Below are 144,179 nucleotides of genomic sequence, written 5' to 3'. Positions count from 1 at the left end.
CCTACCACAAAAGGCTCGCCAAAACCTTGAAACAAACTGGGAACCTCTGTCAGAAACAATATTCTCAGGAATGCCATGCAACCGAACCACATGCTGAAAGAACAAAGGTACCAAATCAGAGGAGGAAGGCAATTTAGCCAAGGGCACCAGATGGACCATTTTAGAAAAGCGATCACAGACCACCCAAATGACTGACATCTTTTGAGAAACGGGAAGGTCAGAAATGAAATCCATCGAAATATGTGTCCAAGGCCTCTTTGGGACCGGCAAGGGCAAAAGCAACCCACTGGCACGAGAACAGCAGGGCTTAGCCCTAGCACAAATCCCACAGGACTGCACAAAAGTACGTACATCCCGTGACAGAGATGGCCACCAGAAGGATCTAGCCACTAACTCTCTGGTACCAAAGATTCCAGGATGACCAGCCAACACCGAACAATGAAGTTCAGAGATAAGTTTATTAGTCCACCTATCAGGGACAAACAGTTTCTCTGCTGGACAACGATCAGGTTTATTCGCCTGAAATTTTTGCAGCACCTGCCGCAAATCAGGGGAGATGGCAGACACAATGACTCCTTCCTTGAGGATACCCGCTGGCTCAGATAAACCCGGAGAGTCGGGCACAAAACTCCTAGACAGAGCATCCGCCTTCACATTTTTAGAGCCCGGAAGGTACGAAATCACAAAGTCGAAGCGGGCAAAAAATAATGACCAACGGGCCTGTCTAGGATTCAAGCGCTTGGCAGACTCGAGATAAGTCAAGTTCTTATGATCAGTCAATACCACCACGCGATGCTTAGCTCCTTCAAGCCAATGACGCCACTCCTCGAATGCCCACTTCATGGCCAGCAACTCTCGATTGCCCACATCATAATTACGCTCAGCGGGCGAAAACTTCCTGGAAAAGAAAGCACATGGTTTCATCACTGAGCAATCAGAACCTCTCTGTGACAAAACCGCCCCTGCTCCAATCTCAGAAGCATCAACCTCGACCTGGAACGGAAGAGAAACATCTGGCTGACACAACACAGGGGCAGAACAAAAACGACGCTTCAACTCCTGAAAAGCTTCCACAGCAGCAGAAGACCAATTAACCAAATCAGCACCCTTCTTGGTCAAATCGGTCAATGGTTTGGCAATGCTAGAAAAATTACAGATGAAGCGACGATAAAAATTAGCAAAGCCCAGGAACTTTTGCAGACTTTTCAGAGATGTCGGCTGAATCCAATCCTGGATGGCTTGGACCTTAACTGGATCCATCTCGATAGTAGAAGGGGTAAAGATGAACCCCAAAAATGAAACTTTCTGCACACCGAAGAGACACTTTGATCCCTTCACAAACAAAGAGTTAGCACGCAGGACCTGAAAAACCATTCTGACCTGCTTCACATGAGACTCCCAATCATCTGAGAAGATCAAAATGTCATCCAAGTAAACAATCAGGAATTTATCCAGATACTCACGGAAGATGTCATGCATAAAAGACTGAAACACAGATGGAGCATTGGCAAGTCCGAACGGCATCACTAGATACTCAAAATGACCCTCGGGCGTATTGAATGCAGTTTTCCATTCATCTCCTTGCCTGATTCTCACCAGATTATACGCACCACGAAGATCTATCTTAGTGAACCAACTAGCCCCCTTAATCCGAGCAAACAAGTCAGATAACAATGGCAAGGGATACTGAAATTTAACATTGATCTTATTAAGAAGGCGGTAATCAATACACGGTCTCAGCGAACCATCCTTCTTGGCTACAAAGAAGAACCCTGCTCCCAGTGGTGATGACGATGGGCGAATATGTCCCTTCTCCAGGGATTCCTTCACATAACTGCGCATAGCGGCATGTTCGGGCACGGATAAATTAAATAATCGACCTTTAGGGAATTTACTACCAGGAATCAAATTGATAGCACAATCACAATCCCTATGCGGAGGTAGAGCATCGGACTTGGGCTCTTCAAATACATCCTGATAATCAGACAAGAACTCTGGGACATCAGAAGGGGTGGATGACGAAATCGACAAAAATGGAACATCACCATGTACCCCCTGACAACCCCATCTGGATACCGACATGGAATTCCAATCCAATACTGGATTATGGGTTTGTAGCCATGGCAACCCCAACACGACCACATCATGCAGATTATGCAACACCAGAAAGCGAATAACTTCCTGATGTGCAGGAGCCATGCACATGGTCAGCTGGGCCCAGTATTGAGGTTTATTCTTGGCCAAAGGTGTAGCATTAATTCCTCTCAATGGAATAGGACACCGCAAAGGCTCCAAGAAAAACCCACAACGTTTAGCATAATCCAAATCCATCAGATTCAGGGCAGCGCCCGAATCCACAAACGCCATGACAGAAAACGACGACAAAGAGCATATCAAGGTAATGGACAGAAGGAATTTGGACTGTACAGTACCAATGACGGCAGACCTAGCGGACCGCTTAGTGCGCTTAGGACAATCAGAAATAGCATGAGTGGAATCACCACAGTAGAAACACAGACCATTCAGACGTCTGTATTCCTGCCGTTCAACTCTAGTCATAGTCCTATCGCACTGCATAGGCTCAGGTTTAACCTCAGGCAGTACCGCCAAATGGTGCACAGATTTACGCTCGCGCAAGCGTCGACCGATCTGAATGGCCAAAGACAAAGACTCATTCAAACCAGCAGGCATAGGAAATCCCACCATGACATCCTTAAGAGCCTCAGAGAGACCCTTTCTGAACAAAGCTGCCAGCGCAGATTCATTCCACTGAGTGAGTACTGACCATTTCCTAAATTTCTGACAATATACTTCTATATCATCCTGACCCTGGCACAAAGCCAGCAAATTTTTCTCAGCCTGATCCACTGAATTAGGCTCATCGTACAGCAATCCGAGCGCCAGGAAAAACGCATCGACACTACTCAATGCAGGGTCTCCTGGCGCAAGAGAAAATGCCCAGTCTTGAGGGTCGCCGCGCAAAAAAGAAATAATAATCAAAACCTGTTGAATAGGATTACCAGAAGAATGAGGTTTCAAGGCCAGAAATAGCTTACAATTATTTTTGAAACTTAGAAACTTAGTTCTATCTCCAAAAAACAAATCAGGAATAGGAATTCTTGGTTCTAACATAGATTTCTGATCAACAGTATCTTGAATTTTTTGTACATTTATAACGAGATTATCCATTGAAGAGCACAGACCCTGAATATCCATGTCCACACCTGTGTCCAGAATCACCCAAATGTCTAGGGGAAAAAAAAAAAGTGAACACAGAGCAGAAGAAAAAAAAAAAAAAAAAAATGATGTCAGAACTTTTTCTTTCCCTCTATTGAGAATCATTAGTTGGCTCCTTGTACTGTTATGTTTGCTAATGACAGGTGTTATGAAGGCAATCCAGAAACACAGTGTGCTTAGCGATCAGAGCGCACACAGTGATCTGACAAATACCCCAAAATACAAGAACGAGCTCTGAGACGTGGAAACTCTGTAGACTGCACACCTGATCCTATCCTAAACACAACTAAAAGCGGCTGTGGATTGCGCCTAACAACTACCTAGGCAACTCGGCACAGCCTAAGAAACTAGCTAGCCTGAAGATAGAAAAATAGGCCTGACTTGCCCCAGAGAAATTCCCCAAAGGAAAAGGCAGCCCCCCACATATAATGACTGTGAGTAAGATGAAAAGACAAAACGTAGGGATGAAATAGATTCAGCAAAGTGGGGCCCGATATTCTAGGACAGAGCGAGGACAGTAAAGCGAACTTTGCAGTCTACAAAAAACCCTAAAGCAAAACCACGCAAAGGGGGCAAAAAAAACCCACCGTGCCGAACTAACGGCACGGCGGTACACCCTTGCGTCTCAGAGCTTCCAGCAAAACAAAAGACAAGCTGGACAGAAAAAAAGCAACAAAAAAGCAAAAAGCACTTAGCTATACAGAGCAGCAGGTCACAGGAACAATCAGGAGAAGCTCAGATCCAACACTGAAACATTGACAAGGAGCAAGGATAGCAGCATCAGGCGGAGTTAAGTAATGAAGCAGTTAACGAGCTCACCAGAACACCTGAGGGAGGAAGCTCAGAAGCTGCAGTACCACTTGTGACCACAGGAGTGAATTCAGCCACAGAATTCACAACAATTGGGTATCTGTTTGACCTTCTCCTCTGCTTACCATCCTGAGACAAACGGGCAGATGGAGAGGACCAATCAGTCACTTGAACAGATTTTGAGGTGTCTTGCTACGTCTCAGCAGGATGATTGGTGTTCTTTGTTGCCCGTGGCTGAATTTGCATTTAATAATTGGATTAACCAGTCCACGGGCACCTCTCCATTCTTCTGTAACTATGGTTTTCACCCCCATTTTGGTGAATTTTCTAGACTGGATTCAGGATGTCCAGGGGCTGATACGGCAGTTCAATGGTTGGGGGAGATGTGGAGGGAGGTCCAGAAGAACATTGGGAAGGCTCAGGGCAAACATAAACTTTTTGCTGATAAGCGACGGTCTGTAGGACCTATATTCCTGGTAGGAGATTTAGTGTGCTTGTCTACCAAGAACATTCATCTAAAGATTCCTTCTGCTAAGCTTGGTCCCAGGTTTATTGGCCCTTACGAGATCATTGAGGTGGTCAATCCAGTTGCCTTTCATTTACGCCTTCCTCAGTCGCTTCGGATCCCCAATGTGTTCCATAAATCCCTTCTTAAGTCCTTTGTACCATCTCCCGCTGGGCCTCCATCCACTCCGCCTCCTGTCTCTGTGGATGCTCAGGCCGAGTTTGAAGTAGAACGGATTGTGGATTCTCGCATGGTCAGGAGTTCTCTTCAGTATTTGTTCCATTGGAGGGGTTATGGTCCTGAGGATCGATCTTGGGTCTCGGCTCAATCTGTCCATGCTGATCGATTGGTCCAGGCATTTCATGCACGTTATCCTGGGACACCTGAGGGTTCGGTGGCCCCCCCTTGAGAGGAGAGTAGTGTCATGATCCGTTTCAGGGTTTATTAGTGTCTGCCCTTTGTTTCTGGACGGATAATGTCAAGGGTTAATTTTGCTCTGCCTCATTCTGGGTTAAGGTTTGCTATTTAGCTCCCATAAATCTTGCTGGCAGTGTCAGCTATAGTTCTGCCTTCGGGGTGTTAACCTGATCCTGCAGGTAGCTCTTGATTTGCCCTGCTGTGAACCCTGACTTGTCCTGTGTCTGTTAACTTCCTCTTTCTGCCCTTTTCCTAGTATTTCTCTGTCTGTTTGTCTGCTTGATTCTCCGGTTCTGATCTCCTGGCTTGGTTATTTACTTCGTTGCTGTTTGTCCCTATTGTAACGTATATTGCCCGTTCAGGTTTACTGATCTCTGGCTACGTTCTGACTATCCGTCTGTCTAATCCTATTATACTGTCATGCTATCTCGTGCTTTTGACTCGGCTTGTCTGACCACTCTCTCTCCACTTGGTGGCATCTGTTCTGCTGTCCTGTGTGTGTAGTCTCACTTTCCTCTCAACCTCCCCCTGGTGGAGGTTGCGCTGTACTGCACTGCAGCAGCCTGACAGGTAAGAGAAGAAATTGGACCCCAAAAGTTGTTGTGCAATTTGTCCTGATTATGCTGATACCCCATATTTGGGGGTAAACCACTGTTTGGGCGCATGGGAGAGCTCAGAAGGGAAAGAGCGCCATTTGACTTTTAAATGCAAAATTGACAGGAATTGAGATGGGACGCCATGTTGCTTTTGGAGAGCCACTGCTGTGCCTAAACATAGAAACCCCCAACAAGTGACACCATTTTGGAAAAAAGACCCCCTAGGGAACTTATCTAGATGTGTTGTGAGCACTTTGACCCACCAAGTGCTTCACAGAGGTTTATAATGCAGAGCTGTAAAAATAAAAAATCATATTTTTTCACAAAAATGATATTTTGCCCCCATTTTTTAATTTTTCCAAGGGCAGGAGAAGAAATTGGACCCCAAACTTTGTTGTGCAATTTGTCCTGAGTACGTTGATACCCCATATGTGGGGTAAAACACTGTTTGGGTGCATGGCAGAGCTCGGAAGGGAAGGAGTGCCATTTGACTTTTCAATGCAAAATTGACTGGAATTGAGATGAAACGCCATGTTGTGTTTGGAGAGCCACTGATGTGCCTAAACATTGAAACCCCAAAAGTGACACAATTTTGGAAATAGAACCTTATCTAGAACTTATCTAGATGTTTTGTGAGAGCTTCGAATCCCCAAGTGTTTCACTACAGTTTATAACGCAGAGCCGTGAAAATATAAATTATTTTTTCCCACAGAAATTAATATTTAGCCCCCAGTTTTGTATTTTCCCAAGGATAACAGGAGAAATTGGATGCCAAAATTTGTTGTCCAAGTTGTCCTGAGTATGCTGATACCCCATATGTGGGGGGACCACCGTTTGGGCGCATGTCAGACCTCGGAAGGGAAGGAGCGCCATTTGGAATGCAGACATAGAAGAAATGGACTGCAGGCATCACATTGCATTTGCAGAGCCCCTAGTGTACCCACACAGTAGAAACCCCACACAAGTGACCCCATATTGGAAATTAGACCCCCCAAGGAACTTATCTAGATGTGTTGTGAGAACTTTGAACCCCTAAGTGTTTCACTACAGTTTATATCGCAGAGCCGTGAAAATAAAAAAATATTTTTTTTTTTCATAAAAATTATATTTTAGCCCCCAGTTTTGTATTTTCCAAAAGGTAACAAGAGAAATTGGACCCAAAAAGTTGTTGTCCAATTTGTCCGGAGTTTGCTGATACCCCATATGTTGGGTTAAACCCCTGTTTGGGCGCACGGGAGAGCTCGGAAGGGAAGGAGCACTGTTTTACTTTTTCAACGCAGAATTGGCTGGAATTGAGATTGGACGACATGTCGCGTTTGGAGAGCCCCTGATGTGCCTAAACAGTGGAAACCCCCAATTATAACTGAAACCCTAACCATAGCCCCAACCCTAACCCTAGCTCCAACCCTAACCCTAGCTCCAACCCTAGCCCTAACCCTAGCCCTAACCCTAGTCCTTACCCCAACCCTAGCCCTAACCCTAACCAAAGCCCTAAACATTGCCCTAACCCTAGCCTTAACCCTACCCCTAACCCTACCCCTAACCCTAGCCCTAACCCTAGCGCTAACCCTTGCCCTAACCCTAGCCCTAATCCTAACCCTAGCCCTAACCTTAGCCCTAACCCTAACCCTAGCCCTAGCCCTAACCCTAGCCCTTATGGGAAAAAGGAAATAAATACATTTTTTAAATTTTATTATTTTCCCTAACTAAGCGGGTGATGAAGGGGGGTTTGATTTACTATTTATAGCGTGTTTTTTAGCGGATTTTTATGATTGACAGCCGTCATACTCTAAAAGACGCTTTTTATTGCAAAAAATAGTTTTTGCGTCTCCACATTTTGAGAGCTATAATTTTTCCATATTTTGGTCCACAGAGTCATGTGAGCTCTTGTTTTTGTGGGACGAGTTGATGTTTTATTGGTAACATTTTCGGGCACGTGACATTTTTTGATCGCTTTTTATTCCGATTTTTGGGAGGCAGAATGACCAAAAATCAGCTATTCATGAATTTCTTTTTGGGGGGGGTGTTTGTACTGTTCCACGTTTGGTAAAATTGATAAAGCAGTTTTATTCTTCAGGTCAGTACGATTACAGCAATATCTCATTTATACCTTTTTTATGTTTTGGCGCTTTTATACGATAAAAACTATTTTATAGAAAAATTAATTATTTTTGCATCACTTTATTCTGAGGACTATAACTTTTTACATTTTTTGCTGATGATGCTGTATTGTGGCTCATTTTTTGCAGGACAAGATGACGTTTTCAGCGCTACCATTTTTATTAATATCCGTCTTTTTGATCGCGTGTTATTCCACTTTATGTTTGGCGGTATGATAATTAAGCGTTTTTTTTTTAAATATTTTTTTACCGCGTTCACTGAAGGGGTTAATCAGCGGGAAAATTTTATAGGTAGGGTCGTTAAGGACGCAGTGATACTAAATATGTGTACTTTTATTTTTTTTATTATTTAGATAAAGAAATTTATTTAAGGGAACAATATTTTTTTTCGTTATTTAGGAATTATTATTTTTTTTTTACACATGTGAATATTTTTTTTTACTTTTAACATTGCCCCAGGGGGGGCATCATGTTATAGGGTCAGATCGCTGATCTGACACTTTGCAGAGCACTGTGTCATATCAGCGATCTAACATGCAGGGCTGCAGGCTTACCAGTGCTTGCTCTGAGCAGGCGCTGGTAAACCACCTCCCTGCAGGACACGGATGTAGCCCCGTGGCCATTTTGGATCCAGGGCCTGCAAGGAGGAGACGCTCGGTACAAGGTGAGCACATCGCCGTGTACCGAGGGTTTCAGGGAAGCACGCAGGGAGCCCTTCCCTGCGCGATGCTTCCCTGTATCGCCGGAATGCTGCGATCATGTTTGATCACAGTGTTCCAGGGTTAATGTGCTAGGGGCGGTCCGTGACTGCTCCTGGCACATAGTGCCGGATGTCAGCTGCGATAGTCAGCTGACAACTGGCCGCGATCACCCCATGAGCGTGGCCGATCGAATATGACATACTATCCCGTCGGTGGTCATACGGGCCCACCCCACCTCGACGGGATAGTACGTCATATGGAATTAAGGGGCTAATTGTGAGCAGCGTCTGTTTAAGTAGACACAAAAGTGGTATCGTTGCACAGATTATGGCTTCATCACAGCTCACCATCTTTGTAGAGTCCTCAAAGTCTTTGAGAAATGCGCAAATGTCAGACATCCATTTCCAAACCAATGACCTTTCACTTGGTAATCAGCCTAATAATACACTGAGCTATTAGGGAATGTGAGAACAGGTTATATTTTGTAGTATTCAGAAAGAAAAATGTTTTTCAACCACCAGGAACAAAACAGTAACAATGCAGTGACATGACCAAAATCTGCATAACTAATCATATGCTAAATAGTTGCAAGTCAAATTTAAGTATGAGATATCCAAGATGATTGTGTATAAAAGAATGCAGTCTCAAGTTCAAAGCAGAAGTGGATCATGAGATATAGAGCCTGAAAGTCAAAAGTTAAAAAAAAATTGTTACCCTTTTGCTTTTCAGTGTGAATGAGATAGATGAATGATTGGATCAGAAAGTAGTGATAGTAAAATATATAAACATAGACAATGAGATTACATTTTCAACATATTTCAATTGTGGACTTAATAAGCTGCACTTGAGGTAGTTGCATATAAAGACTGTTATGATCTGGTGGCCTTGGAGCAGCATGAGACGTACTCTGGAGAAGGTGGTCCCTGTACTGACCGCAAACCCTGAACCTAGCAGCGCAACTAGAAGTAGCCGTGGGGGGTACCTAACACTCCCTAGACCCCTCGGCACAGCCTAAGATCTAACTACCCCTAAAGACAGAAACAGGAAACCTATCTTGCCTCAGAGAAAATCCCCAAATGGTAGATAGCCCCCCACAAATATTGACTGTGAGAGGAGAGGGAAATAACATACGTAGATATGAAATCAGATTTTAGCATAGGAGGCCATACTAGCTAAAAAGAAAGAATAGAACAGAGTACTATGCGGTCAGTATAAAAACACTAGAAAATATCCACCGCAGAAAATACGGATCACCACATCTGACTAAAGACATGGGGGGTATATCTGCATCTCCAGAGAAATAGCTAGGCTGCAAAAAATCCTTCACAGACCAAGCTGGACAAAACAAAAACATGAAAATGCACAGAACTATAAGGTCCACTGCAGGTGGACAGCAAAAACAAAGCCGGGACTTATCTTTGTAGAAAAACACAGCAAACTGGAGAGACCAGCAGGGAAGTGAATCCTTCAAGAACAATGGACAACTGGCACTGACTAAAGGATCCAGCAAAGCTATATACCCCAGTCAGTTTTGCAATTAGTAGATACACCTGTCCACTCCTGCAGTCCAGGCACAACTGCATTACCCTCTACAACCACCGGAGGGAGCCCAAAAGCTGAATTCACAACAAAAGACCACACAATAGTAATTTCTTCTCTGTACAACATTGAGAGGGCAAATCATCATAGATGTTTCCCGAGATTTCTGGCGAAAAAAGCTTTAAAAAGTTGAAATGTTTTGCACAAAAGCGAGCTGACTCAAAACAATGCGACTTTTGGCATGTTCAAGACATTCTTGCCAAAAGAGTGGGCAAATCTGTTGTGTGGTGGAGTAAACCCCACTCATCAAATTGATGGCTATCAGCAATGTTCGCTTCACCACAATTCTTACTCCAGCAGGGGAAAGAGTAAAACTTGTGGTGAGGCAGACGTAGCACTGCATGCACCCTGCCTGATTCATTAAGAGGCTACAGAGGTAAAGAAGGCTAAGTGTGATGACTTTTCATGCTACTACGGCCGAAAAGTTATTGCTAGAACTGCTGGTGGCATTGCTGGTGCAGCAAGTGGCTTCCAACTTTTATTTTTCATCACATGATTTTTTTTTTTTTGCTACCACATCTGGTACTGTGTCACATTGTCATGATATCTGATGAAACAATGGAGGGGGTCGGTCGGCAGATGACACAACAATCACACAACGGGATGGTAAAGGAGTGAGGAAGGCCCTACCGATAGGGAAATGAATGGTCACCTCCTGCTCAAACCTAAGTCTGATTCTGCACTCCCCTAACACCCTAAGTGGGTCATTCCCCCTACCACCATAAGAAACGTCATCCCTCCCTGTCACCTCACACTGCCCTGGCTAGTGCACTGGCTTGCAAGGGCGCTAGCCTCTCCACTGCAGATAATACAGCACAGGGGACAAACACATAGTGACAAACACGAGACAGATGGGGTAATAACACAACTTAGCTTTCCAACTACATCTGCTCTAAAGCACTGCACAGCAGATTAACGGCACCAGGATCACAAACTCACGAAACCAGATGATACACCACAGCAGCCAGCGAGCTCCTCATTCCAGGATTGGTGACTGTAAATTGCTCTATCCCCAAGAGTCAACTGATGAATCGGGTGACTATTTAAAGAATGGTGGCAGCTCTGCAGTTGTAGCAAGGGAAACTGATATTGGACCCCTATTGGACACAAAATAACATTTAATATGCTCTCTTAGCACACTTAGCCAACCCAAGAAAAATATTTCATCAACCAGAAATGCTTGGAAGGGTTCATGTGATGGATGAAAATGATAATTCAATAATAGCCTGATAGTAGTATCGTGAAGAGTGTCTGTGTCTGCAATTTGATCATTTAAATAAGCGTGGCAAAGCAAATCCACAGAAGAAAATGTCTTGATTTATTGTAAAAATGTGTCTGTATATTTTTGGCTAAAGCACATTTATTTGCCCTTGTCAAAGAGGTCCATGTAAAATCACATTCCATGATATGGGAACAATGCCTACAAATGCTGCAACAGACCACATTATAGTTGTGTGATGCACCATTGTGAAACTGGAATATTAAATTGGTATTCAAAAAGTAAAAATGTGTATATATTTGTATTTTTTTTATTTTTGAGAGACAGATATTTTTTGCTTTGAATTTTTCCTCCTAACAAAACTTGCTTAACCTTAATAAATAGGTAGGAAGATGCACAGAAAAGTACCATAATTTTTGGACTATAAGACATACTTTATCCCAAAAAATTTTTGGAGGAAAATAGGGGATGCGTCTTATAGTGCGGAGTGCACCTGAGCAGGGTCCCTTCTTCAGGATGACAGCGGCAGAAATGTGGCAACACCATGGCCCGGTGTCCACGGTGAGCAGAGCCGAGTGCATCACCGGTTTCCCTGTGGCCATCTTCCTGAAGCCATGTGCTTGGCGGAGGCTACAGGAAAATGGCGTGCGCAGTTTGAAATAATAATAATAATAATCTTTATTTATATAGCGCCAACATATTCTGCAACGCTTTACAGTTTAACTGCTTCAATCACAACAGTCATAAGTAACAATGTTAACAATGCAATAATATTTATCATTGAAATCTCAGCGTCACTCGGCTTCAGGAAAATGGCCACCAAGATTTCAATCTGTGCAAAAAATTTCTGCTGCCAGTATACTGAAGAAGGGACCCTCCTCTTTGATCCGCAGCATCGCACCCCGGGACTGTAGCATTGTCCCACTTTTTCATGCCGCCGGAATCCTGAAGAAGGGACCCTGCTCCAGCTCTGCCTCACTGCCAACACCGGACCAGCAGCATCGCACCCCGGGACTGCAGCATTGCTCCACTTCTGCCACCGCCAGCTTCCTGATGAAGGGACTCTGCCTTCTGTGACCCCGTTGTACCACCATCGGCCCTCAGGTAAGATACCTTAAATTTGGACTATAAGACGGACCCCCATCTTATATAAATCTTTTTTCTGCTAATTTCTACCCCCAAATTTGGGGTGCATCTTATAGTCCAAAAAATACGGTAAGTTGTGACAATAGCCAGCAGTATTGCTATGCATATGCTTGTTAAATGTGACTCGAAACACAGTTACAAAATGTTAACCTTTCCTTTATATCTAATTTTTTATTGTTTTATATACTATCTCCACTTCAAGAAAAATGCAACATGTTACATAACCCCTTGGATACAATGTTGTGAATTAGCAATATGTAGGTTCACAACCATAAATAAACATGTAAAAACAGTATGTTCAAAATTTCTAGAGTGGTAGCTAAATTGGACAATTAAAGCAGGTATTCAAAAGCTAAAATATGGCTTTTCTTTTAACCCCTTAGTGACAGAGCCAATTTTGTACTTAACGGTCAAGCCAATATTTACAATTCTGACCACTGTCACTTTATGAGGTTATAGCTCTGGAACGCTTCAACGGATCCCATTGATTCTGAGATTTTTGTTTCATGACCCTTGACCCATTCACAGTGATCAAACTAAAAAAGTAAATCAAACCTGCCTTTATCACCTCTTTAGTTAGGTAAAAATAATTTAAAAAAAAATTTCCATTTTTCCATTAGGGTTAGGATTGAGCTAGGATTGGTGTTGGTGTTAAAGCTAGGGTTATGGTTGGGGCTAGGGATAAGGTTCGGGTTAGAGCTAGGGTTAGGGTTAGGGTTGGCTAGGGTTGGGGCTAGGGTTAGAGCTAGAGTTAGGGTTGGGCTTAGGTTGGCTAAGCTTAAGGTTGATGCTAGGGTTAGGGTTGGGGTTAGAGTTATGTTGGGGATAGTGCTGTTTTGAAGTTAGGGTTGTGGTGTATGGGATAGGGTGGTGTTGGAGTTAGGGTTGTGGTTAAGGTTATGGTTAAGGTTGACGTTAGGTTTAGGGGTGTGTTGGGCTTATGGTTGGGGTTAGGGCTGTGTTAGGGATGGACTTAGAGTTGGAGTTTCCACTGTTTAGGTACATCAGGGTGTCTTCAAACACGACATGGCACCAGCAATTAATTCCAGATAATTTTGCATTCAAAAAGTCAAACTGAGCTCCATCCCTTCTGAGCCCTGCCATGCACCCAATCAGTGCAAAAAAATTATGTATCCAAAATTGTGCTGATGTAAAGTAGACATGTGTTATTTATTAACTATTTTGTGAGATATGACTCTGATTTAAGGGCACAAAAATTGAAAGTTTGAAAATTGCAAAATTTTCAACATTTTTGCCAAATTTCAGTTTTTTGATAAATAAATGCAACTCATATCAAATAAATTTTACGACTAACATGAATTACAATATGTCACAAAAAAACTCTCTAAGGATTAGTGGGGTCCGTTGAAGCTTTCTGGAATGGCCATCCCAGTCCCCAAACCTGAATATCATTGAACATCTGTGGGATCATTTGAAGAGGGCTGTCCATGCTCGGCGACCATCAAACTTAACTGAACTGGAATTGTTTTGTAAAGAGGTATGGTCAAAAATACCTTCATCCAGGATCCAGGAACCCATTAAAAGCTTCAGGAAGCGACTAGAGGCTGTTATTTTTGCAAAAGGAGGATCTACTAAATATTAATGTCACTTTTCTGGTGGGGTGCCCATACATATGCACCTGTCAAATTTTGTTTGAATGTAGATTGCGCATTTTCTGTTAGTACAATAAACCTCGTTTCAAGGTAGAAACATTACTGTGTCCAACAGTTATTAGATATATGAAACTGAAATAGCTGTTGCAAAAAAAAACTATTTTTATAAAACATTAAGCTTAAGATTAATAGGGGTGCCCAAAATTTTTCATATAACTGTATTTAGAGCTTTAACAAAAAAATCACCAGGTTCAGTTGTACGCTACCTGTACAATTCTAGTGATCAGAATTAAAATTGTTTTCTAAATAAACATATTAAGGAAGCAAAAATCTCTTTAGTATCAGTATTATATATTTTGACTGACTAGAAACATGTTCAGATACCACAAATCTTTATCAAGCTCGGATTATCCAGTGTAAGAATTCTTGTAAATCAACACAGTTAAAATTTGTTTTGACAAACTTCTACTGCTTACTGCTATTTGATGCGTAAGAAGTCTGTTCTTCTCATTTCTTGCATCCGATAAAAAATGTTAAACTGGAAATCAAGCATATAAGATTACAAAGGGTTTGATGTCATAGTTTTAATAATATAATAGTGTAGTGTGTACAGCAAGTAAAGTGAGGCACGCTGTTAGCTTAAAAATCTGTGATGTTATTTTTTTTTCAGAATTCAAACCAAAAAAATAGTGTATTATATTAATTATATACTACTTCATCATCTAATTTCTTATTAACTCACAAATATATATATTTCTGGTATCCGCTCTTTACACTCTACTGAAACTGCCCTCACTAAAGTCTCTAATGACCTACTAACAGCTAAATCTAATGGTCACTACTCCATGCTAATTCTCTTGGATCTCTCTGCAGCATTTGATACTGTGGATCATCAGCTCCTCCTCACTATGCTCCGCTCCATCGGCCTCAAGGACACCGTTCTCTCCTGGTTCTCCTCCTATCTCTCTGACCGATCCTTCACTGTATGTTTCGCTGGTTCCTCCTCCTCTCACCTTCCCCTTACTGTTGGGGTTCCTCAAGGATCAGTCCTAGGCCCCCTCCTCTTCTCTTTGTATACTGCCCCTATTGGACAAACAATCAGTAGATTTGGCTTCCAGTACCATCTCTATGCTGACGACACCCAACTATACACTTCTTCTCCTGATCTCACGCCTGCCTTATTAGAAAACACCAGTGATTGTCTTACCGCTGTCTCTAGCATCATGTCCTCCCTCTATCTGAAACTAAACCTGTCAAAAACTGAACTCCTCGTGTTTTCTCCCTCTACTAACCTACCTTTGCCTGACATTGCCATCTCCGTTTGCGGTTCCACCATTACTCCAAAGCAACATGCCCGCTGCCTTGGGGTCATCCTTGATTCTGACCTTTCATTCACCCCCCACATCCGATCACTGGCTCGCTCTTCTTACCTGCATCTCAAAAACATTTCTAGAATTCGCCCTTTTCTTACTTTCGACTCTGCAAAAACTCTTACTGTTTCACTTATTCATTCTCGTCTGGACTATTGTAACTCTCTACTAATCGGCCTCCCTCTTACCAAACTCTCCCCGCTCCAATCTGTCCTGAATGCTGCTGCCAGGATCATATTCCTCACCAACCGTTACACCGATGCCTCTACCTTGTGCCAGTCATTACACTGGTTACCCATCCACTCAAGAATCCAGTACAAAACTACTACCCTCATCCACAAAGCACTCCATGGCTCAGCACCACCCTACATCTCCTCTCTGGTCTCAGTCTACCACCCTACCCGTGCCCTCCGCTCCGCTGATGACCTCAGGTTAGCATCCTCAATAATCAGAACCTCCCACTCCCGTCTCCAAGACTTTACACGTGCTGCGCCGATTCTTTGGAATGCACTACCTAGGATAATACGATTAATCCCCAATCCCCACAGTTTTAAGCATGCCCTAAAAACTCATTTGTTCAGACTGGCCTACCGCCTCAATGCATTAACCTAACGATCCCTGTGTGGCCTATATTAAAAAAAAAAAAAAAAAAATTAATTGGTTCATGCAGCTTTACATGAACACCCAAGCCTTACACTATGGCTGGTCCGAATAACTATAGCAATTGTTACCATCCACCTCTCGTGTCTCCCCTTTTCCTCATAGTTTGTAAGCTTACGAGCAGGGCCCTCACTCCTCTTGATATCTGTTTTGAACTGTATTTCTGTTATGCTGTAATGTCTATTGTATGTACAAGTCCCCTCTATAATTTGTAAAGCGCTGCGGAATATGTTGGCGCTATATAAATAAAAATTATTATTATTATTATATATATATATAAATATATATACTAGATGTTGGCCCGATTCAAACAAACGCATCGGGTATTCTTGAATATGTATGTATGTATGTATGTTGCGCTGTCAGTGGTGTTTAAATCCCGCACTAATATCGCTGATTGGCTGATATCTGAGACAGACAGACAGACAATTAGACCCTTAGACAACACAATGGCGGCACTTGACAGCAGTGGAGGACAATGATGATTCCAGAATACGTGGCAGACTGTGCCTGTCGCTGATTGGTCGAGGCCGGCTGGCCTCGATCAATCAGAGACTGTGCCCGTTGCTGATTGGTCGAGCCTCGACCAATCAGAGACTTTGCCTGTCGCTGATTGGTCGAGCCTCGATCAATCAGAGACTGTGCCCGTCTGGGATTTCCAGGACAGACAGTCAAACCCTTAGACAATTATATATATAGATATATATACTGTATATACAGTACAGACCAAAAGTTTGGACACACCTTCTCATTTAAAGATTTGTCTGTATTTTCATGACTATGAAAATTGTAAATTCACACTGAAGGCATCAAAACTATGAATTAACACATGTGGAATTATATATTTAACAAAAAAGTGTGAAACAACTGAAAATATGTCTTATATTCTAGGTTCTTCAAAGTAGCCACCTTTTGCTTTGATGACTGCTTTGCACACTCTTGGCATTCTCTTGATGAGCTTCAAGAGGTAGTCACCGGGAATGGTCTTCCAACAATCTTGAAGGAGTTCCCAGAGATGCTTAGCACTTGTTGGCCCTTTTGCCTTCACTCTGCGGTCCAGCTCACCTCAAACCATCTCGAATGGGTGTAGGTCTGGTGACTTTGGAGGCCAGGTCATCTGGTGTAGCACCCCATCACTCTCCTTCTTGGTGAAATAGCCCTTACACAGCCTGGAGGTGTGTTTGGGGTCATTGTCCTGTTGAAAAATAAATGATGGTCCAACTAAACGCAAACCAGATGGAATAGCATGCCGCTGCAAGATGCTTTGGTAGCAATGCTGGTTCAGTATGCCTTCAATTTTGAATAAATCCCCAACAGTGTCAGCAGCAAAGCACCCCCACCATCACACCTCCTCCTTCATGCTTCACGGTGGGAACCAGGCATGTAGAGTCCATCCGTTCACCTTTTCTGCGTCGCACAAAGACACGGTGGTTGGAATCAAAGATCTCAAATTTGGACTCATCAGACCAAAGCACAGATTTCCACTGGTCTAATGTCCATTCCTTGTGTTCTTTAGCCCATACAAGTCACTTCTGCTTGTTGCTTGTCCTTAGCAGTGGTTTCCTAGCAGCTATTATACCATGAAGGCGTGCTGCACAAAGGCTCCGCTTAACAGTTGTTGTAGAGATGTGTCTGCTGCTAGAACTCTGTGTGGCATTGACCTGGTCTCTAATCTGAGCTGGTGTTAACCTGCGATTTCTGAGGCTGGTGACTCGGATAAACTTATCCTCAGAAGCAGAGGTGACTCTTGGTCTTCCTTTCCTGGGGCGGTTCTCATGTGAGCCAGTTTCTTTGTAGCGCTCAATGGTTTATGCAACTGCACATGGGGACACTTTCAAAGTTTTTCCAATTTTTCGGACTGACTGACCTTCATTTCTTAAAGTAATGATGGCCACTCGTTTTTCTTTACTTAGCTGCTGTTTTCTTCCCATAATACAAATTCTAACAGTCTATTGAGTAGGACTATCAGCTGTGTACCTACCAGACTTCTGCTCAACACAACTGATGGTCCCAACCCCATTTATAAGGCAAGAAATCCCACCTATTAAACCTGGCAGGGCACACCTGTGAAGTGAAAACCATTCCAGGTAACTACCTCTTGAAGCTCATCAAGAGAATGCCAAGAGTGTGCAAAGCAGTCATCAAAGCAAAAGGTGGCTACTTTGAAGAACCTAGAATATAAGACATATTTTCAGCTGTTTCACGCTTTTTTGTTAAGTATATAATTCCACATGTGTTAATTCATAGTTTTAATGCCTACAGTGTGAATCCACAATCTTCATAGTCATGAAAATACAGAACAATATTTAAATGAGGAGGTGTGTCCAAACTTTTGGTCTGTACTGTATATTGTATGTATCATATATAAAATTCATTGCAGTTAATAAAAGCAGTACTGTACTGATATCGACTGTAATTTCCTTAATGTGTGATCACCATTAGAGGATTATTAAACTTAATGACAGGGTGGAATAATAGGACACCCATAAAAGTCCTGTATGTGTCTATAAACCTTTATGCAGCATGTTTTGGGCACTTTTTTTTATTGTGCCATATTATGTTTCAAATTTGCTCCATATAAAACTAAAACCTAGCACTAAGTTCTTATTTTTTTGTTTTTAGTTTGTTCTTTTTTTTATTTGTAAAGTTGTTCAAAAAGAGTTTTAGAACATTGGTCCAGCAGTCAAGTCAGTAGACCATGTCTGCTGGACAAGAGAACTGAAATCCTCCTACCTGTGGCATCCCCGGCACTTCTTCATATCTTCAAGCCCCGCAATATAATTTAGTTATGGTGTGATGCCCATAAAATGTCACTGTGTGCTGCTAATCAGGAAAGGTACAGGGGATGCCTTGGATAGTAGGAGATTTATGGTGCTCTGGTCTGGCAGCCATAGACTACCAATGTGGCAATTGTACAAGCATTTTGCTTGCTACAATTTTTTTATAAACGCTAACATTTTGTAGAAGATTTATTGCCTTTTCCAATGCAGAAGATAGCCTTCAGTTTGTTTCTTATGGCAGCTATCTTTACATGTTTACATCTATTTCTCCTTACACTATTGATGTACTAATATAATTCAAATACAATGTTACCTACTATTGAATTTATTTTTTAACTGACTCACTAATTTTCTACTCTTCAAAAGGGTTGTCTCTAGAAAATCTTTTTTACTTAATATTTACTTTATAACAGATCGCAGCTCAAAAGTAAATTCCACAGGCTCTCTACCTGGACGGCATAAGAAAATTTGCATAGTGACAACTTAAAGAGTAAATTAAAAAAAACATTCCAGATAATTATCCAAAGAACTTCAGTTCGTTTGGCCTAGGCAAATGTCAGTACTCATTATTCCTTAGTAAGAGGAAAATTCTGCACAATGTAAGTCATTAAGGAATGATTCATTATAAATGATTTTTAACTCTATTCTTGGTGAAATATATGGATTCCAAAAATGTAAGGAGACTATGTCCATGCCATCCTTTGAGGTAGAAGAAAAAGCTAAATCCTTGAGGGGAGGAGGATGACTCATCGAACATTACAAAGGTATTATAGCCAAAATATAATATACTCATTGACGCAGCATGCACAAGCACAACTGGATATCTTTGGGGTGCATTTTTTCTCTAAGTCAAGACATTTTTACATGTTTTATTAACAATGTAACAAATAGATTCTAATAATATGTATATACTTCTTACATTTGGAAAGCTTTCTTTTTCATAATTTATGGCCACAATTTTCTGCATAGAAATATTGTGTTGGAGTAAAATTATTCAAAATAGTAAAAGAAAGGAAAAAACTTTAAGTATGCAAAATCTGCCCTAGATTTTAATTTTTACTTTGAGCCTTTTTATCACGGAAGTCAGACCCAGTGACACTTGCTATGCTGTGCCTCACAGATGACAATACGTTGCCATCAAAATCATAATTGAAAAAAAAAATGATTAAACATCTTAGTCTACAAGTGATACATTATGTCAAATACCTATTACTAAGAAGGAGAGATTCATTATGACCAAAGAGAATAACCTGATGTGAACTGAGTGAATGGACCAGAATTTTTAAATGTTTCTTTGCATTTTAAAGAACATTTAATTAAAAACACAATTTAACCATCACAATAATAGAAAACTGAGCGATTAGAACTTCAGTGTCAATTATCATAAAATTCATCATTGTAATTCTTATTAAAACTCCATGTTTAGATAGGTAATGATTTTATAATTCGGCAATTTGCATAAGGAGCCCTGAGATGGCTTATTATTTCAATCCTACACAATTACAATTCCAGCTCCATACATCAGAGCTCTTAGCAATGTAAAATCACTGCACTAATTAATAAGCCATTTACTGTCTGCAGCTAGTTATGGTGGTCCTGCAGCTGACCTTACGGAAGATGAGCCATCTCTGATGTGCCTGTGTGTAACTACAAACATAATGATGGGCCAGAAGGGAATCATTAAAAATAATTTACACCAGCCTTCATTTACGAGATCTTTTGATAGCATGCTTCTATTCTGTTTAAATCCACAGTGTAGTCCCTACCATTTGGAAAGGGCCAAGCAGGAGTGTAAATGAAGACACCTAAGTGGTTAATTAGAAGGCATTCAGACTCCATAAGAGCCTCCTGAAAAATCCCTCTGATGTCTGTTATGTCAAATGTCTCTCACAGGGGAAGCCAAAAGAGGTAGCTAATACAGCAGGCTAATTATTTGGGATGAGGAGCAGCTGAGAATGGCCTGTCATTTGAACCTTTACCATAAGCACCCAGCCAATGGGCCAAGTACTGCTATTGTGTCACTGAAAGACAAAAACACAAGACTGATAAGTTACAAAGAAAATTATATGAATCAAGTAGGTAACTTTTACTGGCTGCCATTGAAAACACTCTATGAATGATATTATGTGTATTATTATTTTAGCGTATAAGTATATTTTCTTTCTTTTATTTTTTTCATACAGCATAAATGAAATATAACTTACAATACACAATGGGTATTTATAATGCTCATTTATAATCATGAATTTAAATTGTTTTTGCAATTTATAAACAAGATTCTGTCCAATAACTTTAGGTTATTTAATGCCTTAGGCCTCATGCCGACTTGAGATGAAATAGGACAAATTCAATCCAATAAAAAATCAGATAGAATTTGAATCAATGTTAATCTATGATTGTGTGCTCATCTACGTTTTTTTTTCCAGCTTTTTTTTTTCCAGCTCGTATTGGATCACTATCGGGCTGGAAAAAAATCACAGAATGCTGCGATTGTAATCAGAAAATGGATTGCATCCCACAATAGAAGTGAATGGTTCCAAAAAAAAAATCGCACAGCACTCGCATAGCACTCGCACCATGTGACTACTGTTCGATTTTTATGCACTGGTGTCCTTTGAACAGCCGGCATTTCATATGCAGCTATTGTAAAAACACACTGACAGGTTCCAATAGAAAAGATAGAATAGATATATACACATAGAATAGGCGTATAAATATAAACATGTACAGTACAGACCAAAAGTTTGGACACACCTTCTCATTTAAAGATTTTTCTGTATTTTCATGACTACGGAAATAGTACATTCACACTGAAGGCATCAAAACTATGAATTAACACATGTGGAATTATATACTTAACAAAAAAGTTTGAAACAACTGAAAGTATGTCTTATATTCTAGGTTCTTCAAAGTAGCCACCATTTGCTTTAATGACTGCTTTACAAATTCTTGTCATTCTCTTGATGAGCTTCAAGAGGTAATCATCGGTAATAGTTTTCACTTCACAGATGTGCCCTGTCAGGTTTAATAAGTGGGATTTCTTGCCTTATAAATGGGTTTGGGACCATCAGTTGTGTTGTGCAGAAGTCTGGTGGATACACAGCTGATAGTCCTACTGAATAGACTGTTAAAATTTGTATTATGGCATGAAAAAAGCAGCTAAGTAAAGAAAAATGAGTGGCCATCATTAGTTTAAGAAATTAAGGTCAGTCAGTCTGAAAAATTGGGAAAACTTTGAAAGTGTCCCCAAGTGCAGTGGCAAAAACCATCAAGCGCTACAAAGAAACTGTCTCACATGAGGACCGCCCCTGGAAAGGAAGACCAAGAGTCACCTCTGCTTCTGAGGATAAGTTCATCCGAGTCACCAGCCTCAGAAATCGCAGGTTAACAGCTGCGCTAATTAGAGACCAGGTCAATGCCACACAGAGTTCTAGCAGCAGACACATCTTTACAACAAAAACTTATATAGAAAAGGATGCCAGATATAAAATTTTTATGGTCAATGAAAAGATATACAAATCATAACCTCCTAAAAAATCATCAGACCAAAAAATATTTATAAAATATTTTATTTAAACAATATCATAATAATAAAAACATAATAATATTACTATAACCATAAACATATAAAAAGGAAATCTTTATTGAGACCATACAACAAAAGAAAATATATAACAAATAACAAAGTATAAAATATCAATAAAAAATATATATAATATAAAAGCAATATATTTGAATGCTTATTAATCCATGCGTAGATGTCAATCTTAATGACAGAGGAATTATTTGTTTAGGGATAAAGTGTTTATTATTAGATGTTGCTTAAATTTATTTCATTATCTTAATTAATATTAAATTTAAACACAATCCCTGTATGTGCAGGACAGGGCAAACCCCAAATGATTGGTATAAAGTACATATATGCAAAAAAAATTTTTATAAAATTAAATAATATTGTAAAAATAAATAAATATATTTCCACAAAATATGTATGTTATATAAGGGCACATGTGATCCAGAAAATATATCTACAATGACCGAAAAATAATGTGTAAAAAATAATATGTGAAAAATTATATGTGAGTAAATATATGAAAAATTGTGTGTATATATATATATAGAAATTAAATAATAATTATATATTTAATAAAAAATAAATAATAATAAACGGTAATAGAGTGCCCATAATGTGACAATCAAAATAGATAAAAACTGAAATAATGTGTTACAAAATAAGTCACCGAGATATAATTATATACCAGCTCACATATATAGCAAAAACATATCACACATATATAATACAATGCAAAACATCAAATATAAAATACACCAACCAATATAGGGAAGCCTCTGCCCCGCACACACCACTCCAACGCACGTTTCGCTCGCCGCTTCGTCAGGGAGTGATGTGAGTGGGGCAGGAGGACTGATTATATAGCAAAATAACAGCTGCATCTCATATGTAATTGAGAGATGCCATAGTTACATGGCGCCGCAATGCCGCACACCGCCGCCCACATCACGGCGATCGGAAACCGGAAGTGCGTCACCGAGGGCGTCATATGACGCCGTCGATAACACGCCCCAAGACTCCAACACCGGACGGGAGCGGCGCATGCGCACAACGGCGCACAGCGTCTCAGCAGCCATATTAAAGAGGGGCAGAAAACATAGTGCAATGGGCACCAAAATACAAAGTATTACCCACACAAGACACATATATACGCAGAGTTACTGCAGCCATACAAACCTATACTTAATAAGGGTTATCATGAAAATGAACAGCAAATATTAGGCATGAAAGACACTGCTAAAAAACAGAACTTTACACCGGACGGAAGCGGTGCATGCGCACAACGGCGTACAGCATCTCAGCAGCCATAAAAAAAGGGCAGAAGACATAGTGCAGTGGGTACCAAAACACAAAATGTTACCCACACAAGACACACACATATACACAGCGTTACTGCAGCCACACAAATCTATACCTATAAGGGTTATCATGAAAATGAACGGCAAATATTAGGCATTAAAGACACTGCTAAAAAACAGAACTTTACATATCGCCGCATAGATGTATTGCCAGCTTACAAATATAGGAAATAGAATATTTAATAATTAATATTGCCACCAAATAATAGTGAAACCACATATACATCATATATGTTACCATATAAAATGCGCACATATAACCATACATCCACGCATACATACATATACACTGACACATACACAAATATCCCCAAAAAGACCAAGTACACACACCCACACTTACTAATATAATTAAAATAAATGAAATCAAATCATGAACATAATCATATCCCATTATATCAAATACATTCATAACACATATAAAGATCATGTATACACCCATATATCCATCCATACCATACATATCTACATACTAATAGACTACACCAAAAAGATGTATATCACATGTATAGCATAATGTGCATATATACCAAAATAATTAAATACGCGCTAATTAGAGACCAGGTCAATGCCACACAGAGTTCTAGCAGCAGACACATCTCTACAACAACTGTTAAGAGGAGACTTTGTGCTGCAGGCCTTCAAGGTAAAATAGCTGCTAGGAAACTACTGCTAAGGACAAGCAACAAGCAGAAGAGACTTGTTTGGGCTAAAGAACACAAGGAATGGACATTAGACCAGTGGAAATCTGTACTTTGGTCTGATAAGTCCAAATTTGAGAACTTTGGTTCCAACCACTGTTTCTTTGTGCGATGCAGAAAAAGTGAACGGATGGACTCTACATGCCTGGTTCCCACTGTGAAGCATGGAGGAGGTGTGATGTGGGGGTGCTTTGCTGGTGACACTGTTGGGGATTTATTCAAAATTGAAGGCATACTGAACCAGCATGGCTGCGCACTGCAGTACTTTGCTCTGCCCTCAACAGGGCAGACAAAGTACGCCTGCGCTAGAGCCACAGCGTGAAGACCAGAAGAGGACATCATCTGATGAATATGGGAGGCGCAGACCCGGACCAACAGCGGGAACGCCCCTGGGTGAGTATAATCTAACGTCTTTTTCTCATCTTTTAGGATACATTGGGGGCTTATCTACATCATTCCAGAATGCTGTTGATAAGCCCCTGATGCCGGTGGGCTTACCTTGCCCTTGATTTTGGGGGTGACAGGTTCCCTATAAGTGTGTTTTTTTTTAAATAGGAGCTGCTCACCTGATGGTATAAAGCAAAAGCATGCGAGTATCGGCTGCTACAGATCCACGGACCGCCCACTCGACCTTCTCAGAGATATTGTACAGGATAGTTTGTGGATTAAGTCCACGCTGCCACAATGATACAGATTTGAATACAATAAAAAAAAAAACTCTGGTGGTTTATTTAACGCATTTCAAGGTCTATCTGACCCCTTCATCAGGAAAATACGATATATAGAAATTGAAATGCTAAATGGATATGTGAACAGAGACTTGCACATTAATTTTGACTAACTGAAAAAAAGCATTTCAGAATTTTTATTGAGCAATATAGTTACTTAAACTCTTCAAGATCCCTGGTACATATTGATCATGTTGAGCATGGAGGTTCCCACTTTTAGCTCATTGACCTACTGTGACAAGATTGTAGAGTGTCAATACACCGAGTTCCAAATTATTATGCAAATTGGATTTAGGTGTCATAAAGATTTAATTGCTTTGTTTTTCAAATAAACTCATGGATGGTATTGTGTCTCAGGGCTCAATGGATCACTGAAATCAATCTTAAACACATGTGATAATTAGCTTTCCAGGTGATTCTAAATAAAGGAAAACTACTTAAAAATGATGTTCCACATTATTAAGCAGGCCACAGTTTTCAAGTATCAAGGGAAATAAAAAGGATCTCTCTGCTGCCGAAAAGCATCAAATAGTGCAATGCCTTGTTCAAGGGATGAAAACATTAGATAATTCCTGAAAACTCAAGCGTGATCATCACACTGTTAGGAGATTTGTGGCTGAATCTTAGCACAGACGTGTTTTTGCTGATAAAGGCATAATGAGGAAGGTTTTTGCCAGGCAAGTTCATCGGATTAAGAGAGCAGCTGCTAAAAAGCCATTACAAACCAGCAAACAGATATTTGAAGCTACTGGTGCCTCTGGTGTGCCTTGAACCACAAGGTGTATGATCCATCAAAGGCTTGCTTTGGTTCATAAACCTACTATTCGGCCACCCCTAAAAAGTGTTGAAAAGGAGAAATGGTGGCAGTGGACCCAGACATACATGAAGACTAATTTTCAAACAGTCTTGAACTGATTTACTGATGAGTATCGAGCAACCCCGGATGGTCCATATGGATGGAGTACTGGATGATTGATGGATGGTCACCATGTCCCAACAAGGCTGCGACATCAGCAAGGAGGTGGAGGAGACTTTTTTGGGGCCGGAATCATGGGAAAACCGGTGGTAGGGCCCTTTAAGGTTCCAGAAGGTGTGAAAATGACCTCTGCAAAATATGTAGAGTTTCTGACTGACAACTTTCTTCCATGGTATAAAAAGCAGAATTGTGCCTTCAGGAGCAAGATCATCTTCATGCATGACAATGCACCATCTCATACTGCAAAGAATACCTCTGAGTCATTAGCTGCTATGGGCATAAAAGATGATAAACTCATGGTGTGACCACCATCTTCCCCTGACCTCAACCCTATAGAGAACCTTTGGAGTATCATCAAGCAAAAGATCTATGAGAGTGGGAGGCCGTTCACATCAAAACAGCAGCTCTGGGAGGCTATTCTGACTTCATGCAAAGAAATACAAGCATAAACTCTATAAAAACTCAAAAGATCAATGGATGCAAGAATTGTGAAGGTGATATCAAAGAAGGGTTCCTATGTTAACATGTAACTTGGCCTGTTAGGATGTTTTGGAGTTAAACAGCTTTTTTGTTCAGTGAATGTGACCTCCTAATGCTGCAAATTCCACAAATGAGCATTTTCAGTTCTTTAAAACATATCAAATGTATAGAAATTCTACAGTGCCTAATAATTTGGAACAGTGCATTTTGAGCTTTTATTCATTTTGGAGATTATACTGTTAACATTGGGAGGTGTCTTCAATAAAATTCAATGTATACTTTATTTGACTGACTGTTATTTGCACCGACCATTTCGGAAAATCCCCAAAAAATATAATTTGCATAACAATTTTATAACATGGTGTAGATTACCATGGCAGCTGAGGCAATGACCTGAAGTCTGTCATTGGTATCCACCTATTGGACCATGCCAGGGGCATAATGTAATATGATGTCTGACAAACTTAGAAGCACTATGTATCCGAAAACATTATAGAAGTGTTCACTGGCTCAAATCCTTTAATGGTACAAAAACCTAAAAAAAAATCTAAAATAAATACCACTAAAGTTCCATAAAGGAATAAACACCCCTAATAAATTAGTATTTTTTTTCATTCAAAATGTTTCTATTCTTAATAAAATGTAGAAACAAATTTGGACCGTTATACAGGGTCTTGCAAAAAATAAAAGATGGTATTTTTAATATTTTCCGCCACCCCTACACAATTTTATTGTAAATTAGTAAAAAGATTATATGTTACCTAAAATGATACCAATAACAACTTTAAATCTTAATATCTAAAAAGCCCTTATATACGTAGCTACGTGAGAGAAAAGAATATCAAGATATGGCTCTTCAGATTCAGCAACACAAAAATCCATTTTATTTTCAATAAAACATGCATTCAACACATTTGCATTCATTCTTACCAGACAAATACATTTAAGTGGCTTCTAAAAAATTGAAAGAACAATAAGAGGATTGCTGTGTTTTTTTTATTTCCTCCCTCCAAAAATATGTGAAATTTAATGAATAAAATTTAAACACCCCCAAACTTTGGTATTAAAATGGAGATATTGTGGTCTAAACCAGCAGTAACTGACATGGGTGAGACAGACACATGGACACAGGGAGCACCAATACACAAACAGGAAACTCCTTGGTCCCGATTCAACAAAACCACCGACCTTCACTCCAATGTTGATGAGGGGATGGAATGGAATGTAAGGGTACCGTCACACTGAAATGACGCTGCAGCGAAAATGACAACGATGTCGATCGCTGCAGCGTCGCTGTTTGGTCGCTGGAGAGCTGTCACGCAGACAGCTCTCCAGCGACCAACGATCCCGAAGTCCCCGGGTCACCAGGGTAAACATCGGGTTACTAAGCGCAGGGCCGCGCTTAGTAACCCGATGTTTACCCTGGTTGCCAGCGTGAACGTAAAAAAAACAAACACTACATACATATATTCCGTGTCTGTCCTCCGGTGCTGTGCTTTCCTCTGCACTGTCAGCGCCGGTCAGCCGGAAAGCAGAGCGGTGACGTCACCGCTGTGCTTTCTGGCTGGCCGGCGCTGACACAGGATGCAGGAGGAGTGCAGAGAAGCACAGCGCCGGGGACAGACAGCTGAAGGTAAGTATGTAGTGTTTGTTTTTTTTACGTTTACGCTGGTAACCAGGGTAAACATCGGGTTACTAAGCGCGGCCCTGTGCTTAGTAACCCGATGTTTACCCTGGTTACCAGTGAAGACATCGCTGAATCGGCGTCACACACGCTGATTCAGCGATGTCAGTGGGAGATCCAGCGACGAAATAAAGTTTCAGACGATCTGCTATGACGTACGATTCTCAGCGGGGTCCCTGATCGCAGTAGCGTGTCAGACACAGCGAGATCGTAACGATATCGCTGGAACGTCACGGATCGTGCCGTCCTAGCGACCAAAGTGCCACTGTGTGATGGTACCCTAAGGCTCTTGAGTCAACAAGAGGTGCATACTAGAGATAAGCGAATTTGTTCAAAAAACTTTCACCAATCTCAAATTTGGCAAGAACATTTGGATTTGTGTTCAGATTCCCAAGCTATTATCCTAAAAATCAACAACAATGGGCCATTGTTTGATAAATGACTGAGTTCACCATGGGCTTTTTCAGACGTCAGTGATTCCAGTAGCAGCACGGGTCCCAAAACGTCCCGCACATGTGCACACTAACGACATGCGGATTACATCCCTGTGTCAAAAATGTGATACGTACCGGTGCTTGGGAATCAATGGTACCGTTCATGCTGTGCCCCTGCACTGGGTGCTGAAGTGAAGACAGCTCACATCACTGTCTTCTGCTCATGGTGCTATCAGCGCTAGCATGGAAAAATGTTTAGAGTTATATTCAACTGTTAACAGTGAGAGCAGGTGGTGGCTGATGGGAGCATTCATCAACAGCCTGTGCTATAAATAAATACATTTAAAAGAAAAATGATGTGGGGTTTACCTGTATTTTTGATAGCCAGTCAGGCAAAACTGACAGCTGCGGGCTGCATCCCTCAGCTGTTAGTTTCAGCAAAGCTGTTTATCAAGAATAGAGAGGTCCCCATGATGAAGTTTGTAATTATTTAAACAAATAATTTAAGAAAATGGCCTCCATCTTTGACAACAAACCAAGCTTAAGCAGACAGATAAGGTCTAGTATTCTCAGGCTGGTGAGGGGCCATGGATATTGCCCCAACCTAAAAATAGCAGCACGCAGCTGCCCCAGAAATGGCACATCTATTAGATGGGCCAATTCGGGTGCTTTGCCCAGCTCTTCCCAATTGCCCTGTGGCTATGGCAAGTGGGGATCATATTTGTGGGTTTGATGTCACCTTTGTTTTGTCTGGTGACATCAAGCCCACGGCTGACTAATGGAGAGGTATTTTAAAGATGCCTCTTCATTACTAATTCTATGGTTATATTGTAAATAAACACACACTCAGAATAACATAATTTAATTGAAAGAATGACACAGACTTGTTAAATTAATCTAAATTAAACAATACTCTAACATACAGCCTGCAATCCAGCAGACACACTGAGCAGTGTGTGCTACCACTGCTCAGTATCGTGCTATGAGCTCCTATGATGCGACTGAGATCACTGCAAGCATGAGAAAGTTATCATGCTTGCAGTGCAGTTCGAATGGTCCCGGGAGCTCACAGCCAATGAATTAAGCGAGCGCTGTGGGAAAAGTTGCCACAGAGCTCGTAATAATGTCAGTGAGTTAAGCTGATTTCATGGTGAGAACTTTCTCACACTCACGGTGATGTCTGTCAAGTCATAGGAGTTCACCGCAAGACACTGAACAGTGGCAGCACACGCTGCTCAGTGTCTTTTGGATAGTAGGCTGTATAGTTACGTCATGCAACAATGCAGACTGCCGTATACACATAGAAGAGCAACATGGATTATTATCTTCTCAGCAGACATGTGAGGAATATTGTTGTTTATTATTTTAGTTCCGTTGCTTGAGACATTGGCTTCTGTGGACTGGGCGATGACGTGGGTATGGGTTTATTCTGGGTGTGTGTTTTTTATACAATATGACTAAGAGGTTAGCAATGAGGCTGTCTTATAGACGCTTCTCCATTACTAACCTCTGGGCTTGATGTCACCTGACAATATCAAGGTGACATCAGCCCCACAAATATGAACCCCACTTGCTACTACCATAGGGCAAGTGGGAGGAGTAGGGCAAAGCAACAGAATTAACACTTCTAATAGATCAAATCAGCTGTCATGTACCTGAAATGATGCTCAGCATCAGAGCACGCATCAAAGGGGATACAAGACCTATGGTGTTCCAATACGTCATAGGTTGTGAAGGGGTTAAATTAATTTATTGATCACTCTTCATTACTCTACTTAGTCTTGTATTAAATGTGTAAACATGCCATCTGAGAACAGCGACCAGTTGCACATGCTTGCTTGCGAAAAGTGAAGCTATCTACATTTTGGTTCTATAAGGTTTATTAAAGAAAAGTGTATTTTTATACATATGTATATAAGAGAAAGCAACTGCATAATCCTGAAAGTTAAAAAAGTGTTCACCTACTAAAGTGTGTTCATTGTTTGAAATAATTTCTTGAAGTAATTAGTCTAATAATAAATTTGTACACACGCTACCTGGGAACAGTGGCCAGTGACACATGCATGATTGTGACAAGTGAGTCTACACGCATTTCCTGATCACATCCCATTTTGTAAAGTCATGTGACTTTTTTCATCTTCAACTTTAAAATAAAAGATTTCGTTATTTTTATATTTGTTTTAATTGTTGATAAAGTGATATTGATACTCTTGATTAGAACCCAAATAGTAAAGTTCGGCGTCTGTACATGTACTGTTTGGGCATGGACACCAAACATGGACTTCACAAGGAAGTCTGTGTTACTGTTTGGGTTCTGCTCCCCAAACATAGGTGTTTGTCACACTGTCATGGGCACGACAGCGCAGCAAACAAAGCTTCTGATCAGCGGTAAAATCATTCCCATGCTGTCAAATGACAGAGTGAGCCCGCAGCTGTGATAGGAGTTAAAAAGTTTACCTGAGGCTCACTGGCGGTAATTGATATGGCTACTGCTCCCATCAACATATGTGTAATAATTATAGGGGTTACCTTAGGAGACTCTTTGCATGGAACAAGACAACTACAGGACACAGTTTTATAAGTGGTTAAGTCTATATTATCACACGGTGATTCAAACAGGTGCAGAGAGAAACTCAAGTCCACAACACTTGGTGTAGATATTAAACGCAGCTTAGCAGTCTATAGGGAACTTCAGAGGAAAATGCAATGAAGCAGAAAGTCTATGAAGCACAGTTATTCTTGAGGATACTTGACACGAATAAGTTCTTGTTTACTCCAAACACAGATAGATATGCTTATAAGGCTGTTCAAATAATATCTTAGCTCAACCAGGGAGGCCTGGGTAATAGTCTCAGGTTTTTGCAGAGCAGCAACAGCTTACATGTCCAACAAATGCAGATGCAAGTAAACACAAGTAGCCAGATGAGAAGGAAGATTACTGGAAACCGGTGTATGCAGCAGGAACTCAAAGTAGAGTAGCAGGATAAACACACAGGTTCACAGGAGCAAGTACAAAGCCAGGAAGCCACCAGGGTCAGAAGCTGGATGCAAGGCAGAATACTCTAGCACAGACTAAAGGCTGGGGTGGAGTTATATAGCAGTAAGACAGAGTGCACATGAGACCAAAGATGCCATCTTGGAAAAGGGCACTAATGCACAAAAGGTAATCAAAAAATGTTCAGAGTCCTGACACTATGCTTGCTGTCACTAATAACAGTGAGAGCAGGCAGCGGCTGATGGGAGTATTCATCAGCTAGCTCCTGCACTCTAAATAGATAATTAAAAAAATGACATGTGAGTTCCCCTGTATTTTTGATAATTAGCCAGGCAAAACTTACGCTGGGGTTGCAACCCTTAGCTGTTAGCTTCTGCAAGAGTGGTTATCAACCATACAGCAGAAGGGTCCCTACTCTGATTTTTAAAATTATTTAAACAACCAACCAAGCTAAAGCATACATGGAGATTGCCACACTTCAGCCTGAAAATAGCAGTCCCCAGCCTTCCAGAAAAGGCAAATCTATTTGATGAGCCAATTCTGGCATGTTATCTTGCTCTTCCCACTTGCCATGCAGTGGTGACAAGTGGGGTTCATATTTGTGAGGTTGATGCCACCTTTGTATTGTACGGTGACATCTATAAGATACCTATCCATTACTAATCCTATAGTTGTATTGTAAATAAACACACAGCCAGTATAAAGTCTTTTATTTGAAATAAAACAAGACAAACTTACTTTTTTATTTAAAAATAAAAACACAGTTATACTCACCTAATGTCCATTCCATTGAATCCTCCAGTAATAAAACAAAAATAAAAAAAACAACAGTATCCCTTACCTGTCCATTGCTCTGTCTCATGCCATAATCCATGTCTGTGGATAAACAGTTTTCAACCTGGAGGGTGCCAAGGTGAGACCATCCATGCTGAGAACCACTGGGAATGAGCTGCTGTGAGTGCAGCATCAGTGAACAGCGGTGACATCATCGAGGTTACTGCAGGTCAATGAGGCTGTGTTCCCAGCTGGGCCAAAGAACTGCAGTCACATCGGTGTGATCACCGCTTGCACAGTGAGAAAAAGCCTCACGGTGCAGCAGTAAGTTCATGGGAGAAATTTCTCCGGGTGAACTCACAGTTGCACTGTGAGACTGTATCTCATTGTGCTAGCAGTGATTACTGAAGTCCAGGGTGCCGTTTGGGAATGCAGCCTGAGTGACCTGTGGTAACCTCATTGAATTCACTGACACTGAGCTCACAGCAGCTCATTCATCAGTGGTTCTCAGCCTGTATGGTCGCATCTTGGCATCATTCAGCTAGAAAACTGTTAAACCCTAAACATGGATTATGGTGTGGGACAGAATGACGGATAGGTGAGGGATAATGTTGTTTTTATTTTTGTTTTATTACAGGAGATGAAGGATTCAATGGAATGGATGTTGACATGAGTATGGTTTTATTTATATTAATTAAAGGATTCTGTGTCATTCTTTCAATTAAAAGACTTTATTCTGGCTGTGTGTTTATTTACAATAAAACTATTGGATTAGTAATGGAGAGGCCTCTCTATTACTAATCCGTGGTCTTGATGTCACCAGACATTACAAAGGAGACATCAACCCCACAAATATGAACCCTTCTTGCCACCACCACATGACAAACGGGAAGAGCCAGGCAAAGCACCAGAATTGGTGCATCTAATACATTCACTTTTTCTGGGCAGCTGCGGGCAGCTATTTTTAGGTTGGGGTGGCCAATATCCCTGGCCCCTTACCAGCCTAAGAATACCGGCCCAAGCTGTCTGCTGTAGCTTGGCTGATTTTCAAAAGTGCCTTGCTTTAAAATACCAAGCCACTATTATTTCTGTTATTTCTCACAGAAAGGGGTGCCTACTTTAAATTTATGGTTATTATCAAGTTGCCTAAGGCAAATAATTCCTAACTAAAGACATAACTTATGGTCTTTAGTTAGGGATTATTTGACTTGAGCAATTTGTCAATAGCCATATGTTTACACAACGCTGACTATTGGGAACCGCATTAGTTGAAAAACCCAATTAAAATTTTTCACATGGAGGAGAACAAAATCCACTCTCTGGACTTTTCTTTGAGATCCACAGTGGACAGTTCTAAAGATAGCTAGAGCAGCAAATTTGGCCAAAGAGTTTTACAATAAGTAATAATGCATTTCCCCATCTGTGTCAGATGACTCTCTGGCTGGGAGCTACATCTGTTTCAACTGCAGTTGTTTGTCTTCTCCTACACCTCTTCCTGATCTTGCTCAACTGACATGACTTTTCTCCAACAAACAGAGGGCACATCACTGATTCCACACAGTAATCTTATTCTTTTTGCTCATGCAAGACAGAGTGCTGCCAAGCAGATTTACAGATTGAAAGCCCGAAGAGAAAAGACGAGAAAAGCCACTCAGTAGAAAAGCCACTCAGTGGAAGAGTTGCTAATGTGCATAAAGAAGCAACAAGTCCTCTGTGAACTGCAGTTTCGATTTATCATGACTGACGACTGGCAGCACCATCGGACTGCCTGCCTACCTGCTGACTACATTGTTCTGCTGCTGCAAATGCTGACATGCCACACTCTGCTGGGTACTCGCTAACTGTCCATCATGTTATCTATAAAGTAGTACTGCTTCTATAATGCTTGACTATATTACTGATGCTGGAAACAAAGTTTCATGTTTTTGTATCCTCCAAAACAGTTCTGAAAAGAAAGCTAATGTTTTAAAAGGTTTGATGGCAAAAAGTCAAAAATTCTTCACTTTCAAAAAAGTGCCACTGTATTGTCTCCAGATGACTTGATAAAAACAGTTATAATTACCTAATGATTTGTGCTTACACTGCGTGCAGAATTATTAGTCAAGTTGTATTTTAGAGGATTATTTTTATTATTGTTCAACAACTATGTTCTCAATCAACCCAAAAGACTAATAAATATCAAAGTTTAATATTTTTGGAAGTTGGAGTGAGGTTTTTTTTTTAGATTTGGCTATCTTAGGAGGATATCTGTTTGTGCAGGTAACTGTTACTGTGTAGAATTATTAGGCAACTTAATAAAAACCCAAATATATTTCCATCTCACTTGTTTATTTTCACCAGGTAAACCAATATAACTGCACAAAATTAAGAAATAAACATTTCTGACATGCAAAAACAAAACCCCCCAAAATTAGTGACCAATACAGCCACCTTTCTTTATGATGACACTCAAAAGCCTTCCATCCATAGATTCTGCCAGTTGCTTGATCTGTTTACAATCAACATTGCATGCAGCAGCCACCACAGCCTCCCAGACACTGTTCCAAGAGGTGGACTGTTTTCCCTCCCTGTAGATCTCACATTTTATGAGGGACCACAGGTTCTCTATGGGGTTCAGATCAGGTGAACAAGGGGGGCATGTCATTATTTTTTCTTCTTTGAGACCTTTACTGGTCAGCTACGCTGTGGTGTAGTTGGAGGCCTGTGATGGAGCATTGTCCTGTATGAAAATCATGTTTTTCTTGAACGATACCGACTTCTTCCTGTACCACTACTTGAAGAAGCCTTCCAGAAAAAAGGAGTTGAGCTTCACTCCATCCTCAACCTTTAAAGGTCCCACAAGTTCATCATTGATGATACCAGCCCATACCAGTACCCCACCTTCACCTGGCTGGCGTTTGCGTCGGAGTGGAGCCCTCTGTCCTTTACTGATCCAGCCTCTGGCCCATCAAGAGTCACTCTCATTTCATCAGTCCATAAAACCTTTGAAAAGTCAGTCTTAAGATATATCTTGGCCCAGTCTTGATGTTTTATCTTATGTTTATTGTTCAAATGTGGTCATTTTTCAGCCTTCCTTCTTTGGCCATGTCCCTGAGTATCGCACACCTTGTGCTTTTTGTTACTCCAGTAATGTTACAGCTCTGAAATATGGAAAAACTGGTGGCAAATGGCATCTTGGCAGCTTCATGCTTGATTTTCCTCAATTCATGGGCAGTTATTTTGCGTGTATTTTGCCCAACATGCTTCTTGCGACCCTTTTGGCTATTTCCCATGAAACGCTTCATTCTTCGGTGATCACGCTTCAAAAGTTTGGCAATTTCAAGACTGCTGCATCCCTATGCAAGACATCTCACAATTTTGGACTTTTCAGAGCCCGTCAAATCTCTCTTCTGATCCATTTTGCCAAAGGAAAGGAAGTTGCCTAATAACTAAGCACACCTTTTATAGGGTTTTGATGTCATTAGACAACACCCCTCCTCATTACAGAGATGCACATTACCTGATTTACTTAATTGGTAGTTGGCTCTCAAGCGTGAACAGCTTGGAGTAGGACAACATGTATAAAAAGTATCATGTGATCAAAATACAACTTGCCTAATAATTCTGTACACAGTGTAGTAAACTGGTTGTAGACCACTCAGAAAGGATTTTTTTTTTCTTCTGGTTGATGAAAGGCCTCATATTCAAAACAGCACAGTACACCTGTTTTGTCTCTTATTTAAAGGGATAATTTGTTGTACTGTTTACATAAAACTTCTTCTTCATTTAGCAAAGCGCAATGCTCTTTATACTCTACAAACGGAGATAAGTGTTGAACTCAACCATGTGCAAGTAGACATCTAACCCCCAAAATGATAATTTTTAGATCAGACATTTTTATAACATTTATCTCAATTGGACTTGCTGAAATCTATGCCAAAGTAACTATACCAACTGTACTCAAATTAATTGAATTGATTATCAATCACAAAAAAATCTGGATCACATCTGCTGCACGTGAAAAATACCCTAAAGCTCATCACTGTGCAAATACAATATTATATAGTATTGCAAACAAAAGAAACTTTACAACGCCCATATCTTTTCATACAGATAAGAGCATATTTTGCTAAATATGTTCTATCTGTTTTTCCTTTTTTTTTTGTTCTCCCAAAATTGTAACTCGCATGTCATACCATCTTTGACCATAACTTATCCTCTAATTATCACATATTTATATGATTATCATGACATGCAGTGTAAAAGCAACAACTACTTGAGGGACTAGACAAATTCCTTTTGGGTTTTGCAGACCACCTTACGTGTGCTGACACCATCACAATACTTTCACAGAATGCAGACATAATTTAAGTCTTCCAATTATACTGGAGTTTCAGAGATTACAGTGTGATATTACATCTCATTATGTGATTTTATGTGAATAGAAATTACATGCCTTCCCATGTTTCTTTTAAGTTATCTCAAAATGGTGAAATTGAGTGGTAACTTGATAAATACAGGAAATTGTTGGGGGCATTTGTAGGAAAGAAAGAACAACACATGTATTCCTTTTTTGCAGTTCTCAACAAGGCCACATCAAACTCTATTTCTCAAGCCACAAGAACAAGCATGTTGCATAAAACCACATAAATTATCTGCAAAGTCAGGTGACGCCTGTCTGCTTCACATTATCCTATTCTTTTCTCTGCACAAAAATAAACACAGGTTCTTATACACCACAATGTTTGTTTCTTAATTGTACTTAATTCTTTGATGTCTACTTTATTTGACCCATTGTTTAATATTGGCAACAAGTTAAATACTTTAGATAATGGTTTTAAATAACTGGATTTAGAGTATAGATATCAAATATTTCCGCAAATTTAGTCTGCTTCTTAAAAAAGTAATAATGTAGCATATTAATTTTTTTGTAAACCTTACTACTATTCAGGTTGACCTGCTTGATTTTTTTCTTGGGCAACTTATCCATAAACCTCAGACAGTCAACATTTTTACAGACACAATGGAAAACCATAATGAATCATTAGTAATTTGAATATGTACAGCTTGGAATGCTATGCATACAATAGTTACGTGTAATGTGAATTTTAAAATAATCATATGTATAAATATGTATAATGGTGCCTTACATTACAGAATCATAAAATAGCCACTTCTAATATCCTAGTAGCTGTGAGGCTGAACTTGTTAGCAGCTTTTCGCTATTTAATCTGAGAACAACATAATACCAGGGCAGATACTTACTCGGCTCCTAGTTGTAGTTTTGATATAATCAGTGCTTTATCAGCAGGAGATTATTATTAGAGAATGTTAGGGTACCGTCACACTATACCATTTTGATCACTCCGATGGTACGATTCGTGACGTTCCAGCGATATCGTTACGATATCGCTGTGTCTGACACGCAGCAGCGATCAGGGATCCTGCTGAGAATCGTACGTCGTAGCAGATCGTTTAGAACTTTCTTTCATCGCTGGATCTCCCGCTGTCATCGCTAGATCGGTGTGTGTGACACCGATCTAGCGATCTAGCGATGCGATCCAGCGATGCGTTCGCTTGTAACCAGGGTAAACATCGGGTAACTAAGCGCAGGACCGCGCTTAGTAACCCGATGTTTACCCTGGTTACAAGCATAAAACAAAAAAAAAACAAACAGCACATACTTACATTCTGGTGTCCGTCAGGTCCCTTGCCGTCTGCTTCCCGCACTGTGACAGCCGGCCGTAAAGTGAAAGCAGAGCACAGCGGCTGTGCTTTCACTTTCACTTTACGGCCGGCAGTCAGTGAGTGCGGGAAGCAGACGGCAAGGGACCTGATGGACACCAGAATGTAAGTATGTGCTGTTTTTTTTTTTTTAGTTTTACGCTTGTAACCAGGGTAAACATCGGGTTACTAAGTGCGGTCCTGCGCTTAGTTACCCGATTTTTACCCTGGTTACCCAGGGACCTCGGCATCGTTGGTCGCTGGAGAGCTGTCTGTGTGACAGCTCCCCAGCGACCACACTACGATTTACCTACGATCACGGCCAGGTCATATCGCTGGTCGTGATCGTAGGTAAATCGTTTAGTGTGACGGTACCCTTAGGGCTAGCGGAATACAGCAAATAATATAAAGGGAGATAAAAGATGCGTTCACAGCCCAGGGTCCACCGTGCAGAGATGGAACCTGCTGCTGAGTAATGGCGGATGGACGCTTGCTCACATGTGGGCTTAGACCTCACCCAGTGTGATTGGAAGAAAACTCTGTTGCTGCACAGAGTCACCAAATATACGCTGCGCCCAGTTATCATGTGCATGGAGGGTGTGGAGACAGATGAATAGTAGGGTGCAGATTCACATGCAGATAATATTTGGAAGGAGGGAACAGGACAAAGTTATTTTACTGAGTAGTTGATGTGGTAGGCTTGTTTGAAGAGATGGGTTTTTAAAGCGCGCTTGAATAGGTCGGGGCTAGGTATCAGTCTGATCGTCTGGGGAAGTGCATTCCAGAGAGCTGGCGCAGCACGAGAGAAGTCTTGGAGACGGATGTGCGAGGTTTGGATTACGGGGGATGTTAGTCTTAGGTCATTTGTAGAACGGAGGGCACGTGTAGGACGATAGACGGAGATGAGAGAGGAGATATAAGGCGGTGCAGAACTGTGGAGAGCTTTATGGGTGAGAGAGATGAGTTTATACTGGAAAAACACCAGTATACAGGCAAAGATGCTTACCTGTTCAAGGCCTCCAACAATTGCACTAACCAGGGTGCAGCGGACCCAAGTTAAGATGGCAAATACACAGGTGCAATATCATCTTAACTTGGGTCCGCTGCACCCTGGTTAGTGCAATTTTTGGAGGCCTTGAACAGGTAAGCATCTTTGCCTGTATACTTGTATTTTTTTGTTTAGAATAGTGGAGGTCTTTCCTCTTATGGTGTTTTTTTAGATTAGGACTGCCAATATGTAAGGACCCTTGACGTGGGTTGGCAGCTTAAATATTGTGGCCATAATATCGACCAATACCTTGCATACATTGTTATGTTTTTGGTGCACTGTATATTTTTCCAGGGTGCGGCTGGGCCCTAGATGGCTCTGTACACTGTGGCCTCTGTTCGCACGGGATGCATTATGGTAAGCCCGCTATATGGCGTCATTAATAGGCTTTGAGCCATATACTTTGCATTCCTGTGTGAACACGCCACATACAGACTATTTGTTTGCACAGGTGCACCAAGTGGCCAATTCCTCATTGTAGGGTGGCTGCATTATCGGTATTATTGCACCTGTGTATTTGCCATCTTAACTTGGGTCCGCTGCACCCTGGTTAGTGCAATTGTTGGAGGCCTTGAACAGGTAAGCATCTTTGCCTGTATACTGGTGTTGTTTTGTTTAGAATAGTGGAGGTCTTTCCTCTTATGGTGTTTTTTTTTTTAGTTTATACTGGACCCTGTAGCGAATGGGTAGCCAGTGTACTGACTGGCACAAGATGGAGGTATCGGTGAAGCGGTTGGACAGAAATATGACCCTGGCTGTTAAGGACTGGCGGAACGCACCAAGTATAGATAATAAGAAACTAGGTGCGTTCGCAGTCCGAGGTCCACCGTGCAGGTAAAAGACCCTGCTGCTAGTAAGACGGACTATATGGCGGTACTAAGTATACACACATGGGTTAACTTCACCCTGCGCGAAGGAAGCGATCCTGTTGCGTCACAGAACCGCAGTACCGCACATAAAGCGCGAGCAAGAAGTCAGCGGACTCAACCCCTACACAGGATTGAAGTCCGATTAGACACTTGCTGGCACAACACCGCAACTGGGTGTGTCAGAGGAACATAAATAATATTATAAAGGCACAAGAGTGCGTGCGGTGCCGCACTGACGGACGCCACTAACCACCCAGGCTTGGGTCAGGAAAGCGCAGAGCAAGCGCACGGCGCCGTACTGGCAGACACAGCAACTGGTAGCTGTAATGTGTGTTTCGTGCTGTTGGATAAGTCGGGCGCTAAATAGCAAACATACACCTTTCGCAAACAGACATTCAATAGGGAGGGTTATTTAAAGAGCGACTTTCACTCACAACACACACACATATTTACAAGACAATACTAGCGCATGGCCGTGCGGTCATGCGCAGTTTATATAGTAGCAGCACAGGAAGCGGCTCCAGAAGTTTTGCCCTTTCAGGACCTGCCAAGAGGACCAATGGGATGTGCTGCAATACCTGAGCATGTGACCCTCGATCTCCAACGGGAGATCCTGCCCTGGGCATGCTCAGACAGAGAAAAGCAGGACTTAGATCCAGAAACGTCCACTCGCCGCTGCCCAGCACTGGCTTCAATGGCAGAAGCAGGAAAAGCAGCAGTAACTCTTCGCACAGAGTCAGACTGAGCGAGACGCTGGGATCGACGTCCCTGCCGAGCAAACTCCACCGTGGCTGGAGAAGAATGGGAGACCGCAGCGGAGACGGATCGAGATTCCCCCAGTGCAGCAGAGGAAACTCGACTCCTAACATTACCCCCCCTCCTAGGGCTCCCCCCTCCTTGGGCCTCGCCACGTTCGAAGGCAGCAATGAGCTGCGGGGCCCGAATGTGCTCCACAGGCTCCCAGGACCTGTCCTCGGGGCCATAACCCTTCCAGTCCACCAAATAAAATTTTTTGCCACGTACCACCTTGCACCCCAAAATAGCGTTCACCTCATAATCGTCCGTAGACGAACCCGATGTCCCAGCAGATGACTCGGAAAACCGGGACATATACACAGGTTTCAAGAGGGACACATGAAAGTTGTCGGTGATACCCAGGCGTGGCGGAAGGGCCAAACGATAGACCACAGGATTAACCTGCTCGAGGACCTTGAACGGACCCAAGTAGCGAGGAGCAAATTTAGTGGACTCAACTCGCAGCCTGGTGTTACGGGCGGAGAGCCACACCAAGTCGCCAGGAGCAAAGGTCGGAGCGGGGCGCCGATGAGCATCGGCGGAGGACCTCATTCTCTCCTTAGTGGCCCGAATGGCATCCTGAGTGCGGTCCCAAATATCCCGTGCCTCCACAGCCCAGTCTGCCACCCTGGAGTCGGCGGAAGACACGGGCATAGGCACAGGTACCCGTGGATGCTGACCATAGTTGAGGAGGAATGGGGTTTGTCCAGTGGAGTCGGCTACGGCATTGTTCAGTGCAAACTCTGCCCATGATAGCAAGGATGCCCAGTCATCCTGCCTGGCTGAAACAAAATGTCGCAGGTATGTGACCAAGGTCTGGTTGGCCCTCTCTACCAACCCATTCATCTCGGGATGATAAGCGGAAGAGAGATTCAACTCAATACTGAGAAAACGACAAAGCTCTCTCCAGAACCGAGACGCAAACTGGGGACCCCGGTCACTGACAATTTTGTCAGGCATACCATGTAGGCGGAAGATGTGTTTCATGAACAACGCTGCCAAGGCCCGTGCAGAAGGTAACCATGGTAGCGGCACCAAATGCACCATTTTTGAGAAATGATCGGTGATGACCCAAATGATGGTACAGCCGCGAGACTTGGGTAAACCCACAACAAAGTCCATCCCGACCATCTCCCAGGGCCTATCTGCCACCGGCAAGGGATAGAGCAACCCAGCTGGCCTTTGACGTGGAGATTTATTTTTGGCGCAGGAGACAGATGCCAGAATATAATCCCTGACATCCCGGACCATATGCGGCCACCAGTACGTCCTCGCCAGTAGCTCAGATGTCCTCTTTGTCCCAAAGTGTCCACCCACCCTGGACGAATGAGCCCAAGAGAGAACCTCCGGTCGCAAATTAATGGGCACAAAAGTCTTGCCCGGAGGCACAGACTCTAGCGAAACCGGCGCTACGGTTCTCAGGCTCTCTGAAGTGACAATAAGCCGAGGCTCCTCTTCCTCCTCCTCAGTTGACATAAGGGAGCGAGAGAGAGCGTCAGCACGGATATTCTTCTCCCCGGCGAGATAATGAAGGGAAAAGTGGAACCGGGAGAAGAACAGGGACCCTCTGGCCTGGCGAGAATTTAGCCGCTGGGCTGTTTGTAAATAGACCAAATTTTTGTGGTCCGTGTAAACTTGGAAGGGAAACCGCGCACCCTCCAGAAGGTGTCTCCACTCCGAAAAGGCCAACTTCATTGCTAGCAACTCCCTGTCTCTGATGGAGTAGTTTCTCTCCGCTGGCGTGAAGGTCTTAGAGAAGAAGAAGCATGGATGCTTCCGACCTTGAGCATCCTTTTGATAGAGGACTGCTCCAGCACCAACGGACGAGGCATCCACCTCCATTAGGAATGGCTTATCCATGTCGGGACGATGTAAGATGGGAGCGCTAGCAAAGTGGGACTTAATAGAAGTGAAGGACTTGGAGACCTCTTCCGACCACAATTTGGGATTCGCTCCCTTCTTGGTGAGGGCCACCAAGGGAGGTACCAGAGTTGAGAAGTGGGGAATGAACTGGCGGTAATAGTTTATGAACCCCATAAAGCGCTGCACCGCTTTAAGAGAATGGGGCTCTTGCCAGTCCATCACAGCCTGTAGCTTGGCAGGATCCATAGCCAATCCCTGGGCGGAGATGATATAGCCCAGGAAAGGTAAGGACTCCTGCTCAAACACACACTTCTCCAACTTCGCATAAAGAGAGTTTGCCCGTAGGAGGTCGAAGACTCTGCCAACATTTCTTCGGTGGGAGTCAATATCTGGAGAAAAGATGAGGATATCATCCAGATAGACTACAACCGAGGTGGAAAGCATATCCCGGAAGATGTCGTTGACAAAGTCTTGGAAAACGGCAGGTGCATTACAGAGCCCGAAGGGCATCACCAGATACTCATAGTGCTCATCTCTGGTGTTAAACGCCGTTTTCCATTCGTCCCCCTCACGGATGCGAATCAGGTTATAAGCACCCTGCAGATCTAGTTTAGTAAACACTCTAGCTCCCCGAAGCCTATCGAAAAGCTCAGATATCAAAGGCAAAGGGTACTTGTTCTTAACTCTGATAGCATTAAGACCCCTGTAGTCTATGCATGGACGTAGTTCTCCACTCTTTTTCTGCACGAAAAAGAACCCTGCCCCAGCAGGTGACACTGACTTCCTGATGAACCCTCTTGCTAAATTCTCTTGAATGTACTGAGACATTGCCTCCGTTTCCGGGAGAGATAATGGATAGACTCGACCCCGGGGAGGCTCAGCACCAGGCAAGAGATCAATAGGACAGTCATAGGGGCGATGGGGCGGAAGGGTCTCCGCTGCCTTTTTGGAGAACACGTCTGCATAAGACCAATATTGCTTGGGGAGAGAGGAAAGATCTGCGGGTACCTCTGTAGTAGCAACCTGAACGCACTCTCGATGACACCTGTTCCCACAAGATTCACCCCATCCCTAAATTCTGCCTGAGGACCACTCGATGTGAGGAGAGTGGTACCGTAACCAAGGTATCCCTAAGAGAACCTCATCAATTCCCTCAGGAATGACGAGTAGAGATATAACCTCCTGATGAGATGGTGACATGGACAGAGTAAAAGGGATAGTTTGATGTGTAATCTGTGCGGGCAGTGTCGACCCATTCACCACTCGTACCGTTACTGGTTGAGATAGCATGACCAGAGGAATTGCGTGACGTTGGGCGAAGGCTGAAGATATAAAATTGCCCTCCATCCCAGAATCCACGCAGAGTTCTACCGAGTGAGAGGATGAGCCCAATGTTATTGTCCCCTTAAAGGACGATTTGGAGGCAAACGTCGCCGTGTCTAGTGCACCTCCATCAACTACCACTAGATGCTGACGTTTCCTCGACCGCTGGAGACATCTGGAGGCAAGATGTCCTGACTGTTGGCAAAGATGACAAATCTGGAGTGCACGAGCGGTCCGGGACTTAGATCCCGCTCGTGACTCTACCACAGGCTCATGGCGCTCAGGAGCCTGGTCTGGAGATTCCAAAGGTTTGGCGAAGGTGGGAGCCAGCCGAAACCGCTGCCTACACTGGGCTCGTTCTAACCTCCGCTCGTGAAAACGGAGATCAATACGAGTGGATAGAGTAATTAATTTCTCCAGTGTGGCGGGAATCTCCCTAGTGGCCAGGGCGTCCTTAACGTGGTCAGCCAGCCCCCTCCAAAATATTGGAATGAGAGCTTTATCCGACCACTCCAGCTCAGATGCTAAGGTGCGGAAGTGGATGGCAAAATGACTGATCAAGGACAAGCCCTGAGTCAATGCCAACAATTGGAGTGCCGTATCATGGGTGACACGAGGTCCTAAAAAGACCTGTTTCAGAGTGCTCAGAAACAACGGAGCACTCTGTACCACATGATCGTTACGCTCCCATAGCGGCGTAGCCCACTGCAACACCCTGTCCGATAGAAGAGACACTATAAATCCCACCTTAGCCCGCTCTGTAGGGAAACGAGAGGCCAGAAGCTCGAGATGGATAGAGCACTGACTCACGAAACCCCTACAAGACTTACTGTCACCAGAGAATTTCTCTGGAAGCGGGAGGCGAGTTAGAGTCGGGACAGGAGCGGCAGTGGACAAGGTGGCTGCAGCAACACTAGCAGCCTGAACAGCGACAGCAGTGACATCCACAGCTGAGGTTGAAGGCTCAAGAGCCGCCAACCTTCCCTCCAGCTGCTGGATGTACCGCTGTGAACGCTGATCGTCCATCATTTACTAGCCAGACCTTGGCGCTAGTATTATGTTAAGGACCGGCGGAACGCACCAAGTATAGATAATAAGATACTAGGTGCGTTCACAGTCCGAGGTCCACCGTGCAGGTAAAAGACCCTGCTGCTAGTAAGACGGACTATATGGCGGTACTAAGTATACACACATGGGTTAACTTCACCCTGCGTGAAGGAAGCGATCCTGTTGCGTCACAGGACCGCAGTACCGCACATAAAGCGCGAGCAAGAAGTCAGCGGACTCAACCCCTACACAGGATTGAAGTCCGATTAGACACTTGCTGGCACAACACCGCAACTGGGTGTGTCAGAGGAACATAAATAATATTATAAAGGCACAAGAGTGCGTGCGGTGCCGCACTGACGGACGCCACTAACCACCCAGGCTTGGGTCAGGAAAGCGCAGAGCAAGCGCACGGCGCCGTACTGGCAGACACAGCAACTGGTAGCTGTAATGTGTGTTTCGTGCTGTTGGATAAGTCGGGCGCTAGATAGCAAACATACACCTTCCGCGAACAGACATTCAATAGGGAGGGTTATTTAAAGAGCGACTTTCACTCACAACACACACACATATTTACAAGACAATTCTAGCGCATGGCCGTGCGGTCATGCGCAGTTTATATAGTAGCAGCACAGGAAGCGGCTCCAGAAGTTTTGCCCTTTCAAGACCTGCCAAGAGGACCAATGGGATGTGCTGCAATACCTGAGCATGTGACCCTCGATCTCCAACGGGAGATCCTGCCCTGGGCATGCTCAGACAGAGAAAAGCAGGACTTAGATCCAGAAACGTCCACTCGCCGCTGCCCAGCACTGGCTTCAATGGCAGAAGCAGGAAAAGCAGCAGTAACTCTTCGCACAGAGTCAGACTGAGCGAGACGCTGGGATCGACGTCCCTGCTGAGCAGACTCCACCGCGGCTGGAGAAGAATGGGAGACCGCAGCGGAGACGGATCGAGATTCCCCCAGTGCAGCAGAGGAAACTCGACTCCTAACACTGGCTGCCGCATTCAAGATGAATTGGAGAGGAGAAAGTTTGAAAAGAGGGAGACCGATCAGAAGAGAGTTGCAGTAGTCCAGACAAGAATGAATAAGAGCATCAGTAAGAGTCTTAGCAATTTCAAAGGTGAGAAAAGGTCAGATTCTGGAGATGTTTTTAAGATGCAGGTGACAGGAGCGAGTGAGTGATCGGATATAGGGAGTAAAGGAAAGTTCGGTGTCGAATATGACCCCAAGACAATGGGCATGCTGTTTGGAAGTTATGGTTGAACTCTCCAGGGTAATTTCGATGTTGGGTAGAGTGAGGTTAGTAGAAGGGAGAAACACAAGTAGTTCAGTTTTGGAGAGATTTAGTTTCAGATAGAGGGAGGACATGATGTTAGAGACAGCAGACAGACAATCCTTGGTATTTTGAATTAGGGTTGGGGCGATGTCGGGGGAATATGTGTAAAATTGGGTGTCGTCAGCATAGAGATGGTACTGGAACCCAAAACTGCTGATTGTTTGTCCAATAGGGGCAGTGTATAAAGAGAAGAGGAGGGGGCCCAGGACTGAGCCCTGCGGAACCCCGATAGTAAGGGGACGAGGAGAGGAAGAGGAGCCGGCAAAAGATACAGTGAAGGAGCAGTCAGATAGGTAGGAGGAGAACCAGGAGAGGGCTGTGTCCTTGAGGCCTATGGAGCAGAGGATGGTGAGAAGGAGCTGGTGATCCACAGTATCAAATGCGGCAGATAGATCCAGGAGAATCAGCATAGAGCAATGACCTTTGGATTTAGCTGGTTTTAGATCATTAGAGACTTTAGTGAGGGCAGTTTCAGTGGAGTGTAAAGAGCGGAAACCAGATTGTAAGGGGTCAAGAAGAGAGTTATCCGAGACATAGCGGATTAGACGGGAATGGACCAAGCGTTCCAGGAGTTTAGAGATGAAGGAAAGGTTAGAGACAGGTCTTTAGTTACCCGTGCAGTTCTGGTCCAGGGATGGCATTTTTAATAAAGGGGTAATGATGGCATGTTTGAATGAGGAGGAAAAGATACCTGAGGAAAGAGAGAGGTTAAATATTTTAGTCAGGTGAGTGGTGACCACTGGTGAGAGAGACTGCAGGAGAGGTGAAGGAATGGGGTCACTATTGCAGGTTGTAGGCCGAGCAGAAGTGAGGAGCTTGGAAACTTCTTCTTCTGAAACAGGCTCAAAGATGTCTAATGAGCTTGAGGTGCAGCAGGGAAGGGGATCCAGGCACTGAGGAGATTGGGCTGAGATATCCTGATGGATGTGGTTGATTTTTTCTAGGAAATTAGTGGCCAGATCCTCACCACTGAGATTGGAGATGGGGGCCTGTACTTTAGGTTTCAGGAGTGAGTTTAATGTTTCAAAAAGTCATTTTGGGTTGTTGGATAGTGAGGTGATGAGGGTGGTGAAGTAGAATTGTTTGGCCAGAGAAAGGGCAGAGTTATATGTTTTGAGCATGAACTTATAGTGGATGAAGTCTTCTGCTAAGAGAGATTTTCTCCACTGCTCTGCACACCTTGAGCAGCGCTGAAGAAAGTGTGTTTGCATAGTGTGCCAGGGCTGCCGTTGTCTGTGTTGGGTCTTTCTGCGTGTAGAAGGTGCTGCTTCATCCAGGGCATTCTTCAGTGTAATATTGAAGTGTGACAAGTCTGGACAGGAGAGTGAGGAGATGGGAGCTAAAGATGTGTGGAGGTTGTCCATAAGATGCTGGGTATTAATGGTACGTGTATTCCAATAAGTGTGGTAAGTGGGGGTGTCCCGGGTAAGGAGACAATTCTTGACAGAGAAGGAAAGAAGATTGTGGTCCGAGAGCGGGAGAGTGGAGTTAGTAAAGTCATGCAGCGATCCAGGACGGGAGAAAACCAGGTCCAAATTATTCCCGTCCTCATTCGTAGGGAATAGTAAACTGTGAGAGGTTGAATGAAGAAGTTAGAGAGAGAAGATGAGAGGCAGATTGGGAGAGGGGATCATTGATGGGGATGTTAAAGTCTCCCATGATGAGGGTGGGGATGTCACAGGATAGAAAGTGAGTAAGCCAGGTGGCAAAGTGGTCTAGAAACAGGTGGGAGGAGCTTGGAGGGCGATAAACAACCGCCACCCGCAAGGGGAATAATAATAATAATAATCTTTATTTTTATATAGCGCTAACATATTCCGCAGCGCTTTACAGTTTGCACACATTATCATCACTGTCCCCGATGGGGCTCACAATCTAAATTCCCTATCAGTATGTCTTTGGAATGTGGGAGGAAACCGGAGTGCCCGGAGGAAACCCACGCAAACACGGAGAGAGCATACAAACTCTTTGCAGATGTTGTCCTTGGTGGGGATCGAACCCTGGACTCCAGCGCTGGAAGGGCTTAAAGAGTCTTACAGCGTGGACTTCAAAGGAAGGAAATGTAAGTGAGGGAACCGGGGGGATGAGGGGATGACCTGGAAAGCACATTGTGATGAAAGGAGTAAACCAACACCTCCACCCTGTCTGTTCTCAGGTCTGGTGGTATGTGAAAATTTCAGCCCACCAAACGAGAGAGCGGCAGCGGCGGTGGTGTCTGAGTGCTGGAATCAGGTTTCTGTAAAAGCCAGAAGGTTAAGGGAATTAGAGAGGAAAAGATCGTGAATGTAAGTTAGCTTGTTACACACAGACCGTGCATTCCAGAGAGCACAGTGGAAAGCAATAGGAGAAGGCATGCACTGAATGTTAATAAGATTAGCAGGATTTCTATATGTAGCTGGAGGAGAGTAATGTATGCTGGTGGAGGGAGGTCCAGGGTTTGGGGAGATGTCACCTGCAAATAGTAGAAGGAGAAAAAATAGAAAGAGCAGGTGGTGGGGTGATTTGTATGAATGTTTTGAGTGCTGCATAGCGGTAGTGGCTGGTTTGGAATGGGTAAGAAATGTCAGTAGAGCCTCAGAGTTATACATGGAAGAGGGGAGAAGGGAAGGTTGGATATAGAGAGAGTGCCAAGAATGTGTTAAAGGGCGGGCGAGTTGTGAGAAAGCAGAAGTAAAAACAAATAAGAAGCAGATTGATATGATCAATGCATAATGTAGTACGACTGACCAAGAAGTATGATTGTTTGAAAAACTTATGCACCTTACCTGTCTCCTGCCCTGTCCAACTGCCATTGTCTAACTGCAAAGCACTTCAAACTGTCGCACTTAAAATCTGTTGCACACGCGAACCCGCACGCGTCCTATCCCAGCCAGACTAAATATATATGAGGGAAGGGAATGATTAAGGAGCTTACACCAGATTCTGGAGGAGAATGGGAGACCGCAGTGGACACGGTTCGACATTCCCCCTGTGCAGCGGTGGGAACTCGACACCTAACAGAGAATTAGTTGTCCTATGCTATGTAGTCCTCCTGCTCTGTTACCCCATCCACATCAGGAAGTTGCTAATCAGTGGTGTAAGCAAAGTAATTCAATATTTAAAGAACTGCTACATCTACATAAGAGAAAACAGTGATTTTGTCAAAACTCTACAACAAGCCGACCAGTAGGTAACACATTGCTGAAATCAGGGTTTCCGTCCATCTATCATGCTGCTCACAGCTTACATAGCAAAAACCTTGTGACATTAAAGTAAATATCAGTTATGTTCAAATTCTAGGAGTGACTCACGCAGATTCCAGCTTTTTGTGTTCCTCCACATTTGCAGATTGGTGGCAATCATTTGATTGCATTATTTTGGTCTATATAATAGAAAATCAGTCACGCACTCTGGTACAATTTTTGACATGGATCCATGTATTTTCTGTGTGCAGTCTGGTACACACACACATTGCATGGAACATACAGTAGATATGCACATCTGAATGAGCCCTTAGAGACGCAAATTTTTCCACCAATCATACCAATGTGAAATGTTTTAATAACATTTATAATTACAGTGTATGTAACGAGATTAGTGATTAGCAAATTGATCTGCGGAGGATTGAATTTGAGATAGATTTCCAAAATGTTGTGGTTTCGCTCAAATTCAAAGGTTTTGAGATTCGATTCACAGTTCACAAAAAAAGCTTGCCTGCCATCAGTTCTTCATTCTGCTAGAAGCATCAGAGAGCAAACTAGCACCATTTATTATTATTATTATTATTATTATTATTATTTATTTATATAGCACCATTGATTCCAGGGTGCTGTACATGAGAAGGGGTTGCGTACAAATTACAGATATCACTTACAGTAAACAAACTAACAATTACAGACTGACACAGAGATGGAGAGGACCCTGCCCTTGCAGGCTTACATTCTACAGGATGGTGGGGAAGGAGATAGTAGGTTAGGGGGTTGCAGCAGCTCTGGTGTTGGTGAGGCGGTAGTTCCGGTAGTGGTGAGGAGGTAAAGGGGTAATTGCAGGCTGTAAGAATGTGGTTGATAGTCAGACGTGTTTGGGCACAGAATTCCAGAGGATGGGGGATATTCGGGAGAAGTCTTGGAGGCGATTAGGTGAGGAATAGTGATGAGTGAGTGTACTCGTTGCTCGGATTTTCCCAAGCATGCTCGGGTGGTCTCCAAGTATTTATGACTGCTCAGAGATTTAGTTTTCATCGCAGTAGCTGAATGATTTACAGCTACTAGCCTGCTTGATTACATGTGGGGATTCCCTAGCAACCAGGCAACCTGTTATGTAGGCAATCCAGTGACACAGTGTGCCAGCAATCAGAGCACATACAGTGATCTGACAATAACCCAAAAACAATAGAACGAGCTCTGAGACGTGGAATCTCTGTAGACCGCAATACCTGAACCTATCCTAAACACAACTAAAGGCAGCTGTGGATTGCGCCTGACACTACCTATGCAACTCGGCACAGCCTGAGGAGCTGACTAGCCTGAAGATAGAAAAACAAGCCTGACTTGCCTCAGAGAAATACCCCAAAGGAAAAGGCAGCCCCCCACATATAATGACTGTTAGCAAGATGAAAAGACAAACGTAGGGATGAAATAGATTCAGCAAAGTGAGGCCCGATATTCTAGATAGAGCGAGGATAGCAAAGAGAACTTTGCAGTCTACAAAAAACCCTAAAGCAAAAAAACACGCAAAGGGGGCAAAAAGACCCACCGTGCCGAACTAACGGCACGGCGGTACACCCTTTGCGTCTCAGAGCTTCCAGCAAAACGAATTGACAAGCTGGACAGAAAAAGTAGCAACAAAAGCAAAGAAGCACTTATCTAAGCAGAGCAGCAGGCCACAGAAAAGATCCAGAAGCTCAGATCCAACACTGGAACATAGACAAGGAGCAAGGAAGACAGAATCAGGTGGAGTTAAATAACAAAGCAGCCAACGAGCTCACTAGAACACCTGAGGGAGGAAGCTCAGAAGCGGCAGTACCACTTGTGACCACAGGAGTGAATTCAGCCACAGAATTCACAACAGTACCCCCCCCTTGAGGAGGGGTCACCGAACCCTCACCAGAGCCCCCAGGCCGACCAGGATGAGCCACATCATGAAAGGCACGAACAAGATCTGGAGCATGGACATCAGAGGCAAAAACCCAGGAATTATCTTCCTGAGCATAACCCTTCCATTTAACCAGATACTGGAGTTTCCGTCTAGAAACACGAGAATCCAAAATTTTCTCCACAATATACTCCAATTCCCCCTCCACCAAAACCGGGGCAGGAGGCTCAACAGATGGAACCATAGGTGCCACGTATCTCCGCAACAACGACCTATGGAATACATTATGTATGGAAAAGGAGTCTGGGAGGGTCAGACGAAAAGACACAGGATTGAGAATCTCAGAAATCCTATACGGACCAATAAAACGAGGTTTAAATTTAGGAGAGGAAACCTTCATAGGAATATGACGAGAAGATAACGAAACCAGATCCCCAACACGAAGTCGGGGACCCACACTGTTGTGAGTTCTGTTTTTGGGCTCCCTCTGGTGGTTACTGATGGTACTGGGTTACTTGTCTTTCCTGGGTTTCTGGGTTCCAACTGTTCCATCAGCATATGGGAGTTTCCTATTTAACCGGGCTTTGCTGGCATTTCCTCGCCGGTTATCAATGTATCCAGTGTGTCTTGTTACCTCTGCTCCCTGCTCCTAGAACCTTCTGGTCAAGCTAAGTTTGGATTTTCCTGTTTTGGTGTTTTGCTTTATTTGGTTTTTAGTCCAGCCTGCAGATATGTGATTCTTGCTGCTTTTTGTTTTAGTGGGCTGAAATTGCTCCTCATGTACCATGAGTTGGCACATGAGTTCAAGTAATTTCAGGATGGTTTTTTGAAGGGTTTTTCGCTGACCGCGCAGTTCACTTTTGTATCCTCTGCTATCTAGCTTTAGCGGGCCTCATTTTGCTGAAACTGTTTTCATACTGCGTATGTGCTTTCCTCTCATTTCACCGTCATTATATGTGGGGGGCTGCTATTTCTGTGGGGGATTTCTCTGGAGGCAAGAGAGGTCTGTGTTTCTTCTAATAGGGGAAGTTAGATCTTCGGCTGGAGCGAGACGTCTATGATCATCGTAGGCACGTTCCCCGGCTACTTTTATTTGTGTGTTAGGTTCAGGGTCGCGGTCAGCTCAGGTTCCATCGCCCTAGAGCTTGTTTGTATCTGTGCTTGTCCTTTAGTGATCCCCTGCCATTGGGATCATGACAGTATAACCGGCCCACAAAGTGTTAATTGTATTGGCTGAAGTAGGAGGATAAGTAGTCTGAGGAAGTTTTTTTTTTTTTTTTTCTTTCTCTTTCCCTCAGAGTTTGCTGCCTAGCCTTATTGCAGCCTGGCTACTTCCTCCTCCTCTTAATCTTTGAATGGCTCTGATCCCAGCTGTTTATCATGGACGTCCAGAGTTTGGCTTCCAGCCTGAATAATCTTGCCACTAAGGTTCAAAATATACAGGATTTTGTTGTACATGCTCCTATGTCTGAACCTAGAATTCCTGTCCCAGAGTTTTTTTCTGGAGATAGATCTCGTTTTCTGAATTTTAGGAACAATTGCAAGTTGTTTCTTTCTTTGAAATCTCGCTCCTCTGGAGACCCTGCTCAGCAAGTCAAGATAATTATATCTTTCCTGCGGGGTGACCCTCAGGATTGGGCATTTGCATTGGCACCAGGGGACCCTGCGTTGCTTAATGCGGATGCGTTTTTTCTGGCATTGGGTTTGCTCTATGAGGAACCTAACCAAGAGATGCAGGCTGAAAAAGCTTTGTTGGCCCTCTCTCAGGGGCAAGATGAAGCAGAAATTTATTGTCAAAAATTTCAAAAGTGGTCGGTACTTACTCAGTGGAATGAGTGCGCTCTGGCTGCAAAGTTCAGAGATGGCCTTTCTGAGGCCATTAAAGATGTTATGGTGGGGTTCCCTGCGCCTGCTGGTCTGAATGAGTCTATGACTATGGCTGTTCAGATTGATCGGCGTTTACGGGAGCGCAAACCTGTGCATCATTTGGCGGTGTCGTCTGAACCGTCACCTGAGATAATTGTTATGGCTGGCAATCAGGCAACACAGCGTGCAGTAATCAGCGCACATACAGAGATCTGGCAATAACCAAAAACAATAGGACGAGCTCTGAGACGTGGAATCTCTGTAGACTGCAGTACCTGATCTATCCTCACACAACTGTAAGCAGCAGTGGATTGCGCCTATCAACTACCTATGCAACTCGGCACTGCCTGAGGAGCTGACTAGCCTGAAGATAGAAATACAAGCCTGACTTACCTCAGAGAAATACCCCAAAGGAATAGGCAGCCCCCCACATATAATGACTGTTAGCAAGATGAAAAGACAAACGTAGGAATGAAATAGATTCAGCAAAGTGAGGCCCGATATTCTAGACAGAGCGAGGATAGCAAAGAGAACTATGCAGTCTACAAAAAACCCTAAAACGAAAACCACGCAAAGGGGCAAAAAGACCCACCGTGCCGAACTAACAGCACGGCGGTGCACCCCTTTGCTTCTCAGAGCTTCCAGCAAAAGTTAATAGCAAGCTGGACAGAAAAAACAGAAAACAAACTAGAAGCACTTATCTAGCAGAGCAGCAGGCCCAAGGAAAGATGCAGTAGCTCAGATCCAACACTGGAACATTGACAAGGAGCAAGGAAGACAGACTCAGCTGGAGCTAAATAGCAAGGCAGCCAACGAGCTCACCAAAACACCTGAGGGAGGAAGCCCAGAGACTGCAATACCACTTGTGACCACAGAAGTGAACTCAGCCACAGAATTCACAACAGTACCCCCCCCTTGAGGAGGGGTCACCGAACCCTCACCAGAACCCCCAGGCCGACCAGGATGAGCCACATGAAAGGCACGAACAAGATCTGGGGCATGGACATCAGAGGCAAAAACCCAGGAATTATCTTCCTGAGCATAACCCTTCCATTTGACCAGATACTGGAGTTTCCGTCTAGAGACACGAGAATCCAAAATCTTCTCCACAATATACTCCAATTCCCCCTCCACCAAAACAGGGGCAGGAGGCTCCACAGATGGAACCATAGGTGCCACGTATCTCCTCAACAACGACCTATGGAATACATTATGTATGGAAAAGGAGTCTGGGAGGGTCAGACGAAAAGACACCGGATTGAGAATCTCAGAAATCCTATACGGACCAATAAAACGAGGTTTAAATTTAGGAGAGGAAACCTTCATAGGTATATGATGAGAAGATAACCAAACCAGATCCCCAACACGAAGTCGGGGTCCCACACGGCGTCTGCGATTAGCGAAAAGCTGAGCCTTCTCCTGGGACAAGGTCAAATTGTCCACTACCTGAGTCCAGATCTGCTGCAACCTGTCCACCACATAATCCACACCAGGACAGTCCGAAGACTCAACCTGTCCTGAAGAGAAACGAGGATGGAACCCAGAATTGCAGAAAAATGGAGAGACCAAGGTAGCCGAGCTGGCCCGATTATTAAGGGCGAACTCAGCCAACGGCAAAAATGACACCCAATCATCCTGGTCAGCGGAAACAAAACATCTCAGATATGTTTCCAAGGTCTGATTGGTTCGTTCGGTCTGGCCATTAGTCTGAGGATGGAAGGCCGAGGAAAAAGATAGGTCAATGCCCATCCTACCACAAAAGGCTCGCCAGAACCTCGAGACAAACTGGGAACCTCTGTCAGAAACAATATTCTCAGGAATGCCATGTAAACGAACCACATGCTGGAAGAACAAAGGCACCAAATCAGAGGAGGAAGGCAATTTAACCAAGGGCACCAGATGGACCATTTTAGAAAAGCGATCACAGACCACCCAAATGACAGACATTTTTTGAGAAACGGGAAGGTCAGAAATGAAATCCATCGAAATATGTGTCCAAGGCCTCTTCGGGACCGGCAAGGGCAAAAGCAACCCACTGGCACGTGAACAGCAGGGCTTAGCCCTAGCACAAATTCCACAGGACTGCACAAAAGCACGCACATCCCGTGACAGAGATGGCCACCAGAAGGATCTAGCAACCAACTCCCTGGTACCAAAGATTCCTGGATGACCGGCCAGCACCGAACAATGAAGTTCAGAGATAACTTTACTAGTCCACCTATCAGGGACGAACAGTTTCTCGGCCGGACAACGATCAGGTTTATTAGCCTGAAATTTCTGCAACACTCTCCGCAAATCAGGGGAGATGGCAGACACAATGACTCCTTCCTTGAGGATACTCGCCGGCTCAGATAACCCCGGAGAGTCGGGCACAAAACTCCTAGACAGAGCATCCGCCTTCACATTTTTAGAGCCCGGAAGGTATGAAATCACAAAATCAAAACGAGCAAAAAATAACGACCAACGGGCCTGTCTAGGATTCAAGCGCTTGGCAGACTCAAGATAAGTAAGGTTCTTATGATCAGTCAAAACCACCACGCGATGCTTAGCACCCTCAAGCCAATGACGCCACTCCTCGAATGCCCACTTCATGGCCAGCAACTCTCGGTTGCCCACATCATAATTACGCTCAGCAGCAGAAAATTTCCTGGAAAAGAAAGCACATGGTTTGAACACTGAGCAACCAGAACCTCTCTGTGACAAAACCGCCCCTGCACCAATCTCAGAAGCATCAACCTCGACCTGGAACGGAAGAGAAACATCAGGTTGACACAACACAGGGGCACAGCAAAAACGACGCTTCAACTCCTGAAAAGCTTCCACGGCAGCAGAAGACCAATTAACCAAATCAGCACCCTTCTTGGTCAAATCGGTCAATGGTCTGGCAATGCTAGAAAAATTACAGATGAAGCGACGATAAAAATTAGCAAAGCCCAGGAATTTCTGCAAACTTTTTAGAGATGTCGGCTGAGTCCAATCCTGGATGGCCTGAACCTTAACCGGATCCATCTCGATAGTAGAAGGGGAAAAGATGAACCCCAAAAATGAAACTTTCTGCACACCGAAGAGACACTTTGATCCCTTCACGAACAAGGAATTAGCACGCAGTACCTGGAAAACCATTCTGACTTGCTTCACATGAGACTCCCAATCATCTGAGAAGATCAAAATGTCATCCAAGTAAACAATCAAGAATTTATCCAGATACTCACGGAAAATGTCATGCATAAAAGACTGAAAAACAGATGGAGCATTGGCAAGTCCGAACGGCATCACCAGATACTCAAAATGACCCTCGGGCGTATTAAATGCCGTTTTCCATTCATCTCCCTGCCTGATTCTCACCAGATTATACGCACCACGAAGATCAATCTTAGTAAACCAACTAGCCCCCTTAATCCGAGCAAACAAGTCAGAAATCAATGGCAAGGGATACTGAAACTTAACAGTGATCTTATTAAGAAGGCGGTAATCAATACACGGTCTTAGCGAACCATCCTTCTTGGCTACAAAAAAGAACCCTGCTCCCAATGGTGACGACGATGGGCGAATATGTCCCTTCTCCAGGGACTCCTTCACATAACTGCGCATAGCGGTGTGTTCAGGTACGGACAAATTGAATAAACGACCCTTAGGGAATTTACTACCAGGAATCAAATCGATAGCACAATCACAATTCCTATGCGGAGGTAGGGCATCATACTTGGACTCTTCAAATACATCCTGAAAGTCCGACAAGAACTCTGGGATGTCAGAAGGAATGGATGACGAAATAGACAAAAATGGAACATCACCATGTACTCCCTGACAACCCCAGCTGGTTACCGACATAGAGTTCCAATCCAATACTGGATTATGGGTTTGTAGCCATGGCAACCCCAACACGACCACATCATGCAAATTATGCAGTACCAAAAAGCGAATAACTTCCTGATGTGCAGGAGCCATGCACATGGTCAGCTGGGCCCAGTACTGAGGCTTATTCTTGGCCAAAGGTGTAGCATCAATTCCTCTCAACGGAATAGGACACCGCAAAGGCTCCAAGAAAAATCCACAACGTTTAGCATAATCCAAATCCATCAGATTCAGGGCAGCGCCTGAATCCACAAACGCCATGACAGAATATGATGACAAAGAGCACATTAAGGTAATGGACAAAAGGAATTTGGACTGTACAGTACCAATAACGGCAGAGCTATCGAACCGCCTAGTGCGTTTAGGACAATTAGAAATAGCATGAGTAGAATCACCACAATAGAAACACAGTCTGTTCAGACGTCTGTGTTCGTGCCGTTCTACTTTAGTCATAGTCCTGTCGCACTGCATAGGCTCAGGCTTACTCTCAGACAATACCGCCAGATGGTGCACAGATTTACGCTCGCGCAAGCGACGACCGATCTGAATGGCCAAGGACATAGACTCATTCAAACCAGCAGGCATAGGAAATCCCACCATTACATCCTTAAGAGCTTCAGAGAGACCCTTTCTGAACAAAGCCGCTAGTGCAGATTCATTCCACAGAGTGAGTACTGACCATTTTCTAAATTTCTGACAATATACTTCTACATCATCCTGACCCTGGCATAAAGCCAGCAGATTTTTCTCAGCTTGATCCACTGAATTAGGCTCATCGTAAAGCAATCCCAGCGCCTGGAAAAATGCATCAACATTACTCAATGCAGAATCTCCTGGTGCAAGAGAAAACGCCCAGTCCTGTGGGTCGCCGCGCAAAAAAGAAATAATAATCAAAACCTGTTGAATAGGATTACCAGAAGAATGAGGTTTCAAGGCCAAAAATAGCTTACAATTATTTCTGAAGCTCAGGAATTTTGTTCTGTCACCAAAAAACAAATCAGGAATCGGAATTCTTGGTTCTAGCATCGATTTCTGATCAATAGTATCTTGAATCTTTTGTACATTTACAACGAGATTATCCATTGAGGAGCACAGAGCCTGAATATCCATGTCCACAGCTGTGTCCTGAAGCACTCTAATGTCTAGGGGAAAAAAAAGACTGAAGACAGAGCTAAGAAAAAAAAATGATGTCAGGATTTCTTTTTTCCCTCTATTGGGAATCATTGGTGTGTCTCCTTGTACTGTTATGGCTGGCAATCAGGCAACACAGCGTGCAGTAATCAGCGCACATACAGAGATCTGGCAATAACCAAAAACATTAGGACGAGCTCTGAGACGTGGAATCTCTGTAGACTGCAGTACCTGATCTATCCTCACACAACTGTAAGCAGCAGTGGATTGCGCCTATCAACTACCTATGCAACTCGGCACTGCCTGAGGAGCTGACTAGCCTGAAGATAGAAATACAAGCCTGACTTACCTCAGAGAAATACCCCAAAGGAATAGGCAGCCCCCCACATATAATGACTGTTAGCAAGATGAAAAGACAAACGTAGGAATGAAATAGATTCAGCAAAGTGAGGCCCGATATTCTAGACAGAGCGAGGATAGCAAAGAGAACTATGCAGTCTACAAAAACCCTAAAACGAAAACCACGCAAAGGGGCAAAAAGACCCACCGTGCCGAACTAACAGCACGGCGGTGCACCCCTTTGCTTCTCAGAGCTTCCAGCAAAAGTTAATAGCAAGCTGGACAGAAAAAACAGAAAACAAACTAGAAGCACTTATCTAGCAGAGCAGCAGGCCCAAGGAAAGATGCAGTAGCTCAGATCCAACACTGGAACATTGACAAGGAGCAAGGAAGACAGACTCAGGTGGAGCTAAATAGCAAGGCAGCCAACGAGCTCACCAAAACACCTGAGGGAGGAAGCCCAGAGACTGCAATACCACTTGTGACCACAGAAGTGAACTCAGCCACAGAATTCACAACAGATAATGCAATGTGATAGAATTCAGTCCAGAAGTGAACGGCAAAAGTATAGGCGGAAAAAAGGGTTGTGCTTTTATTGTGGTGATTCAGCTCATGTTATATCAGCATGCTCTAAACGCACAAAAAAGGTTGATAAGTCTGTTGCCATTAGTACTTTACAGTCTAAGTTCATTCTGTCTGTGACTCTGATTTGTTCATTATCATCCATTTCCGTCGATGCCTATGTGGATTCAGGCGCTGCCCTGAGTCTTATGGATTGGTCATTTGCCAATCGCTGTGGGTTTAGTCTGGAGCCTCTGGAAGTCCCTATTCCTTTGAAGGGAATTGACTCTACACCTTTGGCTATGAATAAACCTCAGTACTGGACACAAGTGACCATGCGTATGACTCCCGTTCATCAGGAGGTGATTCGCTTCCTGGTACTGTATAATTTGCATGATGTTCTAGTACTTGGTCTGCCATGGTTACAAACTCATAATCCAGTCCTTGACTGGAAATCAATGTCTGTGTTAAGCTGGGGTTGTCAGGGGGTTCATGATGATGCACCTCCGATTTCTATCGCTTCATCTACTCCTTCTGAGATTCCTGTGTTTTTGTCTGACTATCGGGATGTTTTTGAGGAGCCTAAGCTCAGTTCGCTTCCTCCTCACAGGGATTGCGATTGTGCTATAAATTTAATTCCAGGCAGTAAATTTCCTAAAGGTCGTTTGTTCAATCTGTCAGTGCCAGAGCATACTGCTATGCGGGATTATGTTAAGGAGTCCTTGGAAAAGGCACATATCCGTCCATCTTTGTCCCCTTTGGGAGCAGGTTTTTTTTTCGTGGCCAAAAAAGATGGTTCCTTGAGGCCTTGTATAGATTATCGTCTTTTGAATAAGATTACCGTAAAATATCAGTATCCTTTGCCATTGTTGACTGATTTGTTTGCTCGCATTAAGGGGGCTAAATGGTTCACTAAGATTGATCTTCGGGGTGCGTATAATCTTATACGAATAAAGCAAGGTGATGAGTGGAAAACCGCATTTAATACGCCTGAGGGCCATTTTGAGTATTTGGTAATGCCTTTTGGACTTTCTAATGCTCCTTCAGTCTTCCAGTCCTTTATGCACGATATTTTCCGTGAATATCTGGATAAATTTATGATTGTGTATTTGGATGATATTTTGTTTTTTTCTGATGACTGGGAGTCTCATGTTCAGCAGGTCAGGAAGGTGTTTCAGGTTCTGCGGGCCAATTCCTTGTTTGTAAAAGGCTCAAAGTGTCTCTTTGGAGTCCAGAAGATTTCTTTCTTGGGGTATATTTTTTCCCCTTCTACTATTGAGATGGATCCCGTCAAGGTTCAGGCTATTTGTGACTGGACGCAGCCTACATCTCTTAAGAGTCTACAGAAGTTCTTGGGCTTTGCTAATTTCTATCGTCGTTTTATAACTAATTTTTCTAGTGTTGTTAAGCCTTTGACGGATTTGACTAAGAAGGGTGCTGATGTTGCTAATTGGTCTCCTGCGGCTGTGGAGGCCTTTCAGGAACTTAAGCGCCGGTTTTCTTCTGCTCCTGTGTTGTGTCAGCCAGATGTTTCGCTCCCTTTTCAGGTTGAGGTTGATGCTTCCGAGATTGGAGCGGGGGCGGTTTTGTCACAGAGAAGCTCCGATGGTTCAGTGATGAAGCCATGCGCGTTTTTTTCTAGAAAGTTTTCGCCGGCTGAGCGGAATTATGATGTTGGTAATCGGGAACTTTTGGCCATGAAGTGGGCATTTGAGGAGTGGCGTCATTGGCTAGAGGGTGCTAGACATCGTGTGGTGGTCTTGACTAATCACAAAAATTTGATTTACCTTGAGTCTGCCAGGCGTCTGAATCCTAGACAGGCTCGTTGGTCACTGTTTTTCTCTCGTTTCAATTTTGTGGTTTCATACCTGCCAGGTTCAAAGAATGTGAAGGCGGATGCTCTTTCTAGGAGTTTTGTGCCTGACTCCCTTGGAAATTCTGAGCCCTCTGGTATCCTTAGGGATGGGGTGATTTTGTCTGCTGTCTCCCCAGACTTGCGACGTGCTTTGCAGGAGTTTCAGGCGGGTAAACCTGATCGTTGTCCGCCTGAGAGACTGTTTGTTCCGGATAATTGGACCAGTAGAGTCATCTCCGAGGTCCATTCTTCTGCGTTGGCAGGTCATCCTGGAATATTTGGTACTAGAGACTTGGTGGCCAGGTCTTTTTGGTGGCCTTCCTTGTCGAGGGATGTGCGTTCTTTTGTGCAGTCTTGTGAGGTTTGTGCTCGGGCTAAGCCTTGCTGTTCTCGGGCCAGTGGATTGTTGTCACCTTTGCCTATCCCGAAGAGGCCTTGGACGCACATTTCCATGGACTTTATTTCGGATCTCCCTGTCTCTCAAAAAATGTCCGTCATCTGGGTTGTGTGTGATCGCTTTTCTAAAATGGTTCATCTGGTACCCTTGCCTAAGTTGCCTTCCTCCTCTGAGTTGGTCCCTCTGTTTTTTCAGAATGTGGTTCGTTTGCATGGGATTCCTGAGAACATCGTTTCTGACAGGGGATCCCAGTTTGTGTCTAGATTTTGGCGGACGTTCTGTGCTAAGATGGGCATTGATTTGTCCTTTTTGTCTGCATTCCATCCTCAGACGAATGGCCAGACTGAACGAACTAATCAGACCTTGGAAACTTATTTAAGGTGTTTTGTTTCTGCTGATCAGGATGACTGGGTTACCTTTTTGCCGCTGGCTGAGTTTGCCCTTAATAATCGGGCTAGTTCTGCTACCTTGGTTTCTCCTTTCTTTTGTAATTCGGGGTTTCATCCTCGTTTTTCCTCTGGTCAGGTGGAACCTTCTGATTGTCCTGGAGTGGACATGGTGGTGGATAGGTTGCATCGGATTTGGAGTCATGTGGTGGACAATTTGAAGTTGTCCCAGGAGAAGGCTCAGCAGTTTGCTAATCGCCGTCGCCGCGTGGGTCCTCGACTTCTTGTTGGTGACTTGGTGTGGTTGTCTTCTCGTTTTGTTCCTATGAAGGTCTCTTCTCCTAAGTTCAAGCCTCGGTTCATCGGTCCCTATAGGATCTTGGAAATTCTTAACCCTGTGTCGTTTCGTTTGGATCTCCCGGCATCGTTTGCTATTCATAATGTGTTCCATCGGTCGTTGTTGCGGAAGTATGAGGTACCTGTTGTTCCTTCGCTTGAGCCTCCTGCTCCAGTGCTGGTGGAGGGAGAATTGGAGTATGTTGTGGAGAAGATCTTGGATTCTCGTGTTTCCAGACGGAAACTCCAGTATTTGGTCAAGTGGAAGGGTTATGGTCAGGAGGATAATTCTTGGGTGGTTGCCTCGGATGTTCATGCTGATGATTTGGTTCGCGCTTTTCATAGGGCTCATCCTGGTCGCCCTGGTGGTTCTCGTGAGGGTTCGGTGACCCCTCCTCAAGGGGGGGGTACTGTTGTGAGTTCTGTTTTTGGGCTCCCTCTGGTGGTTACTGATGGTACTGGGTGACTTGTCTTTCCTGGGTTTCTGGGTTCCACCTGTTCCATCAGCATATGGGAGTTTCCTATTTAACCTGGCTTTGCTGGCATTTCCTCGCCGGTTATCAATGTATCCAGTGTGTCTTGTTACCTCTGCTCCCTGCTCCTAGAACCTTCTGGTCAAGCTAAGTTTGGATTTTCCTGTTTTGGTGTTTTGCTTTATTTGGTTTTTAGTCCAGCCTGCAGATATGTGATTCTTGCTGCTGGTTGCTCTAGTGGGCTGAAATTGCTCCTCATGTACCATGAGTTGGCACATGAGTTCAAGTAATTTCAGGATGGTTTTTTGAAGGGTTTTTCGCTGACCGCGCAGTTCACTTTTGTATCCTCTGCTATCTAGCTTTAGCGGGCCTCATTTTGCTGAAACTGTTTTCATACTGCGTATGTGCTTTCCTCTCATTTCACCGTCATTATATGTGGGGGGCTGCTATTTCTGTGGGGGATTTCTCTGGAGGCAAGAGAGGTCTGTGTTTCTTCTAATAGGGGAAGTTAGATCTTCGGCTGGAGCGAGACGTCTAGGATCATCGTAGGCACGTTCCCCGGCTACTTTTATTTGTGTGTTAGGTTCAGGGTCGCGGTCAGCTCAGGTTCCATCGCCCTAGAGCTTGTTTGTATCTGTGCTTGTCCTTTAGTGATCCCCTGCCATTGGGATCATGACACCACACGGCGTCTGCGATTAGCGAAAAGTTGAGCCTTCTCCTGGGACAAGGTCAAATTGTCCACTACCTGAGTCCAGATCTGCTGCAACCTGTCCACCACAGAATCCACACCAGGACAGTCCGAAGACTCAACCTGTCCTGAAGAGAAACGAGGATGGAACCCAGAATTGCAGAAAAATGGAGAGACCAAGGTAGCCGAGCTGGCCCGATTATTAAGGGCGAACTCAGCCAACGGCAAAAAGGACACCCAATCATCCTGGTCTGCAGAAACAAAACATCTCAGATATGTTTCCAAGGTCTGATTGGTTTGTTCGGTCTGGCCATTAGTCTGAGGATGGAAAGCCGAGGAAAAAGATAGGTCAATGCCCATCCTACCACAAAAGGCTCGCCAAAACCTTGAAACAAACTGGGAACCTCTGTCAGAAACAATATTCTCAGGAATGCCATGCAAACGAACCACATGCTGGAAGAACAAAGGCACCAAATCAGAGGAGGAAGGCAATTTAACCAAGGGCACCAGATGGACCATTTTAGAAAAGCGATCACAGACCACCCAAATGACTGACATCTTTTGAGAAACGGGAAGGTCAGAAATGAAATCCATCGAAATATGTGTCCAAGGCCTCTTTGGGACCGGCAAGGGCAAAAGCAACCCACTGGCACGTGAACAGCAGGGCTTAGCCCTAGCACAAATCCCACAGGACTGCACAAAAGTACGTACATCCCGTGACAGAGATGGCCACCAGAAGGATCTAGCCACTAACTCTCTGGTACCAAAGATTCCAGGATGACCAGCCAACACCGAACAATGAAGTTCAGAGATAACTTTACTAGTCCACCTATCAGGGACGAACAGTTTCTCCGCCGGACAACGATCAGGTTTATTCGCCTGAAATCTTTGCAACACTCTCCGCAAATCAGGGGAGATGGCAGACACAATGACTCCTTCCTTGAGGATACTCGCCGGCTCAGATGAACCCGGAGAGTCGGGCACAAAACTCCTAGACAGAGCATCCGCCTTCACATTTTTAGAGCCCGGAAGGTACGAAATCACAAAATCGAAGCGGGCAAAAAATAACGACCAACGGGCCTGTCTAGGATTCAAGCGCTTGGCAGACTCGAGATAAGTAAGGTTCTTATGATCAGTCAATACCAACACGCGATGCTTAGCTCCTTCAAGCCAATGACGCCATTCCTCGAATGCCCACTTCATGGCCAGCAACTCTCGGTTGCCCACATCATAATTACGCTCAGCAGCCAAAAACTTCCTGGAAAAGAAAGCACATGGTTTCAACACTGAGCAACCAGAACCTCTCTGTGACAAAACCGCCCCTGCTCCAATCTCAGAAGCATCAACCTCGACCTGGAACGGAAGAGAAACATCTGGTTGACACAACACAGGGGCAGAACAAAAACGATGCTTCAACTCCTGAAAAGCTTCCACAGCAGCAGAAGACCAATTAACCAAATCAGCACCCTTCTTGGTCAAATCGGTCAATGGTTTGGCAATGCTAGAAAAATTACAGATGAAGCGACGATAAAAATTAGCAAAGCCCAGGAATTTTTGCAGACTTTTCAGAGATGTCGGCTGAGTCCAATCCTGGATGGCTTGGACCTTAACCGGATCCATCTCGATAGTAGAAGGGGAAAAGATGAACCCCAAAAATGAAACTTTCTGCACACCGAAGAGACACTTTGATCCCTTCACAAACAAAGAATTAGCACGCAGGACCTGGAAAACCATTCTGACCTGCTTCACATGAGAGTCCCAATCATCTGAGAAGATCAAAATGTCATCCAAGTAAACAATCAGGAATTTATCCAGATACTCACGGAAGATGTCATGCATAAAAGACTGAAACACAGATGGAGCATTGGCAAGTCCGAACGGCATCACTAGATACTCAAAATGACCCTCGGGCGTATTAAATGCAGTTTTCCATTCATCTCCTTGCCTGATTCTCACCAGATTATATGCACCACGAAGATCTATCTTAGTGAACCAACTAGCCCCCTTAATCCGAGCAAACAAGTCAGATAACGATGGCAAGGGATACTGAAATTTAACAGTGATCTTATTAAGAAGGCGGTAATCAATACACGGTCTCAGCGAACCATCCTTCTTGGCTACAAAAAAGAACCCTGCTCCCAGTGGTGATGATGATGGGCGAATATGTCCCTTCTCCAGGGATTCCTTCACATAACTGCGCATAGCGGCGTGTTCAGGCACGGATAAATTAAATAATCGACCTTTAGGGAATTTACTACCAGGAATCAAATTGATAGCACAATCACAATCCCTATGCGGAGGTAGGGCATCGGACTTGGGCTCTTCAAATACATCCTGATAATCAGACAAGAACTCTGGGACCTCAGAAGGAGTGGATGACGAAATAGACAAAAATGGAACATCACCATGTACCCCCTGACAACCCCAGCTGGATACCGACATAGAGTTCCAATCCAATACTGGATTATGGGTTTGCAGCCATGGCAACCCCAACACGACCACATCATGCAGATTATGTAGCACCAGAAAGCGAATAACTTCCTGATGTGCAGGAGCCATGCACATGGTCAGCTGGGTCCAGTACTGAGGTTTATTCTTGGCCAAAGGTGTAGCATCAATTCTTCTCAACGGAATAGGACACCGCAAAGGCTCCAAGAAAAACCCACAACGTTTAGCATAATCCAAATCCATCAGATTCAGGGCAGCGCCTGAATCCACAAACGCCATGACAGAATACGATGACAAAGAGCATATCAAGGTAATGGACAGAAGGAATTTGGATTGTACAGTACCAATGACGGCAGACCTATCGAACCGCTTAGTGCGCTTAGGACAATCAGAAATAGCATGAGTGGAATCACCACAGTAGAAACACAGACCATTCAGACGTCTGTGTTCTTGCCGTTCAACTCTGGTCATAGTCCTATCGCACTGCATAGGCTCAGGTTTAATCTTAGACAATACCGCCAAATGGTGCACAGATTTACGCTCGCGCAAGCGTCGACCGATCTGAATGGCCAAAGACATAGACTCATTCAAACCAGCAGGCATAGGAAAACCCACCATGACATCCTTAAGAGCCTCAGAGAGACCCTTTCTGAACAAAGCTGCCAGCGCAGATTCATTCCACAGAGTGAGTACTGACCACTTCCTAAATTTCTGACAATATACTTCTATATCATCCTGACCCTGGCACAAAGCCAGCAAATTTTTCTCAGCCTGATCCATTGAATTAGGCTCATCGTAAAGTAATCCGAGCGCCAGGAAAAACGCATTGACATTACTCAATGCAGGGTCTCCTGGCACAAGAGAAAATGCCCAATCCTGAGGGTCGCCGCGCAAAAAAGAAATAATAATCAAAACCTGTTGAATAGGATTACCAGAAGAATGAGGTTTCAAGGCCAGAAGTAGCTTACAATTATTTTTGAAATTAAGAAACTTAGTTCTATCACCAAAAAACAAATCAGGAATAGGAATTCTTGGTTCTAACATAGATTTCTGATCAATAGTATCTTGAATCCTTTGTACATTTGTAACGAGATTATCCATTGAAGAGCACAGACCCTGAATATCCATGTCCACACCTGTGTTCTGAAACACCCAAATGTCTAGGGGAAAAAAAAGACTGAACACAGAGCTGAGAAAAAAAAATGATGTCAGAACTTCTTTTTTCCCTCTATTGAGAATCATTAGGTTGGCTCCTTGTACTGTTATGTAGGCAATCCAGTGACACAGTGTGCCAGCAATCAGAGCACATACAGTGATCTGACAATAACTCAAAAACAATAGAACGAGCTCTGAGACATGGAATCTCTGTAGACCGCAATACCTGAACCTATCCTAAACACAACTAAAGGCAGCTGTGGATTGCGCCTGACACTACCTATGCAACTCGGCACAGCCTGAGGAGCTGACTAGCCTGAAGATAGAAAAACAAGCCTGACTTGCCTCAGAGAAATACCCCAAAGGAAAAGGCAGCCCCCCACATATAATGACTGTTAGCAAGATGAAAAGACAAACGTAGGGATGAAATAGATTCAGCAAAGTGAGGCCCGATATTCTAGATAGAGCGAGGATAGCAAAGAGAACTTTGCAGTCTACAAAAAACCCTAAAGCAAAAAACCACGCAAAGGGGTCAAAAAGACCCATCGTGCCGAACTAACGGCACGGCGGTACACCCTTTGCGTCTCAGAGCTTCCAGCAAAATGAATTGACAAGCTGGACAGAAAAAGTAGCAACAAAAGCAAAGAAGCACTTATCTAAGCAGAGCAGCAGGCCACAGGAAAGATCCAGAAGCTCAGATCCAACACTGGAACATAGACAAGGAGCAAGGAAGACAGAATCAGGTGGAGTTAAATAACAAAGCAGCCAACGAGCTCACCAGAACACCTGAGGGAGGAAGCTCAGAAGCTGCAGTACCACTTGTGACCACAGGAGTGAATTCAGCCACAGAATTCACAACAGCAACCCCCACATGTACTCAGCCTGTATAGTAGCTGTAAATCATTCATCTGCCACGATGAATACTAAATCTCCGAGCAGTCATAAATACTCGGAGACCACTCGAGCGTGCTCGGGAAAACTCGAGAAATGAGTACACTCGCTCAACACTAGTGAGGAGTGAATAAGTGTGGAGAAGAGAAGGAGGCCTTGGTAGGACCGGAGATTACATGAGGGAAGATATTGGGAGATTAGTTCAGAGATATATGGAGGAGAGAGACTATGTGCAAGTTCTCCCACTTAAAAGATGAGAGAGGACTATAATTGACATCATAGCTAGACCACAACTATAAGAGTTTAAATAAGAAAACAAATCCAAAAACTTACCTTGTCTGATTAGGCAAGATTTATTTTGCAAATTATGGTGGAAAATAAGTAGTTGGTCATTAACAAAAGTTCAACTTAATATTTTGTTATATATCCTTTGTTCCCAATGACAGTGGTTAACCGTTTTCTTTAAGTCTTCACAAGTGTGGCACACACTGTTGGTGATATGTTGGCCCATTCCTCCATGCAGATCTCCTCTAGAGCAGTGATCTTTTGGGCCTGTTACTGGGCAACATGGACTTTCAACTCCCTCCAAAGGTTTTCCATGGGGTTGAGATCTGGAGCCAGGCTAGGCCACTCCAGGAACTTCATATGCTTCTTACAAAACCACTCCTTCATTGCCCTGGCAGTGTGCTTGAGAACATTATCATGCTGAAAGACCCATCCAAGTTTCATCTTCAATGCCCTTGCTGATGGAAGGAAGTTTGAACTCAAAATCTCACGATACATGGCCCCATTCATTCTTTCATGTACATGGATAAGTCATCATGGTCTCTTTGCAGAGAAACAGTCCCAAAGTATGATGTTGCCATCCCCATGCTTCACAGAAGGAATGTTGTTCTTTCGATGCAACTCAGCATTCTGTCTCCTCCAAACACGACAACTTTTGCTTCTACCAAACAGTTCCACTTTGGTTTCATCAGACCATATGACAGTCTCCTAATACTCTCCTGGATAATCTAAATGCTCTCTAGCAAACTTCAGACAGGCCCAGACATGTACTGGCTTAAGCAGGGAGACACTTACTGATGGTAGCCTTTGTTACAGTGGTCCCAGCTCTATACAGGTCATTCACTAGATCCCAATGTGTGGTTCATTGATTTTTGCTCACCGTTCCTGTGATAATTTTGACCCTAAGGGGTGAGATGTTGCATGGAGCCCCAGTTCAAGGGAGATTATCAGTGGTCTTGTATGTCTTCCATTTTCTTATTATTGCTCCCACAGTTGATTTCATCACAAAAAGATGCTTGCCTATTGCAGATTCAGTCTTCCCAGCCTGGTGTAGGGCTACAGTTTTGTTTCTGCTGTCCTTCGACAGCTCTTTGGTCTTCATCAAAGTAGAGTTTGTTGTGTGACTGTTTGAGGTTGTGGACAGGTGTCTTTTATACTGATAACAAGTTTAAACAGGTGCCGTTACTACAGGTAATGAGTGGAGGACAGAGGAACTTCTTAAAGAAGAAGTTACAGGTCTGTGAGAGCCAGAAATCTTGCATGTTTTTAGGTGACCAAATACTTGTTTTCCACCATATTTTTCAACATAAATCTTGCCAAATCAGATAAGGTAATTTTCTGGATTTGATTTCTCATTTTTACTCTCATAGTGATGGTCTACTTATGATGTCAATTACAGGCCTCTCTCATCTTTTTAAGTGGGAGAACTTGCACAATTTGTGGCTGACTAAATACTTTTTTTCTCACTGTATGGGTATATATAAGTGTATGCAAATGAAGTAAAAACACCCCAAACCACACAGGCAACAGACATGTGCCAAAAACCTTGGGGAGAGAGTACACCAGAAATGGACATTGAAATGCACAGATGGTACAAGGTTAATGATTGTTCAAGAAAGAATATTAGAATAACTCTGAGCAAATGCAAGATGCAGATAGGCTTAAAATTGCTGAGCACTACACACCCACAGTTAGAGAGACACACAAACTACATATATAAAATATCATATATACCGTATTTTTGGGACTATAAGATGCACCGGACCATAAGATGCACCTAGGTTTTGGAGGAAAATATTAAAAAAAATAAACAAAAAAATGCTGTCATCATGCACTGTCATAGGGGGGATTTGCTGCTGACACTGCTACAAGGGTAATGTCTCCAAATTCTGTACTAATATCCGCATTCTAATATATATATATATATATATATATATATATATCTATAATATAACGCTGGGAGCGTCACTCTGTCCAAAGCCTTTATAGACTGCGCAAGCGCAAGTGGCGGCGCAATCTGGGCCTCACAGAGTGACGCTCCCAGGAGATCGCGGTATGCGTAAACACTGAACGCACACCGCGATCTCCACCGGAGAGTCAGGGACCGCCAGGAGGGTAAGTATATTCACCTGTCCCCCGTTCCAGCGCTGCGTGCGGCTCCGTCTCCCGGGTCCTCTGCTGTGACGTTCCCAGTTCAGAGGGCGCGATGACGCGCTTAATGCGCGCCGGCGCCACCCTCTGACTGAACAGTCACAGCCAGAGGAGCCGGAAGATGGCGGCGCGCAGCGCTGGAACGGGACAGACAGGTGAGTATAGCAAGTGCTGGGGGCCTGAGCTAGCGGTGACTCCGGCACCTAACCCCCACAGCGCGCCAGTGTCCCCGCCTGCTCAGGCCCCCCAGCACTCGGCGCCCAGCAACGATAGGTGAGTATGTTTTTTTTTTTTTTATGTATATGGCAGCAGCTTACGGGGCATATATAATGGAGCATCTTATGGGGGCATATAATACAATGGTGGCGCAGGATGAGAGCAGCACATGACAGAACAGGCGCAGGGTGGCAGCAGCACATGACAGAACGGGCGCAGGATGGTAGCAGCACATGACAGGATGGGGGCGCAGGATGGGAGCAGAACATGACAGAACGGGCGCAGGATGGCAGCAGCACATGACAGAACGGGCACAGGATGGCAGCAGCACATGACAGAATGGGGGCGCAAGATGGGAGCAGCACATGACAGAACAGGGGCGCAGGATGGGAGCAGCACATGACAGAACGGGGGCGCAAGATGGGAGCAGCACATGACAGAACGGGGGCACAGGATGGCAGCAGCACATGACAGAATGGGCGCAGGATGGGAGCAGCACATGACAGAACAGGGGCGCAGGATGGGAGCAGCACATGACAGAATGGGGGCGCAGGATGGCAGCAGCACATGACAGAATGGGGGCGCAAGATGGGAGCAGCACATGACAGAACAGGGGCGCAGGATGGGAGCAGCACATGACAGAATGGGGGCGCAAGATGGGAACAGCACATGACAGAACGGGGGCACAAGATGGCAGCAGCACATGACAGAACAGGCGCAGGATGGGAGCAGCACATGACAGAACGGGGGCGCAGGATGGGAGCAGCACATGACAGAACGGGGGCGCAGGATAGCAGCAGCACATGACAGAACGGGGGCGCAGGATGGGAGCAGCACATGACAGAATGGGGGCGCAGGATGGGAGCAGCACATGACAGAACGGGGGCGCAGGATGGAAGCAGCACATGAAAGAACGGGGGCACAGGATGGGAGCAGCACATGACAGAACGGGGGCACAGGATGGGAGCAGCACATGACAGGATGGGAGCAGCACATGACAGAATGGAGGCGCAGGATGGGTGCAGAACGTGTCAGAATGGAGGTGCAGGATGGGTGCAGCACATGTCACAATGGGAGCGCAGGATGGGAGCAACACATACAGAATGAGGGCGCAGGATGGGTGCAACACATGACAGAATGGGGGCGCAAGATGGGTGCAGAACATGTCAGAATGGGGGCGCAGGATGGGAGCAGCACATGTCACAATGGGGGCGCAGGATGGAAGCAGCACATGACAGAATGGGGGTGCAGGATGGGTGCAACACATGACAGAATGGGGGCGCAAGATGGGTGCAACACGTGGCAGGATGGGGGCGCAGTATGGGTGCAGCACATGACAGGATGGGGATGCAGGATGGAGCAGCACATGTCTGAATGGGGGTGCAGGATGGGTGCAGCACATGTCAGGATGGGGACGAAGGATGGAGCAGCTCATGACAGGATGGTGACGCAGGATGGAGCAGCACATACCAGGATGGAGACCATATACCAATATAGATGCTAGCCACCCGGGCGTAGAACGCTAGTATATACAGTTAGGGCCAGAAATATTTGGACAGTGACACAATTTTCGCGAGTTGGGCTCTGCATGCCACCACATTGGATTTGAAATGAAACCTCTACAACAGAATTCAAGTGCAGATTGTAACGTTTAATTTGAAGGGTTGAACAAAAATATCTGATAGAAAATGTAGGAATTGTACACATTTCTTTACAAACACTCCACATTTTAGGAGGTCAAAAGTAATTGGACAAATAAACATAACCCAAACAAAATATTTTTATTTTCAATATTTTGTTGCAAATCCTTTGGAGGCAATCACTGCCTTAAGTCTGGAACCCATGGACATCACCAAACGCTGGGTTTCCTCCTTCTTAATGCTTTGCCAGGCATTTACAGCCGCAGCCTTCAGGTCTTGCTTGTTTGTGGGTCTTTCCGTCTTAAGTCTGGATTTGAGCAAGTGAAATGCATGCTCAATTGGGTTTAGATCTGGAGATTGACTTGGCCATTGCAGAATGTTCCACTTTTTGGCACTCATGAACTCCTGGGTAGCTTTGGCTGTATGCTTGGGGTCATTGTCCATCTGTACTATGAAGCGCCGTCCAATCAACTTTGCAGCATTTGGCTGAATCTGGGCTGAAAGTATATCCCGGTACACTTCAGAATTCATCCGGCTACTCTTGTCTGCTCTTATGTCATCAATAAACACAAGTGACCCAGTGCCATTGAAAGCCATGCATGCCCATGCCATCACGTTGCCTCCACCATGTTTTACAGAGGATGTGGTGTGCCTTGGATCATGTGCCGTTCCCTTTCTTCTCCAAACTTTTTTCTTCCCATCATTCTGGTACAGGTTGATCTTTGTCTCATCTGTCCATAGAATACTTTTCCAGAACTGAGCTGGCTTCTTGAGGTGTTTTTCTGCAAATTTAACTCTGGCCTGTCTATTTTTGGTATTGATGAATGGTTTGCATCTAGATGTGAACCCTTTGTATTTACTGTCATGGAGTCTTCTCTTTACTGTTGACTTAGAGACAGATACACCTACTTCACTGAGAGTGTTCTGGACTTCAGTTGATGTTGTGAACGGGTTCTTCTTCACCAAATTAAGTATGCGGCGATCATCCACCACTGTTATCATCCGTGGACGCCCAGGCCTTTTTGAGTTCCCAAGCTCACCAGTCAATTCCTTTTTTCTCAGAATGTACCCAACTGTTGATTTTGCTACTCCAAGCATGTCTGCTATCTCTCTGATGGATTTTTTCTTTTTTTTCAGCCTCAGGATGTTCTGCTTCACCTCAATTGAGAGTTCCTTTGACCGCATGTTGTCTGCTCACAGCAACAGCTTCCAAATGCAAAACCACACACCTGGAATCCACCCCTGACCTTTTAACTACTTCATTGATTACAGGTTAACGAGGGAGACGCCTTCAGAGTTAATTGCAGCCCTTAGAGTCCATTGTCCAATTACTTTTGGTCCCTTGAAAAAGAGGACGCTATGCATTACAGAGCTATGATTCCTAAACCCTTTCTCCGATTTGGATGTGGAAACTATCATATTGCAGCTGGGAGTGTGCACTTTCAGCCCATATTATATATATAATTGTATTTCTGAACATTTTTTTGTAAACAGCTAAAATAACAAAACTTGTGTCACTGTCCAAATATTTCTGGCCCTAACTGTATATCCCCAATCCAGGTATACATGGTTTCCTAATTTCCATCCTTGTATACATGGCCCACTCATCCCCATCTTGGTACACATGGTTCCCTTATTACCATCTTGGCATACATGGTCCCATCCTCCACATCCTGGTATTTATAGGACCCTCATCCCCATCCTGGTATGCATGCCCCACTCATCCTCATCCTGGTTCACATAGCCCACTCATCGCCATCCTGGTACACATGGTCCCCTCATCCCCATCCTGGTATACATGGTTCCCTCACCTCCATCATGGAAAGCATGCCCCCATCATCCCTATCCTTGCCTACATGTCCCCTCATCCCCATCCTGGTATGCATGGCCCCATCCCCATCCTGTAATACATGGCCACAATCAGTAAAGCATTAATAAAACATAAACCATTCTTCTTACCTTTCCTGAGCTCCCTCAAAGCGTCCTTTTCTGATGCCAGCAGCTGATTTCAGCTTGTCAGCAGCACATGGCAGTGACATTATGCGCTGCTTACAAGCCAAGGATAGCTGCTGGAATACACCCTGCTCCCCATACCCGGGACTATGGGCATGTAGCACAGCGAATATTCAGCTTCTTTAAAAGCAGGCACGTTGTTAGCCACAGCCACTGGCTCCTGTAGCAGCTGGGTGATGACATGTGCCCGCTACTAAACATAATGAATATTTACTGCTCCCCACTCTCATGCGCATGGGGAGCAGCGAATATTCATTCTGTTTAGTAGCTGGCACGTGTAATCGCCCGACAGTTGCAGGAGCTATCAGCTGTGGCTATCAGTGTGTCTTCTATTAAAGATGAATATTAACTGCTCCAAATGCCCATAGTCCCACCCACCTCTCAGTGCTGGCTTCAGTGGATAGAGGTGGGAGGGATTATGGGTATGGGAAGCAATGAATATTCATTTCTCTTTAACAGTGGCCACAGGCTTTATCCACAGTCACCGGATCCTGCCTCCTGTGAATCGCTTGTCCACCGCTGCTGCTTCCTCACCTCCCCATCCACAGCTGGTACATCTGGACTATGAGATGCACGCTCAATTTTACTCTAAGTTTTTGAATTAAAAAGGTGTGTCTTATAGTCCAAAAATATGGTATACAATTGGGAAAATAAGTATTTGACACACTGCCAATTTTGCAAGTTTTCCCATCTACAAAGATTGGAGAGGTCTGTAATTTTTATCATAGGTACACTTCAACTCTAAGAGTCAGAATCTAAAAATAAAAATCAGAAAATCACATTGCATAATTTTAAATAATTAAATGCATTTTATTGGATAAAATAATAATACTGATGGAAATAGCCAAACAGAGCATTCAGTAGTTCTTAAGAAAATGAATAGAGCAGAGGCCAGGAATACACAACTCTGTTGAATTCAGGAGAGGACTGCAGAGTCCTGCTTTTGGGATCTTTGGAGATTTCAGTGGTCAGATCCCCAACGATCAGCAAGTTATCCCTGAGCCAGGTTGATTATCATACTCTTTATAATTACAGCATCATACATGAACCAAGAACAAATATGTACATACATATACACATATGTTGACACTGAGAAAATGAAATAATTCTCCCAGAAAATTATTGCTGTTACACATTTTTTGTTCTACACGTGTTAATTTCCTTTATGTGTAACACAAAGAAACAGAGAAAATTGGACAGAAATTCAAACAAAACCCCAAAATGGGTAAGGGAAGAAAAGGTTGGCACTCTTAACTTAATATTTGGTTGCACACCCTTTGGAATAAATAACTGCAATCAATCACTTCTTATCATCATCATCAAGCTTCTAACACCTCTCAATTGGAATTTTGGACCACACTTTTTTTGAAAACTCCTCCAGGTGTTTCATATTTGAAGGGTGCTTTCTCCCAGAGCAATTTTAATGTCTATCCACATGTGTTCAATGGAATTTAGATTCTGAGATACTGCTGGCCATTTCAGAACTCTTCAACACTTTGTTAACATCCATTACTGGGTACTTCTTGAAGTGTGTTTGGGGTCATTGTCCTGCTGGAAGACCCATTACCTAGGATGCAAACCCAGCTTTCTGACACAGGGCACTACATTGTGGCCCAAAATCCAATGGTAATCTTCAGATTTCATGAAGCCGTGCACACAGTCAAAGCACCCAGTGGCTAGACAGACATCTGTCTGAGATAGTTTAGTGAATCCTGCCCTGCATTGAAGGGGTTGGACATGATGACCCTGAGGTCCTGTCCAACTCTAACATTCTAGGATTATAGTGCCAGCAGCAGCAAAGCAACCCAAAAATATCTTTGAACCTCCACCATATTTGACAGAAGATACTGTGTTCTTTTCTTTGTAGGTTGCATTCCATTTTCAGTAACCAGTGAAATGTGCTTTATTAACCCCTTCATGACCGGGGGATTTTTCGTTTTTCCGTGTTCGTTTTTCGCTCCCCTCCTTCCCAGAGCCATAACTTTTTTATTTTTCCGTCAATTTGGCCATGTGAGGGCTTATTTTTTGCGGGACGAGTTGTACTTTTGAACGACATCATTGGTTTTAGCATGTCGTGTACCAGAAAACGGGAAAAAAATTCCAAGTGCGGTGAAATTGCAAAAAAAGTGCAATCCCACATTGGTTTTTTGTTTGGCTTTTTTGCTAGGTTCACTAAATGCTAAAAATGACCTGCCATTATGATTCTCCAGGTCATTACGAGTTCATAGACACCAAACATGACTAGGTTATTTTTTATCTAAGTGGTGAAAAAAAATTCCAAACTTTGCTAAAAAAAAAAAAAAAAAAATTGCGCCATTTTCCGATACTCGTAGCGTCTCCATTTTTCGTGATCTGGGGTCGGTTGAGGGCTTATTTTTTGCGTGCCGAGATGAAGTTTTTAATGATAGCATTTTGGTGCAGATACGTTCTTTTGATCGCCCGTTATTGCATTTTAATGCAATGTCGCGGCGACCAAAAAAACGTAATTCTGGCGTTTCGAGTTTTTTTCCCGCTACGCTGTTTAGCGATCAGGTTAATACTTTTTTTATTTGATAGATCGGGCAATTCTGAGCGCGGCGATACCAAATATGCGTAGATTTGATATTTTTTTTATTGATTTATTTTGATTGGGGCGAAAGGGGGGTGATTTAAACTTTTATGTTTTTTTTATTTTTTTCACATTTTTTTAAACTTTTTTTTTTAACTTTTGCCATGCTTCAATAGCCTCCATGGGAGGCTAGAAGCAGGCACAGCACGATCGGCTCTGCTACATAGCAGCGATCTGCTGATCGCTGCTATGAAGCAGAATTGCACGTGTGCTGTGAGCGCCGACCACAGGGCGGCGCTCACAGCGACGGGCAATCAGTAACCATAGAGGTCTCAAGGACCTCTATGGCTACAATGGAGACGCATCGCCGACCCCCGGACATGTGACGGGGTCGGCGATGACGTCATTTCCGGCCGCCCGGCCGGAAGCGGTAGTTAAATGCCGCTGTCTGCGTTTGACAGCGGCATTTAACTAGTTAATAGGTGCGGGCAGATCGCGTTTCTTCCCGCGTCTATTACGGGTACATGTCAGCTGTTCAAAACAGCTGACATGTCCCGGCTTTGGTGCGGGCTCACCGCGGAGCCCTGCATCAAAGCAGGGGAGCCGGCATCGGACGGTATAGTACGTCCGATGCCGGTAAGGGGTTAAAAAGCTCTATCTTGGTCTCATCTGTTCACAAGACATTTTTGAAGGATTTTGGCTTACTCACGTACATTTTGGCAAACTGCAATCTAGCTTTTTATGTCTCTGTGTCAGCAGTGGTGTTCTATTGGGTCTCCTGCCATGGCATTTCATTTCATTTCATCAATTGTCGATGGATAGTTCTGGCTGACACTGAAATACCCTGAGCCTGAAGGCCAGCTTCAAATTCTTTGGAATTTGATTCAGGCTGCTTATCCACCACCCAGACTCTCCTGTATTGCAACCTTTGTCGTAAAGAGGCTACCAGGTACACATAAAATTGGCCATTTTTATGCGCTAAATGCTCTCATTTTTCATATTTCTAGTGCAGTAATGCAGTTCAATTTTCGTGTTTCGTGTTTGCATGTTTTAGCGCTGCAGTGTGCTGCCTTATTTACTTGAAGATTAGCTACAGAGACATGGGTTCTAAACTTCTTGATTATCGTGAATAAATAAACATCAAGCTCTCTGGAAATGGTCTTGTAACTTTAAAATTGTTGATATTTTTGAGAAATTTTGTTTGTCAAGTCTGCAGGCAGATTTCTTCTCGTTCTGTTCTCCATACTTAGTATGACACACAAAGACACAATGCAAAGTTTGAGTCAGCTTCCCCCTTTTTATCTGGTTTCAGGTGTGGTTGTCATTTTACCCACACCTGTTATTTCCTACAGGTTAGTTTGAACGAGCATCAAATATTTGAAACAAGGTTGTCTACCCACAATTTTGGAAAGGTGCTAACAATTTTGTCCTGCCCAAGTGCTCGTGTATTAAAAATAGGCCTGAGCATCTACATATCAAGGTCTCCTGATGATCCGCTGGGGTGAAATGCATATGAAATATCAACACTGGTAAGTATCGGTCTCACCCTCTGTTTACCATGCATATATCTAAGCACTAGGCTATCTTCAGCTGAAGATAAGGGTTTTTTTTTCTCTCCCTGCAGCTATATATGTTTTTGTGCCTTGCCATTTTTGTGTATTTACACATCTGTGTCTGATCATTATCAGGCTGGGATTTAATATTAGGGCTTCTCAAGGCCAGCTGTCGCTGAGTGAGGGCGCCATTCCGCTGACCAGTAGGGTGCCAACCTCCACAGCTAGGCAGGCTGCACAGCAGTAGGGTACAGAGGTAGTGAGGCCTATTTTTAATACACGAGCACTTTTTTGTTATGCACATTGTTGGTCTTTAGTCCATGTATCTCACCCTGTCACAAACCTAGTTTATATATATGATTATTCATAAATATATATAAAATACAATCAGCCAGTTAGTCTGCCTATCTTTTTCCTGTCTAGTGTAAGTGCTGGTCTGTATGTGACACCTATATTAGGATCCATACTAGGAGACATAGGGACAGCCGACGGTGAGTGGGGGCGCCAATCTCGTATCTGTGTTTAGGGTGCCAACCTCCACTGATAAGTAGGCAGTACTAAGAGGTATTGTTTGGCAGGGTTGTCCCAGAGTGCATGGTTGTGTGTTTTATGTGTTTATCTGGTTGTATTTGTGGCATGGTTTTAATTGGTATATTAATTAAAAGCTATATTTTATCTGTGTTATCTTTAGTACATAAAGGGTTCCTATTGGTATAATATAGATTGTCGTTAACCTTTAAGTAGCTGCTAAGACAGCTCCAAGTGGTGCTAACTGAAAAGATGGCAACAAATTGCAAGCTTTCGAGACTACACAGGTCTCTTCATCAGGCAAAGACTAAAAGAAATTCTGAAGAATCACATATTTATGCACAACATAGCACAGAAAAAAAAAAGAAAAAAACATGGATAAGACAGGTGACATGAAGCAGAATTACCATGAGTGATAAACATAGTAACATAGTAACATAGTAACATAGTTAGTAAGGCCGAAAAAAGACATTTGTCCATCCAGTTCAGCCTATATTCCATTATAATAAATACCCAGATCTACGCCCTTCTACAGAACCTAATAATTGTATGATACAATATTGTTCTGCTCCAGGAAGACATCCAGGCCTCTCTTGAACCCCTCGACTGAGTTCGCCATCACCACCTCCTCAGGCAAGCAATTCCAGATTCTCACTGCCCTAACAGTAAAGAATCCTCTTCTATGTTGGTGGAAAAACCTTCTCTCCTCCAGACGCAACGAATGCCCTCTTGTGCCCGTCACCTTCCTTGGTATAAACAGATCCTCAGCGAGATATTTGTATTGTCCCCTTATATACTTATACATGGTTATTAGATCGCCCCTCAGTCGTCTTTTTTCTAGACTAAATAATCCTAATTTCGCTAATCTATCTGGGTATTGTAGTTCTCCCATCCCCTTTATTAATTTTGTTGCCCTCCTTTGTACTCTCTCTAGTTCCATTATATCCTTCCTGAGCACCGGTGCCCAAAACTGGACACAGTACTCCATGTGCGGTCTAACTAGGGATTTGTACAGAGGCAGTATAATGCTCTCATCATGTGTATCCAGACCTCTTTTAATGCACCCCATGATCCTGTTTGCCTTGGCAGCTGCTGCCTGGCACTGGCTGCTCCAGGTAAGTTTATCATTAACTAGGATCCCCAAGTCCTTCTCCCTGTCAGATTTACCCAGTGGTTTCCCGTTCAGTGTGTAATAGTGATATTGATTCCCTCTTCCCATGTGTATAACCTTACATTTATCATTGTTAAACCTCATCTGCCACCTTTCAGCCCAAGTTTCCAACTTATCCAGATCCATCTGTAGCAGAATACTATCTTCTCTTGTATTAACTGCTTTACATAGTTTTGTATCATCTGCAAATATCAATATTTTACTGTGTAAACCTTCTACCAGATCATTAATGAATATGTTGAAGAGAACAGGTCCCAATACTGACCCCTGCGGTACCCCACTGGTCACAGCGACCCAGTTAGAGACTATACCATTTATAACCACCCTCTGCTTTCTATCACTAAGCCAGTTACTAACCCATTTACACACATTTTCCCCCAGACCAAGCATTCTCATTTTGTGTACCAACCTCTTGTGCGGCACGGTATCAAACGCTTTGGAAAAATCGAGATATACCACGTCCAATGACTCACCGTGGTCCAGCCTATAGCTTACCTCTTCATAAAAACTGATTAGATTGGTTTGACAGGAGCGATTTCTCATAAACCCATGCTGATATGGAGTTAAACAGTTATTCTCATTGAGATAATCCAGAATAACATCCCTCAGAAACCCTTCAAATATTTTACCAACAATAGAGGTTAGACTTACTGGCCTATAATTTCCAGGTTCACTTTTAGAGCCCTTTTTGAATATTGGCACCACATTTGCTATGCGCCAGTCCTGCGGAACAGACCCGGTCGCTATAGAGTCACTAAAAATAAGAAATAATGGTTTATCTATTACATTACTTAGTTCTCTTAGTACTCGTGGGTGTATGCCATCCGGACCCGGAGATTTATCTATTTTAATCTTATTTAGCCGGTTTCGCACCTCTTCTTGGGTTAGATTGGTGACCCTTAATATAGGGTTTTCATTGTTTCTTGGGATTTCACCTAGCATTTCATTTTCCACCGTGAATACCGTGGAGAAGAAGGTGTTTAATATGTTAGCTTTTTCCTCGTCATCTACAACCATTCTTTCCTCACTATTTTTTAAGGGGCCTACATTTTCAGTTTTTATTCTTTTACTATTGATATAGTTGAAGAACAGTTTGGGATTAGTTTTACTCTCCTTAGCAATGTGCTTCTCTGTTTCCTTTTTGGCAGCTTTAATTAGTTTTTTAGATAAAGTATTTTTCTCCCTATAGTTTTTTAGAGCTTCAATGGTGCCATCCTGCTTTAGTAGTGCAAATGCTTTCTTTTTACTGTTAATTGCCTGTCTTACTTCTTTGTTTAGCCACATTGGGTTTTTCCTATTTCTAGTCCTTTTATTCCCACAAGGTATAAACCGCTTACACTGCCTATTTAGGATGTTCTTAAACATTTCCCATTTATTATCTGTATTCTCATTTCTGAGGATATTGTCCCAGTCTACCAGATTAGGGGCATCTCTAAGCTGTTCAAACTTTGCCTTCCTAAAGTTCAATGTTTTTGTGACTCCCTGACAAGTCCCCCTAGTGAAAGACAGGTGAAACTGCACAATATTGTGGTCGCTATTTCCTAAATGCCCAACCACCTGCAGATTTGTTATTCTGTCAGGTCTATTAGATAGTATTAGGTCTAAAAGTGCTGCTCCTCTGGTTGGATTCTGCACCAATTGTGAAAGATAATTTTTCTTGGTTATTAGCAGAAACCTGTTGCCTTTATGGGTTTCACAGGTTTCTGTTTCCCAGTTAATATCCGGGTAGTTAAAGTCCCCCATAACCAGGACCTCATTATGGGTTGCAGCTTCATCTATCTGCTTTAGAAGTAGACTTTCCATGCTTTCTGTTATATTTGGGGGTTTGTAACAGACCCCAATGAGAATTTTGTTACCATTTTTCCCTCCATGAATTTCAACCCATATGGACTCAACAGTTATTTATGGATTTCAACAGTTATGTCCATAAATATTGGGCCAGTTCTTAGATAAGGATTGTTTTATTGTCCTGTGATTAGGGTCTCTGTTGTGATGACCCCTCATAGTCTGAGGGGCAAGTTCCTTAGTTGATGTAAAAAGACATAAATCCATGCGACACATTCATTCCTGCACTAAGACTGTCAAAGGTCGTCATCAGTTTATATTCCCATACTTTTCTGTCTCTCTTAGATTTGAAGCTTCCTTTTAACACAAGTAATTTTATGTCCATAATGTTATGATTTGGGAGACAAAAATTTATTACCACAGGTAGATCCATTCTTTTTTCTCTTATTGTGTGGCGGTGAGAATTCATTCTTGTTCTAAGCTTTTGCCCTGTCTCCCCTACATACAGACCCCCAGTTGAACATTTAGTACAAATAATTAGGTACACTACATTAGAAGTGACACATCTGAAAGTACCTGGTATCTTGTAGTCCTGATGTGATTTGGGGATCTTTATCTTGTCCTTGGTCATTATAAATGGACAGGTTTTACATTTTTTCTGATCACAAGGAAAGGTACCTGCAGCTGTTGGAGAGGACAGGGAGCTCTTGACAATGATGCTTCTTAGATTTGGGGGCTGCCTAAAACACAGCAGTGGGGGGTCTGGAAAAATGGATTGTAATCGGGCATCTTTTTGTAGTAACGGTTGTAATTTCCGTGCAGCTCCCCTTAGCACCTCCAGATTTGGATTGTAGGTAACTACTAGAGGTACCCGGTTATTTTCTTCTTTAGCTTTGTAATGTAGCAGTTGATTTCTTGATATTCTGGTGGCTCTTGTGATCTGGTTTTCAATTGTTCTTGGATGGTAGCCCTGATTCAAAAAGGTCTTTCTGAGGAACTCCTTCAAACATTTGATAAAATCCACCATCATAGATACAAACAGGAGACAAGCATCCAACATCAGTGCCCATGAGAGAAAGGCCATACAGTCTCTGAAAATCAACAAAGAAATGATCATAAAACCTGCTGACAAGGGAGGTGCAATAGTCATGATAAACACATCAGACTGTATGAAGGAAGCAAACAGACAACTTATGTCTACTACACGCTACTACAAAAAATTGGAGTCGGATCCTTCACAGGACTATTACAAGGAACTAAACAAGTTGGTATCTTGTCTGCCCGACGAATCCATAAGAGCCAATGACCTGATACCAGAAAGTCCAAGAACAGGGACATTTTACATACCCCTCCTTACATGTAAAGCACCATGGAATAAATGGCGCTATAACAATAAATAATAATAATACATACATACACACATATTCATACACACATACATAAACATACACACATATATACATACATACAAACACACATGTACATACATATACATACTTACATCCACTATTGTCCCTTGTGTGCTAGACAGCCTGGGTAACCTAATTTTACAGACTAACACTCACCACTGGGTCTCGCCATGCAAGAGGACAGAGACTAGCCATTTAAAATTTCATTAGTTGAAGTGTTCATTGGTTAGCGTTCCTCTCCTTCTATATGACATGTACCCTTTTTAAATGTCCACATTTGGCTCAGCACCACATTCACTCTTATTTATTGTACTTTTCTACATTGCCTACCCAACACCCGGCCTTAGTGGTCTGCCGCTATGGGAGTTATGCCCCTACATCAGTGGCAACAGTCCACAATATTTATGGGTATACAGTATGTACATAAAGTTTTACAAATTTGACAAATAGAATGGGTTCACAAAAATTCAAAAATATGAAATATGCATGATGTGGACATTTAGTTGGACAGCTACAGAATCATTTTTCTGTACTTTTGCCACAGCAGGCCAGCATTAATGATGAAAGAAAAAATGTATAAGTGAAATGAAGCAGCACTATAAATATGTTGATCAAGCAAGAAACAGCTGCCAACTCTGCTATCTCTTTCTCCCTGTAAAATAAATATTTTTAGTATTCTCTTATCTTCATACACTCATTTTCATCACTGCTGCGCTGTTACACATATTGCATATTTGTGCAATCTGTTCACTATCTTATGTCTTTCCTTCTCTCTTTGGCTAAGCTGTGAGCTGTGACTTCCTCCAACTTTCCAAAATCACCACAACATGGATTCTGCAACCCTGTTTGTTTATTTTTTCCAGGCTATGATAGTCGTTTCTGACTGGCTGTGCTTGCTATACTAAGTGATGTGGTAGATGCAAAGCATTATGTTGAAGCCTCTTTGGACATACAGTGGGTATGGAAAGTATTCAGACCCCTTTAAATTTTTTACTCTTTGTTTCTTTGCAGCGTTTGGTAAATTCAAAAAAGTTCATTTTTTTCTCATTCATGTACATTCTGCACCCCTTCTTGACTGAAAGAAACAGAAATTTAGTAATTTTTGCAAATTTATCAAAAAAAGATAAACTGAAATATCACATGGTCATAAGTATTCAAACCCTTTGCCAGTATTGAGTAGAAGCACCCTTTTGAGCTAGTACAGCCATGAGTCTTCTTGGGAATGATGCAACAAGTTTTCAGACCTGGATTTGGGGATCCTCTGCCATTAATGTAATGTAATCCTTCTTTGGCTGATACAACTTTTGCAATGTATAAAATGAAGTTGGAAATATTAGATGAATGCACCTAGTTCAAGTTGTTCAAATTCACAGGGTTCAGCAAATTCCTAAAAATGAGAAACAAATTCAATGTTTTAGCAACCACTGTATTGTGTCATTATTTTGGAAACATCAGGCAGAAACTTTAATACTGTTTATTAGTTATTTACCATAGATGGGGTCTGCATTTTATTCTGCAGATATCTTTAAAAACATTACTGTACACATGAGATGTGATCGGACAGCTGTGGGAATGGGGAGTCGCATGTCAGTGCCCAATAAAAAATGCAGAGATGGTTTATACCCATCTCTACCTTCTCAATTGCTGCACAATTGCGGCAGAAGTGGCAGCTGTCACATCATACTCACCACCTCCTCATGTGGTCTCTGCACATCCCTTCTTCGCAGATTGTCTCCGGTGCCTGCAGCTCTCCTGTGTTCAGGGGTCACGTGGTACCGCTTATTAAAGTAATGAATATGCACTCAACTCCACTCCCATAGGTGTGGAGCGCATATTCATTATTTTAATGAGCGGTATCATGTGACTGCTTAACACAGTCACAAGCTGCCAGTGCCAGAGACCATCGGAGAAGCAGGAACGTGCAGAGACCGGGCCAGGAGGGGGTGAGTATGACAAGGGAGGGTGAGGCATGCAATATTCACCTGTCCCCTTTCCACCGCCGGGCTCTGTCTTCCGCATCCTCTGACTATGATGTTCAGGTCAGAGGGCACGATGATGTGTTTAGTGTGTGCTCTCTGCCTGAACAGCCACTGCAGAGAGCCGACGAGACTGAGGAGCAGCGGGCAGTGATGAGAGATGAGTATGTCATTTTTTTAAATCACAGTAGCAGCATATGGGGAATATTATTTTATGGAGCATCTTATGGGGCCATCAACCTTTATGGAGCATTATATGAGGCATATTATTCTATGGAGCATCTTATGATGCCATCAACCTTTATGGAGCATTATATGAGGCATATTATTCTATGGAGCATCTTTTGGGGCCATTAATCTTTATGGAGCATTATATGAGGCATATTATTCTATGGAGCATCTTATTGGGCCATCATTAACCTTTTATGCACATTATATGGGGCATATTTTAATGTGGAGCATCCTATGGGGCCATTATTAACATTTGTGCAGCATTATATGGGGCATATTCTTTGTATGGAGCATATTATGGGCCCATGATGAACTTTATGTAGCATTATATGGGGCATATTTTGTATGGAGCATTTTATGGGGCCCTTCATGAACTGTATGAAGCATTATATGGGGCTCCTGATTCAATATGGATATTCAAAAACATTTAATTTACTGATGTCTCAATTAATTTTACTTTTATTGGTATCTATTTTTATTTTTTGAAATTTACCAGTAGCTGCTGCATTTTTCACCTTAGGCTTATACTCGTTTTCCCAGTTTTTGTGGCAAAATTAGGGGTCTCGGCTTATGCTCGAGTGTATACAGTAGTTAACTTGCTTTTGTAGTGCTATTAATTTTTACAGTGAAAGTAAGAGAGAAAATGCAAGCTCCTTGTAGATGTTGTCCTTGGTGGAATTTTTCATTTTCAAACTGTATCAGCTACATACAAAATTGGTACAATTTATATTATTGTATGATAAAAGCAAAAGGACCAATGGTGGAAAATCATGATAGACAGTTTATCTGTTCTCTAGACTACTTGATAACTACCAAAACATGCCCCAATAATTGCCTCAAGTATCCTCAAATTGAGATAAAATACTAGGTCTTGTATGACTCGCTTTTATTACTTTTTGTTAGATATTTATTGCAAAATCTAGATAATTCAGAAGGGTTAAGATTACAAATCTGTCCCTCACAGCTGTAAAGCTAAGCAAAATTACTTTGAAATGTTTACGACCTGAGCTGATCTACTGCCCTGGGCAACTATACAGGGAGAAATGTCTGTCATAGGGTTTTTTTGTAAAATGCATGAAATTCATCTGTTTGCTAGGACCTTTAGAATTTTATCTTTGACCCAGTAAATTATTTGTTGGCTCTAAAGCAAAATTTTACTCTTCTAAGCCTTAACAGCTTTTGTGCTCTAGTTTTCTGTTTTTTATTTTATCACATAAATATACATAAATCAAAAATGCTACTTTGCCATGCTGAAATTCTCACACTCAAGGCAGTCTCTTGCTGTTGGAAATAAAATCTTGCTTTAATCTGCATTGTGTACTTATAATATACAGTATATAATGAAGTGTAAGAAAACAATGGTTTTACTGTACTGTTGTTGATAAAGTAGTGTCTGCAGAGCAAATTTGCTAATGGTGATGTTGTGTAACTATTTTTTCTTTTTAACCATAATTAGCATTCAAGCTAGGCTGTTTTAATGAGATGAAAATTAAAGTTTCTGCATGTAATACCATATTTTCATGCCTGCCATGCTTCAAGAGTTTTTGTGAATAAATACTGATATCAATAGACTTCCAGAAAAAAAAATCTCCATCATAAACAACCAGAAATGTATTCCAAAAGTACATGCTGCTTTCAAAACATATTAATGAGAATTAGAATATAGAAATTGTTTATAATTTATTGTGATTGAAAGAACGCATGTTAGCACAGGTACATATATGAGTGTACAAGACATGCATGTTATCATCTAATAATATTTTACTGCAGGTCAATATAGGTTAACTCAAAGCTTGAAAATTATTATTTTTCTACTTTAATGCAATTTGTTCTATTTAAGACAATAAAGGGAATAAAGGGAACTTACCGGCTTGGTCCACAAAGAATTGACTTAAAGATGAATTTCCTAACATTTCTAGGTCCTTGAGAACTCAAACACTTTGCGATTTCATTATTCAAGGAATGGCTAAGCTGGCTTTCCCATAGTACCCTGCAGCTATCAAATCACATAGTATAGCACAGCCAATCAGGATAGACTATTACAGCCAGAATAAAAAGATGGTGGCCAGCCAAGCAGTGCTATGCTTTTCCAGTGAAGGGACAGGGGTTAAGAGTGCATAGCTCATTCCTTATAAAGATAGACAACAGGTGTAATCTGGTAGTGGTATACTTCTTCCTTGCTGAATCATGTTGAAAATGGGAGCCTGCAAATAATAATCAAATACGCAAGTGATAAGGGGAGGCACTGTACCTGTATTGTCACTCAATATGACTATGAATGGATTGTTCTGATATATACTGCATTAACAGCATGATAATAAACATTTTTTTATTCTTTACACACTGCAAAGAGTGAAATATTAAACCTCTCAGTGCTAATTTTGCTACTAAACAAAAATCCCGAAGGCTTTTGTGTCACAAAAAGTGTGTTTCCTGCATTATGAAACAGGCAAGCCACATCTTTTTAAAACCCAAATAAAAACCTCCAGAATCCAGACAATTAAAAACAACTACATACATCAAAAAAATGTGCTTATATTTTTTTTTCATTTTTTTTTTGAAAAATTAATTGTTAGAATAGTTTAATGTTAAACAAATACTATCCAAATACCACAATTGGTTCTTACTATTTACCATCTAATTTTCCCTAGCCAGTTAAGATGAGCTCACATGGACATAAATAAGGTTGCACTTGCATTAAAGAGCAAAAAAGGTATTTAATACACTCCTAGACTACCTCTTGAAGCTCATCGAGAGAATGCCAAGAGTGTGCAAAGCAGTCATCAAAGCAAAAGGTGGATACTTTGAAGAACCTAGAATATAAGACATAATTTCAGTTGTTTCACACTTTTTTGTTAAGTATATAATTCCACATGTGTTGATTCATAGTTTTGATGCCTTCAGTGTGAATTTACAATTTTCATAGTCATGAAAATACAGAAAAATCTTTAAATGAGAAGGTGTGTCCAAACTTTTGGTCTGTACTGTATATGTACATAGTGAGAAACCTGTCAATCAACTGGAGGAGAGGAGGGAGGAGCCAGCTTTCCGGAGCTTTTCAAAGTAAAATATTTATAGCTGCTGTAAGATTGGCGGGCAGTACTACTGTGTTCCTATCCCTAAAGAAACCAATTGCATAATATATATATATACTGTATATTCAGGGGTTGGACAAAATGGAAACACCTAACGTTTTGGTATCATAATCTTCGATTATGTGATAAACATGCAAACCGTGACAGATGGTAATGTTTTGTAGTTGATTATTTGTGTTATGTGATATGTGTATGTAAATTAACTGTTTGGTTTGCAAAATTGCAAGAACATTGATGAGAACCTTATACCAATGGCAGACCTCTCGGATTTTTAAAGAGGCCAAATTGTTGGTGCTCGTATGGCAGGCACTAGTGTAACAGAAAGTGCCCGAATGCTTAGCGTGTGAAGAGGTACTGTCTCCAAAGTAATGACTGCATTTGAAAGAGAAGGAAAAACATCCGCAGCAAAGCACAGGTCCGGCCGAAAGTCAAAGTTGACTGAGAGAGACCGTCGGACTCAAAAGCGGATTGTGAGAGAGGATCGCAAGAACACGGCTCCGAAAATCACTGCTGACCTCAATGAACACCTACAGAACCCAGTTTCCACGAAAACTGTTCATCAGGAGCTGCATAAATCTGGATTCCACGGAAGAGCTGCAATTAGAAAACCGCTGCTCTCAATGACAAATGTTTCCAAGCATTTAGAGTGGTGTAGAAACCTCCAGAATTGGTCCCTCGAGCAGTGGAAACATGTGATATTCTCAGATGAATCATCGTTTACCCTATTTCCGACCTCCGGCCAAGTGCACATTTAGAGACAGCCGAAAGAAGCATTCCATCCAGACTGCCTTCTCTCAACCGTAAAACATGGTGGAGGTTCTGTGATGATCTGGGGTGCTATTTTATGGAGATGCGCTGGGCCAATGATATCCATTCATGGAAGAATTAACAGCCGAGATTATTTAGGCATTTTGGGAGACCAAGTGCATCCAATGGTTCAAGCACTGTTCCCGAAGGGGAACGCCTTCTTTCAGGATGATAATGCACCAAATCATACAGCTAGAATCATTAAAGCATGGCACGAGGAACATTCTAATGAAATTAAGCATCTCATCTGGCCCCCATAATCTCCAGACCTCAACATTATCGAGCATTTATGGTCGATTTTAGAGATTCAAGTTAGACGATTTCTGCCGCCATTGTCGCTCAAAGAACTGGAGGGTGTTTTAACTGCAGAATGGGCTAAAATTCCTTTCGAAACAATTCACACCTTGCATGAATCCATACCTCAGAGAATTGAGGCTGTAATCGCCGAAAAAGGTGGGCCTACACCAGATTAAACTAACTTTTGTTAATGTTTCCAGGTGTTTCCATTATTTTGTCCAACCCCTGTATATATACAGTATCATGTGAAATGTGAACTATGTACAGTGGTTGTAGTGTATATTGTGAATAGACTGTGATATGGTAGTGAACAGCAGAAGGTAAGATATAGATTGGGATCTGTAACATAAGATAAGGACAAAAATTTAGTACATACTGTTATAGGGTAGTGTTGTGAATTCTGTGGCAGAGCTCCCTCCTGTGGTCACAAGTGGTACTTCGGCTGATTCTCTCTGTGAGCTTCCGTTGGTGGAGGAGAGTGGTACTGCGGCTTCTGAGTTTCCTTCCTCAGGTGATGTGGTGATGTCGTTAGGTGCTGCTCTATTTAACTCCACCTGGTGCTTTGATCCTGGCCTCCAGTCAGTGTTCTAGTATTGGACCTGTTTCCTCCTGGATCGTTCCTGTAGCCTGCTGCTCTGCATAGCTAAGTTCCGCTTTTGCTATTTTGTTTGCTATTTTTTCTGTCCAGCTTGCTTAATATTGTTTTCTTGCTTGCTGGAAGCTCTGGGACGCAGAGGGTGTACCTCCGTGCCGTTAGTTCGGTACGGAGGGTCTTTTTGCCCCCTTTGCGTGGTTTTTGTAGGGTTTTGTGTTGACCGCAAAGTTACCTTTCCTATCCTTGCTCTGTTCAGAAAGTCGGGCCTCACTTTGCTAAATCTATTTCATCTCTACGTTTGTCTTTTCATCTTAACTCACAGTCATTATATGTGGGGGCTGCCTTTTCCTTTGGGGTATTTCTCTGAGGCAAGGTAGGCTTATTTTCTATCTTCAGGCTAGCTAGTTTCTCAGGCTGTGCCGAGTTGCATAGGGAGCGTTAGGCGCAATCCACGGCTGCCTCTAGTGTGGTTGGAGAGGATTAGGGATTGCGGTCAGCAGAGTTCCCACGTCTCAGAGCTCGTTCTATGTTTTTGGGTTATTGTCAGGTCACTGTATGTGCTCTGACTTCTATGTCCATTGTGGTACTGAATTACCTTATCATAACAGGGTAGTAACTATAGTTAGCTGAAGGTATAGGATAAGATACAGCAAATGATTGGGACTAGCCCAAAGTGGAAGACAGAAGTGCTGTTGAACAACAGGCACTTCCTAATAGTTAGTCAAATAAGGAAGTGCAGTGACCAAGGTCAAGTTTAAGTGCAGTGGGCTTCTGGCAGCAGCTAGGAACTATAATTCATGGAAGTGGGAGGCCTTACTATGATCCCTTGTGGACATTCCTGCAATGTCAGGAGTTCGGGGCTCGGTTTCTAGGAGGTGTGCCTTAGGCTGGGTTCTCAGTAGTGTATGTGTGCGCAGCGTATACCTGTGCACCGATCCGCATGCGTCTTGCGTACATATATTTAACATTGTGTAAATACTGTAGCGTTCGCATGTGGATGTGTACACATGTGTCTTTTCACGGTGTGCAGTGAACACAACATGTTACACTTTTTGAGGCATAAATTTAGTGCAGACATACGCATGCGGATGAGTGCATCAAAGCAACGCATTACTGTCTATGGGAACGCATTGGTACACAAGGACATGCGTATGCATGCGCTCGATACGCATGCATACTTCACACTAGTCATGTCCAGGAAATGATGTCACCATCTGCAAAATTCCAGATGTATAAAAGTGGGTCTGGAGACAGGGAGTCCATCACTCTCAATACTCTGGATACAAGCACAAGACTCTGGACAAGACTGGATGTAAGTATAGAAGCTGTGAAAATGTATGTTTGTCTCTCACTGCATTCTGTACTCATGTTTTGTTTTCTGTTCCTTCTAGACTGTGTTTTTCCTGTCTTGGACTCCTTGCCTAGCTTGCTCTTTCCTGTCCAGGATTACCTGTTGTAGATTGCTCCTGTGGCCCTGTGTAAGTATGAGTATGAGTACTATGTTGCTCTACACGGTCTCAAACTCTGCCCAGTTTCACACCCTTCGTCACTTTGTGTCTTATGTGTTTCTTTTTTTCCTTGTAGACTGTGTGATGCTGCTGTCCCCATTTTGTGCTGCTTTCCCGATGCGGTGCTGCTCTCCAAGTGTTGCGCTGCTGTTCCGGTTTTTGCTTAAACTACATTGTGTTTGGCTCTTAAACAAGTTCAATGTTTCTTATCTGTTCTTTTCTGTAGTGTTTCACTTGACTGCTGCCTTCTCTTCAAACATGTCCGCCAGTGAAGACCTGACTGCTTCCCAGGGTGGACATGGCATGGATTATGTAATCCCATTTGATATACTGATTGGTATGTTTTTAATGGCAATACCACACATGTGGTAAATCATGTATTTTCATTCCTGTAACCTTCCAGTTCCGAAGAGCAGAAACAGTCAAGTGGAAGCGAATATTCACAGGGTCATCGGGTTCAAATTCCTGAAGAGGAAAGATGGGGTGTAAGTATTCTTTTCATTATCTGACTTGTAAATGGATTTTTTTCAGTTTTGTATATTTAAAACTGTATGACTTATTAATTATTATTTTTTTCTTATTTTATTTAATCTATAGGTTCAACAACGTGAGGAAGGTAAACATTTCATTGACAGTGACCTACTCATTCCACTGGTTCAAGAGCATGTTGAGTAGTGGGACCCTCATGATCGTAATAATTCCAACTCAGTATTGATTCTACGACTCTGGGAAGAAGTGGCCAGATCACTGTTGGATGATTGGGACCATGCAAGGCCACAAGTCAGAAAGGATTTTCGTAAGTACTGCAGTGTGGTCTCTGTTTTTCTGTAAATTTTGTTGTCTTTTTCTACAATTATTATTTTTTTCTTCCCCATCACAGTGAAGAGAGTAAAAGTTTGTTGGCGTTCAATGGAGGATTGCTTCAATAAGGATATCAGACAGGAGATGCGGGTTAAAAGTGGTGCTTCGCCAAAGCTTTCGAAGTATAAGTACAATTGTATGCTGCCTTTTCTTTTTATGTTTGTGTGTGTGTGTAGCCCATTCACTATCCCCATCTATTCCCCAACCCCTGAAGATGGCTGGACCATGATTGTAAATACATCATTGTAAATACACACATGTACTTTGCATCTCCCCCACCTCATTGTAGATTGTAAGCTCTCACGAGCAGGGTCGTCTTATTTTTCTTTAATTATTGTATTGTTAACGTTGTTACTTATGACTTTTGTGTTTGAAACTGTTATACTGTAAAGCGCTGCGGAATATGTTGGCGCTATATAAATATAGATTATTATTATTATTATTTTCTGAGGCCTGCACTTGCTCAGTGAATGTGAGAATCTTTTCTGCTGTCTGACTATTATATAAACTTTTAAAAAAAATTCAGTAATGTTTTTCTTTTATTTTCCACACAGAATCTGGAGCAGCACTATAGAATGTCAGTCTTCCTCTGTTGGAGCGGCCCCTCATCGACTAACCTACGAACAGTCCCAATTATCCACCAACGAAGTAGTAACCAGGCAGGCTTCACAGGCTGGGGAACAGGCAGCCGGTCCATCAGGTCTTCCCATCTCCCAGCCCTCTGCAACTGCTTTTGTTGGGACTTCTCGTCAGTGGCAGAGGACCTGGGAGAGGTCAGTCATGCCCGAGTTTATTCAGCTTTATTTAAGCTCGGTCTTCCAGGATGGAATGAAGGTGATTGGAGATAGACTGGACAGTGGGTTCACTCAGGTGAACACACTTTTCCAGGATGTCCACAGACACCTTGACCACCTGGAAGCCGACCTTAACCCCTTTCTGACATCGGACGTACTATCCCGTCGAGGTGGGGTAGGCCCCTATGACCACCGACGGGATAGTACGTCCAGCGCGATCGGCGGCGCTCACGGGGGGAGCGCGGCCGATCAAGGCCGGGTGTCAGCTGCCTATCGCAGCTGACATCCGGCACTATGTGCCAGGAGCGGTCACGGACTGCTCCCGGCACATTAACCCCCAGCACACCGCGATCAAACATGATCGCGATGTGCCGGCGGTGCAGGAAAGCATCGCGCAGGGAGGGGGCTCCCTGCGGGCTTCCCTGAGCCCCCCGCAGCAATGCGATGTGATCGCGTTGCTGCGAGGGTCTTACCTCCCTCCCTGCTTGTTCCAGGCCCGGATCCAAGATGGCCGCGGATCCGGGTCCTGCAGAGAGGGAGGTGGCTTCACAGAGCCTGCTCAGAGCAGGCACTGTGAAGCAGCCTGCACTGCTCTCAGATCGGTGATCTGACAGAGTGCTGTGCACACTGTCAGATCACCGATCTGTGATGTCCCCCCCTGGGACAATGTAAAAAAGTAAAAAACAATTTTTCTAAATGTGTAAAAAAAATAAAAAAAAATATTCCTAAATAATGAAAAAAAATATATATATATTATTCCCCTAAATACATTTCTTTATCTAAATAAAAAAAAAAACAATAAAAGTACACATATTTAGTATCGCCGCGTCCGTAACGGCCCGACCTATAAAACTGGCCCACTAGTTAACCCCTTCAGTAAACACCGTAAGAAAAAAAAAAAAAAAAACGAGGCAAAAAACAACGCTTTATTATCATACCGCCGAACAAAAAGAGGAATAACACGCGATCAAAAAGACAGATATAAATAACCATGATACCGCTGAAAGCGTCATCTTGTCCCGCAAAAAACAAGCCACAAAACAGCATCATCAGCAAAAAAAAAAAAGTTATAGTCCTGAGTATAAAGCGATGCAAAAATAATTATTTTTTCTATAAAATAGTTTTTATCGTATAAAAGCGCCAAAACATAAAAAAATGATATAAATGAGGTGTCGCTGTAATCGTACTGACCCGAAGAATAAAACTGATTTATCAATTTTACCAAACGCGGAACGGTATAAACGCCTCCCCCCAAAAAAATTCAGGAATAGCTGGTTTTTGGTCATTCTGCCTCACAAAAATCGGAATAAAAAGCGATCAAAAATTGTAACGTGCCCGAAAATGTTACCAATAAAAACGTCAACTCGTCCCGCAAAAAACAAGACCTCACATGACTCTGTGAACCAAAATATGAAAAAATTATAGCTCTCAAAATGTGGTAACACAAAAAATATTTTTTGCAATAAAAAGCGTCTTTCAGTGTGTGACGGCTGCCAATCATAAAAATCCGCTAAAAAACCCACTATAAAAGTAAATCAAACCCCCCTTCATCACCCCCTTAGTTAGGGAAAAATTAAACAAATGTATTTATTTCAATTTTTCCATTAGGGCTAGGGCTAGGGTTAGGGTTAGGGCTAGGGTTGGGGCTAGGGTTAGGGTTAGGGCTAGGGTTAGGGTTAGGGCTAGGGTTAGGGTTAGGGCTAGGGTTAGGGCTAGGGTTAGGGCTAGGGTTAGGGTTAGGGCTAGGGTTAGGGTTAGGGCTAGGGTTAGGGCTAGGGTTAGGGTTAGGGTTAGGGCTATGGCTAGGGTTAGGGTTAGGGCTAGGGTTAGGGTTAGGGCTAGGGTTAGGGCTAGGGTTAGGGTTAGGGCTAGGGTTAAGGCTACAGTTAGGCTTGGGGCTAAAGTTACGGTTAGGGTTTAGATTACATTTACAGTTGGGAATAGGGTTGGGATTGGGGTTAGGGGTGTGTCAGGGTTAGAGGTTTGGTAAGGGTTACTGTTGGGATTAGGGTTAGGGGTGTGTTTGGATTAGGGTTTCAGTTATAATTGGGGGGTTTCCACTGTTTAGGCACATCAGGGGCTCTCCAAACGCGACATGGCGTCCGATCTCAATTCCAGCCAATTCTGCGTTGAAAAAGTAAAACAGTGCTTCTTCCCTTCCGAGCTCTCCCGTGTGCCCAAACAGGGGTTTACCCCAACATATGGGGTATCAGTGTACTCAGGACAAATAGGACAACAACTTTTGGGGTCCAATTTCTCCTGTTACCCTTGGGAAAATCCATAACTGGGGGCTAAAAAATATTTTTTGTGGAAAAAAAAAGATTTTTTTATTTTCACGGCTCTGCGTTATAAACTGTAGTGAAACACTTGGGGGTTCAAAGTTCTAATAACACATCTAGATAAGTTCCATGGGGGGTCTAGTTTCCAATATGGGGTCACTTGTGGGGGATTTCTACTGTTTAGGTACATTAGGGGTTCTGCAAACGCAATGTGACGCCTGCAGACCATTCCATCTAAGTCTGCATTCCAAATGGCACTCCTTCCCTTCCGAGCCCTCCCATGCGCCCAAACGGTGGTTCCCCCCAACATATTGGGTATCAGCGTACTCATGACAAATTGGACAACAACTTTTGGGGTCAAATTTTTCCTCTTACCCTCGGGAAAATACAAAACTGGGGGCTAAAAAATAATTTTTGGGGGAAAGATTTTTTTTTTTAATTTTCACGGCTCTGCCTTACAAACTGTAGTGAAACACTTGGGGGTTCAAATCTCTCACAACACATCTAGATGAGTTCCTTAGGGGGTCTAGTTTCTAAAATGGTATCACTTGTGGGGGGTTTCTACTGTTTCGGTACATTAGGGGCTCTGCAAACGCAATGTGACGCCTGCAGACCATTCCATCTAAGTCTGCATTCCAAATGGCACTCCTTCCCTTCCGAGCCCTCCCATGCGCCCAAACGGTGGTTCCCCCCAACATATTGGGTATCAGCGTACTCATGACAAATTGGACAACAACTTTTGGGGTCAAATTTCTCCTCTTACCCTCGGGAAAATACAAAACTGGGGGCTAAAAAATAATTTTTGGGGGAAAGATTTTTTTTTTTAATTTTCACGGCTCTGCCTTACAAACTGTAGTGAAACACTTGGGGGTTCAAATCTCTCACAACACATCTAGATGAGTTCCTTAGGGGGTCTAGTTTCTAAAATGGTATCACTTGTGGGGGGTTTCTACTGTTTCGGTACATTAGGGGCTCTGCAAATGCAATGTGACACCTGCAGACCATTCCATCTAAGTCTGCATTCCAAATGGAGCTCCTTCCCTTCCGCGCCTGTTGTGAATTATGTGGTCAAGCTCCCTCCTGTGGTCATGAGTGGTACTTCGGCTGGTTCTGTCTATGAGCTTCCTCTGGTGGATGTGAGTGGGGCTGCGGCTTCTGAGTTTCCTTCCTCAGGTGACGAGGTTAAGTCATTAGGTGCTGCTCTATTTAACTCCACCTAGTTCTTTGTTCCTGGCCTCCAGTCAATGTTCCAGTATTGGTCTTGCTTTCTCCTGGATCGTTCTTGTGGCCTGTCTGCCCTGCATAAGCTAAGTTTTGCTTGTGTTACTTTTGTTTGCTATTTTTTCTGTCCAGCTTGCTATATTGGTTTTACTTGCTTGCTGGAAGCTCTGAGACGCAGAGGGAGCACCTCCGTACCGTTAGTCGGTGCGGAGGGTCTTTTTGCCCCTCTGCGTGGTTGTTTGTAGGTTTTTGTGCTGACCGCAAAGCTATCTTTCCTATCCTCGGTCTATTCAGTAAGTCGGGCCTCACTTTGCTAAAATCTATTTCATCTCTGTGTTTGTATTTTCATCTTTACTCACAGTCATTATATGTGGGGGGCTGCCTTTTCCTTTGGGGAATTTCTCTGAAGCAAGGTAGGCTTATTTTTCAATCTTCAGGGCTGGTTAGTTTCTCAGGCTGTGCCGAGTTGCATAGGGAGCGTTAGGTGCAATCCACGGCTACCTCTAGTGTGGTATGATAGGATTAGGGATTGCGGTCAGCAGAGTTCCCACGTCTCAGAGCTCGTTCTATGTTAGTAACTATCAGGTCACTTTGTGTGCTCTTAACCACTAGGTCCATTGTGGTTCTGAATCACCTGTTCACAACAGTACTGGAGGCCCAAAGTACTAATGCTTCTCAATAGAGGGAAAAGAGAAGTTCTGAGACCATTTTTTTTTCTCTGTACTGTGTTTTGTCTTTCTTTTCCCCTAGACATTTGGGTGGTTCAGGACACAGGTGTAGTGATGGACATTAAAGATCTGTCTTCTTGTGTGGATCATCTCACTGCAAGAGTACAAAATATTTAAGACTTTGTGGTTCAGAATTCTATGTTAGAGCCAAGAATTCCTATTCCTGATTTGTTTTCTGGAGATAGAGCTAAGTTTCTGAGTTTTAAGAATAATTGTAAACTGTTTCTGGTTTTGAAACCCCGCTCCTCTGGTGACCCAGTTCAACAAGTTAAGATCATTATTTCTTTATTACGTGGCGACCCTCAAGACTGGGCATTTTCCCTTGTGCCAGGAGATCCTGCATTATGTAATATTGATGCGTTTTTTCTGGCGCTCGGATTGCTGTATGATGAACCTAATTCAGTGGATCAGGCAGAGAAAAATTTGCTGGCTCTGTCTCAGGGTCAGGAAGAGGTAGAGATATATTGTCAGAAGTTTAGGAAGTGGTCTGTGCTCACTCAATGGAATGAATGTGCGCTGGCAGCAATTTTCAGAAAAGGTCTCTCTGAAGCCCTTAAGGATGTCATGGTGGGATTTCCTAGGCCTGCTGGTCTGAATGAGTCTATGTCTTTGGCCATTCAGATCGGTCGACGCTTGCGTGAGCGTAAAACTGTGCACCATTTGGCGGTATTATCTGAGCATGGACCTGAGCCTATGCAGTGCGATAGGACTTTGACCAGAGCTGAACGGCAAGAACACAGACGTCGGAATGGGCTGTGTTTTTACTGTGGTGTTTCCACTCATGCTATCTCCGATTGTCCTAAGCGCACTAAGCGGTTCGCTAGGTCTGCCACCATTGGTACGGTACAGTCGAAATTTCTTTTGTCCGTTACTTTGATCTGCTCTTTGTCATCCTATTCTGTCATGGCATTTGTGGATTCAGGCGCTGCCCTGAATTTGATGGACTTGGAGTATGCTAGGCGCTGTGGGTTTTTCTTGGAGCCCTTGCAGTATCCTATTCCATTGAGAGGAATTGATGCTACGCCTTTGGCCAAGAATAAGCCTCAGTACTGGACCCAGCTGACCATGTGCATGGCTCCTGCGCATCAGGAGGATATTCGCTTTTTGGTGTTGCATAATCTGCATGATGTGGTCGTGTTGGGGTTGCCATGGCTACAAGTCCATAACACAGTATTGGATTGGAAATCAATGTCTGTGTCCAGCTGGGGTTGTCAGGGGGTACATGGTGATGTTCCTTTTCTGTCTATTTCATCATCCACCCCTTCTGAGGTCCCAGAGTTCTTGTCGGATTACCGGGATGTATTTGATGAGCCCAAGTCCAGTGCCCTACCTCCGCATAGGGATTGTGATTGTGCAATCGATTTGATTCCTGGTAGTAAATTTCCTAAAGGTCGACTGTTTAATTTGTCTGTGCCTGAACACGCCGCTATGCGGAGTTACGTAAAGGAATCCTTGGAGAAGGGTCATATTCGCCCGTCGTCGTCGCCATTGGGAGCAGGGATCTTTTTTGTGGCCAAGAAGGATGGTTCGCTGAGACCTTGTATTGATTACCGCCTTCTAAATAAAATCACGGTCAAATTTCAGTACCCCTTGCCGCTGCTGTCTGATTTGTTTGCTCGGATTAAGGGGGCTAGTTGGTTCACCAAGATAGATCTTCGTGGTGCGTATAATCTTGTGCGTATTAAACAGGGCGATGAATGGAAAACAGCATTTAATACGCCCGAGGGCCATTTTGAGTACCTGGTTATGCCATTCGGGCTTTCTAATGCTCCATCAGTGTTTCAGTCCTTTATGCATGACATCTTCCGAGAGTACCTGGATAAATTCCTGATTGTATACTTGAATGATATTTTGGTCTTCTCGGATGATTGGGAGTCTCACGTGAAGCAGGTCAGAATGGTGTTCCAGGTTCTGCGTGCGAACTCTTTGTTTGTGAAGGGGTCAAAGTGTCTCTTTTGTGTTCAGAAGGTTTCATTTTTGGGGTTCATTTTTTCCCCTTCTACTATCGAGATGTACCCTGTTAAAGTTCAGGCCATTTATGATTGGACTCAGCCGACATCTCTGAAGAGTCTGCAAAAGTTCCTGGGCTTTGCTAATTTTTATCGTCACTTCATCAATAATTTTTCTAGTATTGCTAAACCGTTGACTGAGTTAACCAAGAAGGGTGCTTGTTAGGGGTCGAGTTCCTGCCTCTGCACAGGGGGAATCTCGGGCCATCTCCGCTGCGGTCTCCCATTCTTCTCCTGCCGCAGTGGAGCCTGCTCAGCGGAGACGTCGATCCCAGCGTCTCGCTCAGTCTGACTCTGTGCTAAGAGTTACTGCTGTGTTTCCTGCTTTTCCCATTGAAGTCAGTGCTGGGCAGCAGCGAGCGGACGCTTCTGGGGCTAAGTCCTGCTTTTCACATTCTGAGCATGCCCTGAGTAAGATCTCTCAGTGGAGATCGAGGGTCACATGATCAGATACTGCAGCTAAGGTCCTTGTAGCTGCTAGGACTAAATCCTGCTTTGCACTCTGAGCATGCCCAGGGCGAGATCTCTCAGTGGAGATCCAGGGTCACATGCTCAGGTGCTGCAGCACTCCATTGGTCCTTCTTTGTAAGGTCCTAAACATGCTGCAACTATTTAAGGCTCGCATGGCCGCACGGCCATGCGCTAGTATCAAGTCATATGTGCTTTGCGCCAGTGTGGTTATGCGTAAGTGTGTTCAGGGACCCGGCTGAAATAAGCCCCTAGAATACCGGCACCTCCGGTGAGGAGATTGTATGAGAGTGTTCAGGGACCCGGCTGAAATAATCCCCTAGAATACCGGCTTCTCCGGTGAGGAGATTGCATGTTGTATAACCACAGACTGCTATCAGCTTGGCAGTAAGCTTGTGCTCCTGTGAGGCTAACAGGGCGCAGTGCTTTCCTCTCGCGGCTGCTCTGTGAGGTAACAGAGCTAGTCTATACCGCCAAACAGTGCCACCATTCACTAGCAGCAGGATCTCCCTGCACGGTGGACCCCGGGCTGCGAACGCACTATTTATAATAAATATCTATTTCTACTCGGTGCGTTCCGCTAGCCCTAACAGTATACTAGCGCCAGGGTCTGGCTAGTAAATGGCGGAAGGTCAGCGTTTACAGCGGTTCATCCAGCAGCTGGAGGGTAGGTTGGCTGCTCTCGAGCGCACAACCTCAGCTGTGGATGTTACCGCAGTCGCTGTTCAGGCTGCAAGTGTAGCTGCAGCCAGTTTGTCCTCTGCCACCCCTGCTCCGACTTTATCCCGTCTTCCGCTTCCAGACAAGTTTGCTGGTGACAGTAAATAATGTCGGGGATTCGTGAGTCAGTGCTCCATACATCTTGAGCTTCTGGCTGCACGTTTTCCTACGGAACGGGCGAAAGTGGGATTTATTTTATCCCTTTTATCGGGCAGGGCGTTGGAGTGGGCAATGCCGCTATGGGAGCGCAATGATCGTGTGGTACAGAGTGCTTCTCTCTTCTTGGACGCTCTGAAACAGGTCTTTTTGGGACCTCGTGTCACCCACGATACCGCGCTCCAATTGTTGGCTACAACCCAGGGTTCGTCCATGGTCAGCCAGTTCGCTGTTCAATTCCGGACTCTGGTCTCGGAGCTGGAGTGGCCGGATAAAGTCCTTATTCCGGTGTTCTGGAGAGGACTGGCAGACCATGTGAAGGACGCCTTGGTCACCAGGGAGATTCCCGCCACACTGGAGGAGCTTATTTCTCTATCTACCCGCATCAACCTCCATTTTAACGAGCGGAGGTTGGAGCGGGCCCAGTGTAGGCAGAGGTTTCGGCTGGCTCCCACCTTTGCCAGACCTCTAGAATCTTCCGTTCAGGCGTCCGATTCCCATGAGGCCATGGAAGTCTCTCGAGCGGGACCTAAGTCTCGGACCGCTCGGGTACCCGTGGTTTGCAGAAATTGCCAACAAGAGGGACATTATGCCAATAAATGTCCACGGCGGTTGGGTAAACGACCGTGTCTAGTGACCCTTGGAGTAGGTTCTCTAGACACAGCGGCTTTTTCCTCCAAGCTGTCCTTCAAGGGGACAATCATATTAGGCTCTCACTCTCTGACAGTCGAGCTTTGTGTGGACTATGGAGCTGAGGGGAATTTCATGTCCTCGGCTTTTGCTCTGCGCCATGCAATACCTCTGGTGATGCTCGCCAAACCGGTGACTGTCAGAGCAGTGAACGGGTCAACACTTCCATCTCAGATCACACAAGAGACTGTCCCTTTCACGTTAGCTATGTCCCCATCCCACCAGGAGATAGTTTCCCTTCTTGTCCTTCCCGAGGGAATGGATGAGATTCTGCTGGGAATACCCTGGCTCCGTTTCCACTCCCCACATATTGAGTGGTCCTCTGGGAGGATATTGGGTTGGAGTGAATCCTGTAAGGGCAGATGTGTGAAAGAGTGCGTTCAGGTTTCCACCACTGAGATACCCGCAGATCTCTCTTCTCTCCCCAAATACTATTGGTCCTATGCAGACGTCTTCTCCAAAAAGGCTGCGGAGACCCTTCCACCTCACCGCCCCTATGACTGTCCTATAGATCTCTTGCCTGGAGCAGAACCTCCTCGGGGACGTGTCTATCCCCTCTCTTCCGGAAACGGAGGTCATGTCCCAATACATCCAGGAGAATTTGGCAAGAGGGTTCATTAGGAAGTCAGTGTCACCAGCAGGGGCAGGGTTCTTCTTCGTGCAGAAGAAGAATGGAGAATTACATCCTTGCATAGATTACAGGGGTCTTAACGCCATCACCGTTAAAAATAAGTATCCGCTGCCCCTGATTTCTGAGCTTTTTGATAGGCTAAGGGGAGCTAAGGTATTTACCAAATTGGATCTGCGGGGTGCTTATAACCTGATTCGCATCCGTGAGGGGGACGAATGGAAGACGGCGTTTAACACCAGAGATGGGCACTATGAATATCTGGTGATGCCCTTCGGGCTCTGTAATGCCCCAGCCGTTTTCCAATACTTTGTCAACGACATCTTCCAGGATATGCTTTCCACCTCGGTCGTAGTCTATCTGGATGATATTCTCATCTTTTCTCCAGATATTGACTCCCACCGGAGAGATGTTGGCAGAGTCTTTGACCTCTTACGGGCAAATTCTCTCTACGCAAAGTTGGAGAAGTGTATGTTTGAGCAGGAGTCTTTACCTTTCCTGGGCTATATCATCTCCGCCCAGGGATTGGCTATGGATCCTGCCAAACTACAGGCTGTGATGGACTGGCAAGAACCCCATTCTCTTAAAGCGGTGCAGCGCTTTATGGGGTTCATTAATTATTACCGCCAGTTCATTCCCCACTTCTAACCTTTGGTAGCTCCCTTGGTAGCCCTCACCAAGAAGGGAGCGAATCCCAAATTGTGGTCTGAAGAGGTCTCCAGGGCCTTTTCTTCTATTAAATCTCGTTTTGCTAGCGCTCCCATCTTGCATCGTCCCGATGTTGATAAGCCGTTCATAATGGAGGTGGATGCCTCTTCCGTTGGTGCAGGAGCAGTCCTCTTCCAAAAGGATGCTCAAGGTCGGAAGCATCCGTGCTTCTTCTTCTCCAAGACCTTCACACCTGCAGAGAGGAATTATTCCATTGGGGACAGGGAGTTGCTAGCGATGAAGCTGGCTTTCTCGGAGTGGAGACATCTCTTGGAGGGGGCTCGTTTTCAGTTTCAGGTCTTCACGGACCACAAAAATTTGTTATACCTGCAGACAGCCCAGCGGCTAAATTCTCGCCAGGCCAGATGGTCCTTGTTCTTCTCCCGGTTCCACTTCACCCTTCATTATCTCGCTGGGTAGAAGAACATTCGTGCAGACGCTCTCTCTCGCTCTGTTGTGTCATCTGAGGAGGAGGAGGGGGAGCCTCGGCTTATTGTCCCTTCAGAGAGCCTGAGAACCGTAGCGCCAGTTTCGCTTGAGTCTTTGCCTCCCGGCAAGACTTTTGTGCCCATTAATTTGCGACCGGTGGTTCTCTCTTGGGCTCATTCATCCAGGGTGGGTGGACACTTTGGGACAAAGAGGACATCTGAGCTACTGGCGAGGACGTACTGGTGGCCACATATGGTCCGGGATGTCAGAGATTATATTCAAGCGTGTGTCTCCTGCGCCAAAAATAAATCTCCTCGTCAAAGGCCAGCTGGGTTACTCTATCCCTTGCCGGTGGCAGATAGGCCCTGGGAGATGGTCGGGATGGACTTTGTTGTGGGTTTACCCAAGTCTCGCGGCTGTACCATCATTTGGGTCATCACCGATCATTTCTCAAAAATGGTGCATTTGGTGCCGCTACCACGGTTACCTTCTGCACGGGCCTTGGCAGCGTTGTTCATAAAACACATCTTCCACCTACATGGTATGCCAGACAAAATTGTCCAGTTTGCGTCTCGGTTCTGGAGAGAGCTTTGTCGTCTTCTCAGCATTGAGTTGAATCTCTCTTCCGCATATCATCCCGAGACGAATGGGTTGGTAGAGAGGGCCAACCAGACCTTGGTCACATACCTGCGACATTTTGTTTCAGCCAGGCAGGATGACTGGGCATCCTTGCTATCGTGGGCAGAGTTTGCACTGAACAATGCCGTAGCTGACTCCACTGGACAAACGCCATTCCTCCTCAACTATGGTCAGCATCCGCGGGTACCTGTGCCTATGCCCGTGTCTTCTGCCGACTTCAGGGTGGCAGACTGGGCTGTGGAGGCACGGGATATTTGGGACCGCACTCAGGATGCCATTCGGGCCTCCAAGGAGAGAATGAGGTCCTCCGCTGATGCACATCGGCGCCCCGCTCCGACCTTTGCTCCTGGCGACTTGGTGTGGCTCTCCGCCCGTAACATTAGGCTGCGAGTTGAGTCCACTAAGTTTGCTCCTCGCTACTTGGGTCCATTCAAGGTCCTCGAACAGGTTAATCCTGTGGTCTATCATTTGGCCCTTCCGCCACGCCTGGGTATCACCGACACCTTTCATGTGTCCCTCTTGAAACCCGTGTATATGTCCCGGTTTTCCGAGTCATCTGCTGGGACATTGGGTTCGTCTACGGACGATTACGAGGTAAACGTTATTTTGGGGTGCAAGGTGGTACGTGGCAAAAAATTTTATTTGGTGGACTGGAAGGGTTACGGCCCTGAGGATAGGTCCTGGGAGCCTGCTGAGCACATTCGGGCTCCGCAGCTCATTGCTGCCTTCGAACGTAGCGAGGCCCAAGGAGGGGGGGCCCTAGGAGGGGGGGTAATGTTAGGGGTCGAGTTCCTGCCTCTGCACAGGGGGAATCTCGGGCCATCTCCGCTGCGGTCTCCCATTCTTCTCCTGCTGCAGTGGAGCCTGCTCAGCGGAGACGTCGATCCCAGCGTCTCGCTCAGTCTGACTCTGTGCTAAGAGTTACTGCTGCGTTTCCTGCTTCTCCCATTGAAGTCAGTGCTGGGCAGCAGCGAGCGGACGCTTCTGGGGCTAAGTCCTGCTTTTCACATTCTGAGCATGCCCTGAGTAAGATCTCTCAGTGGAGATCGAGGGTCACATGATCAGATACTGCAGCTAAGGTCCTTGTAGCTGCTAGGACTAAATCCTGCTTTGCACTCTGAGCATGCCCAGGGAGAGATCTCTCAGTGGAGATCCAGGGTCACATGCTCAGGTGCTGCAGCACTCCATTGGTCCTTCTTTGTAAGGTCCTAAACATGCTGCAACTATTTAAGGCTCGCATGGCCGCACGGCCATGCGCTAGTATCAAGTCATATGTGCTTTGCGCCAGTGTGGTTATGCATAAGTGTGTTCAGGGACCCGGCTGAAATAAGCCCCTAGAATACCGGCACCTCCGGGGAGGAGATTGTATGAGAGTGTTCAGGGACCCGGCTGAAATAATCCCCTAGAATACCGGCTTCTCCGGTGAGGAGATTGCATGTTGTATAACCACAGACTGCTATCAGCTTGGCAGTAAGCTTGTGCTCCTGTGAGGCCCTCAGGGCGCAGTGCTTTCCTCTCGTGGCTGCTCTGTGAGGTAACAGAGCTAGTCTATACCGCCAAACAGTGCCACCATTCACTAGCAGCAGGTTCTCCCTGCACGGTGAACCCCGGGCTGCGAACGCACCATTTATAATAAATATCTATTTCTACTCGGTGCGTTCCGCTAGCCCTAACAGTTGATGTGGTCAATTGGTCTTCTGCTGCTGTGGAAGCTTTTCAAGAGTTGAAGCATCGTTTTTCTTCTGCCTCTGTGTTGTGCCAACCAGATGTTTCGCTCCTGTTCCAGGTCGAGGTTGATGCTTGTGAGATTGGAGCAGGGGCTGTTTTGTCGCAAAGAAGTTCTGATGGCTCAGTGATGAAACCATCCGCCTTCTTTTCCAGGAAGTTTTTGCCTGCTGAGCGTAATTATGATGTTGGCAATCGAGAGTTGCTGGCCATGAAGTGGGCATTCGAGGAGTGGCGTCATTGGCTTGAAGGAGCTAAGCATCGCGTGGTGGTCTTGACTGATCACAAGAACTTGACTTATCTCGAGTCTGCCAAACGGTTGAATCCTAGACAGGCTCGTTGGTCGCTGTTTTTCTCCCGTTTTGACTTTGTGGTTTCGTACCTTCCGGGCTCTAAAAATGTGAAGGCAGATGTCCTGTCTAGGAGTTTTGTGCCTGACTCTCCGGGTTTGTCTGAGCCGGCGGGTATTCTCAAAGAGGGGGTAATTTTGTCTGCCATCTCCCCTGATTTGCGGCGGGTGCTGCAAAAATTTCAGGCTAATAGACCTGACCGTTGCCCAGCGGAGAAACTGTTTGTCCCTGATAAATGGACTAGTAGAGTTATCTCTGAGGTTCATTGTTCGGTGTTGGCTGGTCATCCTGGAATCATTGGTACCAGAGATTTGGTGGCTAGATCCTTTTGGTGGCCGTCTCTGTCGCGGGATGTGCGTTCTTTTGTGCAGTCCTGTGGGATTTGTGCTCGGGCTAAGCCCTGCTGTTCTCGTGCCAGTGGGTTGCTTTTGCCCTTGCCAGTCCCGAAGAGGCCCTGGACACATATCTCTATGGATTTTATTTCGGATCTCCCCGTCTCTCAAAAAATGTCAGTCATTTGGGTTGTTTGTGATCTCTTCTCTAAGATGGTCAATTTGGTACCCTTGTCTAAATTGCCTTCCTCCTCTGATTTGGTGCCATTGTTCTTCCAGCATGTGGTCCGTTTACATGGCATTCCGGAGAACATCGTTTCTGACAGAGGTTCCCAGTTTGTTTCGAGGTTTTGGCGAGCCTTTTGTGCTAGGATGGGCATTGATTTGTCTTTTTCCTCGGCTTTCCATCCTCAGACAAATGGCCAGACTGAACAAACCAATCAGACCTTGGAAACATATCTGAGATGTTTTGTTTCTGCCGATCAGGATGATTGGGTGTCCTTTTTGCCTTTGGCTGAGTTCGCCCTTAATAATCGGGCCAGCTCGGGTACTTTGGTTTCGCCGTTTTTCTGCAATTCTGGTTTCCATCCTCGTTTCTCTTCAGGGCAGGTTGAGTCTTCTGACTGTCCTGGTTTGGATACTGTGGTGGATAGGTTGCAGCAGATTTGGACTCATGTGGTGGACAATTTGACATTGTCTCAGGAGAAGGCTCAACGTTTCGCTAACCGCAGGCGCTGTGTGGGTCCCCGACTTCGTGTTGGGGATTTGGTTTGGTTGTCATCTCGTTATATTCCTATGAAAGTTTCCTCTCCTAAGTTTAAGCCTCGTTTCATTGGTCCGTATAGGATTTCTGAGGTTCTTAATCTTGTGTCTTTTCGTTTGACCCTTCCACCTTCTTTTTCCATCCATAACGTATTCCATAGGTCATTGTTGCGGAGATACGTGGCACCTGTGGTTCCATCCGTTGATCCTCCTGCCCCGGTTTTGGTTGAGGGGGAGTTGGAGTATATAGTGGAGAAGATTTTGGATTCTTGTATTTCGAGACGGAAACTCCAGTACCTGGTTAAGTGGAAGGGTTATGGTCAGGAAGATAATTCCTGGGTCTTTGCCTCTGATGTTCATGCTGCCGATCTGGTTCGTGCCTTTCATTTGGCTCATCCTGGTCGGCCTGAGGGCTCTGGTGAGGGTTCGGTGACCCCTCGTCAAGGGGGGGGGGTACTGTTGTGAATTCTGTGGTCAAGCTCCCTCCTGTGGTCATGAGTGGTACTTCGGCTGGTTCTGTCTATGAGCTTCCTCTGGTGGATGTGAGTGGGGCTGCGGCTTCTGAGTTTCCTTCCTCAGGTGACGAGGTTAAGTCGTTAGGTGCTGCTCTATTTAACTCCACCTAGTTCTTTGTTCCTGGCCTCTAGTCAATGTTCCAGTATTGGTCTTGCTTTCTCCTGGATCGTTCTTGTGGCCTGTCTGCCCTGCATAAGCTAAGTTTTGCTTGTGTTACTTTTGTTTGCTATTTTTTCTGTCCAGCTTGCTATATTGGTTTTACTTGCTTGCTGGAAGCTCTGAGACGCAGAGGGAGCACCTCCGTACCGTTAGTCGGTGCGGAGGGTCTTTTTGCCCCTCTGCGTGGTTGTTTGTAGGTTTTTGTGCTGACCGCAAAGCTATCTTTCCTATCCTCGGTCTATTCAGTAAGTCAGGCCTCACTTTGCTAAAATCTATTTCATCTCTGTGTTTGTATTTTCATCTTTACTCACAGTCATTATATGTGGGGGGCTGCCTTTTCCTTTGGGGAATTTCTCTGAGGCAAGGTAGGCTTATTTTTCTATCTTCAGGGCTGGTTAGTTTCTCAGGCTGTGCCGAGTTGCATAGGGAGCGTTAGGCACAATCCACGGCTACCTCTAGTGTGGTATGATAGGATTAGGGATTGCGGTCAGCAGAGTTCCCACGTCTCAGAGCTCGTTCTATGTTAGTAACTATCAGGTCACTTTGTGTGCTCTTAACCACTAGGTCCATTGTAGTTCTGAATCACCTGTTCACAACACGAGCCCTCCCATGCACCCAAACAGTGGTTCCCCCCCACATATGGGGTATCAGCGCACTCAGGACAAATTGGACAACAAATTTTGGGGTCCAATTTTTCCTGTTACCCTCGGGAAAATACAAAACTGGGGGTTAAAAAATCATTTTTGTGGGAAAAATTTTTTGTTTTATTTTTACAGCTCTGCATTATAAACTTCTGCGAAGCACTTGGTGGGTCAAAGTGCTCACCACACCTCTAGATAAGTTCCTTAGGGGGTCTACTTTCCAAAATGGTGTCACTTGTGGGGGGTTTCAATGTTTAGGCACATCAGTGGCTCTCCAAACGCAACATGGCGTCCCATTTCAATTCCTGTCAATTTTGCATTGAAAAGTCAATCGGCGCTCCTTCCCTTCCGAGCTCTCCCATCCGCCCAAACAGTGGTTTACCCCCACATATGGGGTATCAGCGTACTCAGGAAAATTGTACAACAACTTTTGGGGTCCAATTTCTTCTCTTACCCTTGGGAAAATAAAAAATTGGGGGCGAAAAGATAATTTTTGTGAAAAATTATGATTTTTTATTTTTACGGTTCTACATTATAAACTTCTGTGAAGCACTTGGTGGGTCAAAGTGCTCACCACACCTCTAGATAAGTTCCTTAGGGGGTCTACTTTCCAAAATGGTGTTACTTGTGGGGGGTTTCAATGTTTAGGCACATCAGGGGCTCTCCAAACAAAACATGGCGTCCCATCTCAATTCCAGTCAATTTTGCATTGAAAAGTCAAATGGCGCTCCTCCGCTTCCGAGCTCTGCCATGCGCCCAAACAGTGGTTTACTCCCACATGTGGGGTATTGGCGTACTCAGGACAAATTGTACAACAATGTTTTGGGTCCATTTTCTCCTGTTACCCTTGGTAAAATAAAACAAATTGGAGCTGAATTAAATTTTTTGTGAAAAAAAGTTAAATGTTCATTTTTATTTAAACATTCAAAAAATTCCTGTGAAGCACCAGAAGGGTTAATAAACTTCTTGAATATGGTTTTGAGCACCTTGAGGGGTGTAGTTTTTAGAATGGTGTCACACTTGGGTATTTTCTATCATGTAGACCCCTCAAAATGACTTCAAATGAGATGTGGTCCCTAAAAAAAATGGTGTTGTAGAAATGAGAAATTGCTGGTCAACTTTTAACCCTTATAACTCCCTAACAAAAAAAAATTTTGGTTCCAAAATTGTGCTGATGTAAAGTAGACATGTGGGAAATGTTACTTATTAAGTATTTTGTGTGACATATCTCTGTGATTTAATTGGATAAAAATTCAAAGTTGGAAAATTGCGAAATTTTCATAATTTTCGCCAAATTTCCGTTTTTTTTCACAAATAAACGCAGGCACTATCAAATAATTTTTACCATTGTCATGAAGGACAATATGTCATGAGAAAACAGTGTCAGAATCACTGGGATCCGTTGAAGCATTCCAGAGTTATAACCTCACAAAGTGACAGTGGTCAGAATTGTAAAAATTGGCCCGGTCATTAACGTGCAAACCACCCTTGGGGATAAAGGGGTTAAGAGACTGATGAGACTTTTTTTAGAAATAGAGCGGGATGTGTCTGAAAACCTTCTGCCTGAACTTAAGCTGAATGTCATGCAGGCCTGCCAGGCTGCTTACAGCCAGGTATTACAGCAGCATTCCAGAAGCTATCAGCTGCAGGCTGGATTTTACCAGCATCAACAAGCACAGCATCACTGGCCTGTTCCCCCAGTTCACAGCTACACCACGCTCCAGAGTGCAGCACCCCTGCAGCAAGCAGCATCTACCACGCTCCAGAATGCAGCATCCACCACGCTGCAGAGTGCAGCACCCCTGCAGCAAGCAGCATCCACCATGCTTCAGAGTGCAGCATCCTCCATGCTCCAGAGTGCAGCACCCCTGAAGCAAGCAGCATCCACCTCGCTGCAGAGTGCAGCACCCCTGAAGCAAGCAGCATCCACCACGCTGTACAATCCAACACCATGCGCTGCTATAAAGGCCAAAACTCCCACTCCTACAACAAAGAAACTCAGAAAGACTCCCACTAGTGACTTGGCGCCGCACGGTAAAATGAAGACCAGGAGCAAGAAATGTCGGCTAAAAATGGTCCTACCACCTCCACCCTCACCTCCCAATGTGTCTCAGTTGTTAATATGTCACTACCTTCCCTTTTGCAAAACAATGGGGAGACAAGAGGAGAATATAATACCAAATTTGCTCACCTGGTTAGGATGAGATTACAGCATACAGATAGCGGCTGCTGTAGATCCACAGGTCTTCACCGACCAGAGAAAATAATGTCTTCAAAGGGAGATTTGTAGTTAAAATTCTGCGCTGCCGCTAACATGAATTTCAGGAGAGTATAGTTGATTCACAGTGGTTTTCTTCAACGCGTTTCAGGGGTCTCATGCCCCCTTCATCAAGAAATACCACAAGGGGGCATGAGACCCCTGAAACGCGTTGAATAAAACCACTGTGAATCAACTATACTCTCCTGAAATTAATCTTAGCGGCAGAGTTTTTCATCTTAGCGGCAGAGTTTTTGAAAGTCTGTGAATCATTTCCTCGTTCAAATGAGCCAACGGCGACAAATCGGCACTCAGCATCTGCAATCGCCATGAGAACAGTCAAAAAGTATTTTTTGTAATTGAAATTCACTTCCAGCAGGTTTCAGAATCCAAATGTGTTTGCCGTCCACATCCCCCACACAGTTAGTTAAATTACAAATATCATTTAATTTTGCTGCATTTTTCAGCCAGAGTTCAATTGTGGGTTGGGAGAGGAATTCTGCATGCAGAACGTCACATAAAGCACAACAGGTGTCTCCAACAATCCCAGAAAGTGTGGACACTCCAATCCGGAATTGGAAATGTAGAGACCTTAAGGTCTCTCCGGTAGCCAGATGGGGTGTTGCCAGTAGTGATGACAACATCTTCTCCGTCTTGCTCTTCTTCTTTCTTCTTCACAAGCCACAGAAAAAGGCAAAAGACAATTTCAATTCCAAATCCAGATTACGATAGAAGCTCTCCTTGCCAAGATCCATCTTGCAGCTGGATACTGCAGCAAAAGATGAGGATTTCATCTGTGCAGGGTCTAAATATACAGATTCCCATGAGACACGCCCATTGGGTGTGGCTATTGTCATGGAAATTCTCCTCGAACAGCATTTGCCGCATAACAAAATTCTTTGAAAATTTGAACGCATGCGCTGAAAAAATGCAAACGCATGCAAAAACGCATACAAACGCATGCACACGCAGTGATTTTTTTGTTGTCATGCATAAGCTGATGCGGATTAAAAATGTCATGTAACCATGCATTTGAATGCATTTTGGCATGCGATTGTGCATGCAGATGATGTGCTCTGCACATAGACGCTATTGTGAACTTAGCCTTATCCTATGGTGTTCAGGGGACGATGGATGTGGAACAATGAGAAAGGAAGGTATTGCATCCAGGTGCACTGTGGGAGTGGACAGGAAATCCATATGGCAAACAGAAATAACCAACATAGAAATAGTTCAGGAGGACTGGATAGTAATGATGGAAATGAACTCTGTTAAAGAAACATACTGTGTTAAGGAAACAAGGAACAAAAAATATTGTGCCCAATACTGCATGTTACAATTTGATGAACTGTTGTTGGTTAATATGAACTGTGTGTCCCCTGAGTTATGTGTGACAGTTCTCGGAAATAGATGCCTGAAAATAGAGAAAGCCTGTGGCCTATACGTGAGTGTGGTGCATCCCACACAGGGCAGCACATTGGGACTGGGACACGTTCTTCCTGTAAAGTGCTGAGGTGATGTGGAGCAGCAACTTGGTCATGGCTACCGCCAGCTGTCACTTTACACTAAAAACTCGCATTCAGGCTATGATTCATAGTGCCCATGGTTTATAAAGGTTCCCTTTATCACACAGCCCTATTTCATATTGTTTAAATACTGAAAATGTTATCACTTTCGTAAGGATCGAAAACAAATTTGCTAACTCATTCCCAGAAAAAATTATTTCACAAAATTATTTTATCAACTGAAGTATGAATGGATAACAACAGAAAGTGTGAAGAGTATCCTAAGACCTATACTGGACAAAAGCAAATACCATATATGTGGTGAGGCTAGCCAGAACTCATGACCTTAGTGGTGATGCTAAATTTGTACTGGACATTATCCAAAAACTTAATTCTTTGGCAAATGAAGAAATAAATAGCACTCACCTTGGAAGTAGGATAGAATGCTTCTTCTTATCCAACAGACATGTGAAGAGTTCAGTTAGGGTTGCATACAGGTAGCATTCTCCAGGCGATAGACATTTTGCACTTAAGTAATGTTTCATCTGGCAAGATGAAGCATTGCTCACTTAGCGAAATGGACATTGCCTTGAAATAAATTGCAACCTGTTTGCACACACCCATGGACAGCTTCACATGTCTGTTAAATGATTGAACAATTGTATGTTGTCTTTTCCTATAAAAAGGAAGGTGTTTTCATAGGACATAAACACATGGATCAATTGTTGATATATTTCTATTAAAGTAGAACAATCGCACAATGTTCATAAAAATAACTTGACGTGCCGAAAATAATTTTGTATTTAAATATACTAAATATCATTTAATGTAAGTTAAACATAGCTTTTGAGTTGTGATTCAACATAAAAAAAATAAATTAAAACAATTAAAATGGTCTGAACAGAAATAAATGTGCCCTTAAGAAAGATTGAAAATAATGTGACCATAGGGACTGAGATGTGTCCTCTAATTATCATCATAGATGACTTCAAACTTGAAATCAGCCATTCTGCATATGCCAGTTTGGCACACAGACCAAGACAGCCAAAGGGGCTGAAACAATGGTCCATGTGCCGCATCATGCCCTTGCTGACTGTCCATCCTTCACCTTCCTTCCACTGTCAATGCTGTTGTGAATTCTGTTGTCGGGCTCCCTCCTGTGGTCATGAATGGTACTTCGGCTGGTTCTGTCCATGGACTTCCTCTGGTGGGTGTTTCTGAGTTTCCTTCCACAGGTGACGAGGTTAATTCATTAGCTGCTGCTCTATTTAACTCCACTTAGATCTTTGCTCCATGCCACCTGTCAATGTTCCAGTATTGGTCTAGTTCTCTCCTGGATCGTTCTTGTGACCTGTCTTCCCATCAGAAGCTAAGTTCCAGCTTGTATTTCTTTGGTTTGCTATTTTTCTGTCCAGCTTGCTATTTAATTTGTTGTTTGCTTGCTGGAAGCTCTGGGACGCAGAGGGAGCGCCTCCGCACCGTGAGTCGGTGCGGAGGGTCTTTTTGTGCCCTCTGCGTGGTCTTTTTGTAGGTTTTTGTGCTGACCGCAAAGTAACCTTTCCTATCCTCGGTCTGTTCAGTAAGTCGGGCCTCACTTTGCTAAATCTATTTCATCTCTGTGTTTGTATTTTCATCTTTAGTCACAGTCATTATATGTGGGGGGCTGCCTTTTCCTTTGGGGAATTTCTCTGAGGCAAGGTAGGCTTTATTTTTCTATCTTCAGGGACAGCTAGTTTCTTAGGCTGTGCCGAGTTGCATAGGGAGCGTTAGGCGCAATCCACGGCTATTTCTAGTGTGTTTGATAGGTTTAGGGATTGCGGTCAGCAGAGTTCCCACGTCCCAGAGCTCGTCCTTTATTATCAGTAACTATCAGGTCATTCCGTGTGCTCTTAACCACCAGGTCCATTATTGTCCTGACCACCAGGTCATAACACACTGCTATCTGCATCCTTGGGATACAGATAGAGGTGAATACATTTTTGGAGGACAGAATCTCCAGCTCCATCTTCCATCAATCAGCATGTAGAACATCAGTAATGATGATGTAATTTCCTTGCGTCAGCAGGGACAGTGCATTGGAGAGAGCACAGTACAGGAGAAATGAGAGTGATGTGAGTATGTGGTGTTGTTTTTTTTCAAGTGAATGGTATATGGCGTTGTGTTTTGCTCATATAGTATATAGAGGGATGTCAGAATACTTAATTCTGCTCAAGATTAAGTGATGTAAATAATATTAATATAAAATAATTATAATTGATATGTTAATATAAATATTGAGCAGAATTAATTTCAGCCTACTGGTTCGGCCCTCCACAACAGTCATGGTCTCTCATGTGGCCTCTTGAGAAAATGAATTGCCAGAAAGAAAGAAAAAAAGAAATAAAGTAATTGAAGATGAGAAGAATTGTATTTATAAGTAGCAGAATCCATTTAAGCTGACTTCATGCTTTCCTTCTAAGTGATCAGTAAGGACAGCTGTGATCTTAAGTCAACAATAAGGAGATCTCTTTATAGTTCTGACAATGTTTCTGAATTTATTTTTGAATGTCCATTGAGAAAGCAAATACCACATGTAAAATATGCAGAGATAGAGCCATTCATAATATATATTAATGATGATAATGGTTTGCATGCCGTATACATGGAAGACAGCAGTAAGTTGTTAAATACTTTACTGATATGTAAATGCAGTATATATATATATATATATATATATATATATATATATATATATATATATATATATTGTGACAAAGTCATTGGAAAAGTACTGGAGGGTAGATATGTATCACTGAGATTGTTTGCTTCAGTGATATGAGCCTAGAAAAATGTTCCAGCACACTTAAGGTACCTTCACACATAACGATATTGTTAACGATATCGTTGCATTTAGTGACGTAGCAACGATATCGTTAATGAAATCGTTATGTGTGACAGCGACCAACGATCAGGCCCCTGCTGGGAGATCGTTCGTCGCTGAACAAAGTCCAGAACTTTGTTTCGTCGCTGGATCTCCCGCGGACATCGCTGGATCGGCGTGTGTGACACCGATCCAGCGATGTCTTCACTGGTAACCAGGGTAAACATCGGGTAACTAAGCGCAGGGCCGCGCTTTAGTAACCCGATGTTTACCCTGGTTACCATCCTAAAAGTAAAAAAACAAACAGTACATACTTACCTACCGCTGTCTGTCCCCGGCGCTGTGCTCTGCACTCCTCCTGCACTGGCTGTGAGCGTCGGTCAGCCGGAAAGCAGAGCGGTGACGTCACCGCTCTGCTTTCCGGCCGCTGTGCTCACAGCCAGTACAGGAGGAGTGCAGAGAAGCAGAGCGCCGGGGACAGACAGCGGTAGGTAAGTATGTACTGTTTGTTTTTTTTACTTTTAGGATGGTAACCAGGGTAAACATCGGATTACTAAGCGCGGCCCTGCGCTTAGTTACCCGATGTTTACCCTGGTTACCGGCATCGTTGGTCGCTGGAGAGCGGTCTGTGTGACAGCTCTCCAGCAACCAAACAGCGACACTGCAGCGATCCGGATCGTTGTCGGTATCGCTGCAGCGTCGCTTAATGTGAAGGGGCCTTAAGAGCTGAGAGGAGTTAATGAGCCATGATAAGGACTAGGTTTCGTGAACAGCTGTAGAGTGGGTGGGAGGCTGTTCTCCATATCTCCACCCTAGGGTGAAGTATAAAGGATAAATACAAAGCTTTCTGGCTCATTCAGTGTTTGGTGTTTCTAGAGACAAGATCTCTAGAGCTGTGCCCTTATTAAAGAAAGCTGAAACTTTTTTTGTTTTCATGAGTGGGCGGATCCCTGCAGCAACACATACTTTGCCATTTGTTATGTTTTGTTTTTCCCAATAGGCCAGAAAGGCTGTGTTTATTTTGCATAGTTAAATTCAATATCATAGTTTGCGATAACTGTGTAACAGTCGTACTTGTTGGGGAACTATATGTCTTTTGTCTGTGGGTAGGTTTAAGCTTATCTAAAGGAAAAAAAGAGTAACCTGTGATTCATCCATGTGACCAAATGTCTGTGTGTTTATTGTTTGTTTTAGAAGCTTCTAGCAGATTCACCTATGCTGTGCTCTCTGGAGGACTACAAATTCCAGTGAGTCTTAGTGAGGCTTTTGAGTGAGGGAGAGGCAGCATTACAGTGCAATGGCAGCATATAAGTGCATAGTTAAACGCAATATAATAGTTTAACACAAGAGCATAGTTTGATGTTTTCCTTATTAGCTTTCCATTTTATTTCTGCTTTTATCTGATCTGTATTGTTTATCCCCATTTAATATGTGCTCCATGGACAATGCTACCAGATGTGCATCTTGTGAGTTGCAGGCATGCCTTGAACAGCCATTTGAGGGTGAATATATCTGTGTTTGATGTCAGCATGTTACATGCTTGGGAGCCAAGGTAATGGATCTAAATGATCAGCTTGCAACACTCAGGAGCATTACAAAACTGGAGAGGAGTTTAGAGCTTAAAGTACCATCACATTCAGCGACGCTGCAGCGAAATAGACAACGAGCCGATCACTGCAGCGTCGCTGTTTAGGTCGCCGTAGAGACATCAAACACGGCAACACCAGAACGATGCAGGAGCGATCCAGTGACGTAACGGCAACTCACTTATCGTTCTCGCTGGTTGTTAGCTCCATGTAAAACCATTACAGGCATCGTTGCTTTTGCTGTCAAACATGACGATACACGCCGACCTGACGACCAAATAAAGTTCTGGACTTCTAGCTCCGACCAGCGATGGCACAGCGGGATCCTGATTACTGCTGCGTGTCAAACACAACGAGAACGCTATCCAGGACGCTGCAACGTCACGGATCGTTGTCGTTCTCATTGTAAAGTTGCTGAGTGTGAGGGTACCTTACATCAGCATGTGCTTGCTGGGGCTAGAGATATGGAGGAGGCTGAAGGTGTGGGAAGATCAGGACCCAGAAGTACATAGCTGGGTTACAGTTACAAGAAGGGTTAGGGGGGGGGGACTACCTGATTATCTGATATTAGGAATGCATGCCCAAGACAAGGATCACTACAGCAGGATGTTGCTCCTAGCAACCAGGAAAACAACTGCTGTAGGAAGGAGGGAAAGGCAAGGCAGATGCTGGTGGTAAGGGACTCTATAATTGGGCGGATAAATAGGGTCATCGGCTCCTGAGAACGTGAATGGTGAACAGTTTGTCATCTGCCAGGTGCTCGGGTTCAGATACAATAAATTGGCCTGCACTCTGTCCAAATGTGAGGTGCTGGTGGAATGGGCTCTTGAGACCCTGAGTCCAAATAAAGAGAATTCACTGCACACTCTATCCATAAGGTGATGCAAAAAAGGAAATTTATTTATGTGGTAACACACAATATTCGTAGAGCAGAGAAGAGAAAAACATATATGAGCGACGCTATTCATGTACAAAGGGCAGGGACTTAATCAACGTGAGCTTATGACCTGCACTTACTAGGAATTCCTCGTTCATGTGGAAGAATAGTAATCCTCGATCCCCATCACGAACGGGGTCCAGCGGGTTACCCGCACCTGTCGGTGAAGGGTAGGCACACGCTGGTCCATTCAGCGTAGCACACGTGCAGCCCTAGACATCTAAGGGCATCACCCCCCATGGTCCGCGTCCAGCTTCTTAGAGGGACAAGTGGCCCTCAGCCATGCAAGATTGAACAATAACAGGTCTGTGATGCCCTTAGATGTCCAGGGCTGCATGTGTGCTACACTGAACGGACCAGCGTGTTTCTACCCTTTGCCGACAGGTGCAGGTAACCCACTGAACCCCATTCATGATGGGGATCGAGGTTTGACCATCACGGGGTCAAAATGTCTAACACGAATAAAAAAAACCTTGCAACAATAAAATTAAAACTGTACAGTGAATCTCTCTTTCCCCAGTTACCATGACATCGTCCCAGTATACTCTATTAAGCTCTTCACTTAATTTGTTGAAATTAGCTTTCCTAAAGTTCCAGGATTTTGCATTTCCCCTTTTGAATGTTTGATTGAGAATTACATTGAAACTTACCATAATATGGTCACTGCTACCCAAATTCTCCTTGATCAGTAAACCTGAAATTGAATCTGGTCTATTTGATGGAACCAGATGCTCAGATTACCTCCCCTGGTTCGTTCAACTACGAGCTGAGAGCACAGATTTTAAGTTGGATTTTACAAAATACACACCCTCTGTCTTTTTTCCTTCCTGTCCTTTCTAAATATAGTGTAATTCTCTACATTTGTTACCCAGTCATGGTCTTCATCCAGTCAGGTTTCCATATTGCCCACCAAATTGTATTCTGTGACCGATAGACGATAGAGTCTCCAGTTCCTTCATTTTCTTTGCAAGACTTCTTGCATCTGCCAGCAGACATTTAATACTAATAGCACATTTATTTTTCCTACTCAGCTCCCTACTTTCCTTCCATATGCCAGCCTCCTTAAATCCTCATTGACCCCTACTGTCTCACTCTCTTTGTCTACTCTATCCATTCCCTTATTAGTTCAACTGTTCTCACTCCCCCAAGATCCTAGTTTAAAAGCTCCTCCTACATTTGACATTTTTTCCCCAAGCATGTCTGTACCCTCTCCATGAACACAAACCCTTCCTTCCTACACCAATTTCTAAGCCATTTATTTATCCCCCATAGTTCCCGCAGTATTTCCAGAAACATCACCTTGGAGGTCCTGTCCTTTAGCTTTTCTCCTAGTTCCCTGTAATCATTTTTAAGGACCTTCCACCTCCCTCTTACTTTGTCAGTGGTATTGATGTGTACCATGACTGCTGGGATTTTCCAAGCCCCACCCATCAATCTGTCCATCTGATCCGCAATATGTTGAACCCGAGCACCCAAATGAAGAGAATTCACCGCACACTCTACCCGTAAGGTGATGCAAAAAAAAGGAAATTTATTTATGTGGTCACACAATATTCGTAGAGCAGAGAAGAGAAAAATGTATATGGATAAATAAGACAGTACAAAGCTTAACAAGACAAAAGCAAAAGGCATTCAAAATCCTGAATGATGAGAATACAGAAATGTATTTCAGAAGTGAAAAGATCTAAATAAGAAATTCAAAAAAATAAATCAAACAAGCAAAGTTATCTACAGAGAAACAAATTGCCAGTGACATTAAAATAAATCCTAATTTTTTTTATAAACATATCAATCCAAAAACTTAAAAAAATACAGATGGTTTCGGTCCCTTAAAAGACAATAATAACAAGATAATCATAGAGCATAAAAAAGGCTGAGATAGTCCACAGGCACTTTTTATCCATGTTCACCAATAAAATGACTGTTCCAATGATTTTTTAACAAGGCAACAATCAAATGTCACACCTGATATAAGCAGTTTAACACAAATATGAGTATGCCTGTATCTAAGCAAATTAAACATTGACAAATACCCCATCCCAGATGGCATTCATCCAGGAATACTGAGAGAATAGAGCTTAGTGATTGACTGACCGCTGTATCTGATATTCCTAGGCTCTCTTGTAACAGGGGTAGTACCACAGGTTTGGAGCATGGCTGATGTGGTGCTGATATTTTAAAAGTTTAAAAGGTGGATCCAGGTAACTACCAGCCAGTAACTCTGACATCAGTTGTGTGCAAAGTTTTTGAGGGCATTGTAAAAGATGGCCTGCAGAGATATATTACAGGGAATAATATAATAAATGACAACCAGCATGGATTCATGAAATATAAATTATGTCTAACCAACATGTATGGTTTCTATGAAGAGGTAAGTGCAAATCTGGATGTTGTTAATGCGGCTGCTGTTATTTATCTGGACTTTGTAAAGGCATTTAATATAGTACCACATAACATTCTTATACTGAAGCAAGGACTGTGGGAAACTACAGTATATACAGATGGGTAAGAAATTGGCTAAATGACAGGAAACAAAGATTCATCATAAATGGTGCATTCTCTAAATGGTATATAGTCAGCAGTGGGGTACTACAGGGATCTGTGCTAGGACCGATTATTTGAAACCTCTTTATTAATGATTTAGTGGATGGCATTGAGAGTCATCAGTTTCTACTTATGACACAAAACTTTAGGATATTTAAATCTGACCTTGACATTGCAATTTTGCAAAATGATCTGGATGAGATGGCTGAATGGGAAAACACTTGGCAAATGAGGTTTAATGCAGATACATTTAGAGTAATACAACTATTGCTGCATTTACAATAAATGGGAGTATACTCGGGACTACCGAACAAAAAAAGGACTTGAGTATTCTGATTACAAGTAAACTGAGTAACATACCTCACTGTCAAGCAGCACAAACAATATTTTAGGATGCATAGAAAGGGCAATAAAATCCCACAATCCCAACATATTGTTACCCCTTTGTAAATCACTGGTGAGGCCTTATCTAGAATATAGGATCCAGTTTTGGGCTCCACATTTTAAAAAAGGTTATTCAGAAGATAGAGTCAGTTCAATTTTGAGCAACTAGATTATTACAAAGGATGGAAGGCCTCTCATATGATGTGAGGTTGGAAAAGTTGGGTTTGTTTAGCTTATTAAAAAAATACACCTCAGAGAAGAACTCATATACATGTATAAATATTTGTATAGTTAGAACAAAGGACTTGCACATGACTTATTCCTTTCAAATACCATACTAAGGACCGAGGGGCACTCATTATCAGTGGAAGAAAAGCAATTCCAGCAGCTAAATAGGAAAGGGTTCTTTACGGTCAGACTGTAGAATGCCCTGCCACAAGAGGTAGACACTAGTGTTGAGCGATACCGTCCGATACTTGAAAGTATCGGTATCGGATAGTATCGGCCGATACCCGAAAAGTATCGGATATCGCCGATACCGATATCCGATACCAATACAAGTCAATGGGACACCAAGTATCGGAAGGTATCCTGATGGATCCCAGGGTCTGAAGGAGAGGAAACTCTCCTTCAGGCCCTGGGATCCATATTAATGTGTAAAATAAAGAATTAAAATAAAAAATATTGTTATATTCACCTCTCCGGCGGCCCTTGGAACATCACCGCGAGGAACCGGCGTCCGGCAGGCTTCTTTGTTCAAAATGAGCGCCTTTAGGACCTGCGGAATGACATCACGGCTTCTGATTGGTCGCGTGCCGCCCATGTGACTGCCACGCGACCAATCAGAAGCCGCGACGTCATTCCACAGGTCCTAAAGGCGCTCATTCTAGGAATTTATCTGAGGAATGACGTCGCGGCTTCTGATTGGTCGCGTGGCGGTCACATGGGCGGCACGCGACCAATCAGAAGCCGCGACGTCATTCCGCAGGTCCTAAAGGCGCTCATTTTGAACAAAGAAGCCTGCCGGACGCCGGTGACTCGCGGTGATGTTCCAGGGGCCGCTGGAGAGGTGAATATAACAAGATTTTTTATTTTAATTCTTTATTTTACACCTCCGATACCGATACCCGATACCACAAAAATATCGGATCTCGGTATCGGAATTCCGATACCGCAAGTATCGGCCGATACCCGATACTTGCGGTATCGGAATGCTCAACACTAGTAGACACTATTACGGCTTTTAAAAAAAAGTCTGGATGATTTCTCCTGATACCCATAACATTGTGGGCTATAGTTAAATTAGTGATAAAAAGTACAATTGATGGAGAAAGGTTGAACTTGATGGACCTAGGACTTTTTTCAGCCTATGCAACTATGTAACTCTGAACTGGTTTATGTAGTACCTCAATAAACCAATAGAAGATTTAAAGAGAGCTGATCTACCACAGTTAGTGCTAGAAGTGGGGGCAAAACTCCCATGAAGCAAGTGTGATGCCTGTGGACAAACTACATGTCCTCAGTGAAGGCAGCTAAAGGGATGGAACAGTGGTCAGACAAAATGGAGGTGCTGAACAAGCATCTGATCCTAAGCCAGCAACATCAAGCAGCACCAGTAGTACCTGCAGCAGCACCAACAGCAGCAAGCCCAGCAGGAGACAGCCAAACTCACGAAGCCACATATCCAACAGCAGCAATGGCAGATGGAACTAATGAAGGGTGATGTCCGCAAGTCCAGGTGATATCTCATATATCCGGAAGGCGGTATGACGATTAGCCCTGAGGCTGAGGTTTCTCTGTTTTGGGTTTCTGGGGGGAATTTTGGGACTGCTCAAATGGAGGACCTTACCTTAAAAGGGGCATGGTACAATGTAACTGAGATAAATGGGGTTTCCCAAGAGCTGGGTGCCAACACCAGGCTTCAATATTTCACAGTAAATGAGGACACTAAACTGAGAGGGGAAGTACTAGAGCAGCTGTTCGTACCGGAACCATATGGACGTAAGGTACTAGATTTGGCTAATTCTTACATCTTAAGTGGGCATTTGGGTGTAGACAAAACCCAGGAGAGGGTACTTTAATTGTCTGTATTCTGGATGATATAACTTATAGGTAATAAGTGTTGTGCACACGATTCCATTCCACACATATTTTCCTTGTGGATACAATTGTTAAAACGCTTGTAGGATTATTGATAAATATACGCATTTCTAAAATAAATTGATTATAATTTGTTTATAATGAGATCTGTGTAGACGGCTCAAACCCACATATACTGTTCATGTGAGAACTTTCACAGTTTATTTGCCAGCTGAGAAGGTTACATTTATTCTATGCCCCTGTACTGAGATTTTTGTGGTTCAATAAAAGGTTTGTTTACCACTAATCTATTGCAGTGTGCTGTATAGCCATAGCACTCCTTAAACTGACCAAATTTTTTCCTAAAAATATTTAGATTCCCCTTGAGGGATTGAAGCTGGAGCAGCTTGGGACCATAGAGTTCATCTCCAGGCTACAGGACCTGAAGTGATGTCACATCCTGTGAAGTGGCATTATGTGACTGGATCTTGGGCCCACGTGACCAGACCAGGAAGCACAGCACAGGAGCGGTCCCGGAGCAACAGAGCAGGAGTACACGGAGATGTCCGCTACCGGAGTTATGCAGGGGTGCACAACCTTTCCAGGTGAGAAGCTAATCCCCCCACCTTCCATTGAAACATCCCAATCAAACCACCTGGTGCTTCTCATGCTGGGCTCTTCCAATGTTTATTGTCCTGTACTGAGATTGACACATGTAGAGGAATATTTCCACAATGCACTTTGTACAAAATCTTGTCCATCTAAAATCTCTGATGCCCAATTGGTGATATATAAGGGATGCGAGTCTTTACCATTGGAGAAGGTTATATCTAATAATGCATGTCCTAAATCTAGTGTATTTTACATTTTGTTATGGCACCAAACTACTGATATACCAGGGGCACACATCAATAACTCTTGGTTGTGAACCACATGATAGACACATCTGGTCTTTATATAGACCTTTTTGGTGTTTGGTGTTCATTGCATTACAGCGAATTATGTACTTTTCGAATGTTTTTAAAAACTCATTTTATTTTCCTTTTTTGTTGTAACTAATAAAAATAATGTAGGGTGATCACTAGGGTTGAGCGAAACAGATCGGCAATTTTCAAAAGTCGCCGACTTTTAGCAAAGTCGGGTTTCATGAAACCCGACCAGATCCCACTGTGGGATCGGGTCGGCGGTCGGCGATCTTTACTCCAAAGTCGGGTTTTGCTTTTTATATATATATATTATAGAGACACATATATATATATATATTAATATTTACTTCAGCGCGATAATGTGGAAAAGCCGGTAATTCAATTGCCGGCTTTCCATTTCTCCTGCCTAAACCCGACATGATATGAGACATGGTTTACATACAGTAAACCATGTCATATCCCCATTTTTTTTGCATATTACTAATGTTAGTAGTGTGTATGTGCAAAATTTTGGCGCTCTAGCTATTTAATTTAAGGGTTAAATTGCGGAAAAAATTGGCGTGGGCTCCAGCGCAATTTTCTTCGCCAGAGCAGTAAAGCCAGTGACTGAGGGCAGATATCAATAGCCTGGAGAGGGTCCATGGTTATTTCCCCCCCCTGGCTAAAAACATCTGCCCCCAGCCACCCCAGAAAAGGCACATCTGTAAGATGCGCCTATTCTGGCACTTGGCCACTCTCTTCCCATTCCCGTGTAGCGGTGGGATATGGGGTAATGAAGGGTTAAAGTCACCTTGCTATTGTAAGCTGACATTAAGCCAGATTAATAATGGAGAGGCGTCAATTCTGACACCTATCCATTATTAATCCAATTTTATGAAAGGGTTAAAAAAACACACACACATTATTAAAAGTATTTTAATGAAATAAACACACAGGCTGTTGTAATATTTTATTGTACTCTCAATCCACCTGAAGACCCTCGCTCTGTAACAAAGGAAAAATAAAAAAACAACAATATACATACCTTCCGATGATCTGTCACGTCCCACGATGTAAATCCATCTGAAGGGGTTAAAATATTTTACAGGCAGGAGCTCTGCTATAATGCAGCTGTGCTCGTGCCTGTAAAACCCCGGGGAAGGAAGGTAATGTAGGTCAATGACCTATAGTTACCTTCAGTCCCGGTGATGCACCCTCTGCTGGATGTTCTCAAATGACCCCGAGCGTGGGAACTTTCCTGGAAAGCTCCCAGGCTCGAGTTCATATGAGGACATCCAGCAGAGGGCGCATCACCGTGAATGAAGGTAACTATAGGTCATTGACCTACATTACCTTCATTCCCCAGGGTTTTACAGGCAGGAGCACAGCTGCATTATAGCAGAGCTCCTGCCTGTAAAATATTTTAACCCCTTCAGATGGATTTACAGCGTGGGACGTTACAGATCAACGGAAGGTGTGTATATTGTTGGTTTATTATTTTTAATTTGTTACAGAACGAGGGTCTTCAGGTGGATTGAGAGAGCAATAAAATATTAAAACAACCTGTGAGTTTATTTCATTAAAATACTTTTTAATAATGTATGTGTGTTTTTTGTAACCCTTTCATACAATTGGATTAATAATGTATAGGTGTCAGAATTGATGCCTCTCCATTATTAATCTGGCTTAATGTCACATTACAATAGCAAGGTGGCATTAACCCTTCATTACCCCATATCCTACCGCTACACAGGAATGGGAAGAGAGTGGCCAAGTGCCAGAATAGGCGCATGTTTCAGATGTGCCTTTTCTGGCGTGGCTGGGGGCAGATGTTTTTAGCCAGGGGGGGGGGCAATAACCATGGACCGTCTCCAGGCTATTAAAATCTGCCCTCAGTCACTGGCTTTACTACTCTGGTGGAGAAAATTGCGCGGGAGCTCACGCCAATGTTTTCCGTGATTTAGCCCTTAAATTTAATACTAGAGCGCCGATATTTTGCACATACACACTACTAACATTAGTATTGTGTAATATGCAAAAAAAAGGGGGATATGACATGGTTTACTGTATGTAAACCATGTCTCATATCATGTCGGGTTTAGGCAGGAGAAATGAAAAGCCGGCAATTGAATTACCGGCTTTTCTGCTATATCGCGCTGCAGTAAATATATATTAAAAAAAATTCCCATTGACTTTGCATTGGGTTTCATGTTTCGGCCGATCCCCGACCCCGACTTTTCAATAAGATCAGCCGATTTCACTCGACCCGACTTTTCAGAAAGTCGGGTTTCACCAAACCCGACTCGACCTGAAAAAATGAAAAGTCGCTGAACCCTATTGATCACTATTGTCTATATATCTCTTCTTTCTTTTGTTGCTGTGAAACAGGAACACTGCTGGCAAAAATAAAGTGCATTTTCTTCCCGCAGTGTTTGGCTAAGTGTGGACGCTGGGCATGTTAATGATGCTATTAACCTGCAGATTAACCACAAATCTGCAGGTTAATAGTGTTTATTTTTTCTGGTGACAGGTTCTTTTAAAAAAGGAGTACACATCTTACCAAATTTGGGACATCTTACCTTTGAGCTCCCTTCATTTAGGACTAGAATACAAAAAGACAATCTTGATGAATGAGGGTCTTTTTATCTTTATTAATGTAAGTGAAATGATAATGTTATATTTTCATTCTCAGCCTGACTTACCAATAAGAACTATAAAGCACTATACATATACAGTATTATGTACTTATTATTTCTGTTTCTATTCAATCAATGGAACTGGAAACCTTCATGACAACTTTACTAGGTCACATGGTCCATACTAATTGCTACATCAGATTATATCAAATCACAATGTACTAGCAAGATTTTCGGTTCTGTGTTAATTCATTTTGAAGTTGTAATGTGCAATTAAATGCCAAATTGCAACTGCAAAGCTGACAGCTAAAGAGTAATTATTACAACAATTATTACTCTTCTTCCAGTTAACAAGCACTTTAGAAAACAAATTATAATTGTTTTAAACTTTACGTTCTACTTTGGTGCTTAATAATTCTTTACATAGCTGGAATTACATTAAGCTGCTCTCAAACATAGCTAAAGGTATAAGGAGAAATGTTAAAGCAAGTATTTTCTATTATTTGATTTGTTTAATAATATAATAGATACATATAAACCAGTAACAATTCATAATACTTGTTTTAAATACAATGAAATGCAAATATTTATATTAACTTTACTGATAAATTTCCTGGACTTCCGTAAGGTAACATTTTAAAGGGCAGATATCATCAGAAAACTACAAGTTCAAATCAGACTTTTATGTTACATGTAATAAATATAATAAAAAAAATGGCAATGTTTAAATTTTTTGTGTATATATATATATATATATATATATATATATATATATATATATAACGATGATTAAAAATATTAAAAAAATTGTAATTTTGCTGTTTTCACACTGGCTCCTGGGGCTTTTCATTCAGGAAGATTTTTCTGCAGACCTCATATCATCAGAGGCAGGATTACACTGACAGGTAACACCTCTACAGATAGCTCATGTCACAGCTGACTTTTTACTGACACTTCAAAACAAAAGGTAGGCTTGAGATCCAACTATTGTGGCTAAGTACATGTGGTGTTTCCAGAAATAAAAGGAAGAGAGAATCTAAAAGTCCCAGTGGCCAGTGTGAATATTGCAAGTTTTTTTTAAACAAATGGTGATATGCAAAGTAAATTGCCATTAAAAAAAATACATTTAACACAAAAAACCTGATTTATGCAAAAGGTAATTGTCTGATGATAGCTTGCCTTCAAATGACGGTACTCACTAGCTATTTATATCCAGCTGTACCATTTAGAATAATCTTCTCTTACATGTCTGTACACATGTAACTATATTTATACGTGACTGACATTGAAAAATATTTTTTACTGTGTAGCATATACTTGTATGCTGGAAGCAGTCAGCTACAATGTTCTTGTATCCTCACTCATTTTAGCTAAATGTCTTTGTGGTATGTCATTGATAATTCACAATGTGGTAGAGAAGAAGGAGTAATCTAAGTATGAAATGGAGTAGATGATTATGACATTGACCATGAGCTACTTGAGGATATGGATAATAGAGGATTACTTCAGTGCACAGTCTGCCATATGTTTGCACAACTCGAGTAAGAGTTACAGAGTGAATACCACTGTGGCAGATGTGAGCATGTTTTCCACCCGAAAGCTCATATAAGAATTTACCAGGTACAGCAGGCAAGTAGATGGGTTATGGTACCGTCACACTAGACGATATCGCTAGCGATCCGTGACGTTGCAGCGTCCTGGCTAGCGATATCGTCCAGTGTGACAGGCAGCAGCGATCAGGCCCCTGTTGTGCTGTCACTGGTCGGGGAAGAAAGTCCAGAACTTTATTTCGTTGCTGGACTCCCCGCAGACATCGCTGAATCGGCGTGTGTGACACCGATTCAGCGATGTCTTCGCTGGTAACCAGGGTAAACATCGGGTTACTAAGCGCAGGGCCGCGCTTAGTAACCCGATGTTTACCCTGGTTACCATCGTTAAAGTAAAAAAAACAAACGCTACATACTTACCTACCGCTGTCTGTCCTCGGCGCTCTGCTTCTCTGCTCTGGCTGTGAGCACAGCGGCCGGACAGCAGAGCGGTGACGTCACCGCTCTGCTTTCCGGCTGCCCGGCGCTCACAGCCAGACCAGAGAAGCAGAGCGCCGAGGACAGACAGCGGTAGGTAAGTATGTAGCGTTTGTTTTTTTACTTTTAGGATGGTAACCAGGGTAAACATCGGGTTACTAAGCGCGGCCCTGCGCTTAGTAACCCGATGTTTACCCTGGTTACCGGGGACCTCGGGATCGTTGGTCGCTGGAGAGCTGTCTGTGTGACAGCTCTCCAGCGACCAAACAGCGACGCTGCAGCGATCCAGATCGTTGTCGGTATCGCTGCAGCGTTGCTTAGTGTGACGGTACCTTTAGTGTAGTAAGTGGAAGAGGAAAGAAGTCTAAGAAATGCAAGGCCACGCATCATTATGCAACTTTGGTGCACTTTTTAGGAATCAATGACAGAGTAAAGATTCTTTGATATAATACTAAAGAATCAGGCTGCAGACTAAAGGAAAATTTACTCCAATGTAGTATTTTTGGAATACTGCCTGTGCCATGATCAATACAGGAGACACAATGGGAATTTAGGAAGTTAAATGTCTGGCTAAGAGAACTATTGAGACTCTGCATTGCAGTACAATCTGCATTCTGCAGAAAAATTGAACTTGAATAGAAGTGAGTTTGAACGTTTAAAGGAGGAAGCAGAGTATCTAAACAGGGATGAGGCTGGAAGGACAAGGCAGAAAATAAAGAGGTTGATAGTTTTAGAGGACATCAGAGAATCCTGGTAGCATGCAGTGTGTGGATAGTGAGGATTCAGAAGTCTAAAGTTAAGTAGAGTGACTTAAGAATTCAATGCAAACATGGACAACCAATTTAATGCTCCTAGCATAAATATAAATGTAGTAACCCTTTACTTTACAGATGTCACAATACTTTATTAACATAGCCACATGATCTTACAAGTTGGATTGTTTTATGTCTGCAGGATTATAACCAACAACAGCACAGAAAAAATGTACTCTTTCAAAGACAAATGTAATGACCGTAGCAAGCAAGATCTGAGTCAATTTTTAAGGAAATTAAAATTGGTAAATGTCCGGGACCTGATGGCCTTAATGTCTAGTTCTATAAAAAGCTAATGGAGGACGTTGCACACCCCTATCCTGCATGTGCAATTCTATTTTGCATGTGCGGCGCCCCAGGGTCCTGGTCATCGCAGTGGTATTGCTTTCCTCTCAGAGAGAGTGATACTGCGTTTGGAGGCAAAGAAGGATAACTTCATCCAGGTATCACAAACATGCAACACATTTCACACTCCAGGCTACCAGGGGGAGCTTCTGCTCCTATTTATTAGGTCACTCCCCATAGAGGTAAAACTGGTTGCCTGTAGGGAAAGTAAGTTAGTTGCTGGCTGAGCTCAGCTCAGTTAGTTGGTCACTGACAGGGGTGGGATCCTGTCAGTGAACGAAGGAGAAAGGACACAGAGCTGTGCATGCCCTCAGAGCTGCAGCTCCTAGAAAGAGACACACAGAAGGCAGAAGTGTATTGCAGTGAGCGTGAAGGAAGTTGTAGCAAAGGAGAGGATAACAGAAGGGGACCAGCCCTACAAAGGCTTCTCCTTCTGAGGTGCAGAAGCCCGGTGGCCGGAACACCGAGGGAGTTAGGACCCTTATGCTTTGTTCCAGAGACCGGCAGGACAGCTAATTGCAAGTCACCTGTCTGCCCTACACCCAGGAGGCATGGTGGCAACCTTCCGAGGCTGGGGCATGCTAGAGTCCCTATAAACAGCCTCAAGCCACCAGTCATATGGGTTTGTCCTATCCTATATGGGGGACAGAGAGAAAGACATTACATCTGTGAGGACCTTATGTGAAGCCTTAAGTAGTAAGTAACTACAACACTGCAGTGCAAGGGAAGGCTACTACTGATTTCCACCTGGACAAGGGGACTCTGGACTTGCCTCCAAACCGGCTGGACTCTGCCTGCCCTGTGATCTGGTGCCCTGAACTGTGGATGCTGAAGTCTTCAGTAAAGGTAAAGAGACTGCAACCTTGTGTCCTCGTTCTTCTCTGAGCCTTTCACCATCCACCATCTACACACCGGGAAGCCCTGGGGATATACTTCACCTGTGGGAAGGTATACCATCTAGCTGCCATAACATCACTCCAGCAGACCCCTTAAAGCAGCATCAGTCACCCTGACCGAATACCACAGGTGGCGTTACAAACACAAACTTTATCCCTTTAAAGACCTTTCCCTTTTCCACGGACATCCCAGGGCCACAGACCGGGTCAGCCACCGTAACACCGCAGGATCCGGTACCGAATACCCCATGGCCCCATGGGGGCGATCCACATGGGGGCTTACTTCTAGCCCAAACACTAACCATACACATATGTGTGATACCAAAACTTAATAGAGACCCCTTCGCTTATTGCTATTATCGCTCCATATTTCTTAATAACAATTACATTAAATGTAATGTTAGCAATGATGTTAGCAAACCGCTTAAACCATTGACACTCTCTTTGGTCCACAAAACCAGGCTACCTTAGTTCCCAGATATAGAACACAACACGCCCACAATTATTTACAGATCCACTATATCACATACCAATATTAAAAATAATAAAAAATAATAAAACAGACCACCAGGGTGCACTGTGAAAACCAGCAGTGGAAACCACTGCTAAAGAGAGACTAAAACCAAAGCAATAAGAAACAAAGACTTCATTAGAAAATATATGAGCATGGGAATGATTAAAATATGTCTTTATTCATAAAAGTGGCAATGATTACATAAATTAAAATTGAAATAAAAAATTGCGCAAACGCAGGATTATATAGAAAAAATATATATAATTCCCAGCAGAACCCCCTTCCTTTGCGCCCTCTTATGCCAACTTATTCCTGGGGCTGTGGGAGAGGGACCTCTTTCATGCTGAGCCAGTGTCGTCAATGGACCGCATTCTCATATGGGTGCGGTTCATAGATGACATTTTTTTATCTACCCATCATCCATTATCATAGTCCTAGTTACATTTGTGGCTCAAAAAGTCACTCTAAAGGGTATATAGCAACCATAATCCTCTAAGGGGTATACCAGACAGAGGATAAGAAGTGAAATGAACAATATATAAAGTTAAAATAACTGTTTATTAATACAATTATTAAAAACGGGGGGGGGGGGGGACAAAAAATCTGACATAATAAAAAAGACACAAATTGTGACCTCCAAGTGGTAAGGGGAGAGAGAAGACAGCAAAATAAGTAATTAATGTTGTATTATTGTATATGTGCCGCATGGAATAAATCCCCCTCCAATACAGGGTATTAATGGTCTATGGAGCACGAGTGTGGCTACCAAAATATGGCTTTTAGACCAACAGGCATAAGTTTCCACCTTAGCACAATATATCATACATGAGGTATTTAATAACAAGGCAAGCAAAAGTGTACTAATAAGGGGTATTCCTGTATCCAAAACAGCTGGTGCTTATATGGTTAAAAGCTACTCACAAAGCTGATGAGGGAAACCCTAATATAGTCACTGTTGCTGAAAAAGTACAGGTGACGTAATCAAGACAATTTGTGTCTTTTTTAATATGTCAGATTTTTTGTCCCCCCCCCTGTTTCTAATAATTGTATTAATAAACAGTTATTTTAACTTTATATATTGTTCATTTCACTTCTTATCCTCTGTCTTACACGCCCAGTCGTCTTATACGCCCAGTCGTCTTATACGCCGGAAAATACGGTATATACAGTGGGGCAAAAAAGTATTTAGTCAGTCAGCAATAGTGCAAGTTCCACCACTTAAAAAGATGAGAGGCGTCTGTAATTTACATCATAGGTAGACCTCAACTATGGGAGACAAACTGAGAAAAAAAAATCCAGAAAATCACATTGTCTATTTTTTTAACAATTTATTTGCATATTATGGTGGAAAATAAGTATTTGGTCAGAAACAAACAATCAAGATTTCTTGCTCTCACAGACCTGTAACTTCTTCTTTAAGAGTCTCCTATTTCCTCCACTCATTACCTGTAGTAATGGCACCTGTTTAAACTTGTTATCAGTATAAAAAGACACCTGTGCACACCCTCAAACAGTCTGACTCCAAACTCCACTATGGTGAAGACCAAAGAGCTGTCAAAGGACACCAGAAACAAAATTGTAGCCCTGCACCAGGCTGGGAAGACTGAATCTGCAATAGCCAACCAGCTTGGAGTGAAGAAATCAACAGTGGGAGCAATAATTAGAAAATGGAAGACATACAAGACCACTGATAATCTCCCTCGATCTGGGGCTCCACGCAAAATCCCACCCCGTGGGGTCAGAATGATCACAAGAATGGTGAGCAAAAATCCCAGAACCACGCGGGGGGACCTAGTGAATGAACTGCAGAGAGCTGGGACCAATGTAACAAGGCCTACCATAAGTAACACACTATGCCACCATGGATTCAGATCCTGCAGTGCCAGACGTGTCCCACTGCTTAAGCCAGTACATGTCCGGGCCCGTCTGAAGTTTGCTAGAGAGCATTTGGATGATCCAGAGGAGTTTTGGGAGAATGTCCTATGGTCTGATGAAACCAAACTGGAACTGTTTGGTAGAAACACAACTTGTCGTGTTTGGAGGAAAAAGAATACTGAGTTGCATCCATCAAACACCATACCTACTGTAAAGCATGATGGTGGAAACATCATGCTTTGGGGCTGTTTCTCTGCAAAGGGGCCAGGACGACTGATCCGGGTACATGAAAGAATGAATGGGGCCATGTATCGTGAGATTTTGAGTGCAAACCTCCTTCCATCAGCAAGGGTATTGAAGATGAAACGTGGCTGGGTCTTTCAACATGACAATGATCCAAAGCACACCGCCAGGGCAACGAAGGAGTGGCTTCGTAAGAAGCATTTCAAGGTCCTGGAGTGGCCTAGCCAGTCTCCAGATCTCAACCCTATAGAAAACCTTTGGAGGGAGTTGAAAGTCCGTGTTGCCAAGCGAAAAGCCAAAAACATCACTGCTCTAGAGGAGATCTGCATGGAGGAATGGGCCAACATACCAACAACAGTGTGTGGCAACCTTGTGAAGACTTACAGAAAACGTTTGACCCCTGTCATTGCCAACAAAGGATATATTACAAAGTATTGAGATGAAATTTTGTTTCTGACCAAATACTTATTTTCCACCATAATATGCAAATAAATTGTTAAAAAAACAGACAATGTGATTTTCTGGATTTTTTTTTCTCAGTTTGTCTCCCATAGTTGGGGTCTACCTATGATGTAAATTACAGACGCCTCTCATCTTTTTAAGTGGTGGAACTTGCACTACTGCTGACTGACTAAATACTTTTTTGCCCCACTGTATATGCAATTCTGTTGTGATATCCTTTGTTTATATTCTGCCCCAGTTATAGTCTACCTTAGTTCCCAGTAGAGAGGCAAGAAAAACACCATCAAAATGCTCCCCCTTATATTGGGTGTTAGATGCCAAGGCTCCCATTGCATCTGCTTTTAGTCAATGTAAAAAAAGGGAATTCCCAGAATTCATTGGGGCTTCTTAAAGGAAGTGTGAGTACATGTGGGTCTGTGGAATAAACTGGTTAATAGAATTATGGCCCTCTATATTTTCCTCCTTTATCAAGATAGAGTGAACAGCTCCCTGTCAGCCCCATTTCACTAGCACTAGGGAGGGTTGTGGTCTACTGTCTTAACTGTACATTTTGGTTATTTAATGTTTAATGTGAGCATTGAAGGCAAATGACACCTTTAAAAGGGTCAATATAGGAAACTCCACTTGTAAAATAGCCATTCATGCAGATGATTTGTTGTCTTTTTATATCTGAACTGTTATTGATTCCTTTAACATTTTGAACAATTTTAGACCTTTGGCTCCTAAAACAATTACAAGGTTAATCTCCATAAGTCAGAAATGTTACATAACTCATTGGCAAGAAAGGATCTGGAACAATTACAAAATCTTTTTTTAAATGGTCCTCTTCTTATATTTTATGTACTCTTGTGTCCTCCTTCTTAGATATTATCATGTTAGATCTCTCTAATTGGCATAGATTTCCACTTTCCTAAAATGTCAAGATGCATTTTTTTAAAAATGAATAAACTCCCATGTGTTGTATATTTATTTCAAACCATCCCATCCATATGCCAGGCATCTTGTTTCAGTTGCTCATATAATTGTATATTAGTTTTGTATGACCAGGTAAGACATCTTGCTTAGGTTATAAACAATTTTATGACAGTAAAAGTAAAGTGGGAATTAGGCTTCCCAGATCTCAAAAGATATCATATGACAAGATTTTCCTACATCTTTGACTGGTTCCTTCATGGTCATAAATAGCAGTGTATCAGACTGGAAGAGGAAATTTTTGAGTCTCCCTCAGCTTCATCTGCTGCACTTTTCACTAACCTCTAGTGAATAAATAATGTAGAAATGAGTCTTGAGAAATGGGTGCAAAGCTTACTGGAAGCATACCCAAAGGGCCAAATGGAATAAGAGAAGAAAAACAAGAAGAACACCAATTTGATTGTGCAAAAGGTGGAAGCCTCATTATGAGCCCATGTGCCCATGTGGCAATGTTTCAGGTCCACAACATAACCTTTTTCAAGTGAAAGGGTCTGTTATGGATCTGAAATGTTGCACATGGACTATAATGAGTCCTCCACCTCTTTAATAATCAAATTGTAGTGCTGCTTGTTTATTTAGTTTTTCTTCATATATACAGTGGGGCAAAAAAGTATTTAGTCAGTCAGCAATAGTGCAAGTTCCACCACTTAAAAAGATGAGAGGCATCTGTAATTTACATCATAGGTAGACCTCAACTATGGGAGACAAACTGAGAAAAAAAAATCCAGAAAATCACATTGTCTGTTTTTTTATCATTTTTTTTGCATATTATGGTGGAAAATAAGTATTTGGTCAGAAACAAACAATCAAGATTTCTGGCTCTCACAGACCTGTAACGTCTTCTTTAAGAGTCTCCTCTTTCCTCCACTCATTACCTGTAGTAATGGCACCTGTTTAAACTTGTTATCAGTATAAAAAGACACCTGTGCGCACCCTCAAACAGTCTGACTCCAAACTCCACTATGGTGAAGACCAAAGAGCTGTCAAAGGACACCAGAAACAAAATTGTAGCCCTGCACCAGGCTGGGAAGACTGAATCTGCAATAGCCAACCAGCTTGGAGTGAAGAAATCAACAGTGGGAGCAATAATTAGAAAATGGAAGACATACAAGACCACTGATAATCTCCCTCGATCTGGGGCTCCACGCAAAATCCCACCCCGTGGGGTCAGAATGATCACAAGAACGGTGAGCAAAAATCCCAGAACCACGCGGGGGGACCTAGTGAATGAACTGCAGAGAGCTGGGACCAATGTAACAAGGCCTACCATAAGTAACACACTACGCCACCATGGACTCAGATCCTGCAGTGCCAGACGTGTCCCACTGCTTAAGCCAGTACATGTCCGGGCCCGTCTGAAGTTTGCTAGAGAGCATTTGGATGATCCATAGGAGTTTTCGGAGAATGTCCTATGGTCTGATGAAACCAAACTGGAACTGTTTGGTAGAAACACAACTTGTCGTGTTTGGAGGAAAAAGAATACTGAGTTGCATCCATCAAACACCATACCTACTGTAAAACATGGTGGTGGAAACATCATGCTTTGGGGCTGTTTCTCTGCAAAGGGGCCAGGACGACTGATCCGGGTACATGAAAGAATGAATGGGGCCATGTATCGTGAGATTTTGAGTGCAAACCTCCTTCCATCAGCAAGGGCATTGAAGATGAAACGTGGCTGGGTCTTTCAACATGACAATGATCCAAAGCACACCGCCAGGGCAACGAAGGAGTGGCTTCGTAAGAAGCATTTCAAGGTCCTGGAGTGGCCTAGCCAGTCTCCAGATCTCAACCCTATAGAAAACCTTTGGAGGGAGTTGAAAGTCCGTGTTGCCAAGCGAAAAGCCAAAAACATCACTGCTCTAGAGGAGATCTGCATGGAGGAATGGGCCAACATACCAACAACAGTGTGTGGCAACCTTGTGAAGACTTACAGAAAACGTTTGACCTCTGTCATTGCCAACAAAGGATATATTACAAAGTATTGAGATGAAATTTTGTTTCTGACCAAATACTTATTTTCCACCATAATATGCAAATAAATTGTTAAAAAAACAGACAATGTGATTTTCTGGATTTTTTTTTCTCAGTTTGTCTCCCATAGTTGGGGTCTACCTATGATGTAAATTACAGACGCCTCTCATCTTTTTAAGTGGTGGAACTTGCACTACTGCTGACTGACTAAATACTTTTTTGCCCCACTGTATATGCAATTCTGTTGTGATATCCTTTGTTTATATTCTGCCCCAGTTATAGTCTACCTTAGTTCCCAGTAGAGAGGCAAGAAAAACACCATCAAAATGCTCCCCCTTATATTGGGTGTTAGATGCCAAGGCTCCCATTGCATCTGCTTTTAGTCAATGTAAAAAAAGGGAATTCCCAGAATTCATTGGGGCTTCTTAAAGGAAGTGTGAGTACATGTGGGTCTGTGGAATAAACTGGTTAATAGGATTATGGCCCTCTATATTTTCCTCCTTTATCAAGATAGAGTGAACAGCTCCCTGTCAGCCCCATTTCACTAGCACTAGGGAGGGTTGTGGTCTACTGTCTTAACTGTACATTTTGGTTATTTAATGTTTAATGTGAGCATTGAAGGCAAATGACACCTTTAAAAGGGTCAATATAGGAAACTCCACTTGTAAAATAGCCATTCATGCAGATGATTTGTTGTCTTTTTATATCTGAACTGTTATTGATTCCTTTAACATTTTGAACAATTTTAGACCTTTGGCTCCTAAAGCAATTACAAGGTCAATCTCCATAAGTCAGAAATGTTACATAACTCATTGGCAAGAAAGGATCTGGAACAATTACAAAATCTTTTTTTAAATGGTCCTCTTCTTATATTTTATGTACTCTTGTGTCCTCCTTCTTAGATATTATCATGTTAGATCTCTCTAATTGGCATAGATTTCCACTTTCCTAAAATGTCAAGATGCATTTTTTTAAAAATGAATAAACTCCCATGTGTTGTATATTTATTTCAAACCATCCCATCCATATGCCAGGCATCTTGTTTCAGTTGCTCATATAATTGTATATTAGTTTTGTATGACCAGGTAAGACATCTTGCTTAGGTTATAAACAATTTTATGACAGTAAAAGTAAAGTGGGAATTAGGCTTCCCAGATCTCAAAAGATATCATATGACAAGATTTTCCTACATCTTTGACTGGTTCCTTCATGGTCATAAATAGCAGTGTATCAGACTGGAAGAGGAAATTTTTGAGTCTCCCTCAGCTTCATCTGCTGCACTTTTCACTAACCTCTAGTGAATAAATAATGTAGAAATGAGTCTTGAGAAATGGGTGCAAAGCTTACTGGAAGCATACCCAAAGGGCCAAATGGAATAAGAGAAGAAAAACAAGAAGAACACCAATTTGATTGTGCAAAAGGTGGAAGCCTCATTATGAGCCCATGTGCCCATGTGGCAATGTTTCAGGTCCACAACATAACCTTTTTCAAGTGAAAGGGTCTGTTATGGATCTGAAATGTTGCACATGGACTATAATGAGTCCTCCACCTCTTTAATAATCAAATTGTAGTGCTGCTTGTTTATTTAGTTTTTCTTCATATATACAGTGGGGCAAAAAAGTATTTAGTCAATCAGCAATAGTGCAAGTTCCACCACTTAAAAAGATGAGAGGCATCTGTAATTTACATCATAGGTAGACCTCAACTATGGGAGACAAACTGAGAAAAAAAAATCCAGAAAATCACATTGTCTGTTTTTTTATCATTTTTTTTGCATATTATGGTGGAAAATAAGTATTTGGTCAGAAACAAACAATCAAGATTTCTGGCTCTCACAGACCTGTAACGTCTTCTTTAAGAGTCTCCTCTTTCCTCCACTCATTACCTGTAGTAATGGCACCTGTTTAAACTTGTTATCAGTATAAAAAGACACCTGTGCGCACCCTCAAACAGTCTGACTCCAAACTCCACTATGGTGAAGACCAAAGAGCTGTCAAAGGACACCAGAAACAAAATTGTAGCCCTGCACCAGGCTGGGAAGACTGAATCTGCAATAGCCAACCAGCTTGGAGTGAAGAAATCAACAGTGGGAGCAATAATTAGAAAATGGAAGACATACAAGACCACTGATAATCTCTCTCGATCTGGGGCTCCACGCAAAATCCCACCCCGTGGGGTCAGAATGATCACAAGAACGGTGAGCAAAAATCCCAGAACCACGCGGGGGGACCTAGTGAATGAACTGCAGAGAGCTGGGACCAATGTAACAAGGCCTACCATAAGTAACACACTACGCCACCATGGACTCAGATCCTGCAGTGCCAGACGTGTCCCACTGCTTAAGCCAGTACATGTCCGGGCCCGTCTGAAGTTTGCTAGAGAGCATTTGGATGATCCATAGGAGTTTTCGGAGAATGTCCTATGGTCTGATGAAACCAAACTGGAACTGTTTGGTAGAAACACAACTTGTCGTGTTTGGAGGAAAAAGAATACTGAGTTGCATCCATCAAACACCATACCTACTGTAAAACATGGTGGTGGAAACATCATGCTTTGGGGCTGTTTCTCTGCAAAGGGGCCAGGACGACTGATCCGGGTACATGAAAGAATGAATGGGGCCATGTATCGTGAGATTTTGAGTGCAAACCTCCTTCCATCAGCAAGGGCATTGAAGATGAAACGTGGCTGGGTCTTTCAACATGACAATGATCCAAAGCACACCGCCAGGGCAACGAAGGAGTGGCTTCGTAAGAAGCATTTCAAGGTCCTGGAGTGGCCTAGCCAGTCTCCAGATCTCAACCCTATAGAAAACCTTTGGAGGGAACTGAAAGTCTGTGTTGCCAAGCGAAAAGCCAAAAACATCACTGCTCTAGAGGAGATCTGCATGGAGGAATAGGCCAACATACCAACAACAGTGTGTGGCAACCTTGTGAAGACTTACAGAAAACGTTTGACCTCTATCATTGCCAACAAAGGATATATTACAAAGTATTGAGATGAAATTTTGTTTCTGACCAAATACTTATTTTCCACCATAATATGCAAATAAAATCATAAAAAAACAGACAATGTGATTTTCTGGATTTTTTTTTCTCAGTTTGTCTCCCATAGTTGAGGTCTACCTATGATGTAAATTACAGACGCCTCTCATCTTTTTAAGTGGTGGAACTTGCACTATTGCTGACTGACTAAATACTTTTTTGCCCCACTGTATGTATATATTTACTGCATTGACAAATATGATGAAAAAGCGACACAAATCTTGAAATGTGGGTGCAAAGCTTTATGGACACATGCTCTCTGGTCAAATAGGATATAAGAAGAAAAATAAGCAGCACTCCAAACAGATATGAAAAATTAATGGAGCTTTTATTAGCCCATATGGCAATGTTTCAGTCATTACTTTCTCAAGTAATAAACAAATGTTGCAATGAGAAAATAATTAATAATAATTTGTGAAAAATATAAACAAGAAAACATTTTACAGTCACAAAGTGCATACAAAATCTGTGCAAACAATGCTGACAATTTATAATATGAATACATATAAGTGGATATGATCCATAAATCATGCAAAAGTATATAAAGTGCAAAGTACTTTGCTTTTGGTTGAATACACGTGAATGCAATAATGAGAGAGATGACTCACCCTTACAATGTCTAATATATCCCATGTGTGTTGCTGTGGGTATTCCTAACTTGGCGTTCTCAATAAATACTCCACATGTCAATGAGAACATTGTGAAAGAACACTACATACAGTTTTGGCCAAAAGTATTGACACCCCTGCAATTCTGTCAGATAATACTCATTTTCTTCCTGAAAATGATTGGAAACACAAATTCTTTGGTATTATTATCTTCATTTAATTTGTCTTAAATGAAAAAAACACAAAAGAGAATGAAACAAAAAGCAAAACATTGATCATTTCACACAAAACTCCAAAAATGGGCCAGACAAAAGTATTGGCACCCTCAGCCTAATACTTGGTTGCACAACCTTTAGCCAAAATAAATGCGACCAACCGCTTCCGGTAACCATCAATGAGTTTCTTACAATGCTCTGCTGAAATTTTAAACCATTCTTCTTTGGCAAACTGCTCCAGGTCCCTGATATTTGAAGGGTGCCTTCTCCAAACTGCCATTTTTAGATCTCTCCACAGGTGGTCTATGGGATTCAGGTCTGGACTCATTGCTGGCCACCTTAGAAGTCTCCAGTGCTTTCTCTCAAACCATTTTCTAGTGCTTTTTGAAGTGTGTTTTGCATCATTGTCCTGCTGGAAGACCCATGACCTCTGAGGGAGACCCAGCTTTCTCACACTGGGCCCTACATTATGCTGCAAAATTTGTTGGTAGTCTTCAGACTTCATAATGCCATGCACACATCAAGCAGTCTAGTGCCACAGTCAGCAAAGCAACCCCAAAACATCACGGAACCTCCGCCATGTTTGACTGTAGAGACCGTGTTCTTTTCTTTGAATGCCTCTTTTTTTCTCCAGTAAACTCTATGTTGATGCCTTTGCCCAAAAAGCTCTACTTTTGTCTCATCTGACCAGAGAACATTCTTCCAAAACGTTTTAGGCTTTTTCAAATAAGTTTTGGCAAACTCCAGCCTGGCTTTTTTATGTCTCAGAGTAAGAAGTGGGGTCTTCCTGGGTCTCCTACCATACAGTCCCTTTTCATTCAGACGCCGACGGATAGTATGGGTTGATACTGTTGTACCCTCGGACTGCAGGGCAGCTTGAACTTGTTTGGATATTAGTCAAGGTTCTTTATCCAACATCCGCACAATCTTGCGTTGAAATCTCTTGTCAATTTTTGTTTTCTGTCCACATCTAGGGAGGTTAGCCACAGTGCCATGGCCTTTAAACTTCTTGATGACACTGCGCACGGTAGACACAGGAACATTCAGGTCTTTAGAGATGGACTTGTAGCCTTGAGATTGCTCATGCTTCCTCACAATTTGGTTTCTCAAGTCCTCAGACAGTTCTTTGGTCTTCTTTCTTTTCTCCATGCTCATTGTGGTACACACAAGGACACAGGACAGAGGTTGAGTCAACTTTAATCCATGTCAACTGGCTGCAAGTGTGATTTAGTTATTGCCAACACCTGTTAGGTGCCACAGGTAAGTTACAGGTGCTGTTAATTACACAAATTAGAGAAGCATCACATGATTTTTCAAACAGTGCCAATACTTTTGTCCACCCCTTTTTCATGTTTTGTGTGGAATTATATCCAATTTGGCTTTAGGACAATTCTTTTTGTGCTTTTTCATTCAAGACAAATTAAAAGAAGATAATAATAACAAAGAATTTGTGTTTGCAATCATTTTCAGGAAGAAACTGAGTATTATCTGACAGAATTGCAGGGGTGTCAATACTTTTGGCCATAACTGTATATTGCAACAGGAACATTGACAAAATTAGGTCATATTGGCATCATTTGATGTTTCATTACTGTATACTTCTTTAGCTCATGACAGAGGGATGACAGCAGCTCAACATAAATGTTCATGTGCCAACATATCAGAAAAAAAGTTAACATTTTCTGATTAGACTGTTGAAGATGGTTTTGAGATATAATTACTTCTTAGTTGGAGTTAGTTAATATATGCAGCAGCATGCAACCGCCATGGGCATGAACATGTTGCCTGTATATTCAAGTATATTGAAGGCAACTATAGAAGATGACCCTATCTATGTCCCATCGTTATGGTAAGGTGCAAAGATGATGAAGATATGTAGATGATGTCTTTCTTCTTTTGACTGAGAGCATGGAATAACTTCAATACTATCACTATTTCTTAAATGGAATAGATAACAGTATTACATTCACTTTAGTTAGCTATAAAACAAAGATCCAATATCTGTATATTGTTGTAACATAGGAAAATAGAATACTTTGACTTTCCTGTTTGTTAAGCCCATGAATCGGAATAATATACGAAAATATAAAAGTCATCCCCACCAAAAAACAAAAAACTATACAATCTTCACCTTATAGACAATATCTTAGAAAAGAAAGATAGTAAGCAGGGATACTGAGGTATTCTAAGGACATGTTTGAGAACAAATTGTATCTAGAGGTTGCCCCAGAGGCCTTTAACAGAGCCAGAGAAGGCAATAAATATGACTTGTTCAGCTCTTATTAATGCTCAAAGTGAGAAGGAACCCCTTAATACAGTAGTTTTTATTTAAAAATATGGAGAAGAAAATTATGAAGTAGCTAATATAATCAAATGCCACGGAGGCATACCAAGTCAGTTTCTAACAGAAGTCCAAAAATTTAAGAAACTCCCTGTATTCGTCGTAGAAATATTGGAGACAGAATTACACACTCAGACATGAGGACTTTAACCCCTTAATCCCCAGAGGTATTTTCGCTTTTTGACCCCCTGCTTCCCAGAGCTATAACTTTTTTATTTTTCCGTCAATATGGCCATGTCAGGGCTTGCATTTTGTGGCAAACGTTGTACTTTTGAAAGAAACAATTGGTTTTGTGTACTAGAAAATGGGAAAAGAAATTCCAAGTGCAGTGAAATTGCAAAAAAGTGCAATCCCACCCTTGTTTTTTTGTTGGCTTTTTTACTAGGTTCACTAAATGCTAAAATTGACCTGGTATTATGATTCTCCAGGTCATTACAAGTTCATAAGACATCAAACATGTCTAAATTCTTTTTTATCAAAGTGGTGTAAAAAATTACAAACTTTGTTAAAAAAAAAAAAATACGCCATTTTCCAATACCCGTAGTGTCTCAATTTTTTCGTGACCTCGAGTTGGATGAGGGCTTATTTTTGGAGCGCCAAGCTGGCGTTTTTAATGATACCTTTTTGGTGCACATATGATTTTTTTGATCAACCGTTATTGCATTTTTATGCAATGTCGCTGCGAGCAAAAAACGTACTTCTGGTGTTTTGAATTTTTTCTCGCTAAGCCATTTACCGATCAGGATAATCCTGTTTTTATTGATAGATCAGGAAATTATGAACATGGCGATACTAAATATGTATATGTTTGATTTATTTATTGTTTTATTTTGAATGGGGCAAAAGGGGGGTGATTTGAACTTTTATATTATTTTTTATTTTTTTAATATTTATAAAAACATTTTTTTTTGCTTTTGACATGCATCAATAGTGTCCATGGGAGACTAGAAGCTGCCATAACTCGATCAGCTCAGCTACATACAGCTCTGGCAAAAAATAAGAGACCACTGCAAAATGTTCAGTTTGTCTGATTTTTCTCATAATAGGTATATTTTTGAGTAATATGTAAAACATTTTTTTACTAAAAAAACTACTGACATGTCTCCGAAATTACAAGCAATAAATTTTGTATTTTTTTTTCTGAAAAGGAGAAATGGTAAAAATTACATAAAACACATTGCTTTAAGACCTCAAATAATGCAAAGAAAACAAGTTCATAATCATTTAGAAACAACAATACTAATGTTTTAACTCAGGAAGAGTTCAGAAATCAATATTTTGTGGAATAACCATGATTTTTAATCACAGCTTTTATGCATCTTGGCATATTTTCCACCAGTCTTTCACACTGCTCCTGGTTCCTAGTGCAAATATTTAAGCAGCTCTTTGTTTTATGGCTTGTGACTATCCACCATCCTCTTAATTACATTCTAGAGGCTTTCAATGGTGTTCAGGTCTGGAGATTGGGCTGCTCATGACAGGGTTTTGATGTGGTGGTCTCTTAATTTTTGCCAGAGCTGTATAGGCAGTGATCAGTTCGCCTATATGTAGCTGAAATACTCAATTGCAATGAGCGCCGACCACTGGGCGGCACTCACAGCAAGTTGGCAGTGACAACCATAGAGGCC

This window comes from Ranitomeya imitator, chromosome 6 (assembly GCF_032444005.1).
Source record: "Ranitomeya imitator isolate aRanImi1 chromosome 6, aRanImi1.pri, whole genome shotgun sequence".
In the NCBI taxonomy this organism is placed as follows: Eukaryota; Metazoa; Chordata; class Amphibia; order Anura; family Dendrobatidae; genus Ranitomeya; species Ranitomeya imitator.
This window is presented reverse-complemented; position numbering follows the sequence as displayed.